We start from the raw sequence: 144,179 nt of genomic DNA on the forward strand, positions 1-144,179 counted from the left end.
AGTAAGAAATGTTGACAAAGGGGTGGGGGAAAAGAAATCTTTCTATATTGTTGGTGGGAATGTAAACACAACCACTAGAGAGATCATTATGAAGATTCTACAAAAAGTAAAACTAGAAAATCCATTTGACCAAACTATAATCCTTCTGTCTTTTCAAAAAGAGTTCAATATATTATATTACAGTGATACAGGCCTACCAATGTTTATAGCAGCAGAATTTATTATAGCTAAATCTTGGAAATGATATATATGTCCATCAACAGATTAATAGATAAATGTGATATATATATATATATATATATATATACACACACACACACAATGGAGTACTATTAATCCCTAAAGAAAAATAAATTTGAGTCATTTATAGGAAAATGGATGCACCTTGAGATAACAATGATAAGTGAAATCAGAACAGGTTAATTATCACATAATTTTTCTTATAATTGATATTGGGTATTTTGTCTCAGCAACAGAAAAGTTAATACAAAAATTGGTACCAGAGAAGTGTAGTCATTGTTGTGGCTGTACTTGGAGTTTACAAATCTTTGGAACTCATTTTTGGAGGGGTTTGGAAAGGTTTAGAGATGTCACCTAGAGAAAGGCTAGAATGTTGTAGTAAAGCTTGATAGGTGATTCTGGTTGGAGCTTGACTGGAAGACTGGAATGCTAATAGGAATGTGAAGAGTAAAGGGTAAGCTTAAGAGGTGTGAGATAGGAATGAGGACTGTATTGGAAATTGGACTAGAATCCTTGCAATTTCATTCTGGCAATAAAGAACTTTGCCTATGTTTTGTCCATATCCTAAAACTTTGTATCAGGCTGAAATTTAAGATGGCAAAGGAACTATAACTAGATGGCTAGTTGGTGGGGAAGAGGAAATTTCAAGGCAGCAGAGTGTTCAAGCTGTGATATGAGTTCTTCTGGTTGCTTTTAATCAAATCTCCAGTAAGAATCAGGAACAAAACCTAAGTTGAAAAATTTGCCCCCTGTCCAGAAAGAAAGGACCTGTAAAGTTGGGGCCAAGTAGTGCTATGTTTTCTGAAAAGACTGACATGAAAAAGAAATCAAGTACTTTGCATCAGGACAATAAAAAAAAATCCCTTCAGGACATCAGAGGATGGCCACAGCAGACTCAAGCATATACAAGGGTAAATTCCTCTGAAAGACTGCTCTGAGAAGGGAGCTCTAGGTGTCCTGAGTTGAGGCCACATAGGGAAGTATTTCCTCCATTTCAGCTATTCTAGTACCTAGAGCCCATTCAGCTATGGTTGAAGAGGGCCAAACTACTGCTTGAGCTCATTACAGACCTTGGCATCACTCACATGGTGCTGAGTTTCCAGACATGCAGAATGTAAGAGTTGTGGAATCAGAGACTTTATCCAGATTTCAGAGGAAGACCTGGGTGGGCAAGCAGTGTATCCTTTAGAGGATGATACTTGAGTCTGTAAAGTGAAGTAAAAAGTGCAGTAGAATAGCCAGATTTCTCAACAGTAACTTTAAAGGAAAGTGGAGCTTAGAATGATTGTAAGCCCTGCATAAAAATAATTGCCAATCTAGATTAGTTAGTCCAGCAAGAATATCTTTATAAACTGAAAAAAAGCAAGGATCTTGCAAAGTAAGTGTAAACTAAACAAACACACTGCCATTAAGCTACCATTGTAGAAAATTCCTAGGAGTTCCCTAAAACATAGAGAAGACAGTCACAAACATGAGAATCAAAAGAAAGCGTACATCTCATTGGAAAAATAGTAAACAAATGTGAATCTGCTATGGTTTATACATTGTGTCAACTTGAAAAGTCTAGAAGCTTAACTAATTGATTCAGCAGCTCTACATCCTGGGGTGTAGAGAATAAGCAGTTACCATTCTAGGATATTGTTCATTGTGTCAGTTTGAGAAGATGAGAACTTGGGTAAGTGATTCAGTAGGGGGCCAGGATCCCTAGTTTGTAACATTCTCATCTTGTGCAAGAGGAGGACAGGCAAATGGTGTCCTGCTACACCCACCCAAGGGGAACAGCCTGCATACATTTATAAGGCAAATGAGGGAGTACTGATTGCTGCTTTTTTGGAGGAGCTCCAGTCTTCTTCAGCTTGGTTGTCTCCTGGCTTCTGGCACAGAGTATTTGGCTTCTGCTTGGGACTCTTCAGCCTTCGTTGTAGACTCTTCAGTCTTCATCATATATTCTTCAGCCTCCATCATAGATTCTTCAGTGTTCCATCATCGACCCATCGGCCTCCTGATACAGAATTGCACAGGACACTGCAGTAAGCTCCAGGCCTTGGGCTGGACCCTTAAACCTTTAGCCTACAGAGGCCCTCTGCATGCTCCCTTATTCAACTTTGTGGCTGACCACTGTAAGCCAATCTTGTAATTTCTTATACAGTTGTTTATCTTGTATTGTAGCTGATTCTGTAGTAAATCCTGACTGATACAGAATCTAAAGTGAATCAAACACTAAAAAACAGCACAATGATAGGAATTACTACATGCTTTTAGTAAAGCCAATGTAAATGGCTTTTATTCTCCGTTGAAAAGACAGAATGATAGACTGGATCAAAAAACATGACCTGAGTATCCACTGCCTGTGAGAAACATATATGCAAACACACACAGACTGAAAGTAAAAGGATAGAAAATGATATTCCAAATAGCTGGAGCCTGAAAGTATGCAAGAGTACCTATATTTATATTAGCAAAAGTTGACTTCAAACTAAAATTAGTTAGAGGAGACAAAGGCCACTATGTACTGGAAAAGAGAACAATTAACCAAGAGGACAAAATAATTGTAAATTATACCTATTAAAGTATTGGCACATCCAGTTTAATAAAATATATACCATTTGACATAAAAAAAGAATACACTCTAATACAAACATAGTGGATGACCTCATTATCCTACTTTAGCAAGTAGATAAGTTAATGAGACAAAAATTTGACAAATATTGTATATCCAGTGACTCATGATCAATACCATAGATCAAGTGAACTCAACAGACATGTACAGAGTATTCCATACAACAACAGCAGAATACATTTTCTTTTCAGTAGCCCATAGAACCTTCTCCAAAACAGACTATTTTCTTTTTTGGTACCAGAGATCAAACTCAAGACCTTGAACTCACCAGGATAGTGCTTGTGTCACTGAGCTAAATCCCTGGCGTAAGACAGTATTTTAAAAAATAAAGCAAGTCTTCAAAAAAAAAATAAATAAAGCATGCATCCTATCTGATTACAATGGAATAAAACTAGAAATCAACAGCAAAAGAAACCACAGAAACACGTGGATATTGAAAAATAATCAGGGTAAACTTTAAAAAATCAGAAAATTTCAAAAATTCATAGAAATAAATGATAGTGGAAACAATCTATCAGAATCTGTGGGACAATCTAAAAAGGAATTTTGTAGCTGTATATTATAAAAACAGCAATTCCAAACAAATAACCTAATGATGCATGTCAAAGTCCTAGAAAAACAAAAACAAATTAAACCTAAAGCTAATAGAATGAAAAAAAAAATCAAAGAAAAAATAATGAAATAGAGATTAAAACCATACTATAAAGAACCAATAAATGAGAGCTGGACTTTTGAAAAGAAACAGTAAAAGAGAGCTAGCTTTTGATAAGCTACACCAAAAGAAAAAGACCTAAATTAATAAAATTAGAGATGGAAAAGATAAAGTTACAACAGACACCACTGAGTCAAAGGATTAATAAAGCCTATTTTGAAAACTTATTTCAACATGTTGAAATATCTAGAAGAAATGAATAAATTCCTAGACACACACAACCTACCAAAACTAAACTAAGAAGATACTTAAAACTGTTAGCCAGGCACAGCACCACATGCTTGTAATTCTAGCATTTGAAGCTGAGGGCAGGAGAATCACCAGGAATTTGAGGTCAGCCAGGGCTACAAAGTTTAATTCAAGGCCATCCTGAACTGCATAGTGATGCCCTGCCTCAAAAAGACAAAAAAAAATTTAATACATCAATAATAAGCAGTGATATTTAAACAGTAATAAAAATTCTGAAGTAAAAAAGAAGGAAGGACTTGATGGATTCACTGCTGGATTTTACCAAATCTTTAAAGGACACCAGTCTCTCTCAAACTTTTCCATGAAATGAAAAGGAAGGCATTTCTAAATTCATTCCAAGGGCTCAGCCAGGAGCAAGGCCCCGGCACCATACTCTGGAAATGCATCCTGGTTAGCCTCGAGGTTCAGAGGTGCAAGGCCCTGGCACAACACTCCAGGGGTGCATCCCTGCTAGCCACCTGGGTCCTGGAGGTTCTGAGCTCCACCCAGCCAGATGCAAGGGCCTTGTTGCCACACTCCAGGGTGCATCCTTGTTACCTGCATGAAGGATCTGAACTCTGCCCAGCCTAGAACCATAGTGTAATCTACTGGGAGAATGCCTGGTCAGCCTCACAGGTCACACAGAGCACAAGGCTCTGGTGCCAGAGTTTGGAGGTGTGCCCACATAGCCAGTGGATATTGGAGGATTGAAGCTTTGCACAGTGCAGCATTCCAGTGCAATACATCAAGAGGGTGCCTAGCCAGCCACACAGGTCCCAGAAGAAAATGAGAAAACAAAAGAGCAAGATGCAGTCTCAGCCCTTCCAGCCTACCAAGCACAAGCCCAAAAGACACTGAAATGGAAGACACTGGAAGTCTCACAACTGAATTCTGAAATGATAGCAACTGAAGTAAAGAAACAACTCCATGAAGCTATAGAGGAAATCAGATCCCAATAATCTCCCAGGTAAAAAAAGAAATGACAAATATTATGAAAGAAATGTTGAATGTATCTAAAGAAGATCTACATAAAAAATAGAGGAACATAAGAAAATGATGGAAACCTTGAATTAACAATATAAGACAATTAGAATGCATGAAACAGATTCAAAAGAATATTCAGGAAATTAAAAATTCCATCGAAAGCTGGCAAAACTGCTTGATTGAAGCAGAAGACAGACTCTCAGACCTTGAAGACAGGATGGAAGCTTATGATTACAAAAGAAAAGATACCTTAAAAATAACAAGGAGCCAGGAAAAAAAACTATTCAGTAGGTGCAAGATAATACAAAGAGAAAAATTAAAAAACAGGAATTGACACAAATGGCATAAGGTTATTTACAGAAATAATAGAAAATTTCTCAAACATGGGAAAAGAATCTGATATACAGATAAATCACTCACCTAGGACTCCAAATAGCCATGACCAAAATAAGTCTATACCCAGATATATAGTTACGATCTCAGAAATTCAGCGCAGGAACACAATAATAAAGGTGTCAGAGAAAAGAAACATCATCTAATATGGAAAGCCTTTCAGAATCATGGCAGACTTCTTAACAAAAACCTTCAAGTCAAGAAGAGCTTGGAGTGAAACATTTCAAGTCCTGAATGAAAACTTCCAAACCAGATTGATCTATCCTGCAAAACTACCATTGAAAACTGATGGAGAAACAAGATACTTCCACGACAAAGAACACCTGAAGAAATTCATGACCACCAAAACAACACTAAAAAGGTACCCTAGAAAGAGATAAAGATAATTACAATTCCAAGAACAATAGCAGAAGGAAACCACTAAGTAGGGCAAGCAATTAAACAGAAAACAATAGAAAACCAACAACAGAAAGATAACATGAAAAAGATGTCAGTACATGTCTGTTATATCCATCAGTATAAATGGTCTCAACTCACCAATCAAAAGAAACAGATTGGCAGAGTGGATTAAGGAACACAATCTAGCAATATGCTGTGTACAAAAAACACATTTAACTCAAAAGGAAACTCATAGGCTAAAAGTCAAAAGATGGAAATACAATACTTTATGCAACAGAACCCCCCCCCAAAGCAGGGGTAGCTATTCTGTTTGCAGACAATGTGAACCTCAAACCAAGAATGATCAAAAGAAATAAAGAAGATTACTACATACTCCTTAGGGGAAAACTTGAAGAGGAAGAGATAACATCACAAATATATAAGCACCAAATATGGGAGCACCCAACTATGTAAGACAAATCTTAATAGACTTGAAAAAATCAAGCAATAATACAGTTATAACAGAGGATCTTAACACCCCATTGTCACACAGAGACAGACCAACCAAATAAAAAATCAGCATGGTACTGGAATAAAAACAGACCTGAAGATCAATGGAGTAGATTAGAAGATATAACCACAACTACGAACACACTCGGCCATCTTATCTTTGACAAAGGGGCCAAACATGTCCACTGGAAGAAAGACAGCCTGTTTAATAAGTGGTACTGGAAAAATTGGCTTTTCACATGTTGAAAACTAAAACTAGATTGATGTCTATCAACATGCATTAATGTCAAAAATGAGTCAAAGATCTGAACATTAGAACAGAAACACTAAATCTGCTGGAAAACAAAGTAGGTAGAAATCTTGAAGACATAGGGGTAGGTAGAGAATTCATGAAGAAAAATCAAACTGCATAGAAAATAGTTCATTCTTCTTTGCATGCATTTGAGTTTTTTTTCTTTCTTTTGTTTTGATAAAGTTGGCTAGGTGTTTGTCAATTTTGTTTATTCCTTCAAAGAACCAGCTCTTACATATATTAATTCTTTGTATTGTTTTCTTTGTCTCAATTACATTAATTTCTGCTCTGATCTTTATAATTTCTTTTCTTTCGTGAACTTTTGGCTTGACTTGCTCCTCTGTTTCTAGAAGCTTGAGGTACAGCGTTAGGTTTTTTGTGCTTATTCCGTTTTCCCAATGTGAGTGTTCAGCACTATAAATTTCCTTCTTAGGACTACTTTCATTGCATATTACGGTTTTTGGTATGTTATATATGCATTTTTGCTTGATTGTAAGTATTGTTTAATGTCCTCTTTAATTTGACCTGTGGCTCATTAGTTGTTCATTGGGTATTATATAATTTCCATGTCTTCATGGAGTTTTTGTGGTTTCTTTTGTCATTAATTTCCAATTCTATTGCACTATAGTCAGATAATATGCATGGCATAACTTCAGTTCCTTTGCATTTATTTAAGCATGTTCTGTGGGCTGTATTCTCTAATAAGCATGGTCTGTATTAGAGAATACCCTGTGTGCATCTGAGAAGAATGTTGATTTTGATGTTGTTGGGTGAAACATTGTAAACATCTAGCAGTCCATTTGTTCACAAGTTTGGTTCAGTTCTATTATTTCTTTGCTGATATTTTTGTCTAGTTGTTTGTGGCAATGGGGTATAAGGACCCTTGTAACAATTATGTTATTGCTTATTTTATTTTTTACATCTATTAATATTTGTCTTATATAGTTGAGTGCCATATAGTTGTCTTATACAGTTGAGTGGTCCCATATATATTTATAACAACAATTATAATATTATAGTAACAATTACTTCCTCTTGAATTTTTCACTAAAAAATAATGTAGTGAGCTTCTTTATATTTTGTGATCATTCTTGGTTTGAAGTTCACATTGTCTGCAGCTACTCACTGCATTTTTCTGGGTTCCTGTTGCATGGAGTATTGTTTTCTATCCTTTGACTCTCAGTCTTTGAATTTCTTTTTAAGTGTATTTCTTGTATACAGCATATTGTTGGATTTTCTTTCTTGATCCATTGTGCCAGTCTATTTCTTTTGATTGGTGAATTGAGGCTATTTACATTGATGATTATAACTGATATATATTGGCTTATCCCTGTCATGTTATTTTCCTGCTGTTGGTTCCCTGCTTTTCCCCTGTGTTTAATTGCTTGTTCTGCCTGATGATTTGTTTCTGTTGTTCTTGGAGTTGTGTTTATTTTTCTGTCTAAAATATCAGTACTGTTTGTATGATTGGTTTCATGGACATGAATTCCTTCAGGTGTTTTTTGTCATGTTCATATTGTATTTCTCCATTAATTATGAAAGATAGTTTTGCAGGGTACATCAATCTGTGTTGGAAGTTGTTTTATCTCAGGACATGAAATGCTTTACTCTAAGCTCTTGTCTTCAGGCTTTGTGCTGAGAAGTCTTGTATGATTCTGATGGATGTTATAGGTGATCTGTTTCTTTTCTCTAACAGATTTTAATATTCTGTTCTTGTGCTGAATTTCTGAAATTTTTGTTTAGGTGTAGATTTATTTTAGTCATAGCTAATTGGGGTTTTATATGTCTCACTTATCTGTATATCATATTCTTTTCCCATGCTTGGGAAATTTTGTGTTATTACTTCTATAAAGCATTATTTAATTTCATTTGTGTTGACACCTTTTTGATTGACACCACTTACTCTTATATTATTTTTCTTTGCATTCTGTCATAGCTTTTGGATTGTTATTCCCTGATCTGTTACTTTCAAGACACCTTTCTTTTCATTATTCTAGCTGTGATCCTGTCTTAAAGGTCTGAAAGTCTGTCTTCAGTTTGGTTCAAGTGGTTTTGTCAGCTTTCAGTGGAATTTTTAATTTTCTGGATGTTTGCTTCCATTTCATGCTTTTGCTTCCTATGTTGATCATGGTTCCATCCTCTTCCTAGTGTCATCTATTTTTTAAATCTGTCTCTATATTTGCCAAGCAATTCCTTTATAATCACTGACATTTATTTACCTGAAAGATTTCTGACTTCCTATATAGCCTCATGGATTTGTTTCTTTTCTTTAGTTGCTATCATTTCAGAAATTTCAGTTTCTTCTATGCTGATGTCTCCCGGACTTATTTTGTGTGGGCTGGAGATCTGAGATTGCATTTTTTTTTATGTTGTCATTTTATATTTCAAAAAAAATTTTTTTTTCCTGTGATGATCCCTGTGTTTTTGTAGTAGGCAGCTAGATCACTACTATCAGTGCCCCCTGTAGGAAAAACAGTGTCCCTGTCCTTCAGGATTATCTTCTATGTGTAGAAAATTCTTATTTGTATCTGTCCCAAGAGCCTACCTTTCCAATTAAAAGTGGGATGTTGGTATCTGTTTGGCTTGGTCCCCAGACCTTTGATATAGGACTGTGTTATTGCCCCAGAGCTTCCCAGTATTTTACAGAAGAAAAGAGAACTGGTTACAAGAGATATGATATCCTAGCTAAAGTGGTAAAAGTGACAATAGCAATAGCATGAAGCACAATTTAGAAAATGACAAACTGTGATAGCTATTGATTTTGTACTTTAGACCATAGGGTAAAGGTCTGTAGTTATAGAACTGAACCAGTGGTAAATTAGGAGTTTGTACACAAAGTGTTTCCCTTTGGTGAAATGGTTTCGTCCGGTGATGGGAAGATTTAGGGAGGATAGTGTATAAAATAAAGACAACTGGGAAGGAAGTATAAACAAGGCTGGAGGAAAGGGGTGGTTACACAAGGTTTGGGAAACTAGAGAAAAGGGTAGAAAAGAAAGAAGTATTCAAGGGATTATCTGAAATTGGGTCTCTGCATTTGGTGGATGGGATTAGTTTTCTATGCCTGGAGTTCTTCCCAGTCATTTAGAAAAGAGAGGAAAAAAAGAATGAAAAGAAAGAAAAAGGAAGAAGCATGAAAAAGGAAAAAGATGGAGAGAGAGAAAGGAAAAAAAAGAAAATTGAGAGAAAAAGGGCTGGTTATTGAGTCTTGGATTCTTCCACACTAGTTGCTGGTCTGTGGTGTAGAGGGAGGGGCCAGATACCTGAATTCCTCTGGTGGAGCTGATTTCTGGGTCCTGGATTCTTCGCACATTGGTTGCTGGCATCCTGGGTTTTTAATATTTAAATTGTCTTCATTCTATGTGCTGTCTATTCCTATTTTTATCTGTTTCAAGTTGGTGTATTTTTATGTAATAGAACAGTTTGACAATTCCTTATCTAAAAACAAACAGTACATGACCCAGCAGTTGCACTTAAGCATTTATCCCAGAGATGTGAAGTTTTGCTTATACAAACACATGCCATGAGCATTTATAGTAGCTTTACTTTAAAAGCCCAAACTTTTTTAAAAATAGCCTAAATATGTGATTCATATCATAAGTATTTTTATGTTACAAGCTCCGCTTGTAGTTTTAGGAGTAAATAATACATACAATAGATGTGAGTTTCTTTTGGCATGAAGTCATTGTAACAAATTAGCATGTCATCAGCCATATTTATTAGATTAATTGTTCATTTTATAGATTGAGAAGGTTCATTAGAGAAATTTTCATGTGAAACTTTGTTAAATGCATCCAAAAAACTGTGATGAAAGTAATATAATTATGAAAAATTCCTTTAAATGAAAAGATGCTATAAAATGTGTTGTTCCAGTTTTTGAAAAATTTATCGCTTAATGCCTGTATACCTTCATTTGGAAATCTACAAGAGTACATTGGAAAAAAGTTTTGGCTCATAAGCAGATACAAAGAAGAAAAATGAAAATGAGATGTAACCTAAATTAGCTGATACTATCCCAAAGTTGTCATGTGTCCCGCAGAATAGAATAAAGGAAATTTGCTAATATGGTAGCATTTATCTTTTGTTAACATACTAAGGATTAATAGCATATTATCCCCTTGCACACAATTCTGGGAAAAGTAAAATCTTACTAATCATTGGTACCTTCAAAATGATACATAAAGATTAGGATGCTGTCAACAATAGTTCGGTGTGAAGGCATGGGAATTTTCATGAACACTGGTATGGTGAAAGCATGCCCAAAAAGAGACACTTGAGATATATTGAGATTTTTCTCGTTTCTGTTGCTGTTGTTTGAAGCAGGTTCTCACTATGTAGCCCATGGTGGCCTCCAACTCATGGTGATCCTCCTACCTCTGCTTCCTGCATGCTGGGGTTATAGACATGTGCTGCCCTGTCCAAAAGATACTAAGATTTTGATCACAAAATGTTCATACTTTTGCTAATCACTAATGTTTTGACATCTCCAATGAGGCAGAAGTCAGAGGTAACACTGATTTGACTATGTGACTATCTTCATCAAGCCTACCCCTTTAATCATTACCACTGACACATAAGCATCTTTAAAAACAAATATTTCATGGATTCACATATATTCTGGGTTTATATAAAACCACTGACAGGCCTGGCCATGACATCTTTACATGACTGTCACTTCTCTGCTATGGCTGAGAGTTCCAAAACCAATTAATCAGTTCATCTGCGCCTAAGTTTCTAGTGGTTAGCATTTTGTACCAATTAATCCAGAAATTTTTTTTTTACCTTATAACTTGGCTGTTTCATCATTATGAGTTAATATCCTAGCCCTAGTCCATTGTGTTCCACTGGACAAGATAAAAGACAAGATTGGTCAGCAAAATCCAGTATCCAAGATGGCTGTCAGTTCCCTCCTGTCAGTTTAAATCTGAGGTCCAGTTACAATTATACTATATGAAAGAGTGCAAGTTCAGTTTTCTTGCTTGTCTCACTTCTTTAGCTACTATATACAGCATTTAAAATGACTCAAAATTATTCCAATAAAGGAGACAGACCTAAAAGAAAGGTTTAGATACACCAAAAAAATAAATTTGTGAGAAAAAATAAAGGAAATGACAGATAAAATAGATTGCTTTACTGGCTTTCTTTTAACTGACCTACGACTGATGGGTCAATATAATATAGTTTATTAAAGAGTGGGTAAGAAGAGACTGTCATAAATACACTAAAACATGTATTTAAAACCTACTGGAATCCATAAATCTATGACTTAGTGGAGGTTATGAAGAAAGGCATCAAGATGTAAACTGAGGAGTGAAAAGCAAAAGTTATAATTTAAAGTAATGATTCATTATCATTACCCTGCTCCTCAGTGTTATTCTAGAAGAGACTGTCATTAAGTAGTATACCCACTGATTTGCTGCTATACCAAGAGTATTGTTATTCTCTTTAACTGCATAATTTAAAAAGGAGTAGATAAGCAGAGCCGCTATAGTCTGGTCCTCCCTGCAGGATGAACAGAGCCTACAAAATGTCTATTTCCTTGAATTTTAGTCAGCAAAGTGCATCTTTCTGTATCCCCTATTTAGTTTACCGTCATGTATCATGGACTGATTTTGCCCGTCTTTACCATTTGACTGTCAGTAAAAAGAATACATTTTTCTTCTTTTGGTACAGTACTCTTCAAGAAGCTCGAATGCTGTTCCATTTGAGATTATAACCAGCACTTATTTACTAAGATTGGCAAAATAATAATAATTGAAGCAGCTTTGCACTGGACACTTAGATATGTGCAATATTAGTGTACTTCAGTAAATATTTTAAAATTTTAGTAATAATGTAAAAATAACTTGTTTCTCTTATAGCAGTAGATTGGTTGTCTCAGTAAAAAAATGCATCCTTCAAGAAGATTTAATTATTCAGGTCAGAAGTTGCATATCATATTCTTCACATGAATGTGTGTATCTCTGTGAATTTTAATAGTTGTTAACCATTTTAGAGAAAAAGGTCGTGTTTTTTAAGATTTTGACTACAATTACAGTATTCCTATAGACTATAGAGCTATAAAGGAGAATTATATTTTTACCATCAAGAAAAAAAAGAATCAGTGCTGAGTATTAATTTTAAAAACTGTTGGTCATTCATACATACAGTCTATTTCTCCTTTCCCTCCTCTTCAGTGACACTTGGCAAAACAATCATTTCATAATTAAACGAATAAGTTGCATATCAAAATATCATTCTGTAATTATAAAACTGTCCACCTGTCAGCATCACGGCCAGTTAGGAGCAAGTTTGACTAGCAAGATGTGAGCTGCAGGCAAGGAAGAGAAGCTTCATCTGTATCTATAGTTCCTTTCCATCACTTACATGATCATACAAGTCCTGCCACCAGCTGATAAAGGACAGCATTAGATTCTTTTTAATTTTAAGTTTGTGTAATTTTTGAAAATTAACATGTGTTTGCAATATATACATTCCTTCTGGGCAGTTGATGCATATGCACATAGCACATCTTGATCCTTTTCACTTCCAAAAGGGCCACACTCCCAACCCTTTTTTTATATTTTGAAACAGGGTCTCAGTAAAGTGTTAGATTACCCAAACTGGGCTCAAATTTATAAGCCTTTTGCCTCAACTTCCCAGAATAGTAGGATTACATACAGGTGCCGTGGGTAGCACAGCTTGTTTGTTTTCTGACAACATTCTAAACCTATTTACCTTTGATACTTATCCCTTGCTATGAAAAAATTAACTTCCATAAAACCAGTCCCTTGTGTCAGAAAGTTTGGTTACTGCTAATCTACATTATGTTTCTATTTTTTTTTAAAAAGACTATTGGTATATTGGAGGAAACTCCAATAAAAATAATTGTTGCTTTTTGAAAACTGGAAATTTATTTGATTTAATGAGACTTTTAGTTACATATGATAATGAATTGCATATCTGCTTGCAAACATTGTAAAAGAATGAATGATTTCCTGCTAAAAGAATAGATTTTTGTTTTCATTATAAAAACCTGGTAAGTTGTCTACGTAAATATGTTAAATAGTTTGATTGAATCTGCAGTGTATAAACAGATCAGAGCATCCCACTATCCTCTATAAATAACATGCAATTATTATTTGTTAATTTAAAACAATAATTAAAAATAAAATGTTCTAAAATTTTAAAATCAATTTCCAGATAATTTATTTACTCACTGTGCATGGTTGAATAAGCTGATTTTTAAGGACAGCAGTGAAGTAGTAGATAAGAACAAAATAAGTGTGCATATGGCAAGAAATTATAAATTCTAACCAGATGGTTATAGTACAAAATCATATTTTGTTAAAAAGCTATCTGAATTAAATCCCTGAAAGTGACTTGTTTTCATCTTTAATAGACTGGAGAGAAAATCTTCCATAGATAGGAATGCTAAGAAACAAGCTAAACTTTTAACAGTTTTTAAAAGCTTGCACGTGTTCCAGCATAACGTACCATGCACCTCTTGGACCTCCAAGGGTGTGCAGCAGGTAGTGGGACATAATACCCTCAAGGCTCACAGAAGGGCAAGAGAGCTGGGAGAAACCCTTGAGGGGCTGCAGGCACTGAGTATGAGGCAGTGGTGACTCCAAGAAGAGGGCCAGGCAGGGAGGACTCTCCTGAGGCATGGAAAACTAACACAGACACAAAAGAATTGTGAAAGAAAAGTAAGCCTTGTCAGTGGCCCTTGAGTTGGCCCATGGTAGAAGATGCTGCTTTTTAAGGACAGCAGTGAAGTAGTAGATAAGAAAAAAATCCGTGGCCTGGAAGGAAGGAAAATTGGCTAGGACTGTAATTTAGGTTAACAGAGCCTTATTTTTCCAAAAGAAATAGGTCACATATTTTGCCCCAAGGAATATCCAAATACTGACCAGAACTGTCTGGATTTTCTAAGGGAGGAAAAAATTAAAAGCTAGGGGAACCAAGGAATCATTCTGACTTGGTGATTTGGTGGCCTTCACGAAATGAGGCGAGCTTTAAAGACAGAGGAGGGGAAGGGTACCAAGTTGAGAGAATCTGAATAGTGTCAGAGGAATAATCAGTCTCCTTGCCTGAGTGTAGGGAAGGAACATCAATGGGGTAAAATGGAATGTGAGCTGGAGGAGAGCTGGTAGCCATGGATTTTTAAAGTATTTCATATCTGCCAGGAAGTTTGGTTTTATTTTGAACATAATAGAAAGTTATCAACGATTTCATTTGGGGGACAAATGTAATTAAGCCTGCTTTAGTAAAGATTAGCCCAGTAGCAATGATTAGAAGCAAAATCACAATTCCTGGTATCAGCACAGATGAAAGACAGCACACATCTTTACTAAGGTGATTCCAATAAGATTGGAAGAGAGAATCAAAATAGAAAATGTTACAGAAGCATGATGAACAGATTCTATGGATGGAGTTGATTTTGGCTTAATTGGTGGAGGTAGTGGTAGCATTACTCAGAGTAGAATATGGCAGGAAGGTCCATGTTAGGCTGAGAGATCAATTTAGCTCATCCCAGAAACACACCAATTCCAGTCAGGTCTCCATGACTTTCCTCACTCCTCATTGTAAGAATTTCATCGCAATGATATGTCTCCCTTGCCACTATCTAATCTGTGTGTTCTGGTGATTTTCACTATTTAGCATACATGCAAAACAGATATACAAACAAAAACTTAACTCTATTGCTGATAATGGTAATGCCACTGTTGTATCAATCAAATTTAGAAAGAAATTTATCTAATTGGAAAAAAGCAAAAGGCCTCATCTAACCAATAATCTTGAAGGCTGCTTATGTAAAGATAATGTCATCTAGGTACCTCTTTCCCCTTTATTGAAAAATCTATTACATATGTGATAAAACAGATTGTGTTCAATTATATTAGATTCATGTGCAAATAAAAAGTGGGTATTAGCTAATACATTGTCCTAAACATAATGTAAGAAAAATAAATAGACACACAGATGCTTAGGAAATCTACCAGTGTAGAATGATAAGCTAGTTTGGGGGCTGCCAGAGAATCTTGGTTAAGACTGTAAAAAAAAGTTACCTTTTTCCAGAAAATATTACAACACAAGTGTGTTTAGCCAGCTTTTTGTTACTGTGACAAAATACCTGAGAAAGGCGATGCAGAAAGAAGAAAGGTTTATTTTGGCACAAACATTCCGAGGTCTCAGCCCATGGCCATGTGGCACCATCATTTCTCGGCCCATGCTGAGGCACAGCATCATGGCAGAGGGTATGGTGGAACAGAAGTGCTCACCTCATGGTATCTGGGAAGGAGAAGGATAGGGAGACCTGGGGATAATATTTGCTTTTCAAGGGAATGACCTATGACCTATGTCCTCTAATGATGTCCCACTTTTCATAATAGCACCACCAGCTGGGAAGCAAGCCTTGACCACATGAGATTTAGGGGAATATTTAAGATCCAAACCACTACAATGAGGTAAGTAAATTGCAATTTATAGGAAACACACTTTACATGTCAGTTTGTGAGACACTGGGATATATCATGTTATTTTGCCCAATGCTTCACTCCTTTCCTGTGTTCGTACTGTCAACGCCTTTTGCTACATGACTTGTCATTCTTCTAAGCATTTGTCTAATTTGCTGATATTGATCATATGATTTTTTTTTTTGGTCCCAAGAAAGCGGGTGAAAGTGACAAAGGGCCTGTCCTGTTCAAGACCATAAGAGATTTCCTAGATTCCCCTCACTTTCATTAGCCCTGAATTTATCATGAGAACATGCCCCATGAAGCCACTGGACAAGGAGAACAAGAGACAGAAGTAACCAGACCGATGCAAGCCTACTCCCTGTTTATTGTGCTAAGCCACCCAAACTTTGAAGCTGTTATAAAAATAAAAATACCAACTAAAAGAAGTATATAGTTACTGAATACAGCTAGTTATAAGCAACAATCATGTTCCAACAAAATACTATTTGAATTTGGATCAGAGAGAAACCAGACCAACGAAACTGAAAATAAATGGGAATGTATTTTAAAAGTAATTTTACTCTTACATGAGCTATGAAAAGGCTGATTTTTAATATTCAAATTTATATTTTGAGGAATGCAAGCATCAAGGATTATCTCTGAATCCCAGAAAAATTTCCCAAAGTCTCTCATTGATCATCTTGGCCCAAATAACAAGTATCTGTTTCTCCACAAGAAGGCAGCAAAACTTTACAAATGAAGCAAAATTGCTACAAAGCACAAATAAGAATAACAGAAAACTTCATATGTAATGTAGTACCAAATGTTACTGCAACTTTAGTTGTTAACTCTCCTTTCTCCAAGGGAAAGACAGTAAATGTTCATTTCTTTTTAGCTTTAAGTATATATCTTTATACATATGCTGTTTAATGTGTTAGCCACTAGCCATCTATAGCACTTGGAATGTGATTAGTCTAATGAAAATATTCTGTAAATATAATATAGAGTACAGATTTTAATATTTAAAAATTCAATAACTTTTATATTGAATACTTGTTGAAATGAGAATGTCTTACATTCAGTCACTTTGTTAAACTCTCCTTGGTTTGAAGTATAGCATCTGTTTCTTTGAGGAATCTTAACATTAGTCCAAGTGTTAGCAACATTAAAATGATGTATAGGTTTAATTTTTTTATTTATATCACATTTTGTATTTCTCACTAATTAAGAATTGGATGAGTTGAAACCTCTCTCTCCCTCCATCAATATCCATATAGTCTAACTATGTAGTCCCATTACTTTGTCTACAGCAGTAACCACTGTGAGTTCATAAAAATAATATTTTCCTACCTCATAAATAAATAAGGTTATCAGAATCAAGTTTTGAGTTCTGGGTGAAAGTTTAGGGACGAATAGTAATTAACTATAGTCAGTGACTAGGACCAACATTAAAATTAATTGATAGTGGCCCATTTTATTTGAGTCCAACCAGCCTGCCCACAAGAAGATTCCTGTATCTGCCTCAAAATCAACATTCCCTCCAATAGAACTGACGTTATGTTGTGCCTATTGATTATCTCCATATTTTGAGGTTTTTGACAAGTGGAGGTTAGCTCCCAAATATCCAAAAGAGTTTGTGTGTTTTAAATCGACAAAAATAAAGAAGCGAGAAAGGATTTATGCTCTCTGAAGGAAACTTGTCAATTCCAATTCAAACTTTCTGAGGGAAAGTGTTTAGTAAAGCAAAAAACAGTAAACATGGGGCAGAAAATGTGAATTTGAGTTTCAGCTCTGTCACAGGCATCAGGAGTGCTAACAGCTACATTTTTCAGATTGTCATGAGGATAAAAGGAGGAAATGAACACAATGCACTTGAGTACAGAGTATTAATATACTGCCAATATGCTCAGTTAATAGCAGCTATACTAATATAACCAATTGCCACCAAAAAAGAGAGCTTGAACATACCAGTTTGGCTTCTCAGCTTTGATTACAAGGTTCAGCAAATTAAACTGAGTAGCAGAAAAAAAAATAGTTCTTGTCCACAGCTTCATTAATTCTGTGTTCACCTGACTGTTATTAAGTATACCTCTATTGTTCCAGAGATAAAGAGACATTGGCATTTAGTTTGTGAGATAACTTTTCCTCTCTTATCAGCTCAATACTCAGTCTTCAGATCCACAGATGAACAAATAGTTTGGGTTAAGGTGGGAATAGTATATCACCCCCCAACCCTGCTAAACAGGTAACTGCTAATCCTTAAGGGGCAAGAGGTATAGGATCTCTTCATGTTTCTATAATAAGATCCATAGCCACTTCTATGAAATATTGTATGGGAAAAGTAAATAAAACCCATGTGTGTGTGACAGACATGGTTCCCAGCACATTTTAATGTATATATACAACAACATGGAAAAGGCATAGAATCCTCTCACTAAAATTAAACTTGTGACAACAACATGTGGCATGGCTTTAAAACTTGATGTTTCATCTTTATGCTGCAGTTGGTTGGCACATTTAACTATTAGGGAAAAGGTGTGGGGTTTAGGGGCTGAGGATTTAGCTCAGCAGCATAAGCACCTGACTTGCAAGCAGGCAGCTGTAAGTTCGATCCCTGGTACAAATAATAAAAAAAAAAAGGTCTGGGGTTTAAACATGCCCAAATACAGTTCTTTTTTTCCAGCCAACTATTTGGTGACGAAATGCAGAACCAAACAGTGATGATATCTGCAGAACATTGTAAATGTACTAAATTGTACCATCTGAATGTTAACACAGTGAATTATATGTTATGTGTATGATATAATAAAAACTTCAAAATCATTGGAGGATAAATTTTTACCAAACTTGAGTTGTAACTATATTTTTCTTTTTAACATGTATATACCTACCACATATTACGTCCTAATATCTAAAAGTCCACAGAACCCATCTTCTTTTTAAAAATCTCTAGACTGTGTGTTGTACTTGGTGGCATTTTGGCATAACTCAGGAATATGTAACTCATTCCTACCTATATAAAGGAGATTCAGAATAATATTAACTTCATGAGCACACAGATTCCCTTGTAAAACTTTTTGGTCTTAGCATGCATTTGCCTATCTAAAACAATTCTCTTACCCAAAGAGCAGGCTTAGAATGGAATACGTATCTGGTCTCTTCAAAGATATTATATGGCTTTCTTAATATATGTGAAACAGGAGAGTGGAATTTTTAAAGAGCATGACCGAACCAGTTCCTGAGATTTTTCTAGTAACTAGTTTGATTTCCCAGCACAAGACTCAGAATTCTCAGTTCTTCTTGACAAAGTCAGTATTGTTCTTTTATAAAGCAAAAATCACAAAAGATGCCAAGTCTTTATAACTTACATAAGCACAGAGTACAAAGGAAAAAGACCACATCAGCCAGGAAATCCTTGAGCCAGAAGATGGTGAATATCTCCCAAGGAAATTCTTCAGCAAAAGCCAAAGGTGTTTCATGCTGGTCAAGACTGGCCCTAGCAGTTAGGGAAGGAGGAACTTGCACACAGTTGTGTGGAGGAAAGCACTCCCTGGGAAAATATTTTTCCCATTCCAGCCAGTAGGTTTGAGCTGCTTTTGCTATACCATTTCTTTCCAGAAATATGAAGGATTTTTAAATATAACCAAGCCTGTAATGATCCCGGCAACCAGTATCAGGGAAAAGAAGACCATGAGGAAGACATAAGTGGAGTGGGAGAGAGGTGTAGTCCATGGCTTCTCAGCTGGAATCATGTTGGTCAGGTTCAGCATGTAGCCCAAAGTCCATCCAGCGCTGCTGCCCTCAATCTGCAAACAGTTATAAAAATCTGGGGTTTTTTTTGGGTCCACGAAGATAAACTAGTTTTCATGCAACTTCAGTATAACAATGAGCAACAAGTAAGTGGACAGTACCCTGTGCAGTTATCTAAATTGATTGATTTTATATTCTATTCTTGGGATTCGGTATGGAGAAAATATCAGCAAGAGATTAGAAGAAAGTTTGGAACCTCACTACTATATTCCTAAGGCTCAGAAAGGAATTTGGTGATGATCGCCCAATTCTCTTGGCTAGAAAAACTTCACTCAAACCATTGGAGCTTTGCATTTTATTTTCTTATTTGTACAAAAGTGGGAGATGGGGAAGATGCATGAGGGGAGATGACAGGAAGCAAACAAAAGGATAATGGAATGATACTCTTTGGCCTTTAATATCTTGTCAGGCCAGGACATTCATCCATATAAAACCAGGGTTTCACTAGTTTTTCCCTAGTGAAATTAATCTTACCTTATTTTATAGAAATTGGAAGACTACGTGTGTGCACAAGAAAAGTTTCTTATTAAATAGTAAAAACATGCTCTGAGTCTCCTCTCCTCCTAGGAATATCACCCAGTCACCTCAGAATTTAATGGAATATATATGGCCTTTGAATAATAATGTTTTTAATTAATGATTTATCCATATTCATATTAGAAAATTAGAAAGTATGTGTAAGCCTAAAAAAGTCAAGACCATCCATCTTTAACCACCCTGAAACTGTTCTTTCCATTTTGTGACACATTATTCAGATTCTCTATGAACACTTTTTTAAAACAAAAAGTGGAATAAAACACAGAATAAGTCATTGAACAATACTTTGTGAACATTATTTCAAATATCTTACGATATTTCTACATCATTTCTATATCATCATCACTGGCATGAACTGCCTCATACATTTACTTTTATTCACTATATCCCAGTGATTTAAAAATCCTAGAAATGGAGTAAATGGATAAAATGATGTGTGCATTTTAAGACTCTTAGCACGTACTGTCAAAACTAATCTAAAAGGTTATGCCAATTCATTATCTAACCAATTATTATGTTGAAATTTCCTCTATGTTCAAACTGTTGTCAGTATCAGGAGTTAATAATTTATAAAAGGATGAATGGGATCATTATGTCTACCTAAATTGTACCAATAAACATAATTAAATTTAAAAAGGTTCACCTTTATCTGTCAGGGGATAGAATCTTATCTGATTACATGTGTCCAGGAACGCTTAGAAACATTGGATCATGCACTGGAGTTCAAAGAATACAAAATACAACTTCCCTGAATGTCACTCATAACTTTGACATAGATCTTTCAAATTTTTTATAAAACATAATTTGTTGTAATGGAAGGAAATCTGGAGTACTAAAACAAGGAAAAGCTACGAATTTGAATTTAGCAAGGTTAGCACTGAAGAGAGTGCACTAGTATCTTTGGAGCTATTGCATCCTCTCCTTTGATATTTTCGTTTATTGAGATCACTATATTTTTAAAAGGGTAGAGTCTTTTTACCACCAGTGGACATGCATTTAAAAACGCAGAGAAACACTGCTCTTACTCTTTTTCAAGAATGAGTCCCGCAGCAGATGAATACCTGCAGGTGGCACAATGGTGAAAGACAGCAGTGAGGCTGCTTCAGGACTCACCTTACTAACTAAGCCTGGCTTCTAAGCAATGCCCCCTCTCATAGACACTCCCTTTCTTCACAAACAGCTATCAGGTTGGTCAACTTTTGTTGGAGACAACTGAAAAAGCCTTGTACTACTCTCAAGAAACTATGATCATCCTTTTCTTGTATGGGGTAGGGAGAGATTTTAAGTCAGCATGCAAATCCATTGTGGTTAATAAAATCGGTTATATTACTTTAATTTTGCATTGTTTATTGTTTTATAAAAATTACTTTATTCTATGGGCAGAAAGGTGTTTCTTAGAATTCAAGTAGCTCTCCTTGGAGAAGTACCCATACCTACTTGATATTTCCAGAAGGGATTGACACAGAATACCAACTTGAATGGAATGAATGGAATAGAACAGAATGGGGCAAAACTTGACTTTCACCTTTTTTAAGCCTAAACCTGCTTTGGTCACTACCACCTAACTTCTCCACAACCAAAAAGTTACCCAAATTACCTTGCCCATAAAATGAATGTTCTTCAAGGAACTGTTTGTAAAATGATAGCCTTGTAGAAGGAGGGAGAGGATGTAGGTACCCGAAAAGCAGTATGCACTCAGGAACTTCTCATTCACTTCAGGAAAAGATGTCCTTACCTAGAAGTAAAGTGAAAGTAATATCACACTTGCTGGACAGGCGTCTCTTGATAGTTGCTATGACTTAGATCTGAAATGCAGCCCCCACCCCAGCCATCTGCCAAAGCTTTGGTTGTCAACGGATGACATTATTAGGAGGTAACAGAACCTTTAGGCGGTGAGGCCTAGTTGGAGGAAGTAGGTGCTTTGGGGTATTCTGCTGAAGGCCATGTCTTGTTCCCAACCTTTTTTTTAAATCCTGTGCACTTCCTGGCTGCAGTAAGGGGAGTAGGATTCCTCCATCACATATTTTCACCATGATTGATGTCTTCACTACAGGTCCAAAAGCCACAGGGTCAAACAACCATCAGCTGAAACTATGAACCAAAATAAATCTTTCCTCCTTTAAGTTGATACTTTCTAGTATTTTGTCATAGCAATAGAATGACAACACAATCACTCTCATTTTCACAGTTAGACCTGATTAAAGACGATAAGAGCCCTGGCTCATGTGGAACTGAGGGCCAGCTTTCCCAAAGGTTTAGTGAATCGTGCCGCACTCCCCAGTGGGTGCTGAGGGTTTTAAAGTATGCTAAAGGAAGGTTTTCCTCTACATCAATAAGCATGTTAAGAAAACAGGGTAAAAAAATAGTCCATGGACTGATAGCACCAACATCTTCTGGGAGCTTTATGATTCTTTTTCAGAACTACCAACTCAGAATCTGCATTTTATTATTATTTTCAGGTGATTTGTGTGTACAGTAGTTTGACAAACACAGCTCTTGAACAGTTTTTTTTTTTTGTTTTGTTTTGTTTTGTTTTACCCCCACTGGAAATTAAACTCAGGTCCTTTGTACTGAGATCCATCCCTTTTTATAGTTTTTATTTGCTAAGTCGCTAAATCACCCAGGCTAGTTTCAGCTTACCAATTTCCTGCCTCAGCCTCCCAGAGTGTTGAAATTGTAAGTGTGAACCACCATGCCTGGTGGAACACACCTTAAGAAACATTTTTCTAATGACTACTGGAACGGCTGACATCTCACCTTCGATAGTTTTTCCTAATTTACTTTTTTTCCACATCTGAGTTATGCAAAGTCATTGTCTTATTGAGTTCTGCGTGTGTTTAGTCATCCTAGTCTCTACTGAAAATACAAAGAGCTGCTGTCACTTACCCATCCTACCTATTGTGAATATATAGCCAGATGTCCAGTCTTTTCTCCTGCTCTCCTACCTTTAATTAGAAGAAAACAGGCCAGGACATCTCTAGCTTAGTCTAGAGTATTGTTTGTTGTCCTATACCTCAGCCATTAATCTGTTCCTCCCAAACATACATAGGTGAATACAAACTAATATAACGGACTTGGAACTATGCCAGATGTCATATGCAGTATCTCCTTGCCCCACCTTTTTTTCCTTTATCTCTTCTAATAAACATGCCATCAGTTAATCTAACATTCTGGCCAGGGTATCAAAAGATGCAGATAAATCATTCTATAAGATTAAATGTCCCTTCATGGTATTTCAAAAAACAAACAAAAAAACGTCCTAACAAATTGGGAATAGAAAGAACCCTAACATAATAAGGGCTATTCAAACCCACACTAACAACATAGAAAATGAGGAAATACTGCAACAGGACAAGGGTGCCAATTTCACCACTATTCTTCAGCACAGCATTGGAAGTCTTAGCAAGAGCAGTGAGGCAAGAGAAAGAAAGAACAACCAAATAGAAAAGGAAAAGTCAAATTATCCATGTTTACAGACATCATGGTTTTATAAATAGAAAAACCTAAATACTCCATCAAAAAGCTGTTAGAACTGATAGGTAAAGTTATAGGATACAAAAATCAACATATAAAAACAGTAGCATTTTTGCAGAATTAAAGGAATTGCTATTCTCAACTCTAATCACCTGCTGGTTTTTAAGCTAGATCTGATTGATTGATTGATTGATTGATTGAGACATGGTCTCAATATATGCTTCAAATTGGCCTTGCACTCAGTGTGTTGCCCAAGCTGGCCTTGAATTTGGGGCAGTCCTCTTGCCTCAGCCTCCTTAATGCTGGGATTACAGGTGTGTGCAATCATGCCCAGACAAAGTTACATATATTTTAGTTATGAACATTTTTTGTTGTTACTTAAATATAACACCATATGTTTCAAGATTTAAAATTTGTAGATTTTTTTATTAATACATAGTTGCAGTACATAATGATTACATTGCTTCTGGGGAATTGATACATGTATATAACACATCACAATGCTTTTTACTTTCCTTCCTTCCTCCTTTCCCTTGATATTTTGGTCCCCTTCCCATTTGTAAAAGGTCTAGCTCCCTGTTTCCTGTTATCTTTTATTTTGCTTCTTTTATTCTTTAAATTACTTATACCTCAGGTTTCTCATAAAAGAGAAGCCACATGATATTTATGTTTGTGTGTCAGATTTGTTTCTTAACATTACGGCCTCAAGGCAAATCCATTTTTCTACAAATGACTCAAATTTATCCTTCTTTCAGGCATAGTAGTGCTCTACTGTGTATAAATACCATATATAGCCTGCTTCCAAGCTATTACCAGCTGTGCAGCTGTAAACATTAGTAGCCATGTAACATTGTAATATCATGCATTGAACTCTTTTGGAGAAGATACTTCAAGGGGGAATAGCTGGATCAAATGAAATTTCTATTTTTTAGTCTTTTAATAATTGTCATACTGATTTTCATAGTGTTTGTACTGGTTTACTTCCCAGCAGCAATGTAAAAGGGCTCCTTTTTCCTCAGAGCCTCACCAACATTTGTTACTGTTTGATTTCTTGATGTTTGTCATTCTTCCTGCAGTGAGATGAAATGATCCAGTAATAGGCAATGAAACTAAAGCAGGAATGAAAAACCTGCCAATTAAGAAAATCTCAGGATCTGAGATATTGGCCATTAAATTCTACAAGAACTTCAGGAAGACCTGATGCCAGTGCTCCTCAAACTAATGAAACTGAAAGGGAAGGAGCACCGTCAAAGGCATTCCTGGAAGCTAAGTTACCTTGAAGTACAAAGTTTCTGAAAACATAGTAAAAAGTTCTACTACCTAACCAGGCATAGCTCCTCCAATTAAATCAGAATCTCTGAGAGTGGAGCTGTGATTAGTTAAAACACACATGCATGCACACATGCCCATAACGACTTATAACTTCACTCCTTTTAGAATGGTTATTAAAAGTGTAGCTCAATAGCAGAGCCCTTAACTAGCACATACAAAGTAATCCCCAGCACAAGGATGTTGAGAAAAACGAACACTTCTACACTGTTAGTAGCAAGATATATTATGGTAGCCATTTTGGATTTACTATTGTGTTTTGAAGTCCTTTATTGTATTTATAGTTTTGTTTTTATTGGTCCTATTCTGTTCTGCTTTGTTTGATTTTTATTATGTCTGAAGATATTTACAGCTATTTTGAAGACAACAAGAGGCACTATGGTAACCATTGCTGATTTCATATTGTTTTGAAGTCCTGTGTTACTGACACTGGTTTATTTTGATTGGCTTTGTTCTGTTTTAGTTTGCTTAATTTTATTCTCTTTAAAATAAAAAAAAACTTTAAAAAAAGCATGAAATCCCATAATTCTGGGCAACATGGAAAAATCTGAAGGACACTGTGTTAAACTAAGTAAGCCAGACTCAGACAAATACCATATGATCTAACTTGCACAGAATATAAAAAGTTGACTCACAGAGTTGAGTCAAGGTGTAGTTGTTATCAAAGGCTAAGAAAGGTAGCAGGGAGGGAAAGAAAAGATGTTGGCAAGAGTGTACAGTTACAATTAGGAATAAGTTTTGATGTTCTTTCACACAGCAGTATGACTATAATTAACAAAAGTCTACTGTAAACATTATTTCAAAAGAGCTAGTAAAGAGGATTTTGAATTTTCTTACCATAAATGATAGGTTTTAAGAAATAGATACGTTCATACTTTTTAAAATCAGTGATATATATGTATAGATACATACAATGTGTTAAAAATCACATTATACCCCATAAAATCTATAGTTATTGTGTATTAATAAAAAATAAAATTCAATAATTTAGGGGAAACTGGAAAGGGCTTTGGGTATGGCCTTTCTTTTCTTGTGAAAAGAAAACTGACATATCTGGTTCTACCATTGTTCTGACCTTGAACGTAGAAGTTACCATAATCTTTATTTTTCCCAGATCTGGAGTTGAACCCAGGGAGATCTTAGCTCTATAGCCCACCCTTTAAAAAAATATTTTTAGGGGCCAGGGATTTCGCTCAGCGATTTAAGTGCCTGTGTGGTGAGCATGAGGTCATGAGTTTGATCCTGGAACCAAAAAAAGAAAAAGTTTTTTAACAATTTTGAGCAAGGTCTTACGAAGTTGCCCAAGTTTGCCTTGATCTTACCAGGATTCCACCAGCCTCAGCCTTCTGAGTACTTAGGATTATAGTTGTGTGTCACCGTGCCTGGACACTGTAGCCACCTTGTGTCCATGTGGATACAGGCATAACAACTGAATTGAAGAAGCAATGACTACAATAGAAGTGAGCTACTGTCCCCATTTCAGCACCTGATTACTGTCAGACTTTACATTAGGTGAGAAACATAATACCTGATTTAAGTTATTGTGTGTCAGACTACCAGTTCATTCACGAGCCCACCTCATGGGCTTCTCTAACACATTCAGTGGGACTTGGTTGATCAGCACAAGTTAAGAGCAGACTCATCTCCTGTAATACTCTTAAGGGCATGGAGCAATTGCTGGGTCTCTTCACTTACCTCCTTCCACGTCCTAGAGCAATATTCTTCCATTATCTCATTCATCTTTTCCTGATAGGAAACTTCTTTTGATGTCATGTTTAAAAAATTCATCACAAAGTAGAAAGCTGAAAATGCCTACAAGAGAAAAATTTCAGTTTTAGGTGGCTCTGTCCAACATAGAGGGACATTGACTTGATTCCTTTGGAGGATGAATTTTGCCTTGGAGAAGAGCAAAGCTACCTTCTACCTAGCAATTTCCTGCAGAAAACAATTCATATGCTTCAACTCTAGGTAGAATAAACCCATTGAAATCTTTTAATATATATATATAATATATAATATATATATATATTTTATATATAGTATATATATAAAAAATGTATCTAACACAAGTGAGTGTATACATATTAATCTTTCTTAAGAAACTTGTTGCCTTATGCCCGTAATCTCATCTCTGAAGAGGTTGAGGTAAGAAGATCACCAGTTTAAAGCCAGCCTGGGCTATACAGCAGGACCCTGTCTCAAAAGAATTAAAAAGTAATTCTATTTTCTTCTTTAGCTTAATTTCTCCACCACTTTCAATCCAAACAGTTATCTAGTAATACACCTAAAATTTTCATCAGGCTTCCAGGAACAAAACTAAAAATTTGCAATTGAGGTGGTACATGCCTGAAATCTCAGCATATTGGGAGGCTGAGGCAGAAAGATCACAAACATGACAACAGCCTGGGCAACTCAGTGACTTAGCAAGACCCTGTCTCAAAAATAAAACGGAGGTAGAGGATGTAGCCCAGTGCAAAGGCCCTGGGTTTAATTCCTAGAAGAAACAGAAGGGGAAGACAAGGTGGAAGGAGGGAAAGAGGAAAGAAGCAAGAAGTAGACAAGGAGGAGGCGGAGGGGGGAGCAGAAGAGGAGAGGAGGAACAGAAAAAGAAGAAACAAACAATCCAAAACCAAATCAAATTTGTCCATAATGAAATAAAAAGGATTTTGTCAAATAATTTTCCAAAAACCCAGTGAAAATATAGCAATTGTAATTTAAAATATAAATTAAATGAAGCACTTGTAGTCACAGGCAAAAACAGAAACAGGCATTACAAGATTTTTTTATGTTTGTTTGTTTGTTTTGTGGTACAGCAGACTGAAGCCAGAGAACATCTAGCCACATCGTCAGACAGTCCTTCTCATTATGTGGAGAGAGAGTCTCACTTTGTTTCTAGGATGTATTCCGCTTCAGTCTTTTGAACAGTGTGATTTATAGGCCTGCATCATGAGACCCAACTGGATTAGTTTTATGTCAAAATCCTGCCCTATACCAACCACTTAACTTTAGCACTCTCTCATGTTATTTTAGTTATTCATTCTAACTTGCTTCTCCAACAACTTATCTGCTTACATTACTATGTATTAGGTTGACTTTTCCTTAGTAGGAAGCATTTTAGAGGTAAGGACAGGTAATTTCAACTTCAGGGTCATCCGTTGTCTGGCATGTGTCTGATTCCAACTGCCATAGTTCTGTATAGATGCAGTCCTAGATACCAATAAGAACATTCACTCCCAGCTATTGTTCAGTTCAGAGTCACATTTTGAATTAAATTATATATATATATATGTGTGTGTGTGTGTATATATATACATATATATATAATTTTTTAGTCCATGTTAAGGGCTGTTACTCTAGGAATCACAGGTCCACTTCAAGGGATTGAGAAATCTTTCAAATTGAATGCAAAAGCTTTGGCATACATGTACATGCATGTTTTTCTGCTTGGAGGATCTTTAGTTTACATCAGATTCTCAAAGGAATCTTGTGATCGTTTGCATAGTTAAGAATGACTACTATATGGAAAACATTATGCGAAGTGAAATAAACCAGTCACAAAAGTATAAATATTGTATGACGCCATGTATATGACGGCATTTGAAGTAGCCAAATTCATTCAGAAAGTATAATGGTAGTAGCATCAGTGGTTGAGGGGAATGAAAGGGGAGGGTAATGTTTTGTTTAATGGCTGCAACTATCAGTTTAGGAAGATGAAAAGTTCTGCAGATGGGTAGTAGAGATGACTTTGCAACAACGTGTAAGTATTTCATGCCACAGAGCTGCATACTTAAAAGTAGTTAAAGTGGAAAATCTCATATTGTACCACATGCCCAAAAAGAAGTAATGAAAATGACTTGTCTAGACAGACTCAGTATTTGGCATCGTTCTTTCCTTTCTTAAGAGTCAAATATGCAGTCATATAATAATGTCATTACATAGGAACAGAAGATATTATAAGTATAGTCTCCTAGTACAAACATCTGAATCAAAGCTAAAGCAATGTCTTACTTTCTTCTAATTTTTACATTTTTAAAATAAGTATAAGTACCACACTTTATAGCCCTCAAAGAATAAAAGTATAGAAATAGACAATTCGTTTGTAGTCAGGTAGATATCACATCTTGGTGCACTGTGTATGTTTTTTGTTTTTTCTCTTAGCCAATTGTGCTTCAGAATAAGGTCATTTATTTCCCATCCCTTACTCAGGTACTACCTCATTCTCATTCAATTATATTTGTTTCATTCCATCCACTTGTCAACTTTTGTGGAAGCCTTCATGTATCATGGTTTACATGGTAGCTTTCCCTTAAATATGTATTCAAATATTCACCAGATATTGGATCACCTCTAAAATGGCCTCTTAATTTCATTAGAAAAGTTTCTTCAAACAATGGATCATTGGTACATTTATATTGGTAATTTGGTGGTTTGTCTAACTTGATATCAATGCTATTTTGTCATGATTGGTGTAACTTTGTGATGTCATAAGACTGGGAAGGGTTGGAGTTCTAATTTTGTTCTTTTATCGAACTTGTTTAGACTATTCTGAGTCTTTTTTACTTTTACTTACAGAAATGTAAGAATAAAAATATTAATCTATATGAAAAATGATGTTGACAATTTAATAAGGGATTGTGTTTTCTGATCTTTATCATTTTCTTCTATTCATTTTTGGTTTTATTATTCTCTTATATTTAATTTAAAAATGGAAGAATGCTAGAAAAAAAACAATGGATCATTGCTTATACAAACATGGATTGGAATTCAACTGAGAAAATTTAAATTGTTGATGGGATGTAATGTCAGTATTTAGAGTTTTTATTTCTTTGATTTATATATATTTGTATAATGAAAAAATAATCTTAATTTTACTTAGAATGCTTTCATTTTAATCTCAAGAATTACATTGAATAACAAAAAAATTCTTTTAATAGACCAGGAAAAAAAACTGCTCAAAATCAGATGGTTCAAGGTCATATCACCAAGTTTCTTCCTGTAGCTACAATGACTCTTAAAAAGAAAAAAAATCATCCTGATTCTACTCTTAGTATCGGGCTTTGGGGGAGTCAAACCAGCAGATGTTCTTTTGCCAGAATGGGTTCAAAGCCAATTCTTAAGGGAAATATTGGCTCAGTGCTAGGAATTCTTCAGTTTGCCTTTAGATATCTACTGACCAGCTCCTTTGGAATTTATAGTTTGATTTTTTAGAAAGTAATCTCAAGGGCTTGTTAATAAAGGTCTTAAAATTTTTTTTGTAAAGTTACGGTTTTCAATTGCTATTGTAGAATCAGTGTCCCAACCTCTGTCCATATGTGTAAAAAAATATATTTTCAACATTCTTTAGTTCCAGTTCTGTATTGAATTTGTTTCTATTTTCTTGTTTATGTAAATGGCATGGTGTGATCTTAAAGGACATAATTCCTAAATTATTTTATAAGTAATTCCTAACAGATGTTCTGTCTTCCTTGTTGGTATTTCTATTTTGCTTATAACATTGGATTCAATCATGTAACCAAGGCCACAATGCGGCTAGACTGGCTAGAGCCTTGAGAGTTTTTAAGCATTATATTTATAGATTTAGAATTAAATTATCAGGGATGAATGCAATTATACCAAACATTCCCTCCCCAAATCTCTGTGGTCTGACACCACACTGGCTTTGGAAATAACCGGAATGCAAAGGATTTTTGCTGCTGCTGTTGCAAATAGTTATGCCTCAAGTCCCAGTAGTTTGGAATGAGAACTTCCTACAGGAGTGGCCATGTAGAATTAAGACTGACAGGAGAAAGAAACACACTTTTTAAGAGCTTGTCTGCATGTATATTTAAGTGCATAAGATAGAAAATGATATCACAGAGTTTTATTGGATCAATGAACAGAACTGTTTGCAGTATCGTTGATGGAATGTCCACTTTACAAGCTTTAATTTTGTGACTTGAACAATTATTTCTAAGATGACAATATGTAATCCATTAACTAGTGATTTCCTACTGTTCATTTTTTTCTGTAAATCTGTATAACTTGTACCCTTTCCCTGCTTTTTTTTTTCTTTTCTCCTTAAATAAAATTAAAAAAAAAAAAAAAAGAGCTTGTCTGATGCTAGGGTATGTTAGCTTTTTGCTCTTTGCCACGGTGTGTGGGCACTGGCTCTTAGACACCCACAAGAGCTCACTGTTAAATTTCAGTACTCTTTGTTTTCTAGTTGCTATGATGTTGGTAGCTTGGACTAAGCTCTGACGGGAATAGTAACAGCACTGAAATTGGCAAATGCTACAGATCAGTTCCCCATCTCCTGAGAACTTGCTGTTAGACATTTATCAAGTAGGTCTCTGATTGTCTGGCCTGTATTGTTCAAAACTGTCAGTGAAATATTACTACAGTTCCCACATTATAAAAGGCTGATCAAAAGTAAGGTAAATGTCTAAAACAATTTAAATCTTATTACAGTAAAAGACACCCTACTAGGAATGATGGGATATGTGCATTCAAAGCAAGGGGAAGTATTTTAAGGGGAATTAATGGCTATGTCTTTGACTATGATGTATTTTTAAATTTAAACATTCACTATATTTTGTGATCACCTTTCACTGAATAAACATTTATGGCAATTTCTCTCAAATAAAAACATTACAGCTAGGTGTAGTGGCACATGCTTATAATCCCAGCACTTGGGCAGCTGAGGTAGGACAATCACTGTAAATTCAAGACCAGTTTGGGTCACATAGTGAGTTCAAAGCCAGTCTGAATACATAGCAAGACTCTGCCTCAAAACAAACAAAATATTACAGTGTGTCTTCAAATCTACCAAATTCACCAGATCTAGCAACATGTGACTTCTGGCTCTTCCCAAAGTTAAAGTGACCATTAAACGTAAATTTTTGGAACCATTAGAGGACATCATGGTAGCCAGTACAACTAAAGACATTCATGAAAGAAAATTTCCATAATTGTTTCAGATAGTGGCAACAAAGATGGGATAAGTGAGTTCAAAGCAAAGGGGAGCATTTTGAGAATGATTAATAACAATACATCTTTTATTGTAAGAATTTGTTTAAAAATTTAAACGTGTACCATAGATTTTATAATTTTTTTTGTACTGGTGATGGAACTCACAACCTCGCGCTTGCCAGGCAGCATTGTTTTTGATTACATATCATAGGTAATAAACCAGATCACTTCACACCCAAATTTAGGATTTAGGAGAAATTATAGAAGCAGCAAAAAAAAGTCTTGAAGCAGAAACTGCAAAAGCAGGAATAGGTACCCGTTAGTGCTGACCTTGAGGGTGTATCCAGAGAAGAAAGATGCTATTCTGGGGAAATGAGTTAAAGCAGCCACCAAACTAAGATTTGGAAGTTGGTGAGAACAATCTTAACCAAACAGAAAATGTCTCAAAGGGAGCTCAAGGCCCCTCACTGTTTTTCCAACTCATACATGTCCTATTTTGATTGGATGAATCACATTTGTTATGGATTAAAAGTTGGTGGTAAACAACACCAGCTGGATTAAATCAGCATGGTGCTGAGTGTAGATGGCCCACCTGAGGAAAGCTGCTGACATAAAAGGAGATGAGGACAGAAATAGTAAGGACTATTTCTGTACTATTTCTGTCCTCATCTCCTTTTATGTCAAGATATATTGTGGTCCTAATGATCGTTGTTTGGAGCCATTGGTTCTCCTGGAGGAGCTTGTTACAGCTAGCTTTCCCTATATGAATTCGGCCATTATTATTGGGACCTTGTGACTGAGTAGCTGTGGTTCAATTTGGGGGAGCTCTGCTTATACTGAGCATCTGCTGTTTGACTCTGCTGTTTAGTTTCCAGGAGAAGCTTGTCACGCTGGCTTCCTGACATGTACCCAACTGTTCTCAGCATTGGAGGAGCTCAGGACTTCACTGTCACTGAGGATGGCTGTGGTGCTTTTCAGGGCAGCCCTGAACCTTATTTTGAGTGTGACTTCTTGGCTTCAGTGTAGAATCTTCAACCTACTAGCACAGATCCTTCACCCCACTGGCATAAACTTTCTAGCTTCCCCCGCTGACTTTTGGGCCTTCCTAATGCAGATCCATAAAACAAATAAAGTGCATGAGTTATTGTTGTGGGCTCTAAACCACCAGCTAGACTTGTGGGAGGCATTGTCACGGGCTCTAGGTCTTCAGCTGGATTCATACAGGACATTGCTGTAGGATCCAGGCCCATGGCTGGATTTTCTAGGTCTTTGGTGTTTAGTGTGGACAAATTTCCTGCACTTTCCTTTGTTTAACTCTGGATGACCATCATAAAATAATATTATAAATTCTGTGCCCTGTATGTAATTGTTCTCTTTGCAACCCCTGTCTACAACATTCAAAGAATGTTCTATCCCCTGAGGAAGAAAGCTTTGCTCCAGTTTGAAGGCAGGAATTGATTCATGTTTCCCAAATGCAAAGATTTCAAAGAGGTTAAAAAGCAAACACATAGTATATATTCATTTTCCCTTGGTTGTTTCAAGCAGCCCTAACTATATGCTTCTCACTTGTGGGCCCCTCCTACCTCTTCTAAAAATTCAACTCAAAGAAAGAAGGGTTATTGGCCCCCAGTACCAAAAAGTAGAAAAGTAATGCCTGTTCAATCACATGGCATTCAAGTGAGGTTCTAGTTTGTTCTGAATTTAGGTTTGGAGCCAGCTGACAACTAAGTGTTACTTAGTCAAGTGTCCTTGGTCAGTCAAGGTTCCCATAGGAACCCTGAGGTACCTATTGGCACTTCTGCATAATGGGAGATAGATGTGTGCAAAAGAATCCTCTAAACTCCATTCCTGTTTTGGCCTTGCATGTGAAATATGATGTTTAGAGCAGTAGCTACTCTCTTAATATTACAGGAAGGTCAAGAAGATAATGCAGAAACTGATTCCAAATCCTAATATTGTTGAGCCAAAGAGCTAATCCAGAATTACCTCAAGATATTTTGTGGGAGAAAAATGAGCCTTATTATTTAAATCTGCTATAGATATACTGTATAACTTGAAACTAAAATTATCTTAACTATGTACCTCATCATTTCACAAACTTACCCCAAAGTCCCCTTGAGGTGGTGGCATGAAAACCTCATTGAAGGCGCACTGGGAGTAAGGGCAGTAACTGGAATTGAAGAGCTCGAGGATGCTTTGTGCACATTGTTGATAGTTTCCAGTACCATTGATTTGAAACTGATCAAATGGCAGAGTCTTTTCAAATCTCTTGGTGCAGGGAGACTTGTAAAGCTCAGTTACATTCACAAACTTCTCATAACCAAGGTGAAAGCATGGATCCTGGAGGATTCCATTACTTGAAACCTGAGTGGGAAAAAAAATTTGACTCATATATGAATATTTAGGGCAGAAAATATGCAGTTCATTGCTGTGTAAAGTTTGTGTAATATTCTAGGACTCAGTAGTGACATCAATATGTTTTTCTGTCTTTTCCATCCTTGCAAATAAGTCAGAAAATAGATTTATATAACAGGTACCAAAGCAGTACAGATATAAATGTACTGGTATATTTATAGAATGCTGGTAGAGCAAAAGTTGGGCCTAGAAATGCCACTAGATGACAATGTGCCTGAGTGCTTACTCCTAATGGCATAGGTCAGGAGTAGATTCACAGAGAAAACTCTCAAGGCTCTCAAAACTGAACCAGAGGGTAGTAGTCTAGAAGTCTGAACACTGCTTTTTTTTCCTTCTCATTAGGGAGGGAATCAGAAAGCCCAAGATCTGGAAGGTATCTTAGGTCTGTTAAGGCAGTAATATCAAAATGATTTTTGATCTTTATCACTCAAAAGTAGAAAGGGACCTGTTGTGAACAAGAAGCATGTGCTCTCTCTTTCTTTCTTTCTCAGTGTTTATCTTACTGATAGTGGTTTTGAGAGCCAGAGGGAGAGAGAGAGAGAGAGGCAGAGAGAGTGCCTTGGAGGGGAGCAGAGAACTGGTTGTTCTTTTAGTGGACAGAAAACAGCTGGATAAGACAACCTCCTTCGGTGTTTATTTGTCAGGGTGTGCCTGGTACTCTCATAATGCTGAGTGTTTAATTTGTTTGGTCTTTTTCAAAATGCAGAAATCATCTGGGAACAAGATTTGAATGGCTTATTGATAAATGTGTTTTCTCTATTTCTTCCTGTTCCTTCTCCAGGTCATTGCTAACAACCTTGTTTTCTATAGTTGGTAGAAAAGGCAGATTGAAAAGCAGTCTAAAAAAAATGATTCCTCTTGAACAATAGTATGTAACTTTCATTACCCACAGGGGTGAGAAATTAATTCCTAAGAAAAGAGCTGAGTTGTGTCCTTGGAAATAGTGCAGTAAACAAACACAGGAGGGGATGTCTAGATGGAAATATTCATAGGGGTCGACCAGATGTACTTTTGTATCCTTCTGAAAAGGTTTGCTAAGTGCAAAACCAACTTCAGACCAATTACTAAATTAAGAAAATAACAGGATGTGGGGGCTGGAGGACCAGATGTGAATAGTGTAGGTCTGAATCCATTTATACTTGCCTGAATGTCCTTGGCCAATTTCTGTCGGAGTGCTTCATCCTTCCCATAGCACAAGAAGCTGTGTGTGTACACAATGTAGTCCTGACCATAAAGGCGAAATTGCAGAAAGTTGTCTGGGGACTCAGTAGTGTGGCCTAGAGGCACGAAAGTGATTTGTGTCGAAGCTCCCCCAAGGTCCAGAGCTCCAAAGGTTTTCTCACTATTGCTTTCACGTGAGATTAGGCCAAACCATTTCGATTTCTGAAAAAAATATAATCACTAAGTGCTAAAAGTCTCTGTACATCCTGCTTTTCACACTATATTTTTTAAACAACAAGGGCTTTCTGGGCTAGAGAAACAGGAGTATAAAGGTTAGGCAAAGCTCATAGGAGGTTTCTGAGCTTATAATAAGGCAACAGCAAGAAGAGAAGGGATAACCCCAGACAGAAGCAACGTAGGAGTATTACTAGGACTTCCAGACGAGCTCCAGAACAGGCAGAATCACAAAGGAACCCTGCTTAATCAGTCATTAGCTGTTTGCCTTGGGCAGAATAATTACCATAATTCTTAGGCATCAATAGGGCTCTTTTAAAAGAGGGATAATAATAACACCTCCTATCACATCTAAGAATGAAATTACACAGCACATAAAAAGGGCATAGCACATGACACACAGTACTTGGCAAATACTTGCTATTCTTATTTTAATGATCAGTTTAAAATTTTGTTCTGTCTTCCTAACATGAAGACATGGGTTGCATATTCTTCAGTAGTAGAAGAGGTATTATTTTCTTAGGTGATCTTTACTAATGTAGAAGTCATTCATTCATTCATCCATCCATCCATCACTGATTCTGGCTAGTATCCCAAATACGGTCTGAAATCGCATAGCATTGGCCCCCAGGAAACCACCTTCATGACTGCTATGAAGTATTCACCTGAATGAATTTCCCCAGAAGATAGTTGATAGTAATCCAGCCATAGGCACCTTCTTCTTGGCCAGTGAGGATCCTGGCAGCCTGGAAGTCAAAGGGGTAGTCGCTAAGGATACTCGAAACTTCATTCAAGACTTTGTGTGCCAATTGTTCACTTTCCATTCTACATAAAGAAGAGGTGAAGTTAGCACTTTTGTCTTAATAATCATATCTTCTCATTTTAGCCAGTCCTTTCATGCAAGGATCCTAAGACGTGAACTATAACACAGTGAAATAAATGGAGATGTGGAGATGCTAACATGTGGCTATCAGAGGAAGTCAGTGTTTCTGAGGAGACAGAGATAACCTTTAGTTCTCTATCCTTAAATTCAAATTCTTCCAATACTTAAGAAGGTAGACTTTCCTAAAATATCATTTTTCTCTGTTGTTTTCTGGTTCAAAAAATATCAAAGGCTCTTAAAATGACTATATTTTAGTCATTTTAGGTAGGTATTATCTCATCAACACACACTAGAACTGATGTTTTCTATATATATTAGTCACCAATGATAGCTTCTAGTTGGTTACACAGACTCTGCTTAAGATTTTTAAATTAGAGATGTAGTAGAAAGCAGAAGGCAAATGACCAGGAACAGATAGATACCCAATCTCCCTTGCTACCAGACTGAGAAAAAAAAATCTTGCTCATATTATCTGTTCTTGGAGACCTTGATACCTAACAAAGGAGTTATTCTAGGTTTTCCTAGTGAAGATGAGATACAATCACTTTCAAAATCCAGGTTGGGCAATACTGACAGCCTCTGGTGGTGGTGGTGGTGGGGGGGGAGTGCTACAATTTAACTGTAACTCTAACTCTCATCAGAACAGTGTCCATAGCTATCATCTGCCTTCTTTTCTTTCTTTCTTTTTTTAATTTTATTTAAGAGGAAAAAGAGAAAAACACAAAACAAAACAAAGCGGTGTAAGGGTACACATAATACAGAACTACAAAAAAAAAAAACAGTAAGAAATCACCTGTTAATAGATTACATATTATCATCTTGAAAATAGTTGCTCAAATCACAGTATCAAAGAATACAAGGTGGACATTCAAACAGGGAGACTGCAAACAGCTGTGTTCAATGATCCAAAAACATTGATATAGTCAGCTACTTAACACCCCTAAACACACTTGCTGTTGTATCCGTTATCTGCCTTCTTTTCATCTCTAGCTTTCTTCCCCTCTAGTCCACCTTCTCTACTAGTGGTACCAATTGTGTAATATTCTAAAATGACTTCCCATTATCTCCAGATAAACTCCCAACTTCCTAGCATGGCCTGAGAGGCACTGTGTGGTCTGGACCCTGCCTTCTCAGAATTCCACTCACAATCTATAACTACCCAGCATGTTACCCTTGGAGAGTTAATTAACATTTGTGACCCCACTTCAATATCTTGTTTATAATAGTATCTCTCACTTCAAAGAGCTACAATTAAGTTAAATAAACTGTGTTAAGCGCTCAGCATAGTACCAAGAACATAGCAAGGGCTCAAAAGTATGATCTATCACTATTATTAAATTACATAAAGATAAACTGGCCATGGCGAATCATGCCTGTAATCCCAGTACTTAGGAGGCTGAGGCAGGAGGATTACCATAAATTTGAGGCCAGCTTGGATTACTTAAGGAGACCTTGTATCAAAAAAATAAAAATATAAGTTATATAATGTTAAGATTGTGTAATAAGGTTACAGTATTGGACATTACATTCAGTTATGCAAACCTATTCAGTCTTCTGACTATATCCCCACTTCCTCATTTCCTTGCCTTTGCCCATCTGTTGGAACAAAAGCGCCGTGAAGTCAGGAGCGTTGTCCTATTCAGTAACCCTGCCCTTAAAACAATACCTGATGGGCTGGGGATTTAGCTCAGCGGCATAAGCACCTGCCTTGCAAGCAGGTGGTCATGAGTTCAATCCTTGGTACCGATAAAAAGAAAAAAGAAAAAAAAAGTGTAAAAAAAAAATATCTGACACAGATCAGTGCCAAAAAAGTTTGTCACTGGATGCAAATGTATGCTGTCTGCTTTACCTATCATGCTTTTTCCTTGCTCTCCAACTCCTCCCCGCTTCTGATACTGCTTTCTGACCACAGTGTCTCATTCTGGGTAGCATCACATGCCCTCAGTAGCAGCTCTGAGCGCTCCTCTATCAAAAACTTGATCAATCTGTATGGAAAACCTGGTTTCCTTGAGGGCTGAGTCACCTACTTCCATATTCTAGGAAAAGTAGGTACTCGTGGCCCATGAATTAATGAATGAGCAAATAAACAAATCATGCATACAGGTACCAAGTGGTAAGCAATTAAAAATTTACTGTGAGTAGTTGTCTTGGGATATCTATGGGTCTCCTCTAGTCTTCATTCTCCTCTCTGATACTGATTGGCTACATCTATATCCCAAATGTTAAGTACAGATTCAACCCTCTTCCCCTCCCCTTGAATTCCTCATGCGGAGAGAGGCAAAACCTTTTTATATACTCAAAATCTTACTACTGTGTTGTGGATACTATGAGTTTGGGAGTTTTACTCACTTATTAAAATTTTCTTTCTTAGATGTAGACTTTGAGAGAAATAGGACTTGAAATGTAAGAGAGGTATGGCTTTATCCACAATTTCAGAGGCTCTTGCACTGCTTCTAATACCTAGCCACTTTTGGTCTCTATATGCTGCTATACCTGAGTAACCGCATGCCTGCCGTAGCTCCCAGGTAAACAGGGGTCTCTGAGTGCAAGGACTTTGGAATCACGTTCTTGGACCTTTCCATGCATTCAAGCAGGTATGTTTCTAGATCATCTATGTTATTACTATATGCTGCGATTCCAGGACCTAGGAAAAGATATAAAAGATGACAAAAAATGTATAGGCATAGCTTGACAATATTACAGCAAAATCTAGTGTAGGTTGAGAAAATACAAAAAAACAATTTCCTGATGTGCTATATATTACATTGCTATACTTAGAGGGTCACTCTTTGAACTTAGCCTTGGTACAATTTAAGTTTTGAATCTTGGGTTGTGTCTATTCAGTAACTTCACTGGATTGTGCAATGTCATATTCAATTATGTAACATCTTTCCTCAGATTCTGATAGGCAATCATAGAAAAGCACACTCTTAGCTATCTTGGATGATTCTTTTACTAATGACATTAGTTTCTAGAAGATCTAAATAAACATGATATTTAGAACTAAAATTAAAATAATCACCAGATCTACTGACTCTCCAAAACATAGAAGCTGCTTTGAACTAGCTATGTGATCACAGCCAGTACCCTAAAATTTCTGAGGTAGAGTTTCTTTGTTAGGTGAAACAGGAATAGAATCTAAGTCTCTTCAGTGACTTTTCCACTCCAGTATCCTGCTGCTGTAGTAAACTGTTTTTACCATTTTAGAAATAAGTCACTGTTTCTATGGAGAGGATTAGAGCCAAAATTCCTTAAACTTTTAGAAGTTAACACTCAAAGTTTTCATCTCCTGTTAAAATAAATTACTATATAATGCACCATAAAGAGGATTCTTTGAAGATAATTATACAAATAAGTTCAATAGATTATTCACAGGACTTTAAAAGACTGTTTAGGTAAGTATAATGAGAAGAATCATGTCTAAATTAGCTATTTTGGTTCAGATAATCTGACCTTAAATGGGGAGAAATAATGTATTTGTTAGAACAAACACTCATGCACTCATGGAATGAGTTTTGGAAGAAAGACCTCTGCTAGATTAAAAAACAAACCTTTAAAAAAAATAGAAGGGAGTGAATTAAATAAAATGAGGAATTGGGATCTTAAAATATATAAGAAGTATCATCTCAGTATTGATGGGCCAAAGTCTCAGGGTACCAGAATATTGAGTGAAATGATTTTCTGTGTTGAAAATGTCTGTCTCTGTCTACTACTGTCTTGATAAAAATTAGTGAAAACTACAGGTCATTGCATTAAAACTTCATTATGTTCTAGAATTAGGTTATCTGTCTAACAGAAAATAAACAGTGGGTTCCTGGCTGAAAAGGCCAAGAAAGATAAAAGTCAAACAGATTGTGGTACAATGCAGAAATATCTAGTATATGCTGAGGTGGAGGGAGTGGAGACAGCCAAACTGGTCAACAACTTCCTTAGACTGTGACCTTAAAACAGGCTAGGAAGGAGAAAAAAGGCGTTACAGTGGGCGGCTCTGTGGGGTAGCAGGAAGCCTGGAGACCTAGATTCTCGTCCTGGTTCTGTTGCTACACATCACGCACTGCTTCCTTCTCTGTAAAACTAGATTTAAATGATGCATTAAGCCCTTTTTTCTAACCTAGCAATCTCTGGTCTTTCCTGCTACACAGAGGCATAAAGCTTTGGAAAATTTGTTCTAAACTATAAATTAGAGGACAAAATTGAGAAAGCAGCAATTCCAGGATTGCTAGGGAATCTAGAGCCTTAGGGCTCCTCCTAGATCTGACTCAAGCACCTAGGTGTGGGGCCCCACATCCACTTAAAAACCCTTCCAGGTGATTCTGATGCAGTTACAAATCAGAACTACTGGCTAAGCTGTGGGTTTTAAATTCAGCAGGCCTCAGTTTTCATCCCAGTTCCATAACTCACTAACTCAAGTGACCTTAAAAAGTAGTATTAACCTTTTCCAAGGTTGGTACTCTCATTTTAAAAAATGCAAATAATGATACTCATGTTATTTTTATAATGATAAAATAACAACAGCATCTCCACTGTGTCTTCGTTTGATTTCCACAATGAGGGCTTCTTTTGTCTTTTCTTGTTCTTGCCATGCACTTCTCATAGTCTCACTTCCCACTGTACCCCTTTCCACTGGCTTCATCTCACCTTTTACTTTACATTCTTCTACTTGATACACCACCCCTGTGTTGTTCTTCTTTTCAGCATCCCACTTGTAGATATACAAACTTGTGTGAGAAGAGCCTGCATCCAGCACAATTCCATACTGAAGGCAAAACAAATTTTAAAAAGTATCAGTATCACATCATTTTTCTCCATATTCAGCTTGCAGTGGGAAAGGGACAACAATGGCAGTTTCCAAACCATAAGGGGAAAGTACAGTATTCTAATTTGAGAGGAATGTTGGGCAGGGTGGGACGAAGGCAGGCTGGGGTTATCCTGACCAGGACTTACAAGCACACCCACTGAGATGGTCTCAGTACTGGTGGTAACATTAGAAACATTTAACAGCTTGCCCAGAGTGGGGCGTGAGCAAGAGTACTATTTAGCAGCTTCATAGGTGAATCTAACGTGCAGTCAGAATTGAGACACACATGCTGAAGAAGCTGAGACACTATGGAGGTATAGAAAACAGTTCATTCAATAGCTTTCAAACTTATCTACACATTGGAATCCCCTGGAGAACTTCAAAACCTGTCAGACTTGTGTCAGACCCTGAGACACTGTGATTTAATTCGTCTGGTATGTGGCCTGATCTTTGGAATTTTTATGAGATCCCATGTGATTCTAATGTGCAGAAAACTTGGGAATCCACTGAGTTAATCCACTGAGGGGTACACAGTCAAAATAAATATCTTTATTTAATTTTAGTTCATTGATTGTGGAATTTCGTTTTTAAAAAGGATATAGACAATATAGTGTTTGCTTGTAATTATGAATGTAAGTATAAAGTTATATTTAATACATCTTAAAATATATCATTTCATGTTTCAGTTTTTTTTAAGACTGGGGGATATTAAAGGAAGAAAGAAAGTATAAGGCAAGGGAAGAGACAACATAAAAAGAACTAGATGATCAGGAGAGAACAAAGTCAAGCTGTCCTATTTTGTGAGTGCATTAAGTACATCTTACAGGTATTGCAGAAACACTGAATTATCTAATTTCTCAGAACAACACTGTAAGGTATATACTACTTTTATCATTTCTACATAAATGAGAAACATCAAATTTTACATAATTTACTCAATATTTAGTACAGTGAAGAGTACTAAGAGTACCAATCTTAAATGTGCACCTCAATGAGTTTTTGTATATTTTTCCATGTAACAACTACAATAGCACAATACTAAATAATTTTAGCCTCCAGCAAAATTGCCCTTCTCAATCATTTCACCCCAAGGGTAACCACTGTTTTCATTTCGATGACCATGACTGAGTTTTGCTTGTTTGTTTTGTTTTTTTTGTGTGCCTGTGGGTGATTCTGTGCATTAAAATGAGTGCTCTTTTTAAATTTTGAGACAGGCTCTTGCTAAACTGCTAAATTGTCTGGGTTGAACTTTAACTTGCTATCCTCCTGTCTCAGCTTCCGAGAGTGTTGTACTGTGTTATAGATGTGTACCAATATATGTAGCTTGCCTGTTTTTGAACTGCAGTGAATGTGACTCATATAATTTACCTACTCTATGTTTAACATTTTTATGTCTGTGAGATGCATTCAAAGTGCATATCAGTAGTTCATCCTTTTCTAACTACTATAGAATATTTCATTATGTTCATGTATTATGTTTCCACCCATTCTATTGTTGATGAACATTTGACTTGTTTGTAAATTGGAACCTCAACTATCAGAAACATTCTTGTATGTTTTTTTTTTTTTTGTACATTTTACTCTGTGGCAGTAAGCTCACATTTTTCTTTGGTTAGCTATCTAAGAGTAGATTGCAAATGGCCATTTTGATCAACTGGTACTCACTTTTAATTATATCCCTAAATTTAATCAGGGAAAAATTCAATGATTGATTAATGACATCTTCTATGGACTTGTAAGGATAATATACACACATACTTTTTATCATTTGTATACAACAGAGAAATAATGAAAAAAGTAATTGGGGAATCAAAGAAAAAGAAACAGAGAAGTCACTTCTGAAATGTGAGCCAACACTTGCTACATTGTACTTTGTTGCACATTTGAGCATATTTGTAGGGATTATCTCCTTGTGTTATCTTCTGAGAGCTTCCAGTATGAAAAGATAAATAGAAATGAAGAGACCTGCCTGGGCCACTAAAAGCTAAAGTTAGAGTCCCTTGAATTAAACTCTTTCATTTCATGCGAGATCAGGAAGTATCACTGCACAGATCTGGTGATGATCATTGAACTTCTATAACCTCTAGAGTTTACTGTCATATGACGACACTGGGGAGTCCCCCTAGTAATTACTGGTATGGCCTTGGGAAGAAAAGAACCTTAGACACAGCAAGAAAGTCAGCTGGGAAGATTCTTGTGCAGCTAGACCTGCAGTGAAAGGAAACCAAGAAAAGATTTAAGTGCTGACCACTGCAGGTAGGGAAGGGTGCTGACTGAGGTCTGAGGCCTTTGGCCCAGTGGGAAATCTCTCAGAGTGGAAAAAGAGACTCTAGGGTGACACAGTAGAAATTTGTGTTGCTCCCTATCAGGGCTCTTGAAATCTTCTTGCTAGAAAATGTTCTTACAGCAAGTATGTGATTAAAAACTAGAGAGGCAGCAACACCTAGTTCCCTTTATCTGGAATCAGGACATTCTATTCTGTTCTGTCTAACTTCATTGACATGAAAGTCAATCTTCCAGTAGATCCAAAGGGCCAGACTTGCTTCTGTTCTCTTGCTTATTCAAGGCATTATACTGTGAGGTGCTTAACAAATAAAAGCTTTTACTGCATTTGGTTTGCAGATATTTGTAAAGTGGGTAGGACGCATTTTGACAGAAAACTGAGACATTCCGCCTTGTGTAATATGGCACTCTGGAAAGCTAACTTGCTGAACTGTGCCAACAAGTGGGAGCTGGTGATTATTTTGTTGTTTGGTTTTGTTTTCTGTAGTGGAATTGAACCAAGGGTTTCACACATGTTGGGCAAGGATTTTATCATTGAACTACATCACCAATACTCTAAAATGTTTTGCAGAAAAAAATTGGTATTACTCCTTGAGAGGTAGCTAAATCTTAATTATCTGAAAGTCCTCCATTTTAGCATTCAAGGAGTTTGCCCTTCAGTTACAGTGTCCACCTAGATTCAGGTAATAGCTTTTGCTCTCTTCCCACATTCTTTCCAACATGTATTCCAAACTGCCCAAAGCCTTGAAGGATCTCAGTCAGTAAATCTTTCTAGAATTTTGGAGAATATTCTTGTTCTCTTCTTCTCCTGAGCTCACCAGCCCATTATCTAGTGAATTAAACTCTAGCAGCAGAGAAACCCAATGCTTTTGTCCTTCACATATAAATCAGTTTAAAAGCCTTTAAAAGGATGTCTTTATATTGAAGGAAAAAATTAAAGTTTAAGTGATGAGGAAAAAATATGATATTCCCTTATTATTTCAGTATTATTTTCTATTTTAAAAGTACTAAAAAGAAGAAAACAAAGGAAGAAAAGACATGTAAGATGTCACATAAATATTTTTATTATTAATAAAATAATAAACTGCTATTTTATTCACTCCCTTTCAAGTCTTTTAAAATGTGGTTATAATGTGCATTTTAAAATGTGGTTATATTCTTATTGTGCATACAGTTTTGTCCTAACCTAATTTTTGGTCATGTACATGATGTTAGTGATTATAACTGATCTTAATGAGCTATGCAATAGGAACAAAAGTGGTGATGCAAAGAGAAGAACAGAAATGATCTTTTTGGCTGATGGGGCCACCAATGTAGCTGACTCTCATGAAGACCTGGTAATCTAGGCAACAGTGGACCCTGGTCTCACTGAGACCAGAGGCCACATGAAGGCAGGGAAGGCCCCGGTTTAGGATGAGAAAATTTTACTACACAAATTTCATAATCTGAGACTTTAGGTGATCTCTTTAGATGGAGGAATACAGAGAATACTGGGGTGTCACATGGCCTGCTTCCTTGCTTGCTGGATGCTCCTCACCAGAAAACATTTTCTGTCACACTGGCCCACTGGCTGTTGCTCACAGGCCACATGGTTTCTTCTTTATAGTCTTTGCCCAGAAAATCCATCAGCTGATATCCCAGTCTTCTCTTATCAGCACTGGTAAGATTCTCCTAATCAGAATGCCTATGTTTTTCCTCTAAAGATAGTGTGGAGCACATGATTTAATCACATATGCTGTGTTTGTGGCTGTTTGTGTAATGTCTGTCTTTAGATGATAAGCAACATAAGGGCAGTCTACTTTACTTACCATGACATTTCTAGCATCCTCCATGGAATAGCCTACTATATTTTGGGATAGATGGAATTAAACAAATAATTGTTGAATCAAATGAGTGAATTTAAGCTTTGGAACCATATGGTTCCAAAATTACTTCAAATTTGACAGGGAGCTGATATCTATAATCTATAAATATAAAGTAGTGCCTTTAGGGTTGTTCTGCAAACCTCCCCACCAAGTACCTCATAAACCAAGTGCCATGGTTCAAATGTTTTCCCCTCTAATACTCATAGTTAGAAACTTAACTACAGTGCAAGTGTTGGAAGGTGGAAGCTAATAGTGTTTAGGATATGGAGGATCTGCTTTCATGAATGGATTAATGACACAATAAAATGAACTTTCAGGAGTGACTTCCCTCTTCTGGCCCACTGCTATGGAGTAAATGTTTAATGACTATTTTTAAGAGAATGAATGTATAAAATGCACACAAAGACTAGGAAATCTAGTTCTTATCTTTGATGTGCTTCTAGTCTAGTAGTGGCTAGCCAAGTAAACACTTCTTTATTCTAATAAAGAGCTCTTGGTGTGTTATGCCAAATGTGACACAGTCTTGTCCCAGTAAAACTGGATCAGGAAGAAATAAAACAAGATCATACCATTAGCTTAAACCAAATATCCCAAGTAAAAATATCTGTGTTATCTTTTATCATGTACCTTGTTTATTCAACTTACTTCTGAATGATTTCAGAGATATTATCATAGTATATTACAAAGCAGCAATATTTCATTGATTAACAACACCTTCCATATCACATTCTGCAGTGATGGAAATGTCCTATACCTATATTGTTCAATATCTGCCTCCAGTACATGCCAGAAACATTACAAAATAATGTATAATCTAAAAAAGACTACTTTTTATATATGAAATTATGTTTGACAGGGCCAATAACTGCTTTTCAAATACTCATGCCTTTTATTTAACTAATGACAAAGACCTTGTTCCATTTTTCTAGGTTAACATAACAACATAGAAGCATGACAGACTTGAAGACCACAATAAATGAAGGAAGTCATCCATGACCACAAGTATTGCTTGGGAACAAGAGCTTCAGTCTGCCCTGAATTTTGCCCCCAAGGCAGTCCTGCTCTCCAGTGATGCAATGCTGAATATGCAAAAAGATCAAATCAAGAATGCAATCATGTACTTTTGGAGCTAATAAATAAATAGCAGAACCAAGATGTCATTAAGATTCAACTGTGAGTGAAATTTTGCCAAAAGAACCAACATCACTCAACATTAAAAGGCAAGAGACCACTGATGAGACTGCATTAGCCTTCTATCCTGACAAAGCAACTGCTGTACACAAGTCCACTGGGTTGAACTTGTATAACAAAATGATGCTAATGTAATACCCATGCCTTTGCTGTACAACAAGTGAATTTGATGCACGGTAAAAATTTCATAGGGCTGGCGTGTATGTCAGGCTTACAGCTCATCATCTTCAAATGAAAGAGAATATACTTCTTCATATGCATTCTAAGACCTCCATGGTCAAGTTAACTTCTAGGTATGTCACGATGCACAGGTACAGATGTGCTCAATGGCATATTCATATCCTCTGTGCACAAGTAGATTTGTCTACTCTCATTTCAGTGGAATATTTACAAATTAACTACAAATTTACTGTATGTTTTAAAAAATAAAAATCGTATTACAAGTTTACATGGATGAACTGGAAAGAAAGCAGAAATATGTCATATAAAGTTAATGACCTTAATGATTTTAATTGTATTAACTACGTCTTGAAATTTAACAAGACATCTCCCCATCCTAAAATTCATTTCAAATAACTATACTTGCTATCTGAATGTTCTCTGAATTTTTACCAATTTTGTTGCTTTAATATTTTTGGAGAGAAGAAACATGTCTTCTGAACAATCGCTGACTTGAAGCACTTTATGCAGATTGATTTGATGACAGTGGTGATGATAGAGTACAAAAGAGTGCAATGTTGTGGCTAATGCATGATGAACAATGAATATGAAGTGGAGATAGTACTAGATCTTGAATGCCAGAATAGCCTAAGAAAAGTTGGGACAAGGTGAATAAAGCATTTATCTTTATTAATAGAGTATTGACTTAATAAATTTACTGAATAATCATAAATTCTATTCCCACCACTAATTAATTCAAGACATCTTTTCTTTAGAAAGAACAACCATTTCCGTTTTATTCTCCTAATCGAACAGATATTGACTTGTTTCTAGGCTTCTAGAATCTTAATTGCCCCTACATAATTGCCCGAGTCCTTTTCTCACCCCATCCAAGCCCCTTTCTTACATACAGACACAGACATGCACACATACACATATACAGACACACAACAGACACACTCTTGATTTGACTTGCCTTAAAATTTTCAGGTAATGGTTTGTTCTGGGTCAGCCCCACAGCAATCAAAGCTATCACAGCAGTGATAGAGGAGAAACCAAGGATTGCCAGGATATTTTGAGAGCAAAATCTTTTCACATTGGAATCTAAAACCAAAATCATAAGAGAAAATATTAACAAGAAGCCAACAAACAATGATTTTTCTCACCTTTCTGTCTGGTCTTGTAATGGCTATCTGGAGACACTAGACATATTTTTAAAGCATGTCTTTATCCACCATAAAAGCATTTTCAAAGTAATTAGGAAACAACTCAAGAACAAATGGATCTGCCTGTACTGTCAGAAGGGCCAGAACTGAAGTACTGGTAATAGAAAGAAGAACAGACAAAACTAAGTCACTGATCAGATCTTGATTAGAAAGAAGAATCTCAAATTGGTAGTTTGTTCAATAGATCACATAGGTATATCAAAATAAACTGTAAAACAAATGAAAAATAAAATTAGATCTCATTTTAAATACAGCAAAATGTTTATTAAAAAGTATTGGGGGCGGGGATTAAGCTCAGTGGCTAAGGGCCTGCTTGGCAAACTTAACATCATGAGTTTGATCCCTGGTACCAAAAAAAAAAGTATTAAGTATATTCATCAGACATCAAACCCCACCACTCTATGACCACTTTTATTTGACAGGCAATTGGGAATAGCCTGGGCTGAGACGTTTTTGAATATTTCAGTCTATCACGTTATCCTGTTCTTATTTTTACCCTGTCATGGGATGTTAAAAAAAAAAACCCCAATAGAAGAAGTGTATAAAAATTATGCTAATTGGATTTAAAGAGATCATAGGAGACACATACAGTAATTCAAATGATTGTACCACTCCCTCCATTCTGACAATTCCATCTCTTCTTCACTCAACTTTCCAAATTACCCTCAAATTTTTCTTGAATTTTGGGAAGAAGAATAGGATAATGTAATAAAGAAGTATGCAGAATTGAAACTTGTCTTTCAGAACAATTTGCACTTCTCTAAGGTCAGAGGGTGGGACCAAGACAGTTAAAAGAGGAATATAGGTCTCTTCCTCTCTCTGTCTCTGTCTCTGTCTCTGTCTCTGTCTCTGTCTCTCTTTCTCTCTCTGTCTCTCCTCTCTCAAAAATTTAGGGCCTAGCCACTAGCTAGGCCCTAAAGTGGGAATTCCTCTTCATGCTCTTAAACAGAATCTTGGACTTTATTTAAGATTGATTAACTGCATGTATCTCCAAACTGCAAAATTCATAGAATTTTGAACTAATCTTCACTGAAAAACTTAGAATAAAAAGTATTAGCAACACCAGTATCTACTGCTTGCAAACAAGGAACAGTAGACAAGATACACAGCATTTCCACTTTCTTCTTTCCCATAAAGGCTTCCATTTTGTTCAGGTATTTTCCTCTTGCTCAAGCTCAGGCATGATCTCAATCAGTCTGTGTAATTTCATTCCGTCACTACTGTTTCTGCAATGGTTACCTACCATATGACCTGTGGAACCTGGAGGAAGTCTGCTGGCGAGGGGGTGTTGGGGATATTTTCTCTTCTTCTCATTGTCCTGCTTATATAGGATGATATCCAGTCATATAGGTGGAGAGATGGAGAGAACCTGAATCCTTGCTGGCATTTTGAACTGCTAAGTCAACCAAATCTAAGCCTATTCTCCCAAAAAACTTATGTTTTGAACCAGATTTTAATTACTTGAAACCAAAACATTCAAGTACAATAGTATAGCAGAAATGTCTTCTTTAATGCTGGCACTCTGGAATCTGGGACAAAGCCCTATTAAATATTCCCCATCTTGGTTACCAAAGATCTGATGTTGACAAACACAACTCTAGCAAGCGTGTGTTTTAGATGAATATTTTTAACATCTACAGGGAGCATACTGCAATAATATTTTTTCTACAATAAAATTCTGAATGCTCTACTACCTCAAACTATTTAAAATTTGTTTATTTTATTTTCATAAAGTACAGATGTGTTATCTCATTTTCCTTTCATGTCTATATAGGCATTACTCTTAGCATCCAAATTATTATGATAAGAAACACTAGTAAGATCCCTGTTCTTTGAAATATACAGTCTACTTAAGAAGACAGATAAACCAGAGAAGGAGCATGTAAATAAGGGTTTCAGATCATGATATATTCTAAGGAGGAATAAAACCAAGAAATGTGGTAAGAGGTGGACTGTAGAAGAGGTGGGATTGAGGAAGGATAGTAGATCAAGGGTCAAGAAAACATCTCTGAGTTAATATTTGAGCTGATAGCCAGATGACAGGAAAACAGCAGCAATGAGGAGGAGGATAACATTCCAAGGAAAAGGGAACAGGAAACTGCAAAAGCTCTGAGATGGGATCCAACTTGACATGACTGTAACTGCTACTTTTACTTCCTTTTTCTAATGAGGATACTTTCTAACTTTTTATCACTGAACAGTTGAACTCACACTTTTCCACATTTGCCCAGTTTTTCCAGTGATATCCACCTTATTAGAATATAGTCAAGCTTTTCATATTCTTATTAAAGATACTACAAATGAAGTCAAGAAAGAAAAGTTTAGGAATACATCATTTTCAAAATCCTTATAACCAAAGGAGACAAACTAGATCACCCAGAGAACAGTAACTATAATACTAAGACATTGTGGGCTATATTGTAGGCAGTTTTCAGAAACCCTGCTTATATAAAGGAAGTCTGACTCTTCCCAGGAAGTGGTACTTGATGTGGAAGTACAGGGTGATGTATTTGAGACAAACTCATACAGAGGGAACCACTGAGCTGGGGGTGTAGCTGAGGGGAAGAGTGCTTGCCTAACATGTAGGAGTCCCTGGGTTTGATCTACATGATTGCAGACACACAAAAGAGGAACTATTTAGATTACTGTCACCTCTTAGACCCCTCCAAGGTCTTTCAGATCCTGCAACTACTACAGTCAAGTTCTGTTATGGCAAATTCACATTGACTGTCTTCCCCTTAATAGGCTCTTCATTTGATTCACAGGTAACAGAAAGATGCTTTCTATTTTATGAGGTAAAATGATCCAAAATTTTTTTCAAAAAACAATTTGACCAAAAATATCTAATGGCAAAGTATGTGGGGTTTTCCGTTTTGATTTGGCTTGCTATATTATAGAATTCAAAGCTACCTTCTCTTCCTCTTTTTCTCCTATGAGAATCAGGTAATAACTTGACAGACAAAACTAAGAAACTCAGGCTTTAAGAAAACACACTGATTTCAAGTCAATTAGCTATGTTAGAAGCAACACACACACGCACACACACACTGTCCCTTAAATTCATAAAGAGCAATCAGGAGGTACAATTAAAATCATATTAAAGTAAAAATAAAAATTATTTTATTGTGTCCTTAGTCAAAACTCTGCTGTTCAGAAAAATTCTATCATCTAAAATTAAAACCACACTGAGATACCATCTCACTCCTGAAAGAATGGCCAGGATCAAGAAAACCGACAACAAATGCTGGAGAGGCTGTGGGGAAAAAGGAACTCTCCTGCACTGCTGGTGGGAGTGTAGACTGGTACAGCCTTTGTGGAGATCTGTCTGGAGATTTCTCAAAAAGTTGGGACTGGAAATCCCATTTATTCCAGCTATTCCACTTCTAGGCATATTCCCAGAAGAACTGAAAGCATCATACCACAGTGATATATGTGCACCTATGTTTATAGCAGCACAATTTGTAATCGCCAGATCTTGGAAACAACCCAAGTGTCCATCAACTGAGGAATGGATAAAAAAGTTGTGGTATTTCTATACAATGGAGTATTATTCAGCTATAAAGAAGGATCACATTGAGATATTTATCAATAAATGGGCGCAGCTTGAGACCATACTCATAAGTGAAATAAATCAATCTCGCATGTGTGAATACCGAATAGTTTCCCTAATGTAAGTAATGATTCAAATATATAAAAATATGTGGTAATCATGATTCCCCATTAGGTGGCCTTGAAGCCTTATAAAGTTTTCACTCATTAATTAGAAAGGCTTTATTCTGGGCTTCTTGATATGAAAATATTTGAAACTAGAGTATATGAAGTTTTATCCAAATATTTCAAGGAAAAAGACACTATGGTAACTACTATTAAGTCGGGTTATATGGTGGTGAAGTACTAGGTTGTTGAAACAGTCATGCTGTGACCTCTATTGTTATATTGTTATGTCCTGTTTTATCTCAATCTCCCCCTTGTTTTAAAAAAATTAGTCATTTCTTATGTTTGTCTTAATTAAAGAAAAAATTCAAAAAATTAGGATATATAAATAGTAACTCTTTTTGATTTCCTATTAACTTGTTTTGAAGTCCTGTAGTACTCCCACGATCTTGTTTTGACTGATTAGACTCTGTTCCATTCTATATGATAGTATCAAGTTTGAAGACATAGGCAACTACTTTGAAGACAATAAGATTCACTAAGATACCCATTCTGGTTTGACTATTGTCTTCTTTGGAAGTCCTGTAATGTTTACAATGCCTAAGTTTTATTGGTCTTGTTCTCTACTGTTTTGTCCAACTTTATAATATCTAATGAGATAGACAATTCTTTTTAAGGAAACAAGGGACAACGTTGATAACCATTGTTGATAAACTTGTACTCTGTTCTACACCATGTGCTATGTCTATCCTTGGTATTGACTGACAGCTTTGTTTTGCCATATTTGACTGTATTCTCCCCCCCCAAAAAAAAGTAATAAGCACTAAGGAGTAATAAAATCCAAAATGTGTAAATTTTGTTGTAAAAAAGAGAGGGAAAAAGAAAAAGAAAAAGAGCTCTAACGGATATAACAGCAAGTGTGTTTAGGGGTGTTAAATAGCTGACTATATCAATGTTTTTGGATCATTGAACACAGATGTTTGCAGTCTCCCTGTTTGAATGTCCACCTTGTATTCTTTGATACTGTGATTTGAGGAACTATTTTCAAGATGATAATATGTAATCTACTAACAGGTGATTTCTTACTGTTATGTTTTTTTTGTTTGTTTGTTTGTTTTTTTTTTGTTTTTTTGTTTTTTTTTTTTTTTTGTAGTTCTGTATTACGTGTACCCTTACACCGCTTTGGTTTGTTTTGTGTTTTTCTCTTTTTCCTCTTAAATAAAAAAAAAATTTCTATCATCTACACTTCATGACACCAAAACATTAATGAAACATCTCTGTTAATAAAACAGCTTTAGGCTATTGATAGATTTGGGTCATTTTAGGCTAAAAGGGAAAAATTTTTATTTGTAGATCTAGTGACTAGATTCGTTTGTTCCAATTTTTTATGGGCCATATCAAAACTAGGCTTAGCTTGCCACATAGAAAACAGAACAGCAAATGCAAGTAAGTGCTAGCGAACAAACATCAGAAGAATACCATGGTCCTTCCTGAATTTACACAACGTAATAAGCATTGAAGCTCAGCAGCACCAATCCCAATTTAAACTTGCCATTTGCCCAACTTGCAGAGTCAAAGTCTCCCTATCTCCACCACCCTCCTTCTCTCCATCAGAGCACACGTATCTAGGTTGTTCTCATAGTCAGGGGTTTTAAGGTCTTTTCTCATTGCTTCATCCCAGGACCCTAGACCAATTTCTTTCTATGTTAACTAATACCTGAACCCACCTGTATTTTATATCTGATCTTTCACAACAGCCCTTTCTAGAGGATTTCCACCCTTCCCAGTTTTCTTCCTTATCAGAATCCGCTCTTCATGTGGCTGCAGGATGCTCTCTGAGGTACTTCCTAATAAGGAACCCATGATAGCTTCTTGCTGTTCATTGCCTGTTGGTGTCCAAGATCAGAATGCCTGACATTATGAGTAATAGAATGTAAGCTCCCTGGGGGCAGGGATTGGTTTCCTGGCTTGGACTTGTTTATGGCTATATTTCATGATGAATTAATAAATATATTACATGAATTTTTGTTCCATGTGAAATATCCTTCACCTGGAATTCCATTCTCATGGTCTACCAAGTCTTTTTTCTTGCCTCCTTAAATACCAAGCTCAATACTTACGTTTCCCTCCATAACCTTCAAAGATAAGTTATTCCATTAGTTTTCCCTTCACATGCTTGTTCTAGTAACCTAATGGTTTGAACCACTTCTATTAAAGAGTTTTACAGTTGAAACATGGGCTATGCTTTATTCATTCTTTCACTTAGTAATTGAACAATTATTTACTAGGCACCAGAGTTGCCCTACGTCAGTGATGGCAAACATTTTAGAGATGAGTGCCCAAATCATAACTTGAAATCCACTTATTTATCACAAAATGCCAATATTGCAATTAAACCTGAATAGTGAAGTCTTAGTTTAGAAAATACAACTCATTAACATCTTTTGTCTCAAAGGAAAAACACAGTAACACATGTGCTACAGGTTTGCTGCTACTGGCCTCGGCTCTTAGTTACAGCACTGAACAAAACTGATGAATGTCTCCAGCTATATGGTGCTTTATATTCCAGTATGGAAGAAAAGACAGAAAAGAAGGGTCAGGTATGGTGGCATATACCTATAATCCCAGCATTCAGGAGGCTGATGGGGAGAATCACTGTGTGATCAAGGTCAGCCTCTACTTAACAGTGAGTTCAAGGTCAGACTGAACTACTTAGCAAGACTCTTGCTTGCAGGGCCTTGATGATTCCAGTAAGAACTTTGTCTTACATTGACTTATTACAGAGTAATTTCTATTATCTGTGTTCAACACCTTAGGGCACCAGTGAAGAGCAAGGATGCAGCTTGTAGGGCAGGATACACCTGCCTCTTACATGCTGCTGAGACTATCTCCAATGAGGTTAGGCTGTAAGAGGACAACAGCCAACAGCCAAGGGTAGACAGAGCCCAGATTCTTTTGGGTGGAACTTGTATCCACCCGGGGCCATGCAGACACATCTAAGAGGAGTAAACACCATCATCACATGGGAGTCTTCTCAGTACCTTCTATGGTCCTTGATGCCCCAATACTGGAGAGTCTTTGCTGAAAGTTCATGACTATTACCAGTAGACACCAGGATTCATCAGCAGAACGCCAAACTCCACATTCTTCTGCAGAATGTTTAAAGTTACAGCACACTCTAGAGACACATTTTTAGTTTCTCTAGCCCTCTATTTTCTCATATATAAAAAAAGTCATAATAGTATCTACTACATAAAGTTGCTATGTAAGATTCAGTGAGCTAACAATACATAACATCCTATATTTATAAATCTTAACTGTATTCCAGATTCTATTCTTACCACTTTAAATAACATTATATCTACTCATTGGATTATAGTGAGGTTAAAGTTAGTTCAACACTCACTATAACCCTTGAGGATTATAAATAATCAAACCTCTATAATATTATGAGGTAGATATATTATTATCATTTGTATAAAATCTGTATCAGTTTCCTAGGCCTGATACAACAAATTACCATAAACTTAGAGGCTTAAAACAATGGAAATTTATCTTCACAATTTTGGAAGATAGAGTCCAAAACCAAGGTGTCATCAGAGCTTTAAGACTTGAATCTAGATGTCCCCCCAAATCCTCATGCAGTCATAGGTAAGGGTTTTGGAGATGGCTGGATCTAGAGTGTGTGACGCTGGGTTCAAGGATGTGTGATTATTAAATTAGCCCATCGATTAGTTTGGGATAGCTCTGTATAGACAGACCAAGGATGTTCCTAAGGGTGTGTAGTCTGGATAAGACATAAGGGTCAGAAAGCGGGCCCCTGTTTGTCTTGCTGCTTGTAGCCTGATGTCTACCTTTTATTTCTCCTCTGTGATGACACTCTGTCATGCTGCCCTGCTTTGGAGCTAGCTGACTATGAATTGAAACCTCTACAAACTGCAAGCTAAATAAATCTTTCCTCCTTTAACTTAGGTGTTGGGCATTATGTCTCAGCAATAAGAAAAGTAACTAAGACAAGGGGCATGGTTCCCTCAAAACTCTGGAAAAGACTCTTTTCTTGAATTTGCAGCTACTGATGGTGCTTGGTATTCCTTGGCATTGTGCCAACCTCTGTTTTATCTGCACATAGTCTTTTACCCTGTTTCTGAATGTAAATTTTCCTCTATTTTATCTTATAAAAACACATCATTGGTCCACTTTATTTAAATAAAGATGATCTCACCTCTTTAACTGCATCTATTTCCAAATGAGGTCATACACAGGCACTATTACTGTTATCAAATTCACTTTATAGATAATGAAACTGAGTCACAGAAAAGCTAAGTAACTTGCCCAAATTACACTGACAAAATGTTAGGCCAAGAATTAAACACAAGTATTCTGTTTCAGAGCACGCATTTTTAATTACCATCCTACCCTACCCCACAAGACTGAGTCTTCTAGAGTGCTTAGAGACACAATACAGTATGTGGTAGCCAATGCTACCATCTAGAAGTGAAAAATGACCATCACTGAGGATATAGCTGGAGGGGTTGTCTAGACTTCTTACTGAGGACAACGGGCTTAGTTAAGTGGAAGCTTAGGTAAGTGAAAGAAGGATGAGGTTGTCATTCTTGGAAAGATTAAGGGACTCTCCCAGTCATACATCTTACAAAAGACAGAATAATCCTATTCTTCACACCAGTGCTTTCAACCATTGTGTTACGTGAGAGGCATATACAAATTACTGAACTCCATTCCTTCTCAGTTGTCCAAGTTCTATTAAATAAAAAGGTCTTATTTTATCCTCATATTTCTCCAACTAATCAATCCACAGTCAAGTTCAGGGATAAAATAGTTCAGTTTACTGGGTTTACCCTTTCTTGTGTTTTACTTAAGAAAGGCAGTAAAAGCATCAATAAAAAACACAACAGTTAAAAATGAACTGCAAAGCACCAATTATTATCAGTTAGTTAAGGATAGGGAGAGAAATAAGATGACCTAGGAAGAGAGAGCCAGACAATGTGAGGGAAGTGAGGGGTAGACTGAGAAGAAAAGAAAGATGGAGAGACAGTTAAATAACCCATGTCCTCCCCCACTGAGCTCTTGAACAAAAGACCTCAGAAAAGTTACTGGCTTTTATTTATGACCTTTTTTCCCATCTTTGAAATATCAACTAGTTGGTTATTCTCATTTCAGTTCATAGCTCTTTAGCTAAAAAAAAGAGTGTTTAACAAAGTCAGGCCGATACTGAATGGACCACTCAAAGACTCAGTTTTGGCTAGGGAGACCCAATCTTGTATTGGGTCCATTGTGGGTGGTGGAGATGGGCAGAGCAAGCTCTCCTGCAAGCCAGAGTCGACCTAATCCCACACTGCCCTACCCACCAATCTTGTGTGGTGCACCCTGTTCAGATTAGCAGCTATAACCTACTGCACTTGGTTGTATCTGACTCTAAGAATATTAATGATTGCAAAATTCAAATGTCAACAGAGATTGTGTGGGGGAAGTAAGGAGGCAATGAGGAGCGCCCTACCCTCGCTCTTCTTTGCCTACTTCCTTGCACCACTGCACCCACTCTCTTCACCCACCTTTTTGGCTTGCCTGTATCCTTTTGCTCATAGATTGCATTGAGAACAAAAGGCCTTTGTTGTCATCACCGAATCCCATGTTTAAGTATGGGGTTGGCAGGAAGTAGGATTGTTTCTGGCAAAGCTATATCACTAAGACTACAGGGAGGAATTCCCTGTTTCCCAGCCAAAAGGCGTAACAATCTGGGGTATTGATGGTCTCTCTGCAATAAGTACATAGCCTCCACTAAATTAATCTTTTCCATATCTGAAATTTAAAAAAAAAAAAGAGTGCCTGGGGAATTCTACCCTTTCTCAGAGGCAGCACATCTGTCAGCAATTGGTGGTTATTTGCAGAAAGAAATACTGAGAAAACCTCTACTGGTCACGCATCATTAGTGTGGGGCAGTAGTAGAAGCAGCATGAACGGGCTCAGTTTGCCCCTTTGAGTCCTTTGTTCCCTACATTTGCATGCATAAATTCTCTCTGTACAAACAGCCAATAAATACATGAAAAATGTTAGACATCACTGGCCATTCAAGAACTATTATTTGAAAGAACACTAGGATTCTGTCACACTCTAGAAAGAATTCCCATTATCAAACAGTCACCCATAACAAATGCTAAGAGACTGCAGAAGTGGGGGAAAAGGAATCCTTCATCACTGTTGGTTGACGTGTAAACTGGTACAACCAATATGGAAATCAATATGGCAATTCCTCAGAAAAGTAAAATTAGAAATTCCATTTGACCCAGCTATTCCCTTTCTAGGTATGTTTCTGGAAAAGTTAAATAAATCATTTCACAACATGCATATCCATGTTTATAGCAGTACAAATCATAATATCAACAGATGAATAGAGAAAGAAAATGTGGTATTTGGAGGACTACCCTGCCATAAAGAAGGATAAACTCAAGTTACTTTTAGGAAAATGGATGTACTTTGGGACCATAATGCTAACTGAAGTAAATCAGATACATAAGCTTAAATATCACGTGATTTCTTTTATGTGAAAAATATATAAGAGAAATCATGTGATATATATATATATATATATATATATATATATATATACAAAAAAAAAAGTGCAGGGCCAGGAATATAGCTCAATGGCATAAGCGCCTGCCTGCAAGTACAAGGTCCTGAGTTTGATTCTCAGTACCAAAAAAAAAGTGCAAAATAAAGGTAGATAATAGAAAAAAAAAGAAGAAGAGAAAAGTTAGTATAATCCACAAAAAAACTAAAAGTATATCTTGATTAAATATGATTGTTTTATGTATTTTATGTTTTTTAAGTGTTGATGTAACTATTAGTCTGTATTTATGACAATTAAACTGATAAAGATATAAAATGAATAAATAAATCCGATGTGACAAATTTTTTGAAAGTGAAGTGTAGAAGAGGAAAAAGAAATAATTGAGAATGTGTTATGTACATGTACATACATTCATAATGTATTATAAACATACACTAATAAAAATTTTAAAATGAATGTATTATAGTAAAAAATATATTGCCATTAATCCTTCTCAAAATTCTCTCCATTACTGTAGACACACTCATACTATCATTCTTGACACTGTGATGCAGTGCTGGGTATCTTCTTGTGAGTGTCTTCAGGAGCTGTGACTAAATGTGAATGTTGCTACCAAGGGACCAAGGAGAAAGTGGCCCTTAAAAGTATCCCAGTGTATCTTCATCCATCTCATCCATTGCACTTGGCACTGTGCAGGTCCAGGCTCCTCCCCAAAGTCAAAATTGCCATGCAAGGTAAACACCGCCAGTCACTTCAGGACATTAAGACACTCACAGAAGTGCAACTAATAATTTTTTTTTGTCTTTTTCCTTTTTATCAGGGATTGAACTCATGACTGCCTGCTTGCAAGGCAGGCACTTAGGCTGCTGAGCGAAATCCCCAGCCCCAACTAATAAATTTTTAAAATAGTTTCTTATAATTCTCTGGATTTCAGTGGTATATGTATTTTGTTTTTTTCATTTTTAATTGTGTCAATATGAATCTTTTCTTTCCTTCATTAAATAAGTTTCACTAAGTTTGATTTCATCATAAGTATATAGTAATAAAAACTACATAGTACTGTATACATTGCATATCCTGTTTAGATCATTTTTATCCCTTTCCCTTCACTCACCCACGTCCTTCTCCAGACAGCCTTCCATAGCTCCAAAGCATCTTCCTCCCTGTTTCCTGAAATCTTTCTTTTATTTTACTCTTTTTTGTATTTTGAGTATCTAATATAAAAGAAACCATGTAATATTTAACCTTCTGTGTCTAATTTATTTCACTTAACATTATGGTCTCAAGATCCTTCTATTTTTCTACAAATGACTCAAAACTCCTTTTTATGGAGGAGTAGTACTCCATTTTGTATATATACACCACACTTTATCTATTCACCCATTTACAAGCATCTATGTATCATGAACTTTAGTGCTATAAACATGGGTATACATGTATCACTGTAATATTAATAATTTCTTCAACAGTTTAAGAAACATATCCAGAAGAAAATAACTATGTCAAATGGAATTTCTATTTTACCTTGGGAGGGAGGATATCCATACTAATTTCTATATTGGTTATACTAGTTTACAGTCCCAGCAACACTGGAGAAGGGTTCCTTTACCCCCTCCATTTTTTCCAGCACTTGTTGAGTCCTCCATGATAGCCACTCTCATGGAAGTAAGATGGAATCTCAGTTTTGTTTTGATTTGTATTTCTCTAATGGCCAAAGATCTTGAACTTACTGGTCATTTGTATTTCCTCCTTTCAAAAGTATTCATTTCATTTTCTCATTTTTAATTAGGTCTTTTGTTTTGAGGTGTCTAATTTTTTTAGTTCTTCATATGTTGTACCTACTAGTCCTCTACAAGATGAGTAGCTGAAAAACATTTTTCTCATTCCATACATTGCCATTTCATTTTGAAAAATACTTCTTACAGTGTACAGAGCTTTTTAACTTAACATAATCCTGTTTGTTAATTCTTGGCATTATTTCTTGTGTTGTTGGAGATCAGCTTATAAAGAACTCCCCTATGTCTTCAAATGTTTTTCTTATTTTATCTTCCAGAAGATTTGGGTTTTTACATGTATGTCTTTCATTCTTTTTATTTGATTTTAGTACAGGAAGAGAGACACAGATGTAGATTCATTCTTCTGCATGTGGATAGCGTGTTTCCCCAGCACTCTTTATTAAAAGGTTACATTTCCTCCAGCATTAGTTTTTAGCCCCTGTGTCAAAAACTAGATGGCTAACAATGCATGGAGCTATTTCTGTTCTATTCTATTCCACTGGACTATATGTCTATTTTTTTTTATTAATACTATGCAGTTTTTATTACTATATACTTATGATGAAATCAAACTTAGTGAAACTTATTTAATGAAGGAAAGAAAGGATTCATATTGACACAATTAAAAGTGAAAAAAGCAAAATACTACAGATACCACTGAAACCCAGAGAATTATAAGAAACTATTTTAAAAATTTATATTTGAAGTAATGAGAGAATCTAGAAGAAAGGGATAAATTCCTAGATGCGTACAACTTTCTAGCAATGAACCAAGAAAATATAAAAACCCTGAAAAGACCAACAAACAGGTGAGGAAATTGAGGTAGTCATAAAGGCTCTACCAAGAACACAAAGAACAGAAGCAATTACTGAAGGCCACCACTTCATTGAATGTTTCTTCACTGAGCAATATTCTTATTGCCTATTTTTGTTGTTAAAGCTAAGCCCTTTACTATTGGTGAAGAGTTGATCTTGCTTTTGATAAGAATATATGTCATGAAATTTTAAGAGAAGTTTCAGTTCAAAAGGTGGCATATGCACCTCTTTTTTTTTTTTTTTTTTTTTGTACCAGAGATTGAACTCATGACCTTGCATTGGCCAGGCAGGCGTTTGTGCCACTGAGCTAAATCCCCAGGCATGTGCCTTTTTTTTTTCTAGCACCACATCCAGATGAATTGATGAACCAGCACAAGATACTAAAACATAATTAGTAGAGAGGATTACTGAATCACTCTAGTATACAATCCAGGTTGACAAGTCTACAGATGTTAGCAACAAGGCAACAATACTTGTTTTTATGTGATATATTTTTAAGAAAAAGTGTGGATAAGAATAGACTATATGCATTTTTATCTTATATTCACTTTTATTGCCCACCAACACCACAACTACAGAAGTATTCAAGTCTCTGGATGGCTACACTTGAGAAAAACTGCATCTGGCATTTTGTGCTGGTGAATAGAGTTTGTCAGTGGTCACTTTTGAGTGTGAGTCTAGGCATGATGTCATCCATAGAGACAGGCTGAATAGCTGAAAATACACTACCTGAACTTAAAATTTTGCAGAATGTGGTTAAAATTACCAACTGTATTAACTTTAGTACATCCCGTTAGTTCATGTCTACACAAGAAGCTCAGGGAAGAGATGGATGTAGAGAGCACATGAATTTTCTTACATGCAGAAGTGAGATGGCTTTCTAGTTAGATCTCTGGCCAGAGTTTTTGAGTTACAAAAGCCACCTGAAAGATTTATTTTAGAAAAACAATCACCACTGCCAGCATATTTCAGTGACTGAATGGGTCACAAAACTTGATTACTTGTGTGACATTCAACCTGCTCAATAAACTCTGTCACTTCAGGGAAAAATAGTGATTACATTTAAGTCATCAGATAAACTACATTCAAGTCAAGTTGGAACCATGGAGGTGATGAGTGAACATTAGAAATTTTTATATATTTCATATATTAGCAGAGATTTTTGAAAGAGACTGAGCTATGAGTTGGTGCATGGTCACCTATCTCAGCTTTTAGAAAAGCTTGAGCATTACTTTCAGAACACAAAAGTTCTCCAAAGTGGGAAGGAATAGATCGATGACCCTTTTGTGCATAAGCCAGGAGAATAAACTTTGCACAGGCTAAAGAGGATCAACAGTTAGAGATCATATACATGGTGTCTTTACAAGTATGTTTGAGACTTCTAAATTCCATACATTCTTCATTAAAGTCAAGGTAGAATACTTGCTACAAATTCATTAAAAAGCCTGCTTCCACTTCTGACAGCCTATCTTTGTTCTTCAGTGACAGCAACCAAAACAAGACTACAGAGAAGACTAGACATAAAAAAAAAAAACACACTTGGGATGTCTCTGTCTCCTATCACTCCCAGACGGGACCCTCTAGTTGCAGGAAAACAAGCTCAGGGTTCCCAATGATTCTGGATAATGCCAAAGGGGTGTAATTATTGTATTGTGTAATTATTACAAGGTAACAATAACAGAAGTAAAGTGCACAGTAAATGTAATGTGTTTGAATCGTTCCCAAACCACTCTCTACTTTGGTCTATGAAAAATTGTCTTCCATGAAACAAGTTCTTGGTGTCAAAAAGGTTGGGGACCACAGCACTTGCCTATGGACTTAGTATATTAGTTTCCTGAAAGTTCTTCCTCCTTTGTGATGAAGAATGTCCTCTCTAAAATAATCAAACTAACTACTCATTCCTTGATTTCATACACATCCAGATATCTTACCATCTCATTTTTTCTGCAAGTTAAAAAATGAAACCATTGTTAGGAAATGGAATTATATTGTATAGACCCATCTTTTGCAAGTTTGCTTTCATAGGATTCGCAAGCCTTTTATTCTACAGGGTAAAACAGATTCTCCCTATAAAACCTGGGCTCCCTGTAGAATATGGAAGCAATTTGGAGACTACAGGAACTAAGTGTAAATATGATGTGTGAACCGCTTGCTCACACCCAGGTGTCCTGCCTTCTTATTCATGCAGGCTCATTTAACATTTCTAAGTCCACAGGCAAGTATAGTAGTCTCTGAGTAGTAAGCCAGAAAAGAAACACCAGCTTTGAAAGGCCAACCATCAGAAATGATTTCCTGTGCTTTATGTTCTTTGGAACTGAACTCTGTTCTGAGTAGATGAAAAAATGTCTTTACTTTAGACATACCACACCCAGGAAAGCACATGTCATGGTACAACGAAATGACTACCAAAATAGAATTCTTTACAGAAATTTCTGAAAACCTGAAGACTCTAGGGAAATACAAGAATTGAAGAGGAAAATGTTACTCCAACTTCTGGGAAAAGTCTTTTTAATCTAGAATGTTTTGATATCTGGGAATGACATAGGTTGACTCATCCTTAGGGATGACATAGCCAGCAAAGACAATACTTGGATATCCAAGAAAATATTGGGTCTGCCCTGCCCTTTTCTTTCAGGATTGGATGGGGCAAGCCAATCCTCTCAGAACTTTATAAAATGCTTCTTTATTTTACGTCTCTCACCTTTAGTTCTCTCCTTCCAACACCTCCAGTAAGCAGACTCCCATTTCATCAGTTCCTATGACTTGAGTTCCTCTAACTTGTTTTTCTTTTTTTCCTCACTATTTGTAACTCCCAAGCCTTGCCTCATTAGAGCCCACCTATTCCAGGACTTCCTGCATCTGACTCCTGCCCCAATATTCCACTAAAGCTGCTTACATAAACATCACCAATAATCTCTTTGTGCTAAACCCAACAGACACACATCAGCAGCTGCACTTCCTGTACAGTGGCACTTTGCTGTCCCATTACCTAGACTCTTTTCTATCTTGGTGTCTGTTATTTTCTTATCACTGAGACACCATACTAGACACCCATGACTAAAAGAAAGAGAGGTGTATCTCTGCTCACAATTTATAAAGGTTTCAGTACATAGTCCTTTAGCGCCAACGTAAGTCAGCATGGCATAGTGGCAAGAAGCAGGGAGAGATGGGGGTGGTGCCACTTATTTCCTGCCAGGCCACACACCCGTAATCCACCAGGCCTCATCTTCCAGCATCACATTTAGTTACAAACTTGTCAGGGGACTAATCCACTGATGAGTATCATATCCACCATGATCCAGTCTCTTTTTTTGTGTGACATTTTGTGAGATTTTGTGACATTGTCACATTAGGCTTTGGGGGAACCCTGAGATATAAGCCACAACATTTTGCTTCCATGATACTGGACTCTTCCAGTAACCCTCCTACTTCTCTGACCCTTATTTTGCTTGCTTTTTTGCTCATATCCTTTTAAATATAAACGTTCCACAGCATTCCATCTTGGAACTTTGGCCTATCTGATTTTACATAAATTCACCTAAATGAATGTTGATGACTCTCCAATCTGCATGGGGATAAACTTCTATATGATAATTTAGAGATCTTTCTGGTCACAGTTCCCTGATCTTCATTTGTAGCCTGAAAACTTTGCCTTGACTCTAGATTCATAATGTTTGTCACCCACCCATTTCAGTATTCTACAGCCAAACTTATCTTGTTTAAAATTTAACTATTTCTCCCCATTAATCCTTTTCTTAATTTATCCAGATGGTTACCACCTTCCATCTTTCCAACTCCCTAGATTCCCTCTCCTGTCTCCAAATTCTAAGTTTTTATTTTATTCTATCCCTAAATATCTCTCAACCCCATGGATTTGTCTCTTTATTTCTTCCCTGTATTCCTATAGCAACTTCTGTAGAAGTTGTTCTATGCTCTTCCTCTTCCAATTTATTCTCTATATTTAAGATAGTATTATCATTCCCCCAAATGCAAACTATATTATACAGTACACCTACCAGTGCAAAGTTCTTCAAAATTTCCATTCCCCTCAAAATAAGTGCCAGACTTTTAACTATAACTTTCAGTCCATGCTATCCAGCTAACCACTGAATCCAGGTGTATTTAATATTTTAGGTTTAAATGGCCTTTTTTTATAGCTCCTCTTCTTTATGCAACTCTATGAAATAAAGAAATTTAAGTTGAATATAACGCCTTTATTGCCATTGTTGCCTCTCTTCCTTCTCTAATGATCAATTCAATACCTTCCTTTGCACCCCTCTCAGCAGCTATGGAAGCTACTGACCTGTGTCCATATTTGCTATGAGAAGGAGCACTTTGAGAGCATTTTATCTCCCCAGCAAAAAAAAAAAAAAACAACAAAAATTCTGGCCTATATCAGTGTCCCACAGGTCAGCTGAATACATGAATGGATGAGGTTGATTTGGATTTTTATAACACAGCGTTTTTCATGAAAAAGGGAGAGGGATTTGACTATTTCACATGTGTTTTAACTTCTCATCTCCATGGTTCTATTTTTAGTGAGCTGCCAGGCAACCTCAGCTTTAGTCTGCATGTTTGTAGGAAGCAGGGGGACAGATGTTTGGGCAGTAAATCTCAAATCTGGATCCCAGAGCTTAGTCATAAACTCCACAGGATATTTTTTTCCCCCTGAATTAGAAAGAACAGTAAGACTCAAGTTCCATGTTTATAACTGAAGGAACTACATACTTAGATGGTTATTCTTTAGGAAACGTGGTTAAAGTTACATGTATGTGAGAATCAATTGTTCTGATTAAGGATTGTGTGTATGATTAGGTAATAATACATCATTTTATTTTTGACTGTGAAGTGGAATTTCACCCTGCCTTTTACTAGCTCTATGAGTTGGGCAAATTATTTAATCTTTCCAAATCTTCCTTTTTTGTATTAAAATTTCTAAAACATCTCTTGCTTTGGTAGGTTGATATAAAGACATAATGAGCTCTGTATGAAAGAAGTGATTATAGAAATTCGGTTCATAACTGACTATATGTGGGGAATATTATTTCTTCAATCTAGATATGTATTAGTGAATTTTCAGGCCCTTAGGCTTGACTGTCTCACGGACACCTCATGCTTCTCCCCTCTGCCACAAGCTTGTTTCTCCCCCACATGTCCATAGCTCAACATTCACAACTTAGGGAACATCTCTACCTGTCATCCATTGTTGGTATCAAGAGCAGCAGCAGCATACTTTATTCTTTTCTCACACTTACGCTTCACAATCAAGCAAATTGCTCATTCAGAAAATCTTCACGAGACCTTGTGCCAAGTCCTGAGATTCTACCTCCCAGTGGTTCAAATGCCCATGTCTCTGTGTCCACCACATGAGCATCTTCTTCATCCAACCCTCACACCCTCTCACAGCAGGCTCCTAAATGCCCCCACCCCACCACATTCACTGTCCTCTCAACAAGCTGCTTTCCAAATGTAGCCACCTTGTGATCTTCTCAAAGTCAAGAGGATCACAGATCACCCACTAGCTATTTAGCACAATTTCCCACTGCTCTTAGAACAAAGAACAAAATTCCTAAGGTAGGGCATAGGTCTGCTTATGCTGTATCCCTTTCACTTTTTTGACTTCTCTTATCACCACTACCTTTCCTTCTCTGTGTGTCCCTGCCACACCTCACTTTGCCATGCTTTCCCTGTCACAGGGACCTATTGCAATTTATTTGCTCTGGCTGGAACATTTGCCTCCTACCTTCTTTGCTTAGGTATCTCCTAGTCAGCCTTCACATCTCAGCTGAAAGTCACTTCCTCACACATAGTTTCAAAACACCTTCCCCAAACACCACACTAGTTGTTGCCCTTCACAACATTCTAAATTTTTTCTTCATCATACTTCAGCCTTTTATAATCAATGGGCTATATGCACAAATCTTTTACCAGATCAATTTGGCTCAATTCTGTTATCATTAGATTCAGAACTTTGTAAGAATACCAACTCTAGGGCCTGACTCAAACAAGTTAAACTAGAATCACTGAGGGTTGGGGCCTGGGCTTTGGAATTTTCTAACACATCCAGCCAGCTGGATTGAGAACACTGATTAAGAAGGCAGCCTGGCTTACCCATAGTTTTATCTGTAATGCTAAGCGTACAGCAGTATCTGCAGGGCAGGCACTCAATGTGCTGGTCGATGATAATGTGGATAATGATGCTGATATAGTTGATACGGTTTTCTGGTTAACATCATAAAGTCATATAACTTATTTTCATATTTTGGCCTTTATGATTCTTTATCACATAATGCAACAAAAATAAAACTGCACCAGCCAAATCATCTTAAAATTCAGGGAATCTCTATTTTCCTGTCAATCTAAGGACTGACCAGAATACTGTAGAAATAATGGTTCACAAGCCACAACTTCAAAGGAAAACAAATACAACATATTTAAAAATTAAACTAAAAACATACAATGTTTTTATGTAGGTATAAATTAGTAATTAAAGACATTAGCAGTGATATCCTCATTTTGTAATCACATAGATTAGTAAGATTAGACAACTTCTTTGTCATTTTAATTCTATTTGATTTCACTCTTTTCCTTTTCTCTTCTGTCACATGAACCAACTTCCCAACCATCTTACCCACTCCCCAGTCTGGCTCAGTGTCAGGAGTCAAGTTTCTTTGGCTTGCAGCTTTCTTGTTCAGTCCTGTGTCAGAATGCAAACCCAGGAAAACTTCTCTTTCAGGAATCCTTCTAAAGACAGTTTTTTTAATCCAGTTTTCAAACTGGATTATACACTTGCTTGCTTGCCCAGCACTAAATACACTTATATCAGAATCAGGTGTGTTAAAACACAAATTACTGGACCTCTCAGAGTTTCTGATTCAGTGCTAGTTCAAAGTCACCCACACTTTGGGAACTAATACTTCACGTCATAGTGCATTATAGTTGCTCTCTAGTTAGCGTGTGTGTGTGTGTGTGTGTGTGTGTGTGTGTGTGTGTGTGTGTGTAGGGAGAAAGAAGCAGTTGTAAAGCCAGTGCATGAAGACTATCCAATTTATTCTTTATATTTTAAAGCAGAGCTTTGGGTCATTCTCCTATGATAATAGAGAGTTTTCTCTGCATAATTTTTGTTAACAACCTAACACATTCTGCCCATAATTCTTCTTTTCCCAGAAAGAAATTATGAAGGTGTGGGGCCACAGCCTGACTCCAGTTAGCTCTGTATCAGGCAATTCTCTCCGTCATTGCTGGCCTGCTTTGTGAAGTCAGCTTTCAACCCACATCCCCGAAGCCAGGCAGCTTAATGAAATCATCCCGAGAACTATTTCATACCATGCTGATAGTGGAACTGAAATAGCTGAGAGGGAACTGCAACAAGTTCTTCACAGAAATCAGCTTCAAAATCACTTTAGGAGATTTAGGAGAATGTGATTGAGCAAAGGAATTTCAAAATATCCCAGAGAAAGCATAGGAGCCCCAGACCAGCCCCCAGACAAAGTGCTGGGCAAGCAAGCAAGGCACTATGATTGGCTAAATAGTGATGGTGGACATGAACTTTAGTCTTTGCTGGTGCTCCTCACAACAGCGATGCATTCCCAATGTCTACACAACATGACTCCCCTTTACTGTGTAAAGGGAATCACTAGAATAGTGAAAGGCTTCCTATGCTATCTCTATATAGGCGCCTGATGGGTGAGTGGGTCAGTTACTCTTAGGGAGACCAAACAATGAAGTTTACACAGAACTGTGCTGGTTCTCACACTGAAACTCTCACATTCTAATAAACTTAAGTCTTAGCCAGACCAGTACTGCTTGTCACCCTGTCAGGAGAACATGCCAAGTTTTTTTCACACTCTCCCCTTCACACCGTTCCCAAGCAGCTTCATTCCTCCGCTTTCCTCAGTGGGTCAAAGACCTTCTCTAAGCTGTGTTCTTTCCTGGTAAGCTCTGGCACTTTGTGTGTCTTCTTAAACAGTTCTCTTTTCTCCCTGAGATTAATTTGTCAGATGACTTTACAGTCATCATCAGGCTTTCCATCATTTTTACCTTTTAAATATCCATGAATAAGACTTCCTTCTTTCAGAACTGAAAGAATACTTAGAGCTCACTCCAGCACAGACTGCACATGAGTCTCATCTGGGGAACTTTCTCCCCTTCTATCCAGAGCAACTGTATCAGAATCTCTGAGGGTAGGGCCCAGAGCCTATTCATTTTTAACACCAGCAGGGGATTCCAAATTATGGACAAGGCTGCAAATTTCTGATCTACAGCACCGCTCCTTCTGCTTCTACAAAATTCTTGGAAGACATTTTCTTACCTCTGCAGTAAAATCTCCACTGATTGGACACAGTGCATTTCAATGCAGGTCAGGCTGTGGCCAGACATCCATAATCGTTAGGCAGACTTCATTTCCACCCAAGTGTAGTTTCACTCTAACTTCTACCTGCTGATTCAACTCTAAACGGTGAAGCAACTTAGAAGATGTTCACTTATCTTTCATTAAAAACATTTTGAAATTTTCAAATTAGTCAGTATATCACTTAAGTCCCCTGTTCTCATTCTAGTAACCACTCTTCACAAGTCATGATTTTCAGATTTGTGACCTTGACTATCCTTTACCAGATGCCCTAGTATATTAATATCTCTCTCAAAATATAGTACTCAGAACTGAAGGTAATAATACAGATACATTGGAGTTATTATACCCTGCCGCCGTAAGTTTTTAACAGTTTCTAATATGGTTATTTTAGATATGCATATTGAAAATTGTTATTCACGAAACCTAGAAATATTTTCCCCATAAAGTACTGTCAAGTCAACATTCTCAGCCAGTGTTTAGCATTGATCAATCTCATGGTTTCAGTTCATCTTTCCAGCCCACTGAAAACTGATACCTTTATATAATACATTATAGTCTTACTAAAATCTATGTACCGGGGCTGGGGGTTTAGCTCAGCGGCATAAGCACCTGCCTTGCAAACAGGTGGTCGTGAGTTCAATCCCTGGTACCGATAAAAAAAATGAAAAAGACAAAAAAAAAAAAAGACTAAAATCTATGTACTATGGGTAATCTTGCTAAACATGCTAAGTTTTTATCTAATCATTAATAAAATATACTGTGTAAGACAAAAGGACAAAATTTTGTGACTGTAAAACCACTAATATGATATGGCTATGAGTCACACTAATACCAATCCTCTCAGTCCCTTTCTGTCCAACCCATATTTCACCAATTTGTCAATTTGTCTTTAAACATATGAACGACTCTGCTACACATCTTTCTCAGACTAAAGTACTGACAAGTAAGATTATATAATATCTAAAATTTATTTCAAATACTCTAATTCAAACATAATTTAAAAAATTAGCAGGATATATTATAGTAACTTTTTTGATTTCCTATTAATTTGATTTGAAGCCCTTTATTGCTCTCACCATCTTGTTTTGACTGATTTTACTCTATTCTGTTTTGTTCGACAGTATCAAGTTTGAAGGTATAGGTAACTACTTTGAAGGCAGTAAGATTCATTATGATGCCCATTCTGGCTTGACTATTATCTTCTTTTGAAGTCCTGTAATGTCTCCAATGTTTCAGTTTTATTGGTTTTGTTCAATTTTATTATACCTGATGATATAGGCAATTTTTTTTAGGATAGCAAGAGGCATGATGGTAACCACTGTTGATTACCTTGTATTCTGTTTTTACATCGTGTACTATGTCCATCCTTTGTTTTGACTGACTCTGCTTTGTTTTGTCACATTTGGTTTTATTCTCTTCCAAAAAAAAAGTAATAAGAACTGTGGGAGTAATAAAACCCAAATTTGTGTAATTGTTATTGTAAAAAAGAGAGGAAAAGAAAGTGCTCTAAGGGATACAACTGCAGGTGTGTTTAGGTGTGTAAGATAAATGACCATATTACTAAGTTTTTGTTGGATCACTGAACACAACTGTTTGCAGTCTCACTGTTTGAATGTCCACTTTGTATGCTTTAATTTTGTAACTTGAACAACTATTTCTAAGATGACAATATGTAATCTATTAAGTAGTGATTTATTACTGTTTATTTTTTTGAAATTTTGTATTACTTTGTACTCTTTTACTGTTTTGACTTTTTTTTCTTTCTTCAAATAAAACTTTAAAAAAAGGTATGGTGGGGATAAAAGTGACAGACAAAACAAAAATCTCAGAAAAAATGATAATTATTGAAAATGGGTAATGGGTACACAGAAGTTTATCATAGTCTATCTTTTGTTTGGAAATTTTTATAACTAAACAAAATTTACATATCTTGCTGAAGTAAAATGCACTAATTTTAAAGGACCAAAATGTATAATAGGGAAATGGGGAAATGGGGAGAAAATGTTCAAATGAGAAGTGGAACAAGGGAAGGAGAAGGAGAAAAAGAAAGGACAAGAAAAAAAACAAACAGAAGGAAAAAATGCAAACAAAATTTTTGTAAATTTGAGTGGAAGAGAAACTGAAGGTGGGGGGACAGAAAACAAAGAAACAAGATATATCATGCAGGCACAAATGTCCTAGGATAAAGAGTGTGACAATTATGTATATTGACAATGTACCAATAAAATAAAAAATTAAAGGTTTTCAATTAAAAAATACACCTTTTTTCTAGTTTTTTGAGACAGGGTCTTGCTGTGTAGTCCAGGCTGGTCTTGAACTTACTATGTAGCCCAGGTTGGGCTCAGACTAGCAGCATCCTCCTGCCTCGGGCTCCTGAGTGCTGCGACTACAAGCATGTGACACCCACCCCAGCTAAAATGCACAATTTTCATAAATTTGAGACTGCCAGAATTAATCCTCTTATATCTTCCAAATATAATATATCCCTTAGAGCACTTAATATTCTTATTAATCCTCCTTCATATCTTCCAAATTTTAACTTACTATAAGTTGATTTAGTAGATCCATGTTAATCTGAAGTAATTACAGCTTTCTTTACTAGGAGATAATTTCCACCTTTATTTTAATATTTTGCCAAGTGTCAAACTCCTATATTTTCTTGAATCTATCCTCTTATGTCCTCTTTCTGGTTTAGACTATCAATTCTGAGAACTTAAAGAGCACATCTCATTCTTTAGGCTCATTTATAAAAGCCACAGCTACTCTTAATAATTTCTTAGCTATTTCAGTGATTCACTAATTATGTATGCTTATTTAGTAAGGATGGAAATGTATTTACATAGATGAAAGCAAAATAGTTCAAATGTTCCAATTCTTTTGCATCATTCATTATCATTGTACACTTTGTTCATGTTCTTGCACTAAACCGTAACCAAAACAATTTGTTATCATTAGCATTTTTTCAGCATGTCTTGTCTCTAACAGATTCTTAGCCCAAGTGATGCTACTTTTAAAAAAATTCTCCTAATTTTTAAACAATTTTCTCAGTCTCTGCATCTCCTTTCTCTATTGTTCCTGTTCCTAAAGGAAAACTTACAACTTTATGAAAGTCAGGTCACAGGTATGTTTACATTTAGCTCGTCCTTCAAAGGTTCAGGTGTTAGGATCTTGGTCTCCAGAGTTGTGATGTGGAAGCTACTGGAACCTTTTCTAGGTGGGGCCTACTGAAAAAGACCCTAGGTGACTGAGATTTCTGTTCTTAGAAAGAATTAAGGTAGTTCTTATGCAACCCTTTAGTAGTTCTCGTGAGAGGCACTTATCAGAGCCTACACCTAGCCCTGCCCAATACTCTGGGCTAATCTTAGGAATATGATTGTATGTTGCCACATGTACTCCTGCCACTGCCACCCCACACCGTGATGCACCGAGCAGACTCTCACCAGAACTGAACTGGTGCAGACACCATGCCTGTGAATCTCCTAAAACTAAATAAACTATTTTTCTTTATAAAGTTTGCCACTCGAGGGCTGGGGATTTAGCTCAGTGGCATAAGGGCCTGCCTGGCAAGCGTGAGGTCATGAGTTCGATCCCCAGTACATAAATAAATAAATAAATAAAATTTCCACTGAAAGTATTTTTTTTTTTTTTGGTACTGGGGATTGAACTCACATCCTTGAGCTTGTCAGTAGGCACTTGAGCCACTGAGCTAAATCCCCAGCCCTATGGAAGTATTTCATTATAGCAATGAAAAACCAACCAATACTGCCACCACAAAAGTTTTAGAAAGTAAAGTATATATAAGAAAATTAAACTTGCCTATAAATTCTGACATATAGTTTTCTTTGATTTCTCATCACAGTCTCTTTGATTAAGTGTTTTACTTTTTACTTGCTTTATTCATTAAGATTATTTATGAGTGGAAGGGAGCTGTGCACTCCTTCTTAGCAAATGTTGGCCAAACATGGGAAACAAGTTTAGACTCAGTGAGGAAAGCAGAAGGAAAACTATCCCTGGAAGGTTGGGAACAAAGGCTTCAGGCCCTGGGTAGGAGGGTGGGAGAACATTAGCAGTTAGGAAGTGTCACAGAAGCCCTCATATAGATATGTACTTTACCAGCACCCAGTTTTAGCTAATTTCCACACTCTCTCTTTCCCACCTCTTTAGATAACAAGAGCAGCACCACAGAACTCAAGGCCAAGGAAACCTATAATCCTCCCCATCATCCTCTTCACTATTTATGTACTTGCTAGATTCAAGGCACTTCACACACATTCTTCATGAAACCCTCACAACATGGTACATACATTCTTCATGAAATCCTCGCAACATGGTACATGTTATTAGACTAACAACTTGAGGAACAAGGTGTCAGAAAATTTAGCAACATGTTCATGGTCACAGATGCTAAGTACAGAGGATGAATTTGAATGTAAGTCTGTCTAATTCTGGGAAATCTCTTTTAATTATTAGGAGAAACTGACACTCATTTAATTTTCTTCCCTTCCAGCCCCTTCCCCTCTCTACTCACCTACTTCTCACCACCATGTGTGGCCAGTAGAAGTTGCCATGTTGGTTTCACGGCCAATCTTGTTATGTCCTGTGACCCTTGTTGTTGGCCAAGATAGATTGTTTCAGCACCTGCTGCTTGAGTGAAATCTGACTGTAAACTGGGCTTGTATTTCTTCATTTAAGAGTTTAAGCTAAATACTAATATCAACCCCATTTTACAGGTGAAAACATTATCAGCCTGAGGTTATATATCTAGTAAGCAGCAGAACAAGGATTGGAAGCTAGGTTGGTCTGAATTCTTGAACATCCTGCTCTGCTTCTTGTTTTTTAGAAATCAATAGAGTTGAATTGGGAAAAGAATCTCCTTGAATGTCAGTTGTATAGTAACAACTGAGGTACAGCCACTACAAGAGGAGATGCAGACAGAAGAAAAGAGTCAGAGAAGAGCTAAATTTTGAGAATAAAATACTAAAAAGAGAATGAATTCCATACTAGCTAGATGTCTGGTCATTTGTGCTATTGGTATTCCGTCCTCAAAGGGGTTCCCACTTCATGAGTCTGATATGTAGCTTTAAGGCCTGTTATTATGCTTTCCCCAAAATAAGACCTAGCCAGGAAAATATAAACGCCAGGTCCACATAACCTACCCTTGCCTTACCTACCATTATAGAGCAGCTACTAAGCAGGAGAGTGATGTGTAGTCTGCATGACCCTGGCCATCACCATGATGGTGACCAGCTAGGACTTGTTCCAGTTAGGTCTTTGTGTCTAGCTCTTATTTCCAGGGAAACAGTACCCAAATTCTCAAATTTCATGTGGCTTTTTCAACCCCCAGTCACCACAAGTTACCAAGCCATCTCTGTCACCTAAAGCCTCACACACATGATTCTTTAGGCTTTCGCTCCCTACACGCTCCCTGACACTGCTTATGCCTTCCACCCAGCCATCTGTTTGGCCTGTTGGAGTGGAATGTGGTGAATGCTGGAGCTTTGCACATCATAGGTCCACTAGGCCTAAATGCTCATGTACTGCTACTACCCCAGCCTCCAGTTTATCTCCTCCTTCAACAGTAACTTTATCTTCTCTCCTTCACTGTCTCCCAGCTGCAGGGAAAAGCCATGCTGTTGACAACCTTCAGAATGCCACTGCCTAAGTCGGCCAAGGAACTGGGAAACAAAGCCAGAATTTTCGCCAGACCTTCACATGCTGCAGTTAGCCCCTTCTCTACACAAGATAGCACTACCGCAGGTCACTGCAGCTCTATGAGAGCCACTGGAAGAGTCAGTGCTGGAAATGCTGGGAGCAAGCCACACAGGACAATTGTAGTTACTATATTCTAACGAACTTTTATTTGTGAGGAGCTGGAGTGCTACATCATTAGATGCCATACATAACAGACTGTTCCAAGAAAGATGCAGGAGTACAAGAAGTTGGAATGCATGGCTTCAGGGTCTTTGGATCTTTAATATTTACCCTGTACTACATACAACTTGGCAAACAGTCAAAATACTACCCGGATTTTTCCCACAATTAAAAAAAGATGAACAACAACAAAAAGAGCCCCAAGGCAGCTCAAATGTTATTCTTTCTGCCATGTGATTTGTCTAAAAATAAATATGAATATTTTTCCTGCCATCAAAATTCTAGAAAGAATATGCATGGATATTGTTTTTTCTGCATATGTATATAAAAGAAAAATTCTAATGCTACTTAGCTAACATTTCCAGGAATACTGTCCAAATCCCAAAAGAGAAGAAAATATAAAACATGGAATATATTATTCAGCCTTTAATATGGAATAAGCAAAGATAAGCATAGTAAAGTGGACTAGAAGCTGATACATAAATGCTCACATCTACCCAAGCAAGAAAATTTGTTAGTTTTTTTAGAATGGGAGTAGAAGAGAAGAGTATGCTTTGAAGTTTAGTTAAGATTTAGCCTCAATTCCTTTTGGATGCTCCCTTGATGGACAAGGATGTCCCAGGGACCTCCATTTAAACTGGCAATACCTAAACCAGGCATAGTGGCACATGCCTATAATCCCAGCCCTCAAGAGGCTGAAGCAGGAAGACCATTGTGAATTTGAGGCCAACCTTGGCTACAAAATGAGAACTGCATAGTGAGACCCTGTCTTAAAAAAAAAGGAAAGAAAGAAAGAAAAAAAAAAACAAAAGGAAACTGGCAGAAACTAAAACCAAGTACTGAATAAGATTCATTCTCTGGTCTCGTGCAACTATAACATTGATTACTTTTCATGACTGAAGTTTCCATTTAAGGATCTAGCACTATATCAATATTGCAAACTAGAGAACATCCAAGTTATACTAGGTGCAGTAAATAAAAATATAATAGAAACAATAATATTCCTATAACCACAGGTTAAAAGTCTAACAACAGTTTACAAAGTACATTTATGTCCACTGTCTTTTCTGATTCTCAAGGAAATCCTCTAAGGACACAGAGGATACAGACAGATGACAGACAGACAGACACACACACACACACACACACACACACACACACACACACACATTCCTCTACATGCCAGTTTTACAGGTGTAGGAAAGCTAAGGTTAAAGAATAAGAGAACTTGCCTAGCCTAAGTGTGGCTGAGCATTAAATTATACAAGAACTTCTACTTTAGGCTCCAACCCCTTTATTCTAGACATCTTATTCCTGTATCTTCACCCCACCATCACTACTATTACCAAAGAATCCTGATGGCAGTGAGTTGTAATTCAGAGGGCCAGAAGTTTTAGAGAATTAATTAATAAACAGGTAAAAAAATGGTAATATTGTTGAGGAGAGGGGCAAACAAATGGGAACAACTGAGATGAACTGATGCACAATGGTTGGAATCGCTATGACAAGATGGAAAACTTTTTTCTTCCTTCACATCTTCCTCTTTCATGGCCACCTCGTCAATGACACAGAACTTCCCCCATATGGCTTCATAAGTCTTCCCCCAGTGTTGGATTATTTTGGCCAGGTTCATGTGATAGTCTCTTTAAATATTTTGTCTAGTGCATGCTGGCCACCACTGTGGTTGTCCTGTGGGTAACTGGCACAGGAAGAAGCAGCCAGCCAAGCCTTCATGCACACATAGCCACCCATCAGGAGTCTCCCCTGGGTAGACAGCAAAGTGGGGAGAAGAAGCAGCCAGCCTATCCTCTGTGCACACAAAAGGCACCATGGGATTCTCCTCTGGGGAATCAGCATGGGTAGGGAGAAGCATCCAGGCCCACCCCTAGAAGCCTGCTGGCCACCATTGCGTTCAGGGACCTGTACCCAAGTGCAGGCTGGGAGAACCAGCCAGTCACATCTTGCAGAAGCTGCAAATGTCTAGAGAAGCCCACCCTGTACCCCACTGCCTTCCAGGGAACCTGGGTTAGGAGAAAACTAGGTGCCTGATCCATCTTCCTACACCATAGATGGGTAGCTAATGTAGGAAGCATCTGGGAGCCCCACAACCTGCACCTCCAGAAGAACCCAGGAAAATGTCAAGACAAGGAGCAAAAGGCAATCTCTGGCCTCCAGCCCACACAGAACAAGTCCAGGAGACAGACATGGAAGAAAATAAAAGTCACACAACTGAGATTTCTGGAATGATGCAAACAGAATAAAGAAACAATTTCATGAGGCTGTAAAAGAAATCAGATCAGAAATATTATCTCAGGTAAAAGAAGAAATGAGAAACTAAAGGATTGCTGAGTGTATCTAAAGAAGACATAGATTTAAAAAAGAGAGGACCATAGGAGAATGAGGGAAACCTTGAATGAACAACATAGGGAAGAAATACATGAAGCAGACTTAAAGTGGTATCCAGGAAACTAAAAACTCCATTGAAATCTGGTAAAACCACTTGAAAGACACTGATGATAAACTTCAAATCCTGAAGACAGGATAGCAGCTAGTGATCATGAAATGAAAGAGCTCTTAAAAATAACAAGAAACCTGGAAATAACAATTCAACAGCTATAAGATTATGCAAAGAAAAATAATTTAAGAGTTATAGGCATCAGCAAAAAAGCAGGCATCAACATAAATGACATAAAGAAACATAAGTAATAGCAGAGAACTTCCCAAGCATGGAAAAAGGATCTGACCAACAGATAAGTAAAGCATATAGAACTCCAACTAGCCATAACCAAAATAAATCTACACCCAGACATATAATAATCAAGACCCCAGAAATTCAACACAAGAACAGAATATTAAAAGCTGTTAGACAAAAGAAACAGATCACCTATACAGGGAAATCCACTGGATCATGACAGACTCCTCAATCCAAACCACCAAATCAAGAAGAGCTTGGAGTGAAGTATTTCAGGTCCTGAAAGAAAACAACTTCCAATCCAGATTGATGTATCCTGCAAAACTATCTTTCAAAATTAATGGATACTTCCATAACAAAGAACAACTGAAGAAATTCATGACCACCAAACCAATCTTACACAGAATACTGAAGGATATTTTAGAGAGATAATAGTGAACATGGTTCCAGTAATAGCAGCAGAGGAGGATCATCAAGTGGGGCAGACAACTGAATGGAGGAGAAAAGTAGAGAGCCAACAGCTGGAAAAAAGCATGAAAGACATGAACCAGTGCATGTTGTCCATAACCATTAATATAGATGGCCTCAATTCAGCAATAAAAAGAAACATAAGCAGAATGGATCAAGAAACAAGATCCATCAATATGCTGTATACAAGAAACACATTTAATTCAAAAGGAAATTCGTAGACTGAAAGACAAAGGAGAGAAAACAATGTTCCATGCAACAGGAAATCAGAAAAATGCAGGTGCAGTTTGCCTATCACTCACAGAGTGGATAGGAAAGGTACAGCATCTTTATACTCAGCTATAAAGGATAATCACGAGGCTCTTATAGGTAAATGGATGAACTTGTGATCATGCTCTTGAGTGAAACTGTTTGAAGTCACAAGGTGAACAACATGTTATCTCCCTAGTATAAAAAACTGAAGGAGTTACTGAGATGCAAAATGTACAAAGTAAAAGGGGAGAAAATGACTGAAAAGGTGGTAGCCATTGTTAATTCCTTATCATCTTGTTTTAAAGTTCTATATCATTTTCATTATTTTGTTTTGATTGGCTTTATGTCGTTTTATTTTGTTTGGTTTTATTCTCTTAAAAATAAAATAAATAAATAAATAAATAAATAAATAAATAAATATTTTGGTTGAACTGATTACTCAGATCCTCAGAAGAAAGTTTCTGATATTTTCATAGAACTATCATATTAGTAGCAGTCACATTTGTTTTCACTACCTTTATCGACACATCTCTTATATGACATTGTCTCTGGATCTTTATTTATTCTAGGCAGATCAATCAAGTTTGTCAATATCTTACTTTAAATGAGAAACAAAAGAAAATGTATTTTCCATAAGTCAGGTTCAACTCTTTACTCAATACATCACCTAAAATAAATACATATATTTTGAATCATGAGGGAACAGTTACGGTAATGGAAATACTCTATACAAAGCAAATATGGTTGTAGGAATAACAAGGTAACAAAAATCAATCACTTAGAAGAGGACAAGGAACAACATTAATCCTTACACTGCTGATCATTCACTGCATCTGCAGTACTTCCTTCAGCTCAGAGCAGTGTATTGGGAGTGACATTTAAAATTTCAAAGAAAAGAAATTCTACTCTCAGAGCTGCGATCAGTGATTTGTCCTCTTTGTCCCTATCTGTCTCTACCGCACTCTAGTGAGGATATGGTAAGTTTGTCTCCTGAGGACCAGTCTCAGCTAATGCCTGGATATATTATGGATTTCTTAACTCTAGTAAGAAAGAATCTAAAAACCCGCTACCATGGGGTCAAATATCTGGGAATTCAGACTCCCTTTGAAAAAATCTGGCAAACTTTTTTGCTAAATCCATTCCGAAGTGTGTACTGACATTCTATGTGGTTACCTAGGTCCTCGTACTTACTCCATTTCCACCCAATCCTAGAGCTTGACCTTCAATATTGACCAAACTGGTAGGGTGTTCACTCTTTTCATTGGTTTGTTCAGTCTTTTTACACAAAATCTGAAATCAATTTCTAGTTTCTCTTTGGTTCTCTAAAGCCTTCCCTATCCAATGACTTGAATGCAGACCAAAAATGTGCTCCCCAATTCCCTTGGAGTTGGATCCTATACTTTGCAGCCAAGTTTTTAAATTAGAATCATGGACTAGATCAAAAATGAGTTTGTTTCTCATCACTGGACACAATGATCTGAATTTTCCAGGGAAACATGTCTTATTCTGTCTCATTTGTAAAGAGCTTTAGGCAAGCAATTTCATGTCTAAAGATTTTCCTTTTAGAATACCGACAATGAAGAAGGAAAAGAATCACCAGGAGTAGGCACGAAAACTCATAAAACGAAACAATTCATAGATTTGGTGTAGGACAAATAGCTCTAATGATATTAATAGTCTTTGAGGCTGTTTTATAATTTTATTTCTGTATTCTTGCACCCCTTTGACTATTTTATTTCCTCAAATATACTTGGTACTGAATATAAAAATATAAATAATATCTGGGCCTTGCTAGGATATATTCATATATATAGGGCCACATTTCTTAATATGTAAAAAGCCACAAAAATGAATGCCCAAGATGTCAGTGTTATCACTTTTGTTTTTCAGTAATGAAGACTGAACCCAGACTGAACCTAGGCAGGCACTATCCTGCTGAGCCACATCCCCAGTGCTTTTTATTTTATTTGGAACAGAGTCGCACTAAGTTGCCCAGGCTGGCCTTGAACTCGTGATCGATCCTCTGGCCTCAGCCTCCCAAGCAGCTAGGATTATAGTCATATGCTGCAACACCTTGCTAATGTTTATTACTTTGACTTATCAAATAAAACTTTATCTTTGGCACATTTTGTTACAGAAGGAAATATGCGATACCCCTCCATAGATTATATAAAATAATTTGTTCCAACAACATTAACTAGCATGAAATGTAATATGAGATCTTCATTTCTCTAGGCTATAGCAGTAATACCTTGAGTCTGGCATTTTTAGGTGTACATCACTCCTTTGGTTGTCATAGGTATGACACAAGCCTCAACTCCTCATCTCCAAAATGGAAATATTAATAATTATCATTTTATAGGGTTATAGTAAAGGTCAAATTAAATAATATGAAGTGTTTACATAGTGCCTAGAAGGCCTCTACTTATGTTTTATGTTCCTTTTCAAAATTCTATATTTTTGTTTATGTACTTTACATTAACAAAATTTTTCCATTTTCAAATGTTGTTTGCAACTTCATTTGGGGTTAATAGCTACAATCAGGGCATTGTGGTGCATGCTTGTAATCCTAGCACTCAGGAGGTTGAGGCGAGAGAATCATTGCAAGTTTGAGACCAGCCTGGGCTACAAAGTGAGGTCAACACCAGCCTGAACTGCATAGTGAGACCCTGTCTCAAAAAGACAAAAAAAAAAAAAAAAAAAATCTAAGATCAAGTGTAACTAGCCGTTAGAAAAAGGAGCCCTTAATAAGTAAAAGCACTGAGTTCAATAAAGAAAAAGATTTGTGCTGATATTGTTCAGACAATCGTAAGCTCTGGGTGAATGACTTTGGGATGACAATGTGCAGCGTATGAACCATTTTTGCCCTCTGATTAACATGTTTTGAAATTTTGTTTTAGCTTTGTTTTTGTTTTTTCCCTTGAAATAAAATGGATCTGAAATTAAAAAGAAAAATACAGAAGTAAAAGCAATAACCAACAAAGATACACATAACTCTAATTTTAAAAAGAAGTAAGCAAAAGTAAGAAGTCATAGAAATTATAATTTGTGAGAAACCTATCAAAATTACAAAAGAGGCTGGGGATTTAGCTCAGTGGCATAAGCGCCTGCCTGGCAAGTGTGAGGTCGTGAGTTTGATCCCTGGTACCGCAAAAAAAAAAAAAAAAAAAACTACAAAAGAAGGTATAGCATATAAAACTTTCCAGGCTGAAACAAAACCAAATATAAAACATGTTAATAAAATGACACTATCTCATGCAATGCTATCTTTCAAAATGTGTTTTTGTTCTGTATTAAATTATGGATGCACACTTAAAACAAGAATGTGACAGGAGGAGATGATTCAAAGTTTTCAAAAAATGTTAGCCAAGCACAGTTTGGCAAAATTAAGCTCTACAGACCTCTTTGGGCTGGAAAACTGCAGATATGAAATGATGATCATACCATTTCAAACATCCAAGGTACTAGCTCCTAAGGAAGGAGACTTCCATAGGGGAAAGATTTCTATAGTCTAAAGGGAAGACTGGTATTAATGACTGAAGGGAAATGAAGGGAAAGAGAAAAAAATGTATTCCAACTTGACAAAAGATACTTTGTTTCAACTTGAACAAAGGACGGGGCTGGGAATTTAGCTCAATGGCATAAGCGCCTGCCTTGCAAGCAGGTAGTCATGAGTTCGATCCCTGGTACTGATAAAAACGAAAAAGACCAAAAAAAAAGATGGAAATGTCTAATATAGTGAGAGAATAGGGAATGGGATTTAGACGAGATTTGAAGAATTCAGTAGAGGACACAACTAAATCAAGAAGTTAGACTATGGATTGGCTAATCCATGGTCAATTGTTCAGACATCCATGGTAAGAAAAGTAAAATAATGGGGGGCTGGGGATTTAGCTCAGCGGCATAAGCGCCTGCCTTGCAAGCAGGCAGTCGGGAGTTCGATCCCTGGTACCAATAAAAACGAAAAAGCCAAAAAAAAAAAAAAAAAAAAAAAAAAAAAGTAAAATAATGGTACACTGTTTAGGACCCATTAACTATACAGTAACACAATGACAACGATTAGATCAACCTAATAGAACTGAGTGGAAATTAAATAGGCAGTATGTGAAGAAAACCTTTAACCTTGAGGACAGAAATCAGATCAAAACAAAACAAACACCTACTTAAAAACAAAAGAACCACAAAAAAGAAAGTATTAACTATTCTCACAGATGAAAAAACAGGCATGAGTAAGACCAAAAGAGTATAGTTTTGTTTAAAGAATTCATCAGAAGATAAAAACAAGCTTTTAGAAGTTTCACAATAAAAATTAAAAAAAAAATTTAACAGGGTCCGGGATTTAGCTAACTGGCATAAGCGCCTGCTTGACAAGCTCAGCGTCATGAGTTCAATCCTCAGTACACACACACACACACACACACACACACACACTCACACAGAATTGAAAGATAAAGTTGAGGAAATACCCTACAAATTAGAGTCAAATGTCAAAGAGTAGGGCAAGAAAACAAAACATTTTTGCTTTGTTTTGTTTTTAATTTACTACAGGAGAAAAAACGTCTGATAAGTAGGCCTCCCAGAAAGAGAAAGCAGAGAACATTGTCAGGAGGAAATCATCAAAGAAATCATATGAGAAGATTTTCCAGGTTTAAATCTTTAGTACATAAGGGATTAAGAAAATATACTAAATGCTTCCTGGAAACAGAGGGTCTTGGTGGAAGCAACATCTGACAAGAGGACTTGGGAACAAGAACAGTATCAAACTTCAAAATCTTAAAAGATGCAAAGGCCTCAGTATTTTTCCTGTACTCCACCTTTTCTCAGAAGTTACCGGAGGATATACTCTACCAAAATGCGGTTGTGAGGCTGAAAAGAGGAAGAAGTATAATACAATTTGCCAGTCAACATAGGAGAGAGGCTATGAGAAGCAATCTACCACGATTAGAATAAGATGAAAGATTCAGAAGGGAGGTTTAAAAAAAGAACAGACAAAAACAGGAAAAATAATAAAAAAGAACAAAAATACCTATTAGATAGATAACTAGAAATTAAAGTGAATTTGGATTAAGCAGGTTTGGAAAAAAGAACTAGCTACATAAACAAAATTAGGTAGATAAAGAAAGGAGGGCTCATTAATGGCAATTATAATAAAAAGCCACATGGAAAGGAATCCTGAAGTGCAAAAAACACTGACCTAGACATATTAATATGCACCATGAATACTAACTCAACCCAAAATTGTGCTCTCATTATATAGAGAATGCTTGTGCAAATTGCAATCATGGGAGCATAAAAAGGGAGCAAAGGATTCAACTATCACAACAGGAAAGCAAGACATCTAAATTAGCAGGATAAGCACAAATACCAGGAGAAAGTTTTAACAGGTTAAAAGTAGGGAGACTGGACAACTGGATATGTGCATGGAGAGAAAATAGAAAATGGTGGGACAGTTGGTTGCAGTTCTTTTTTATAATTTATTCAACTTTAAATTATCTATATGTGTTGCCTTGAGAAAAGTTAATGTTGATTTTTTAATAAGAAAAATTCCACAACTCCATCAAATTAAACAACCCAGGAGGCATTGTTCTGGTCATTGCCAAGGTCAGCTCTGCCTTGAGCCTCTCCCTTGCTTCTCTGTGTCCTCTAGGGCAGCCCTTGCTCTGTGTGAGGAAACTGTTACAAGGCAGACAAAAGTTGTTGGTATCTTACTAGTCGGTGCTTTACCAGTTTAAGACTTTTCAGTTTTTTGGTCCTAGTGCTGTGTCTCAGTGATACATTGTTTGCCTTACTGCTGGAAGACCTGGAGTTTGATGTCTAGAATCTCCCTTTCTCTGTCTTCTCTGTTTCTGTCTCTGTCTCTATCTGTCTGTCTCTCTCTCTGACACACACACACACACACACACACACACACACACACACACACGGAGTTTTCAATTTGTTACACATGTTCTTTTTTTTTTTTTAATCCAAGCTTATTTCTTCATTTTGGTTGCTTCAGTCTCATTTGCTTAATACAAATTCAGATGTATTTCCTTTCTCTGTCTCTCCCTCCCTCCATTCCACTCCAAATTATATGTATCTCACTTTTTGTAATACTGTCTTATGGCCCTGGTTCTCAGAAAGAAAAAACAAATTTTCGTACTTCGTGGAAGACTAACACACAAATTTTACTTGAAAATGAAAAATTAAGCTAGTAGGCAGTTTATTATGCTTCTCATGTTCTTTAATCCACATTTTTATCAGTTACTTTCCATTTAACTTTAAATGATAATTTTTCCTGAATAGCATTGTTTTTTATAACTACAAAAATGACTTCACATACTTATTAAAATTTTGGAAAATACAGAAAAATATGAAAAAGGAAAACAAAACATATTCTTTCAACTTTTAAAATATTTTCATGTGTATCTTCCCAATGTTTTTCCTATACATATTTAATGCCTAAATTCATTAAATTTTTTAAGTCTTGATTCTATGAGGTTTTTTCTAACAATATTTCAATTATTCTTGCAAGTTCTTTCACAGCATCACTATTGCTTTACATGTCTATAATTTAATTATTTCACATTTTTTGCTATTATGAATGGCACACTAGTTAATAGCTTTGTATGTACATCGAGACACACCTCCATGATGACTTACTTAGGATAACTTTTCACAGCAGATGTGTTGAACCAAGAAACAAACATTTTTAAACCTTTAAATAATTAGAGCTAAACTGCCAACCAGAAAACTTTGCCAGTCACATTTTGACCAACAGTTTGAGACACTGATTTCCTCCTATCTTCAACTACACTGATCACTTAAAAGAAAACAAAATTTGCCTTTTGGTATGGTGTTGTGGTTGTGTAGATCTAGCATGTTCCCCAGAGGGCTCATGTGTTGAGAGGTGGGGATTTTAGAGTGACTGGATCATGATGGCACTAGAGCTGGCTAGCTTTTAGGTGGTAAGGCCTGGTTGGAGGTGGGTCATTGGAGGCATGAGCTGGCAGGGTTTATCTTTCTTTCCTACTCCTCCCTTTGCTCTCAGCTTCCTGGTCACCATGAGGTGATAAGCCTTCCTCTGCCAGATCTTTATACCATGCTGTTTCTTTCTTGAACAAGAGGATTGTGGACTAAAAACCTGAGCCAAAATAAACCTCCTTTAAATTGTGACCATTGGATATTTTGTCCTGATAATGAGTAACAGTGACTAAGACACATAGGAAAATAGTACCTTATTGTTTTACTTTGGTTTGTTTATCAGTGAGGTTCAGTATTTTCTCATATTGTTTAGCCACTGACACTTTCTCACCTACATACTACCTGTTAGACTCTAAGAAAGTCACATTTACTGCCTGCCCACATGTGGTTTGCACACAGCAAAACAGAGTGTGAGTTCTAATCTATTTTGGTCAATAGATGATAATAATTTACACCCAGTTTCCATTAGTCATCTGATTTGAAACGAGTTTTTTCCGTCTTTGCATTAGTGGTCTGAGTCTCATCAGCCTCCTTTACCTTGTCAGTCTTTAGAAATATCTTCAAGTAATATGGATATAACATGTGAGAATAAATTTTTGGAACAGGTAATCAGGTAGAAAAACATGAAAGGTCTAAAACATATTTAACTATTTAGATGCCTCTGGGACATTGCCAAATGAAAATCTAGGGTAGAGAGGGACCTACTTACTGAGAAGTTAGGAAGCATCTGAGTAACTAATTGCTATATTTTGATTTAACAATTGATCTTTTGCTTTGGGTTGTAATAAGAAGAGGTGTTCAGTGTTGGCTTGAATGTCTGTGTAGTGTGTTCACTGCACCACACCAGTGGGTGCTATTTACATCCTGGACCATCTAGATATACCTGGAATTGTATCATGCACAATGTATCAGTTGTATGTAGTAGCCCTGATTGGGCACTTGGGGCTCACAGACAATACTCCAGAATCTATTTTAGCATTATATTGGGATTATTTTCTATAGCAAGCTCTGGAATCTAGGATAATTTATATATGTGGATGAGTCATAAGAAATTGCCAATATGTCATAGTTTTTACTTATGTAACTGTCTATTACAAATAGTTCAACCCAATAAATATATGTAAAATAAGGGAAAGTATTTGAAAGTTAAGAATTGGCCAAACTGCCACTGCCTTTTAAAGTTTTTTCAGTAGTATAACAGTCATCAATACAATCTGCTGTAATATGTCAGCCTTCGTGCCTGTTTGCAAACCTGGCTAAATGACTTGTGAAGAGTCAAAATAAGCCAAAACTGGTATAAGATAGGGAGAAAGGAATCCTTCAGACACTGGATTCCAGCAAAAGATGGCATTCCTCTAAACATTACAGTGAAGTAAAATTTAAGAGAGAAAACATACAATGAATCCAGTGACATTACAAAGAAGTCAAGGAAACCCTAGTACTCTTCCAGGTATATGAGGGTACACATCTAAGTGTAACTGTATGACTAGCCTGGCACGGAGGCTGATGGTTTTTCTTTCACAGATTCACAGACGATATTTATAATTTGGTGGTCTGCTAGCATCAGGGAGTTATTCATCTTCCCATAAATGTCTAGACTTCTAAAAGATTTTACATATAGCGGAAGGTCTAGACAGAAATAGGACATACAGGACACAAATATCCTATTTCTAGCTGAAGTAAACATTTGCAGTTATTGTCTGCCAGAAGTCCACTTCCCCTTCTTCAGGCACCAGGACTTTAATTTCCTTTGAGGAACTTTGCCTCCCTCCCTTTCAATCACGTTATTCACATGTCACTGATACTTCCTGAGATCAGGTATAGGAGGCCAGAAAGAGGGGAAGAGAGAAACATGAGACAAATTGCATGGAGAATTTTGTCCCCCAGTACTCCAACAAAAGATCACTAATGAACTCCACTGTGATAAATGCAAGATCAATCCTGAGTCTCACTTTATTAGACATCTGAGCAACATCAGACTCAACGCACCACTTCCTCTTTCTGCAACACATTATTTGGCATCCAGGACTACTTCTTCTAAACCTTTCCCCACCCCAATACACATATACAAATATACTCACACATGATACCATCTTCTTGGATGGTTTCTTCTCTGAGTCCCAAGCTTTAAAGTTGGCATATTCCGAGGTTGAGTCTTTGAAACTCCTTTTCTACCTAGACTCACTCTCTTGGAGATCTCATCTAGTCTGCACTTAGGTCTAGTCTCAATAAATGTAAACATCACATGGTAATTCAAATTTATGTTTCCTCTGACCCTTCCTCTGGAATCTACACCTCATAAAGTCAAAGATTTTTATTTTGTTTCCTGCTGTAGAATCAGTGTGTAGACTGGTGCTTTGTACACACTCTTTAATACATGTACGTTAAATGAATGAATTAATGTTCATTTCCCTTCTGCCACCTCTTATCTTTCAGATATGATCAAAAACACTCCTCATTTGGACCAACTAATTTTCTTCTACCACATCATTCTTACTTTCTTTTAATGCTTGTTCTTGAATTCCTTAAAATGACCAAGAATTCTACTAAATTCATTCTACCAATGACACAAGATACAGGTTCCAGATGACCATACTTCCACTGTAAAATATCCTATTAGGGTTTTAAAATTGCATTCCTTTGTCTGTCTGTTTGTTGCTAAAAGGAGAAAAGGTAGGGAATGTAAAATACATTCCAAAAATAAATAAATAAAATGCATCCAAATTCCCAAAGTCATTAAGCTGCCCAAGGGCAGGAGGGAATATGCTACAGGAAGAAAAGTGCACCACCTGCTCTTATTCTCATGTTTGCAGTTTCTACCCTTCACACTGTAAGTCTCAAAACATACTCTTCCTGCAGGAAGCAGGTTCAGATTCTCTCGCTCTTTCTCATACCTCTATAAACATTCCTTCTGAGTCTCTTTTTACCCTTAATTAATATTGGTGTTTTCCTGAGTCCCATTTTTATTCTTTTATTTTCTTCTATTTATTCTCTTTATTTTCAGTGCCTACAATTCTCAGTGACTTTTATCATGTCTGTGCTCTCAACTACCTACCCCATCCAATTCAACCTCCCATTATCTCTTAATCTTTTTTTTTTTTTTTTTTGGTCTTTTTCTTTTTTATTGGTACCCGGGATTGAACTCACGACTGCCTGCTTTCAAGGCAGGCGCTTATGCCGCTGAGCTAAATCCCCAGCCCCCTCCCCATTATCTCTTGATTGGGCAGACTACTCCAATCTCTAGACCCAAATTTCCAGCAAACAAGAGAATATCTCTGCTTTGATATATTACAGACATCTCAGATTTAGCACGTCCCAAGTTTGTTCTCTCCTTCATCCTCTGCCAAGTCTATTCCTCGTCTCCCATTCTTGGCTCTGTTCATAAATATGTATTGACCTGATCATTCAACTCAAAATTTGGGATATATCTTGGGATGTTTCTCCTCTTGCCTCTCACTAAACTGCCTAGTCCTTTACCTAGAAATCCTATCTAAAAAAAACAGAAAGAAAGAAAGAAAGAAAGAAAGAAAGAAAGAAAGAAAGAGAGACCATCCTAAATCAAGCCCTTCCTATCCATCCCCCATCAATGTCTAGTAGGTGCCTGTCATCTTCCTCCTACTGTAGTAACATAGAAACCAAATAAAATTCCCCCACTATTGTTCACTAAATGGTTAACTCATTCTTAGACTGCTGCCCGAGTGATCTCAGAACTAATACTATGACCACTGTATATGACAACAGCATAAGTAAAAATATTTTATCATACTTTCTCACATCCTTATGAAAATCCACTTCTGTACCCCAAAAATATATTTACCTCAAATAAGATATCAATACATTAGGATTAAGAAATTCCAGTAATGGCTAAAATCCCCTCTTCTGAGAAAAAGCAGGATGCCCAGGGATAAGTAAACTGAAGCCTTTCAACATTTTCAAACTTGGGAACAATAAAAACAGCACACTGTGATGAGAGATATGGTAAACTGTTTGGAAACCCTGGATTTGTTATTTTGTTTTGTTTATGTCTCTGTGGATTAGCAGCTGTGTGTCGACCATGACTATAAAGAGAATTTAGAACAAATCTCCAACACAGGCACTTCTCAGCAATAGAGCAAGGGCTCACTTCCTCACTCAAAAGAGATTTGTCAGTAGGTGCAGAGAAGGGTACTTCCTGAATTTTCATTGCCTCTGAAAGCCCTCCTGCCTCTGACCAAATTCTAATAATTGCAGTCCCTCTGTCCTCTAGTGTCATCTCTAACATTTGACCTGGGTGAACCTCTCCTTGATCTTTAAAACCTTTTTAGAACAAGGTGAAAAGCAATCTCTTTTCTTTCCACAAATTCTTAGGGTTCTAATGGCAATTGGACTATAGACCATGTGTGCAACACCCTAGGCCCCGCCCCCCCAAAGACTACATTGTGTCCGTGTCCTGAGACTGTGTGAGACTGAAATTAGGGGCAGTGGACAAACTGGTTTGAAAAGAGAAATTTCAGTGCAGCCCAAAATTAGGATGTGGCATGGACACTGCTGACTATATTTATCTGGATTTTTAATGAGAATAGCAAAAAGCAGAGCAGGAAAAAAAATTAAAAATTTAAATTTTGTTCACAAGAAACCATGTGTAAAGTTGAGCCAAAAACAATACAGTTGTTGAAGAGATTAGCAGTATTTAAAAGGAACCAAATGCTTTGTACAGGGACAAGGAGAAAAATGGTTTGAGGGATCTCAGGAGTTAGCAGACCCCATTCATTGAATGCTTAAAGGTGCAAAGGTTTAAATCTTTCATTTGAGAGAATAGTCCCTGACTCTAGCTGAGAAGGGCTGCCTATGGAACTGGTTCACTGAGATTCCTTAAATGGTGCTCAGCCATCCAGGCACTCAGAAATTATTGCTGCCATGGTCCAAGGAGGCTCGGCTCTTTCCCCTGAGAGGGTCATGTGTGAAGACCTGTAGGGAGATTTAGTGGAGGTTCCACAAAGCTAGAAATGCCAGGGCCATGGAATATCTGCTGAAGAAAATTGCAGATTGTGGTGGGCATGGCCAGCTACACCCAGGACCATGTGGAGGGGGCCGCCCCAGGTCTTTCAGAACACACATATTACAGCTGATTTTCTGGATGACAGATAGACAGCTCAGGATTTAGTATTTGCCCTGCTGGATTTGAGTCTTGTTTTGATTCAATTCTTCTGTATATCCCTATTCCTTCATTTTGGAATGAAAATATTTACCCTGTACCTCGGGATTATGTAACTTGTGTTTGATTTCTACAGAGGTTCACAGCTAAGGGTTTCCCTCAAGTCTCAGAAGAGGTGGACTTGGACTTTGAAAAATATTGGACTGTTGAAACTTTGGTGAGGGGATTACCACATTTTCAGTTGTATGCAAGACATTAGAAGGAATTCTTAATTTACGTTTATTTGTAGAGTAAGTATGGTTTAAAGAGATTTATTTAGGTGTCAAGGTGACAAGGGATATGATGGGATGGTTAAGCTTGACTGTATCACTTTGATTGGTTTGGGAGCCACCCCGAGAACTGGTAGAACACATGTCTGGGTGTGTTTCACTTTGTACCCCTCTTCTGATTCCCAACCAACTATGATCTGAATCCCATGACTGTAAACTGCAAATTAAACTTTTCCTCCTGGAAGTTGTGGGTATTAGATGTTGTATCTCAGTGATGCAAAAACTGACCCCCATAATCTGTAGGGTGATTAGAATAGCGTGGGCCCTAATGCATGCTACGAAGCTGCATATTAATTAACTAATTAATTAAAGGCATTTCCATTTCCATTTGTTAAACATTTACCTTATTAGCTTCCTATGGCTGCTATAACAATTATCTTAACCTGTGGCTTAAAACAGAGCATGCACATTTTCTTACAATTCTAGAAGCTGAAGCGTGAAATCAATTTCATTGGACTGAGATTAAGGTGTCAGTAGGGCTTTTTAAACTTCTGGAGCACCTTGATTTGTGACACTTTTCTTCATCCTCAAAGACAAAAGGAAAGCATTTTGCTTCTGTGGCCACACTGCCTTCATCTCTATAAAGTCTCCCATGCCCTCTCTCTTACATGGACACTGTGCCAGGGTAATTCATGATAATCTCAAGATCTCTAATTTAGGGCCGGGATATAGCTCAGCAGTTCAAGCGCCTGCCTAGTAAGCCCAAGGTCTTGAGTTTGATTCTAAAAAATCTCTAATTTAATCATATTTACAAGGATCCATTTTCTACACAAAGTATCATTCACAAGATCCAACTGGACCCAGCTATCTTTGCATTTCACTACAATTTTTATTTTGGCAAGCTAAAGAAAGACAGACAGCGAGATACTGAGGGAGACAGAGAACTATGAAGAAGTTCTTATGATTATTTCTAAGCACAGCAAAATAAAGCAAGAAAAAAGAGGCAGAGAACAAATGGTATCAAGAACAAATGTATCAACAATATTTTATGCAGTTTAAATTAAAAGATACGAATACTAAACTATTGATTTTCTCTTTACCCATTCTTGCTCATTATAAGCTTTAGGAGTTCTCCCTTCTCTGACTTTTCAGTGCAATTATCTAAAAATTATTTGATGATATCTCTCTTCAGATATATTTCTATGCATGAGTCTTAGTACTACCCTTGTGATTTAACAGCTCAGCAATTTTGGCACCTATTTTGGCTCCTAAATCCTGCCAATGAGGCCCACTTTCTGGTTCTTGTCTCCTAGAATTTGCCATGGTTATTTGGGCGGGAAAGGCTTAATAACTTTCATGTACATTCATTCCATACTATCTAGAGTTATGCAGCCGTACAAGGCTCAGCTTCCTAGAGTGTAATCAGAGAATGTTACTTCATGCTCCTTTATCTTAAAACTTTAGTGAATTACTTCTCTGCATTTAATTTACCGTACTCCCATATTCTCAGTTCACCATTGCCTGTTCCTTTTATAATAAGCCACAATAAAAAATAATCATACCTTCTTTGCTATGGAGCTTAAAATTTGCATAGTTATCAATAAAGTATTCAAAAGTGAAAACATATACATTATATTTTCGCATTGCAGAAAATTATAGCATGGACAAATTACAATAATTGAAAAGATTGGATTCATTAATAGATATCTAATGTATATCTTAACAATAAATCTTATTCACAAGTATTTATAAAAGATTTATAAAAATTATCCACATACTTAGTTATCAAAAAACCTAGAAACTATAAAACTATATTCTTCTGCATTACAAAATAAAATAATGATCTGGGCAAAAATAAACATTACTTATAACTTTAACAATTATTTTTTAAGTGTTAAAAAAGTAAAACTGTAATATCAAATTACATATAAAGCTACAAACTGCATATCAAAATGTGCGAGGTTCACTCACAGTTATAATTCTCTTTATTAACTCTAAGACCTGATTCAGAAAAACCACTGCAAACATGGCAGAAAAAAGTTGAATACTTATATATAATGAAGTAATCACATAAATTAATTTTTGGCAAAGATGGAAATAATATGCAAAACATGGAATATATCTTGTGGAAAATATCACATTTATAGTAATTAAAAAGTGTAAACTAAAATAATGTAAAAATGGATATGTTTTTAAGATCACTGAAGCTGTAAGGGATTTTGCAAAAGATGAACCGCTGTGGAGTACATAAGGTTTGCCCTTTGAGAATGCAACTTGGCAACACTAATCAAGAACTTTAGAAAATATTTACAAGTTCTAAACAAATAATTCTTCTGGAATTCTGTCCATAGGGGGACACTGTACCCCTACATTTGGAAAAAGCTCCTGTACAAAGGTATTTACTAGAAATTGATACATCCTAAATGTTTGATAACAGGGAAATTACTAAATAAACTATATCACTAAAAATTATGCTAACAAAGACTGATATAAAATGGCAAAACAATTTTTTGAAGAGAACAAGACACATTATGGTAGCCATTGTTGATTTTCCTATTGTCTGGTTTTGAAGGCCTGTAATGCTTTCATTCTTCTGTTTTGATCAGTTTTATACTGTTTTATTTGGATTCATTGTGTGTGATGTTATGGACAACTATTTCAAAAAAAGTAAGAGACATTACGGTAGCCACTGTTGATCTCCTGTTGTCTTGCTTTGAAGTCCTGTCACTGCATTGCTTTCTTCTGATTTGTTCTGTTTTGTTGTTTGGTTTTTTTCACTCTTTAAAATAAAATTTTAAAAACAGCAAAAAACCCCTGTGTGATTCATTGCTACTTTAAAGTAAGGTTTTAAAACTGCATATAACTACTAATTATGATGCCATTTCATAATCCTTCAAGTTCCTACTCAACTAAGTGCTAAATGAGAGAAATAACCCCAATACAGTATAAAAGGACTTTTAAAGAAACATACTCTTGGGGGATGCAGGAGCGACCTGCCTACGCGAACGTAGCCGTGTAATGGCTACACATACCAAATATAACGAGGGGTGATTTTCCTTCCCTGATCTATATTATCATGTTTTCTTTAATGCACATGTGCATTACTTACATTCTCTTAAACATAAAGATACTGTTCACATTCTCCCTATAATTCAAAAGAAAAATTATCTGTAGTCTTTCTAAATGAAACGTATGTCTTTAATGTGAACTACAAAATTAATCCTTTAAATCCTTTCACATATCATTATACCTTCTCCTATAATTGCTCTGATTTGATTTGGAAATATTATCATTTATTAGTCACTAGTTTTTATTTCAAGTATTATGTTTTATTTCCTTTTACACAGCATTTTTGTATACATCCAAAATCTCTTATACGAAAAACATAAAATTATAGAAAAGAAAATGCTACTTTATATCCAGCATGTACTGTCACTGTTCCTGGGTCTCTGAAGTCACTCTGATATTGTAGCACAAAAACTGCAAGTGGTGGGCTGGGGATTTAGGTCAGCGGCATAAGCGCCTGCCTTGCAAGCAGGCAGTCATGAGTTCGATTCCTGGTACCGATAAAAAGGAAAAAGACCAAAAAAAGTAAAAAAAAAAAAAAAAAAAAACTGCAAGTGACAACATTTTTCCCTGGATTTTTTTGTCCAACAACTTGTGTTCTCCTCATAATCCCCTCAATTTTCCAAATCTAAAACAAATCCAGCAGTGCTCACTACATCCACTTTCCTAACTTGGTCCCAAGGATTATCCTTACTTTACTGCTACGAAGTGCAGACAGTGGCCCAGGCACTCTGCTCCTAATCTTAGAGCCCTGAGTCCCTGAACTCTAACACCCAGCCCATGTCTCTGAGGCAGCCACACATTCTGGTGCAGTATTTCTCATGCTGGAGGAAGAGTATAAAAGAAATTTAGAAAACCTTGGAGCCATGGAGAAAGGATGGAAATATGTATGAAATTCATCACAAGGCCATTTTGTTTAACAATAGATTGTGTGCTGAAGACTTAAGAGTTATTTCTAAAATATGGCAAATTGAGGGCCTCAAGTTCCAGTTTACTAAATGAACGACAAATTAGACTTCCTAATATTCTGCAGTGATGTAACTGATCATTAACTCAAAGTGTTAGCTCAGTGAAGGGCTGGGGAAGGGGAGGATTTGGCCAATTGGTACCAAAATAAGACCTGACAGTCAGGCACGCAATGACTCTATTGCTATTCCAAGTGCAGCATGTGGAAGTCAGCACTATCATCACTTACAGGAAATGCAAAATCTGAGCCCTATCTTAGTTTGTGAATTCAAATCTGCCTTTTTAAGCTAATGAACACACGTTCAAATCTGACAAACATTTCCTCAGAAACACACACACACACACACACACACACACACACACACACAGCAAAGCAAAGCAAAGCAAAGCAAAGCTAAAGCTTCCACTCCCCTGCACTTCCATCAAACCCCCACTACAGGGACTGCCTTTGATTTTGGCCTCCAAAATGTATCAAAGAACAAACTGTGCGATTTTCCCCAAGTCTCTTCTTCACTCTGCACAGGCTGAGCCTAGCACAACTAAACAATAGTATACGGATTAAACAGTACTGCCTCTGGGCACCAATATTGGCTACAAAGTGGAAACGCAATCAAAAAAGATAATGCAAGGAAAGAAACACTCTGAAAATGTGGCTTAGCAATACCAATCACAATTATTTCTAAAACCTTTTGCCACATATACTTTATTACTATGAAGGAAAATCATGATTAAGACAATAATTTACAATACAGTTGATTATTTTGTAGAAGTATATTCGATTACTGGTAATCCCAAATTCATGGTCAAGGCTAAACTCTGGACTTCTGCCTTTATATCTCCAGGATGAATATGTAACACAGTACTATCATAATTGGGAAAAGGGAAGATTTTTTAGTCTTAATTCCACACTGAACTTTTAGTTTAAAAAATTCTTAAGCATTGCTAGAGTAGAGAAGCAGCTTTTTTGGGGCCCAACATTGCACTCTCCTTTCTAGGTCCAAGTCTCATGCCTTGAAAAATTTTCCCAGTCATCACTCCTAATTCTGTTTCTCAAGACACTTTCTTTAGACGTCCATATGACACACACAGGTGGAACTGATTTGTTAAGCCTTAAGCTTCAGAGCCCAACCACATAGGTTAAAATTTCCCATTTGTCCATTATTAGCTATCTGCCTTTGGCTAAAAGACCCCCTTCCATGCTATAAAATGTAGAAACTAATATCATAGAGTTGTTGTGAATATTATACAAAAGAATGCAAATAAAACACTGCAATGTCTGGCACATAATAAATAATGTTCATTATTATTATTGGCATCTCACGGAGACTGGCTTTGATTAGAGTTGGTTATATATATATCTCTCCAACCTACTGCATTGCAAGCAACATGTTTAAAGCCCAAGGAGCTGGCATGCAGATTTATAAATTGTAGACATACAATAATATTTGTCAAACTGGTCTGAAGTTATGCCAGGAAGCGGAAAGGGAGGGTACTGGAAACAAACTTAATGTACTTTATGATTTTACTCAGGGTCAAAGTTTGCTATGTTTTTCTTTCACTGCCAAAATACATTGTCCCAGACAACAAGGTTGTTGTCAAGTGGGGCTATTTATGGAACCAGATGTTCTGTTCAGAGATAGCAAAATTATCCTATGAAGCATTCAAAATCTCCATTTTGGTCCCTAACTGAGTAGAGAGTAGAGACTAAATTTCAACCAGAGCTACTGACCAAACTAGGTGCCCTGGTATGGAGCCACTTCAGCAATTAAGATCATCTACTTGCGGCCAGGGATATAGCTCAGCAGAACAGCGCCTGCCTGGCAAGTGCAAGGTCATGAGTTTGATTCCTGGCCGCAAAAAAATATGGTGCTGCAATCCTGTAATACCAGCTATCTGGGAGCCTGAGGCAATAGGGTAGTAAATTCAAAGCCAGCCTGGATGAATTAGTGAGATGCTATCTCAAAAATAAAAATTTTTAAAATGGCTGGGGATATAGCTCAGCGTTCCTTGGCTTTGGCTTTGGCCTCCCTTTCTGGGGAAATAAAAGATTATCCACCTAGAAGACTCCCACCTACATCTTCACAGACTGTAAGAGTTTTATACACCACCAGGGAGGAAACCCAGGGTTCTTTTACTTTTCTCTTGTTTACTCTCCTGGGAATTAAGCCCAGAGTATCACACATGCTAGGTAAGTGCTCTACCAATGAGCTACATTTCCAATTGTTTGTTTGTTTGTCTGTTTTTGAGGCAGGATCTCACTAAGTTGCCCAGGCTGGCCTCAAACTTGTGATCTTCCTGACTCAGCCTTCTGAGTAACCGAATTACAGGTATGTGCCACCATGTCCAATTTGAATGTTCATTTTTAAACCAGCTTCCTGACTCTTGAATACTGCTAAAAGAATAATACCCAATTCACTAGGTAGTTGCTGAATGGCCATTAAAGATCTGAAGGTGCTAGTGGCTGGCAAGGACCTTCTGTACGTCCTTAAGAATCTAGTGTGTGGTCATTCTCAGGAAGCTTAGCATTATCCCTGAAATGGATACCAACTTTGAGAACCCGTGCCTAGGGTCACTCATAATGGTGGGTACGACCACTCTGCCAACTCTGGAGATTTGCAGATCTTGTGGAGAAGTTTATAGAATGCCCCCTTTCAGCACTGGTTACTAAATCAGAATGTGGCTCCTCCTGAGTCAGAATTCAGCATCTGCCTACTTCCCAGATTGCTTTTTGAACCAGGTCCTCTAGGACTGTTATATGGGTCCCTGCACCAAAACTGCCTCCTGGGCCTCTGTTGTGACTGAGGTATCTCTCCCACAGTCTGCTCATACTGACAATAAAATTGCCATGACTTTGGAAACTGAAAAACAAATGCTCTTTGAGCACATTCAAGCATGCACATTCAAAGACAAAGAAATTATAATCAGAAGAGGAAGAGTGATACAGTGTGCAGGCATGTAGATAAGCATGAGCAGCACTACCTCAGGTATAAAGGATGATTACACAGTAGAGACATTAAGACGGGTCCTAATCCAGGTTCAAAGGGTTAGAGAACGCTTACAGGGGAGAATAATGCTCAAAATCAAGCTTGAAGGAGCAACAGCTAAGATTGATTGACCACACTACACACTGAGTCCATTCTAAGGAACCTTAATCAGTTCTTGTGCAATCCTGTGAGGTGGGTATTAAAATACTCTTCATTTTAGAGATAAGGAAACTGAGGCACACAGTAAATGATGGATCCAGGATTCAAACTTGAAAAGGTTGGTTCCAGAACAAAGGGGAAGAAGAAGAGGACCACATGTCACTCAAGCCCTTGTAATATATTCTGAGAGACAGGAAAGAAGCAGTTCTCTTGGGGAACTGAAAGTGGCTTAGTGAGAACTAGCTGGGGGTGGGGACAAAGTTCCGAGATGACCAGGCTTGCTCTGCAGGTTAGAAAAGAAACCAGAAGCAGAGGATTTCTGGACTGGTTTAGACTTTCAACATTTGGTTGTGGATTCTTGTCACCTAACCCCTCCCAGTCTCAATTTTTCCCTTCTGTAAGAAACCAAAATAGTAGTATCTGCTTCTGTAACATAAAGAATGGTTATGAATAACAAATGAAAAAAAAAATACATGTGAACTTGATTGCAAAGTTCAAGTTCCTTTACAGATTTGAGATTTCATCAGTATCATTTCCCTCAGGGCTTCAGGGGTTTGATAACTGAGAATCTAGGATCAGGGAGAGACCTCTGAGGAAAGCAACAGTATGCTGCAGTAGAAACATCCTCAGGACCTGTGTAGGCCTGCCTTGGAAGACCAGCACCACTTTCTGATGTTACTTTCAGAACCTCAACTTTTTCATCTGGAAAATGGGGACAGTGATGATAGTATTTACCTCATAAAGTTGATGTGAGGAATAAGTAGCATATAATAAGCTTGGAACAGTCCCCGGCACAGAAAAAAGACTTAGAAAACCTGAACAACTGCATTATTAGAATTAGTAAGAAGTCTGTTAGCTATTCATCTTATTCCTCTATGTTCTATGTGATAAAAGTGTGGAGATATTAGAAGTCAGAGATGATGAAGTTTGTGTTTGTGACAGTTAGTTGTACATTCGGTCACTATTACAGAGATTATTCCTGGAACTCAAAGACTGGTAAGCCACGGTTCTCAGTCCTGGCAGAAAATGCCCAAAAGAGGTAAAAGACAGAGGCTGCACACCATTCGAGCAAACCAGACTGCTCTAGTAGTTTTCAGGCAAAATCTTATCGCAGTAAGTGCCACGCGACCTGCTTTTTAAAGGCAAAACTCTTCCTATTCTTCCTTGCCCACCCTCCCACCCCTCACGTTGACATCTGTGCTCCCCCACACATCTCAAGAAACTCTCAACCTCTTTTTGCAAGACACTCTGGGATCCTGTTGTGACGGCCTCTTGCTACATGACCTTGTCGTTCTAACTCTGGTAGAAAAGGCTTTGCTAATTTCACAACAGGAAAGTATGCAGGAAATTTGAGCACAAAACAAATCTAGGCACACAAACCAGTATCTCCCAGCAAACACCCTGAGGCACGGACCCGACCTGAGGCTAGACAACCAACTGAACTAGAGATGAAGCAGCTGCCTCTTCAACTGAGAGGAACTGCAAATGTTATTTGCTTCTAAAAAACCAGATCCGCATACAAATTGATTATGAATATTCACAAGCTCCTCCAGCTGGCTCAAGAGGCACTCTTGACTACAGCTCTGAGCTCTGTTTCCTAAAAAGTTTCCCCAAGTTTTTTCTCTGCCTCCTCAAAGGGAAGAGGGTGGACACATTAATTCAGGGCTTTCTGCCTCTTGCTCTTTCAAGTACTTGCTTTTAGTATGAGCTTTTCTCTTCTCATCTCCATGTCTCTCTCTCTCTCCCTCCCCTCCTCCGTGCATTCCACCCCCCCCCAGAAGGATTCGGATCAAATCGTTTTGGTCTTACCCTTTGTACCTTCCATGAGTAGCAGCTTTTGTTTTCTTCCTCTTTCCTCCTTTTGGAGTGCGTGTGTGTGTGTGTGTGTGTGTGTGTGTGTGTGTGTGTGATGTTTTTACAGCCTCTGCTTGCTGTGGTCGATCACAGTGAGAGAGGTACTCAGGATCAGAGATATAACAGACCCTTGAGCTTGTGGGAGGGGCTAAATTAGCCTACCCCGTTTTGGAAGGAACTTCAAACCCTATCTTTTTCATTGACTAGAAAGGACAGATTGGCTGAGGAGTCCAGCAGCTCATTTCCCTAAATTTACTCTAAGGATTCCCTCAGGGTTATGCATTTTTCTACTCTTGAAACAGAATGTGTGCAATCTCTCTCTCCTCTCTCTCTTTCTCTCGCTCTCTCCTTCCCTCTTTTTACATCTCTCCTCTGCTCTATTACAGAAATCCATTTTTTTTCCTTTGAGAAAGTCATATTGGGGGGGCAAGGAAAGTCATTAGAAACAAAAGAAGAAAAAGACGTTTATGTATTGTCATTATGAAAGCCAGACAGGAGACTAACTAGTTGCTTCAATGCCCCCCGGAAAAGTTTGTTCTTTCCCCTTAAAACCCAATCACTCCTGGTCCTCCTACGATCATGATAAGCAAATCTGTTCAAGGCTCATCATAGCAGAACAAGAAAGCACCAAAGTAGCACCAAAGGAACTGGAGGAAAAGCCTATGTTGGCTGGAAGGTGGTCAGACCAGAGAGGAAGCTGCTCACTGGGAACCTGTCTAGCTGTGACCTAATGGAAGTTGTCCACCTTTTTCAGCCTTTGACTTCCTATCTCCAGAATTCTGTAAGCACGGATTGCCACATCCAGATTTTGCAAGATGGTCCTAATGCAGATAAGGAGTGAACCAAATTACTTTTAAACTGGGTATGCAAAATTATTTTGAAATCAAGTCAAAGGTTAATCCTTGGAGAAGAAGGTAAGTCTTGAAGAACCAGAATCACTAGAGCAGATTCTCTTTTCACAAACCTGCTTATAGGCCTTAGTTAACATTTGAGGTTTGAAAGAAGCCTCAGATATCTAGCCTAATCCAAGGTTATAGCATTGAAGTCAATCACAAGTAGATTCCACTAAACAAAGAAACAAAACCTAAAGCAATAAAATTTATCATTTCAATGGATTGAAACATATCAGATATGTTCATAATCATACTAGATAGAAACTATACCTCTGCAACAAAATCATTATTCTGAAAACAAATAATTATGGCATAAGGAGACTATCAACATCCAACTTGCCTTTGCGGTACAAATTCTGCTACAAGACACCAAATGGCTCATCAGGGAAAGTTTAAAGTCCTCTATATGATGAATAACATTGATAGCATTTAGTGTTATCAGTTTCTTTGCAAATACCTAATAATGTCTAAACATAATAAATCTAAGCAATAATCACCAATCAATGCTAATATCACAAAAGGAGTACAAATATTCATTATTCATTATGTGTCTTGTAATGAAGGCATGTCATACCCTTTGAAGCTTTTTGCAAAGAAAAATAAATAAGTTTCTAGACCTAAATACCAGTGTAAAGAAAATACAGAACATAGATAAGCACACTAGAAGAAACTAGAGAAAGGCAATGAATAAAATCTCACCCACAGGAAACATTTTTACGAAACAACTCAGTTTACTGAATAAATAAATTGTACGGAAGGAAACAGAAGGAAGCACATTAATTTATATTTAAAAGAATTTATAAAGATTAACCAATTAAATGCAATATCAGGACCCTGAAATTCTAATTCAAGCCACTTTAAAAGAAGCTTTAAAATGGAGAAAAATTTTTTTATTTACAAAAAAAGATTAAGATAAAAGAGGACATCACAACACAGGTCAGAACAGAACAATTTAAGCAACATAGTGTTTCACCACAAGACAACTCGACATAACAGTAGCTACCATAGTGTCTATTTCCTTGAAATATTTGAGTATACCTTCATACACTATAGTATCAAACATAACAAGACAGTATAAAACCATTCAAGAGAATGAAAGTATTACAGGGTATTCAGAACCAACTAACAGAAAATGAACAGTGGTTACTATATTATCTCCTTGTCCATAAAAATTTTTGTTTATACTATCACATATAATAAAATAAAATGGAGAAAATTTAAACACTAACTAGATGTAATATTATAGAATTCAGAATTATAAATTTTTATGATAACATTGTTATGGTTATAATTTTCAACAATTCTTATTTTTGGAGGTAAATACTAAAATATGTAGAGGAAATTTGGGGTTAATTTCAGAGAGAGTGAGATACAGATTAAACAAGATTAGGGATGAGTTAACAGCTGTTGAGTGACAGAACTGAGCTGAACATGGTAGCACATGCCTCTCTCTAATCCTAGCACTCAAGAGGCTGAGGCAGGAGGATTGCTGTGAGTTTGAGACCAACCTGGGCTACAAAGTGAGCTCAAGTTCAGCTTGAACTACATAGTGAGACCCTGTCTCAAAACAAACAAACAAACAAAAGTAATAAAAAATAAGTAAATAAAATAAAGCTGGGTGACAGGTAATTTAGTAGGGTAACAGGTGCTATTATCTCAAATTTATATCTGATATTTTCTATGATAAAAGGTAAAACAATTTTTTTTACATGGGAGATGATTTGACAACATGCTGTGGAATTATTACAGGAATAATACTTAGCATTTAGAAATTTAATTGATCATTTACTAAGTGCCCCTATACCAAACTGTTTTGGGGCTGAAGGATGACAAGATTTAGTTAGAAAAAAAAAAAAGAAAAGTATTGTAATCTGGTATGATGATTATCATAAAATAGGGTAAGCATTTCACTGTAGGCACAAAGAGATAAAAGAAATAATTTGCAAGAAAAATGAAAACAATTCAACAACAAATTGATCAAAGCTAACAAATTATTGTACCAGTATACGCTAGAAAAATATTCACTGTGCAATCTTTCTATAATCAATAAATCAGTCAGCAAAATTAAAATTTCCACAGTTTAGTAAATAAGGAAAGGAAGAGGGGTTGAAGGCAGGGGCGTGAGTTGAGTAAAAAAAGAATAATCAAGATATATTATGTACAGGTACAAATTCCCTATGATGAGTATGATCACTATGTATATTGAAAATGTACCAATAAGTTTTTAAAAAATTGTCTTTAGATTGCTTTATGGAAACTAACATTGGATATAAAAGTCAGAAATGGAAAGGAGGATTGATGTTCTGTTTCTAATTCTCTATTAAAACAAAAATCATGAGTCAAAGCTCATGATTTCCTCCTCATGAAAGGAGGAGCTTTGGTTCTATGTATCCTAAAATAAACAGCCAGAGTAGCTCTTGCACAAAAAGACCAGCTTTGCCAGCTATAAGAAAACCTGTATTCATTCAGCTTTTATTATACATGAATATAATACAATGTTCTTCATAATATTTGACATGGTGTTTAAAATGTTACATACTTTTGGTATTTTTAAACAAGCTGGTTGATATCAAGGTTAAAGGGAGACTAAAGGCTGTGTTTTTATAATTTATTTATTCACCTTTTTATTTTAAAGATAGTAAAATCCAACAAAACAAAACAGCAAACTTGGTACAGAATTTCAAAGCAGGATACTAGGATATTCTAGCCTACTATATTTCGTTATCTTCTCAATAGCTGTCTATTCCATCAGGTATAGCAATGTAACCAAAACCAAAACAGAATAAAACCAATCAAAACAGAATATTGAATAAAGCAAAATGATCAGAACAAAGCAAACAGTGAGAACAATATTGGACTTCAAAGGCAAAGCAGAAGGAAATCCCCCCTCTTTGCAACACTGCACACTGTCATCCTCCCAAGAGATGCTCGGATCGCTGGCTCCAGGCCTCCAAATCAACTGGACAATACAAACATTTAGCTGCTTTAGGTGAGTGACTCAGTTGCGATCAACTCAGCCTGTCCTGCGAACCAGAGGTTGTGTATGGGATGGGAGAGGTTAATTCTCAGCCTGTGTGCATGTAGGCTCATGGGAGGTGCTGACTTTTCTCTTCCTGGAAGCCCCGAAGCTTGCACGGCTTACCAGAAGCCTGGCTAGTTGGCTTCTTCTTGGATCCCCTCCGCCCCAGTCCCACCATGGCCAATTCTCAGGAGGCACTGACTTTTCAGTACCATTTGGTGCTGGTATATGAATGCTCAACAAGCCAAATTTGCCATCTTACTTTGAAAACCATATTTCCTTGACATTATTTGACCTTGTGCTTTGGTAGTACACCAGCACTACACACATTTTAGACAAAGAGAAATAGCGATCACATTAATTCATTTAAATTTGTACTTTTATTAAACCATCCATAACATCACTCTTCACTCTACTTGTTTACACGTATCCAGAAATAATAAAATCTGATAAAAAAAATCTCCTGAAGTGTGAGGAAATAGGAGTTGGGGTAATCAAAAAATGCCCTGAGATCAGTTAAAATGCGCATTTGTTCAGAAAACACGTTTGTTCTTTGTATAGTAGAAGGAAAGATACCCTTCGAGTAAGGTCATGATTCTCAACCATAGAGACACATCATACTCACGGGAAACACTTAAGAAATGTGAATTCCCACTGCACCCTCAAAGATGGCAAATTAATTTGAGTTAGGGTAGGGCTGAGCCCCAGTCTGCTTGTTTTTTAAGGACCAAGATTAACTGAATGTGCTACCAGGTCTTTAGTTAGAGTTAAGGCAATCAAGATTTGATTCATTACTGTGAAAAATGTGACGAGCTAGTAAGCCCTTGTGAACCTCAGTTTCCTTATCTGTAAAGATTTATTTTTAAATCTACTTCATAGAACATCATGTATGGGGAGAGGATGAATATGTGAGTACTCTCAACAGAGACCCAGGTACATAGTTGACATGCAACCAAGTATGAGTTCCCTTTCTGTTTATAATTCAGATTAAATGAAATGTCTTTTCCTCTTGTTTCTCTTGTTTTTGTCCCCTAATACTTTCCATGTATTTTCTAGAAGTAATCCAAAGGTACAAGAGGAGAAGGGGGAGGAGAAGGAGGGCAAAAGCACTTTTCTTTTTTTTGCAGGTTATAAAACCTCTCTAGCTCTTACCCAAATGTAAAGTGATCCTGAACAAGCACCAGCATCTGCAGGACCTGAGCCATGCTGAGGGAAGGAATGAATAAGAAGTGTGAACAGGATGTGTGACCTAGCGTCACACTGCCTTCCTGTTTCTAATACAAGCCTTGGTAATGAGGGAGGAATCCTCTGAAGTCTGAGTTAGGGAACCCCTTGAATGTTGCAAAATAACAAGCTCTTTCTAAAGGAAATTGTATGACCAAATATTGGCCTGAGAAGATAAACCCAGAACCCACAGGGAAGTGGCTTGAGAGTGGGCACTCACTAAAAATTTGCAGAATAGAAATGAAGACCCTAAACTACCGATAAATATCTAACCCAAGCCCAATATTCAACAATGTTTGTGCTGTTCAGACATTAGTTTACATTAAGTATTTCACAACCGACTCATAACAACAGTTGAGAAAAACTACTGTCCTCTTTCTTCCCTTGCATAAGCTGAAGTCTCCTACGTTTTCTGTTGAAAAATTCTTTTTACTATCCTACCACTGGGCAAAGTGCCCTGACTCCTCAAATTGTATAGAGTTCTGTAGAGATAATAAGTGGATTATTATTTCCTAGATAAAGTTTGTTGCTACTTCAAAGGGCAGACCCCCCTCCCCATGAAAGTAAATGGGAAAAAAAAAAAGGCAGATCCAACTTCATGAGCTGAAGTTCCAACATCTTTAAGGTCAAAGATACTTATTTCCAAATAAATGTCTGGGACCTGTGAGAGTCCAATAAATTTGTATACACTGTCAATCTCTTCAAAATATTTTTTAAGTTTAAGTATTTTGTTAAAAACCAGTTCAAATACAGATGGTTGCATATTAGTGGTGACTGAGATTCATGAAAGTAGATGGTGGGGTGAATAGGTGTTTTTTTTTAGGAGGAGAATAGTGCTGCAAATTGAACCCAGGGCTTTAAACATAACATGATGTTTTTAAAGTGACCAAATTATTCAGAATGATACCGAAACAGTGTATTAAAACAAAATACATTTGTGAAAATTGATAGAACTTTACAGCACAAAGAATGAATCTTAATATATTTGTATTTTTAAAAAATATTCAAGAGGTCAAGGGATCAAAGAAGAAATGTAGATTGCAATGAAAGGATCTAATTGTATTACAAATGTATGAAACAACGTTGTTGACAAGGTGGGAGAAAAGGGTGCTGACTTAATTCATTCTGAAATCTGTAAGACAAAAGACAATGTACATAAAAGCACGTTTTGACAAAGTTGTTTCCTAAGATTCATAGTTGTGAAACTACTATACATATATTAGAATCAAATATACTATATTATACATACATATACTATACATATATTAGAATTGAATAATCAGATAAATAGATGGCACAGTCTAGGAGTTAGGCTTCTCAGTGTTGGAGTAGAATGTTACAGATTTTGTCTAGAATGATCTATGCAGTAGTAGATTAGAGTCAGAGATACCACTACTAATTCATGTTTAGCTTAAGGAGATACATGTGTATGAATATAGCAATATTTAGAGTCTGATATATATATATGTATATATATATACATATATATATACACAAGGGTTAAGATACAAGTATATTCCCTTGCATTGTCAGCTGAAAGTGTTGACAAAATAATGATGTTCCAATAGCTATAAGCATACCTAGCTCTGAGATCTTTGTTTCTAAAACCATTCTCCAATAAAAGAAACGAGAATTTCCCAGAGAAATAATTAATTCTAGGTCTGAGACAGGAAATGTACAAGACAAACCTGGATTATCTTATAATGTCAGAAAACAAAGTGATAAAAAAGAAAAGGGGGGATAAAATATGTCAAAATGATACAGACACCAACTGCAAGAGTTTCCAATAACCAAAAATCAAACAATTTGAGGATCAAATAAAGCAGGTTTGAATTATATATAAATATTCATGAGTTTATACTGCTATATCTATTTATTAAATAGATTAATTATTAAACAAACAAATAGATGAGAGAGACTAGAAAAATTCCTCTATGAAAGAATTCCAAATAATTTATGTAGGTACTCTGCCCTCTAGGACATTAGGTCTAATTTCCCACCTCTTAAGAGTGGCCCACATGTAACAATTTCTTTCCAGGAAACACAATATAAAAAGGGAGTAGGAAACAATGACTTTCTAGTGGAAAAACCTCCCAACAGTAAGTCAAGTTGATAATATTTAAGTTACAATAGGATGAAAATAACACTTTACCTCTGTGGTCTTCCTCCAAAAAATATACATAGCCCCAGTATAATTATGAGAAATCTCTATAGAAGGATATTCTATAATATATTCAGACCAGTGTTTCTCAATACTGTCAAGGTCATCAAAAATAAGGTCTGAGAATTTGTTACAGCCAAGAGGAGCCTAAAGAAATACAAAGATTACATATAATGTGGGACCTTAGAACAGAAGAGGATATTGGTTAAAACTGAATAAAGTATTGACCTTAGCTAAACTAATGTATCAATCTTGGTTCATTAATTATATCAAATATACTACACTAATGTGAGATAGTAATAACCAGGACCTTGGTATGGAAAACATGAAAATTTTTTGAACTACTGTCACATCTTTTCTATAAATTGAAAACTATTCTAAAATTAAAATCTTGCTTTAAATACATTAAATTTAACATTTTAAATGCAGCTATTGTACTGAAAATCCCTTGTTGAAGCACATCTTTAGATAACTAAGTGGACATTATTTTGCAATTGTTACACATGATTTTTATTTGAACATGATCTTTATTAAGGTTAACAGGTTTGTGCCAAGACTTGCAAATAGCTTTGTTGCACTTAATGTATTCAAATCTTTCCATTCTTGACACACAATACTCCCATTGGCTGGGTCAAAAAACTCTAAATTGATTCTCTACTGGCTTAAAAAAACACCCAAATGAATATAGCTGCAGGAGTCAGAAACTCAGGGGAGGGGGCAGGAAGGAGTACTCACATCTAGTTCCCCCGGACTTGAAAAAAATAACAAAAGGAAGGAAAAGGCCTGGGCTACTCCAGAGAGGGCCACCCTTATATGGAAGATTGCCACAGAACTTCAAGTAGCTTTAAGATGGAGAAAGACTGGTGTTTCACAAAAGTTCCCACACTAACCAGTCCTAACTGTCCAAGAAATCATACTTTACAAGAAATCAAGACTCTAAAGGACATAAACCTCTGTCTTCTACTTTTGGACATTGTTGGTCATAGCAGGTGATAGAAAGTTTTGAAAAACATATGGCCCTAGAATCTTATGCAGATGATCTTAGCAGCCTGGTTCATATCCTGTTTCTGAAGAGTACAATACCAGGCCAGCCTTAACAGGAAGCTCATTTGTCATTGTTAGTGCCTCTGTCTTTGCTGAGATCAGCCAAGAGTGATAAACCATTGAGAAAATCTCAAAATTAGGCTCCCTGGTCTCCTGTACATTAAGCTCTTCATCCACTGGAAGCCAGTAGAGCCTGAAGATATAAAGAAACAGAAAAAATTAATACAATTTTCAGACTTTTGAGACAGAGCCTATGATTTTCATACTTTTTCAACTTAAGTCACATTGTTGTCACAGCTCATCCTTCAGGGTCTGGTTCAAAGCTGAAATCTTTTATTAAAGTCTCCCAGTTTACCCTCTTTCAAATTCTAAGAACATAATTACCTTCTCACGAGTGTCAAGCAATGCACATAATGTCTTCATTGCTGGCTTTTCATAAGTAATATGTTCCATATTTACAACCCACAGCATGACTTAAAATTCTTAAATTACAGAGCAAATTATTTTTATATCCTCCTAATTCAAGTATTTCCATATCCCACAGCACCTAGTTCAGTTTTACATGTATAAATATCTAATCTTGATTGACTATTGTTAACCCCCCAACAGCCAAAAGAAAAATTAAATATATTGTAACAGATCTTACTTTTATGGCCAACTACTCAAAATAGCCAGAAGGGCATCATGATTAATTCTAGTCTACTGATGACAAATGGTGGTCTGAGGTAAGGAAAAATAGGTCTCCCTCCTCTCCCAAACAGGGCTATATATATCACTGACCAATTTTGCCTTTCTTGACCCTGGCTCCATACAGCTCTTTGGTTCCAAGCTGACTGCATACTGTTTCTAACTCTGGTGCAGGAGAGGATGTAGCTACACATCTGGAGAGTAACTCCTGATCTGGTCAAACAAAAAATGCCCAGCCATGTACATTTGGTCCAGTATTGGCTCCTTCATCTCTCTTTTGGGTTTGGGTTTATGTAGTATCTTACTTTGTTAATATTTGATGCTTGCATATTGTGGAAAAAGATGACATTTATTTTTAGTTGAGCTCTTAGCCTTGGGAAATCTAGGTAGGCACAAGAGTTAACAGAAGAAAATTTCTAGTCATTAGACTATCACACATTACCATAAAGGTTTCAAGGGTTGATATAAAACTGCCTTGTTTTTTCATGTGTAAAACCTTCCCTGGATAAGCATCATGCATACATCACTTATTTAAAAAAAAAAACAACACTCACTAAACACCTTCCATGTCTAGGGACTTTTCTGAGTATCAGGACCTTCTTCCAATCTTCCTTTTCCTTCTCTTTCCTTTTGCCTTAACTCATAAGGCACAACCTCTGTTAAAATTATGTCCAGTGTGTGTGTGTGTGTGTGTGTGTGTGTGTGTGTGTGTGTGTTAACAAAGCGGTGGTAGGATTCAAAACCTCCAGATTCCCAAAGGTTTGACACATTTGTAAGTCAAACATTTCTCCTACAAATGTGACCATTTTTTGTACTGATAGATCTCTTGTTTCTATCAACAGGGTCTTCATCATTTTGCCACCACTTCACAGAAGACCATCATCTACCACCCTAGACTAGACGGTAAAAAAACTGATGGAGGTGGGAGTTCTAAAAATGCCATCTGGCCAATATTATCACAGTTTTTAAGATAAGATAAGAAGAGAAAAGAACATAGTAGAGAAGAAAAGTGAGAAATTCTGAAAAATAAAAATGCTTTCTAGTCATTTCCAGTTAAACAAACTCAATTTCAAATCTAGTCATTTCAAATAAATATAAAAATAAAATTATTTAGAATGAATTTTTGAGTGGCATACATAATTCAAACTTTGGGATATGTAAAGAATTTTTTATTTTTAATGACTGTCACTTTTTCAGAAATGTGGTTCCATTTTTAAATTAGGCTCTTAGTTATATCCTTGCAAAGTACCCTCTATGTGTTCCATGTAACACTTATCCAATGTACAAAGATTTACTCCTTTTTGGTACTGAGAATCAAACTCATGACATCATACTTGCCAGGCAGGTGTCATGCCACTGAGCTATCTCCCTGGCCCAAGACTTACTTTTGAGACCATCGCTTTATGCCTCTTTCTTTCACTAGACAAGCTTCATGAGAGCAGGAACCATTCCCATTTTGTTCTCTACAGGATACTAAAATGTACAGAGATCTTATATGTCGTAAGGTATCAATTAACTTTGGTTCAAAGAACAAAAATTACTTTGCCTAGCTCTTCTGATAAGTCCCTCTTTGTATATATAGGCCCACCACTTTATTTCAATATTGTAGAGAAAAGCTTGGTTTGACTTCATCTGGAACCTGTCTTTCATGCAGAAATACTACTCTTGATAAATATATAGGACATATGTACAGTTACATACACTGTACCGTTTTTGGTGTCAAAAATGAGACTAAGACACAATGGAATGACTAAATTATACTGATGAGGGCAGCAATAAACTGAAGTTTTTTTCACTTATCAGTCAATTGAATAAAGGGCTAGAAGTTGGAGGCGTACGTTCTTAAGCACATCTCTTGGCTTTCTGTGTATGAAAAGTAAAGTGTGTTCCAGAAACTCGAGAGCAATTTGCTCAAGAAGTGATACAAGGCCAGGCTATGGAGAGGGCAACTGCACCATTAAATAACATGCATAAAAATGGTAAAGAGTAGGGGGCTGGGGATTTAGCTCAGCGGCATAGGTGCTCGCCTGGCCCACAAAGTATGTGACATTGTCTATTGTTTTAAAATCCTTTGTTCACTCCACAACAGTCAGTCTTCCACATTAAAAAAGTTTAGTTTTTGCTGAATTATTTTATAATCTTTAAAAGGTTTTAAGAGCCAACTGGAAATCTGAAATTAAATAAAACTTTACCTACTATAAATAATATGTGAATTGGAAATGTTATAAAAATATCTTCCATGATATTCTAAGCATGCCCATATACAATAACACAGAATAAGATTCTCTGAAAATGAACCGATTTAACATGAATTACGAGACATATTGAAGTTCAGAACATTAAAAATCTGTTCTCATCAAGTGTTTTAGAATTAAGGAAATGCAGATTACATGAGATAGTGTCTCTAAGTCTAGTCAAATGTCTTTTGTTTTGTATTTTTTAGAAAAAAGTACTAGAAATTGCACTGAGGCCTCTGCTATGCCTGTGGAACAACAAGGGAAAAAGTGCTATTTGACAAAGATGTTGATGAGCCCAAAGGTAGAACAGATTGATCTGTGCCCTGTGCGCCAACATCACATTGTGTGTTTTCTGCCTCTACCATCCAGTGTTAGGCATGATGGATTGTAGAGTATGTTTAAATGTAACATATGACTAGAAAAAAATAGAAGTAACAGAGTATTTTATTAAAACATTCTAGCAACATACAAATATTTACTACATGTATAATCATTTATTACTGCTCTTCTCCTTATGAAATGGGAGAAAGCTAGAAGAGAATTGGAGAGGAATAAAACATTTTTCTCCCTTATCTAGGTAACTATGCTCTACTTCCTCTCTCTGTCCAGCCAGAATAAGGTTCTCAAAAAGCAAAAAGTGTCATAATTTATTAAAGATGCACTTTACTGTTTAGCCCTCACTGAACTTCCTACTACATTTTGCCTTTTTTCCAATTACTTCCAATACATGGAGCAGATTCTACTTAATCCACAAAATCCAAATTTCCAAAAACTTGCTCTTTGTATTTTCTTGATATCAATTTAAATCCATCTCAAGTCTCTCTCCTTCAAAGCTGCCAAGAAATTCAATCTCAGTCACTGTTGGAGTCCCCTTACTTTCATGTTTTATACCAGACTTTGGGAGAAGTGTATGTATCAGAAAATGGGGGTATGGCTGGGCATAGTGGCACATGCCTGTAATCCCAGCATGAACTGCATTGCAAAACCCTGTCTCAAAAAGACAAAAAAGAAAGAAAGAAAATGGGAGTAGGAGTTTGTTGGGAGCCTGCCGTATTACCCATGAGAATATAGCCACAAGATGGCGTCCGCCTACCGCCTTGCTGCTCCCCCGCCCATCGTGTGCCCAAGATGGTGCACACATCCTGCTTCCTGGTTCTTGCTCGGCTTACTGTCCCCGCCATATATGGTAATGATTGATTGCTTCCTTGTTGCCGCCCAATCGCCTGTCCCCACGTGTAATCCCATGATTGGATAACATTAGCTATATAAGCCCAAGTATAGGAAGTGCCCGACGCACAACACGTAGGAAGCCGTCAAGGACGGACGTGTATTGAGGTTGTAGCCCAGTCAATAAAGGAGCCTGCAGAGACAAAGTGTTCGTGTGCCTCATTCTGCGGGACAGACGCGGCGCCGGACAGCTGGTGGCCCATACGGGGACTCGAAACCATTCCCGTGCCTTCTGCGGCTCCTGTGACTGTGTTGAAAAACGGTACGTACCTGCGGGTGAGCAGCGGCTTAACCCGGCCCTTGGGGGACGCACTTTAAGGGATCTACTGGTCGACCCCTTGCGGGGATCGACATTGCCCGAAAAAGAAGGGCAGGCCTCTGTTGGCTATTGCGCCTCGGGGCTCCTTAATTTTGTTAAGATGGGCAATGGTAACTGCGGCCCCCTCGCCTTATCGCTGTGGTTGTTGCTTAAGGCGCGAGGGATTAGGATAGATAAGCAAACGGTGCTGCAGTTTTTCGAATGTATCGATGGTTTGGCCCCATGGTTTCTGCCCACCGGATCCCTCACTTTACCCTCCTGGGAGAAGTTAGGATGTGATATTCAGTTTGCTGAGGAACAGGGGATGGGTGTCGACCCTATGGTCCGCCCCATATGGGAGATGGTTCGGGCATGTCTGAAAGCCGAAAGCATGGTAGGAGCAGCTCAAGGGCTTAAGGAGGCGCGCCATGCTTTCGAGCGGGCGCGCTCAGAGAGTTCCAGAGGGGCCTCTGAGGCTGGTTCACCAGATCGCTCCTCAGATTCGGAAGGGGAGGGCCCCCTGACAGGCCCAAAAGGGGAAGACGGCGGCAAGACATGCTCGCGCCATGATAGAGGACAGGAGACTAATAAGCCCTCTAGAACCTTATGTAAAGGGTTGATGGAGAGCTTAGAGGAAGAGCTCGAGAGAGTGGAGAATGATATACAGGAAGTACATACCCCAGGCGGGACGAGACCAACCCCGTCTGCCCCTCCCTGGGAGCCACCCCAGGAAATGAGCGCACCTGGAGGCTGGGGGCCGCCCCCTCCCTTCCCTGCCACACTTCCGTCCTCCGGACGCCGCTCGTTTCATGGTCGCTTGTGGGACGTCCTGCGTAGGGGCCTTGCCTCATATGACATCCCCGGTTTCTATCCGGTCTTTCAAGACCAGGCCGGCGTGCCTTAGTATCAGGCCCTGGACATGAAAGTGGTTAAGGGATTAAAAGAGGCAGTTTCTACCTATGGCCCCAACGCTCCGTTCACACAGGCTCTTTTGGATAATATAGGAACCACCCCTTTGACACCCTCGGATTGGGCACAGCTTGCAAAGGCATGCCTGTCTCCAGGCCAATTCATGGACTGGAAGGCTTGGAACGACGAGTATTGTGGGGAGCAAGCTGAAAAGAACGCTAGGGAGCGCAATGCTAGATGGAACAAGGATATGCTACTAGGTCAGGGAGCCCATGCGCAAGATCAAATCCGGCACCCTCAGGCAGTTTATGATCAAATTACCAAGTGCGCTATTGCCGCTTGGAAACAGCTTGCCAAGCCAGGCAAACATACCGCCTGTCTTACTAAGATTGTGCAAGGGATGACAGAGCCATTCTCTGACTTTGTGGCCAGGATGCTAGATGCCGCCGGCAAGGTCTTCCCCGACCTCAGTGTGGCGCAGCCCCTGGTAAAGCAGCTAGTCTTTGAGCAGTGTACTAAGGACTGCCGTGCAGTCATTACACCACATAAAAACAAGAGTTTAGAAACCTGGACCAAATTATGTAGAGAAGTGGGGGGACCACTCTCTAATTCAGGTCTTGCAGCCCTGGTGGGCGCTTCAATTAATGCGGCCCTCGGCTCCCGCCCTCCAGCAACACAACAGCAGATGCAAAAGAATGCACACGATCGCTCCCCTGCAGAGGAGCATACCAGTCCCTCCCCTATGCACAAGGGCATGGTAAAATGGAAGGATGTCCTTACAGGACAATGGAATGGCCCGGACCCAGTGCTCAGCTGGACCCGAGGTGCGGTTTGTGTCTTCCCACAGAAACCAGGGAAGGAGCCGGTGTGGATTCCAGAACGACTGGTGAGGATCTCCAACGTGCCACGGTCAGTGGAACCCCAGAAGATGACCCTGGCATGGAAAATTGATCGCTTCCCCAGACGCGAGGTAACCGAGGTTTGGAGGACCCCTTTGGTATCGCCCGCCGCAGGTGTCCAGGGAGCCCCCATTAATACCAGGTTCCCCAAACAAAGCTACACTATCAATCAAACTGTCTTAGACCTTCCCCATAAACGTGTTTCACACACCCGTTGTGAGTTCAATATGTCCTTCCTGCTTACCCCTGACACGATTATACTGTCATATGCAAATTTGTCTATTACCCTAGAGAGGTCCAACTTAACCCTACCATTGCTGGAATTTGTGAATTGGACGCGCATGGAATGCGAGGGCACAGCCAGAATCAATTCCTCAGATGTGTTAAAGTCCCCAAAAACATGCCTGACCCTTAATCAGGCACGATGGCCCATCTTGCCCGACTGTAATAAGGACTTCCAGGCCCCATGGCACCCACTCTTCGAATCCTGCGATACAAACATCCCTAGAATAACCAGACTGGCAGAGCTCTTTTGGCGCCGCTGTGTCCCAGTTATCCACCCTTATCCTATAACCCATGAGGGATGGTGGCTCTGGACCACCCACCCTAGAAAAGAGGGTAATTTAACTAAGCTTCAGAATTATTCAGTGGGGGCCACTTGGACGGCCACGGGGTATTGTAATGAACCTCAACCTGATCCCACTAGACACACCTCCTCCATCTTTGCGCAACGTCAACTTTGCAACGCGATGGGGGCATGTTTGGACCTTCGCCCCTTCACGACACTTAATCAGACGCTGTCCAATACCTCCACCACTAACGTGACAGGCGCGTCAAACGGGACCCATCCACTCAACACAGAGGTCTGTGTAGACCCCCCGTTTGTCTTTGTGCTTTCTCATCAGCACACCTTCCATTGTAATTCATCCGATAGCAATGAGACCTCTTGCTCACTTTCTAATTGTTGGACTGGTTACCCGGCCTTTGCCATTCTAGCATATCGTCCAAACTATCTTTGGGTTCCCGTCCAAGCCCAGGACACTCTCCTCGTTGCCAACCAGAACAAAAAGAGGGATAAAAGATTGGTTGTGGCAGGCAGTGGGGGTGGTCTCTTCTCTGTTTGTCCCTGCAGTGGGACAGGCTGTTTTGCAGGCATGGACCTCCGAGCAGCTCGCGCTGACCATGGATGCAGTCAATCGGCTGAGCAACGCCACAGGAGAGACCATCAAGGCTCAAAGGCAACAGATTGAGCTTAACAGCCAGGCTATACTTCGGCTACAAGAAGAGATCCAGCTCATCGGGCAGGAGATTGATGCATTGTGGCAGGTTGCCACTCAACTCTGTGATCAGAGGTGGCTGCCTTTCCGGGTCTGCGTCACCCCTGTTCGCACCAACCTGACTGAAACTACAAAGACTATGACTAAATGGCTGCAGGACACTTATTTGCCAAAATTTCACAACCTGTCAATGATTGTTAGTCAGGAATTAGACGAAATAGAAAAAATTCAGTTGAACCCGGTTAGATTTGATTTGTCTACCCTGAGTGATGTTCTAAAAGGTTTATGGAATCATGTCACCTCTTGGTTCTCCTGGCCCAATTTGACTACCTGGATTTTTATTGCTGTTGCTATCCTGGTTGGATTAGTGGTTGTTAAATGCTCGCTTGATCGCTTGATGCAGACTCAACAACAAGTCAGATTTACAGCCATGGTGGCTATGCAACTGGTGGAGGCTGGCCCATCTGGTGGTCGGGCGGCTGCATATCTCCTTCATGTTGCAGAGCATCAGTTATAAGGATGCTGAATGGGTGAGCCGAAGACGGGTAAGATCAAGGTACCCCACCTTGCTCAACCTAAGACAGGCCCCGTTCCATTAAGACAGCGAGAGGTACCAAGGTGCGAGACCAGATGGTACTGCATGACATTCTACTCTTGGGGTTTTTGAAGAGAGATGTCATGCTATATGTCTGTATGCATCTAGGTTTCATCCGAATTACCCTAGCCCTGCGCAAAAGGATGAGGCTTGGAGGTCCCTTCCGACGCGGGGGTGGCCAACCTGTGCCGGGGGATGACCTCAGAGCCATACACAGTGGGGTACAGACCTCTGTAGTCACTTGGAAGGTCTCGCTGTTCTTCCTTGTAAATAAGAAAGGGGGAGATGTTGGGAGCCTGCCGTATTACCCATGAGAATATAGCCACAAGATGGCGTCCGCCTACCGCCTCGCTGCTCCCCCGCCCATCGTGTGCCCAAGATGGCACACACATCCTGCTTCCTGGTTCTTGCTCGGCTTACTGTCCCCGCCATATATGGTAATGATTGATTGCTTCCTTGTTGCCGCCCAATCGCCTGTCCCCACGTGTAATCCCATGATTGGATAACATTAGCTATATAAGCCCAAGTATAGGAAGTGCCCGACGCACAACACGTAGGAAGCCGTCAAGGACGGACGTGTATTGAGGTTGTAGCCCAGTCAATAAAGGAGCCTGCAGAGACAAAGTGTTCGTGTGCCTCATTCTGCGGGACAGACGTGGCGCCGGACAGGAGTTCTAAATTCTTCTGATATTCTCACTTCCCAATCTTTCTGTTCCAATGCTAAGTAAGAATAAGGGGTGGTGGTGAGGGCCCTTTATCTTAGTTGGAAGTTCTGCTGCCTGGAGATCCCATGTAGCTACCAAGACCAGACCACAAAAACAACCTAGGATTCCCACTACCCACAGGTCAACCCTTCCCACCCAATGCTTCACAATATCTGCTCTTTCCTGACATTCTATTGCCTCTTTATGATTTCCTATTACCTTATTTAGGACATTCTAAAATTTCAATAATAAGCCAGGATAGAATTAAGAACCCACAATAATTAACATCTTATCAAAGTATCTTGCCACTCACACTTGTGTTGTAATTTCTTGCTACCTAAAATTTCCTCAGTTTTCACCCCATTCCTCTTTATTAACCAGACTTGAAATTCCATTGGGAAAGGAAGATTTATCATTTACTTTATTTTTCTCTAAAATACCTAAAACAGAATCTTCAACCACTATACTTGAGAATATAATTCCCTCTCAGCATTCCCTCTAATTTTTTTGATATGTAGAAATAAAATATATTTTTGCTATAACTAAACATATATATAGTCACAGCAATGCCTCAGATGAGAAATGAAGCAAGTCAGGCAGTCCAGGATAGACTAGGATCATAGCAACTAACAAGTAAAAGGTGAGTGTGTCATCATATCTGTGCTACTGAGAAACTGCTAGAACTTGCCCCAAGAAGAGCTTAAACAGGGCAACCCAACCCTTCTCTAACAGCAATCATCAGAAGAGCAACCCAGAGACAATTCCAGTACACCTGTTGACATTATGACAATGACTGCACTATAAACATTACTGGCCTATTTAGTACTTCTTTCAGATATTTAATTCTCTAGCAATATGCTCCTAAAAGTTAGCACTTGATGTTGAAGAGGCAATAAAATTGTTTACTCCTCTTACTCTATTCTTCCTAACTAAAAGATCTAATATTTAACCATCTAGCATGAAGACTACATTGTCTAGTCTGTCTTGCAGCTGTGTGCACAAGGAATGATGACTCATTTTGCAGCAAGAAATATTATAGACTGCTAAATTAGGTAGAAATGTTACAGACAGTCAGACAGGGCAAGGCCCTTGAGAGAGTCAGTGCAAAAAATGAGAACACATTACAACTGTGGCATTTGTCAAAGGCCAGGCCTCAAAATAAAGATGGAATAACTAAGCCTATATTCCTCCCCAAAATATAAACAATACATTGAAGATTACACTACCATCAATATTACCTGGCCTGAATGAAATCAAGGTAGACACTGGTCATCTAGGTGGGTGATCTATCCCTTCTTAAAAAGGTCCTTGTTTCCATGTACACTTGCTACATGACTTGCTTCCCCCATTGGATCAATGTTACCTAAGTGACTATGCTTGTAATTTTATTGGTTGAACACATTTTGACCCATGTTGTACCTATCTCATGATTTTATACCCATCTTGTGATTTTGCTCTGTAAAATATCTTCTGAGAAGTGGGGTCCATGCAACCCACTTTTGGTCTCTTCCTCTCTCAGGAACGAACTCTCTTAATAAATTTTTCCCACTCAATCTCCATTGTGCCTTTGAATTCATTCTTGGAGAACAGGAAATCAGCCTATTTGATATCTAGTGAGTCAAGGGTTACATTATTGGTAGCCCATCATTCTAGACAAATAAGAAGCAATCTAATTGTGAAAATACATTCAGGAAATAAATGTCACTATTTTATTTCATTGTAATTTTTAACTAGGAAAACACACTTTCCTATTTATCACTGTGAAGCATAGATATAGCAGGCCTGAGGTACAGAGGGGGTATACAACATAGCAAGCTTTGCCAGTTATAATTAAGAAACAAAGACTCCAAAGTACATTTATAATAATTTGTATGATCTCACACTTAAGGATGTAGGGCTTCTATTTCTAGGGCAAGGTTTACCGCATTCCGAGTAGCCATAGCCCATGGCCAGATGATACCAGGAAAGAAACTGGTCTTTAAAGACCCTTCCTCTTTGGAGTGAGACCTGATCTAAACTAATATCTTAAGTGTTTTTTTTTTAATCTAAGAAACCTAAGGGAACACTGACCTTCTGAAAAGGAAAAAGCAGACATTTCATAATTCCAAAGTATCTTCCAAGTAAAATGTCAATAAACGTAATTACCCTAGCTATTATGTACATAAAATATATCCAGACTTCTACTTGAAGCAGATGTCTTTGTGACATTTAGGTGGATAGAAAAAAAATTTTTAGCAGAAATGAGACAAAAAAATCAGGATTTTAAAATTGTAATTACAAGAAAAACTCCAGCTTTAGGATATAAAAGGCACTCAAGCCTTTTTCCCTTTTAGGAAATTCACTCCAAAAAGTTCCTCATAAAAATTTGATTTTATTAGTATGTGTTTGTAGTAGACAATGCTTATATTTATCACAAGAAGTCAGTACATGTACATAACACTTCATTCACTGTGGCCCCTTCCCCCTCATTCCTCCTTGCTCCCTCAAACTTGTTTTCCTTCCCATATAACAAAGCTGTTGTCATTTTTCTTTGATTCCCTTTTTTAAAGCCTTTTCTCATCCTTTCTTTCCCTCTCTCCATCTCTTGCTCCTCTTCCTATTTGAAAAGGATCTCTACCTCCTCAAATGTACTAATAGAAGAAAATGCTTAATATAGAAAAAAATTCCTACAGGTCTTAAAGGCACAGTAAGCCTATAAACTGGGCTGTGGACCTGTTCTTTTCACCTATAAACTGCACCTCCTCCACTCTACAGGATATCTCAACTTGAAACATAGGTAAACGGTTTGTATTCTGACAAACCCTGCCAAATGGTTACTTGATGATCTAGGAATACACATATCAGGTCACATAAATACACTCAATTTCAGCTCACAAAGTACCTCTCTCTTTGAATGTGTACCTTAATTTCTGCCTAATAAAACCTTTTCCATGATGCTGACAGGTCCTGAAAACTCTTTTTCTGGAATAGGAATCAGTAAAGCTACAAACTTCTATGTTTAGGGTGGGTTAAGTTCCTCAGCTCATCTTTGGGAATATCCTTAGACCCCATCCAATGACAGCACTGCCCACTCTCTCAGTTCAAAGCGTGACTCTGTATCTACTTTACAGTAAACTGCTTACCCTTCTGCATGACTGCCTGCCTGTCTGGCACAAAAGCACCAAGGAGATTCTCAAGTGCTGCTGTCCTCATGGCACCAGCACGTATCAGCTTCAAACACATGGACATGGCTTGCCTCAAACACGGCCCTTCCAGATGAGTGTCCTGGTAGGCATACCCTGGCTCAGGCCACAGTGTGCTTTCTTTAGAGGATTTGCACAACATTCTGGGTACTGTCACAAGTGCATGCACACATGCACACTCATACATACTAGTATTAGGGACTGAACACAGAGCCTTTACACTAGGCCCCATGCCCATCCCTTTTATCTTTTGAGACAGGGACTTTCTAAATTGCCCCTGCAGGTATCAAATTTACAGTCCTCCTGCTCAGCCTCCCAGGCTGTTGGGATTACAGGCCTGCACCTAATAGAGACAGCACAACTGGAGGCTGCAGGTACACTCACTTGAACCTGGATTACACTTCAGGGCCAACCATACACCCTGTTCCAAAGCTTAGAACAGGGTGGTTGATATAAGAAAAGTAAACACCCTAAGCCCACCCTGGAAAACTCCAAGCCAAGGTGCATGTGTGCTGGACCTCCCTGCTTGACCAACAGTAAGCGTTCTTCCCTGGAACTCACTGAAAGTTCATACATATGAACTGCATTTTATGCATATAATTATAGCAGTGAATTATAGCAAAGGAAATGCACAACAGATGTAGCCAGCATGACTCAACATCCTGTCAATCATGCTCTCGATTATGTTCTGGAGGACCCTAGGGACACACCTTAAAATGGGTGGGATATTTAAACCTCTATACCCTATGCGCTCCACAACTCGTGCCATTTGCCTTTATCAGCAGGAGCCCTCTCAAGCTGGAACATACTGTGTTACTGTATAATAAATTTTGCTACTGTTTCCTTGTTGCTGTGTGTTATATACAATTCTTTGTTCTACACACACAAAACCGGTCTCTAGCCCTCACAACCCATGGTAACTTTACCACGTCTGGCTTGAATGTGTACTTTTAAATCCTACCTAATAAACCTTTTTATGCTTCTTACTAATGGATCCTGAAAATTCTTCTTTTGTGATGAAAATAAGCAAACCTAACAACCTACCCAATGTGTGCTGTGAGACAAGGTTCTCTAATTACACTTTGAGGCGCTTCCTCAGACCCTACCAGTAATACAGTGAAGTGATAAAACTTGTCATTGGTCCTAAATGTATTACCACTGTTCCTAAATGAAGATTTCAGTATTTCTGTCTTGTTAAAATCAGGAAACATGAGATAATTCAGAGAAATTCATGAATCAAAAGGCAGTCTTTTCTTTAAGGTTCTCACACCTATGTAGCCTTCAGAGTCTCTGCCAGTTTAAAGCTACTCATTTACCTAGTCTAACATTTTCAAAATGGAACTCTGGAGTGATTGTTTTTAAATGTACTACCATCTCTCTCTCTCTTTTGTTCCTTCTTTTTCTGTTATGGTGCCAGGGGTGAAACCCAGGGTCTCACACCAGACACTTTTTAGTTTTTATTTTGAGACAAGGCCTTGCTAAGTTGCCCTATCCGTTCAAGAAAAAGTAGAAGGTGGAGACTTAAAGTCACTAAGGAAACAAGATATTTCATAAAAATAAACAAGAGCTGCCATTCTTATTGTGGACTCTATTGTTTAGTTTTTGCAGTGGGTGGGAGCAGGAAGACTTAAAAGTGTAGGGAAGGAAAAGGTTTTGCCCTTTTCCTCAAAGCAATTCTTCATTGTAAGTCACTCTCTGAGCTGTTATCTCTCTGTTTCACACTAAGAGACTGCATTATCACACCACACTGAGGAAGCAGATATTGCCCCCCTGACCCCTGTAAGAAGCATAACAGATGCAGTCCCTCAGGACTGACACATCAAGAAAGTTTTTGTAGATGTCTCCTACTAAGGTTAAAGAAAAGTACTTAAAAATAAAAAACCTGCAAAGTGGTAAGGTTTTTCAATATGATTAATTTTCATGATATATAATGTGCTTTTCTTAACACTTCTTATTGGTAAGAACCCGATTTAAAATGCTAGTTTATCAGATGTTCAAAAGGACAGAGGGAAAGACTGAGGAAGATTGAAAGTCCAAGTAACATGAAGTAAATCCAGTAATACAATCTTGCTGGGCTATTATTTTTATATTCCAAAACTTGCTAAAAATTGTTCTGATTTACAATACCTGAAATTATAGTTGGCTTGTATTAGGATTTTAAAACTTTATAGAAGGAAACGATACTTAATTTAATTTACATAGATCATTTTATTTGAATACTCTGTCACTATATATGAAAGTACTGGATTGGTTTGGGTTTGGCGTCAGACTACTAGGAATAATGACAAAGGTACATGATTTGATTTCAGCATTATTTTAAGGGTGCTTTTAAGAGAATCACTATAAAAATAAAAATCTGGCATTTGCCTGTTGATATCTTTTTAAATTTTTTGTGGTACTGGGGATTGAACACATGGCCTTCAACTTAGCTATTGCCCCAGCCCTTCTCCCTTTTTAAATTCAGAGACAGTCTCACTAAATCGCTAAATTTCCCAGGCTGGGCTGAAATATGAAATCTTCCTGCTCGTCCTCCCAGAGCACTGGAATTATAAGATATGTCCCACCAGGCCCAACTGTTTGTTGATATCTTAAATTTTCAAAGCTGTAGATAGAATTCTTAACACTTACGGAGTTTTATTGAAGACTATAGAATACAGAAACACTAGATTCTTGTTTTAAAGTAAAATCAACAGCATCTTCCAGAACCTTCCTAATGCTGCCCTATTGTTGTCCTTCAAAAATAAAAAAGTATATTTTAACTTAAAAATTCAAGTTTCAGAAACAAAATAACACATGAACCTGCTGTTTAAAATTTTTCATGGTATTAAGCTCCATGTTAATTATTGTTTTTTTAATTTTTAAATTTTTTTATTTAAAGAAAAAAGCAAAACAGAAAAAAGGTAGAATACATAATTTCAAAGAAAAAATAAACAGCAAGAAATCACTACCTGAAAATTATATATTTTCTTCTTAAAAATAGTTGTTCAAGTTACAAAAGTAAAGCATACAAAGTGGACATTCAAACAGGAAGATTGCAAACAGTTCTGTTCAACTATCCAACAAAAACTTAGTAATATGGTCATCAATCCTATACACTTAAACATACATGCAGTTATCCATACCTTCATGTATGTTAAGATTAAACAAAACAAAGCAGGCTAAAATCACTCTGAACAAAGAATAATATTACTGCTGGATTTCACATCATGACACTATAGGATCAGCATTGGGTACTGTAGTGTTTCTTTTTCTTCAAAGTAGTTGTTCATTTTATCATGCATTAGAAGATAGTTCTCATAAGTGTTTATAGGTTCTATGCATGCATGAATCTCTACATGTATTTCTATACTTTCTATGTTAGAGGGAAAAACAAAACAAAGCAAGACAAAACAAAATATTCCTATAAAAACATGAAACAAAAAAGTCATATAAAATCATAGTACAATGTATTCTACAATGGTTACTGTGTTGTCTCTTGTTATCTTCAATAGAACTGTCGATATAAACAGGCATAGTATAATTGAATATAGCAGTACATAACAATATTAATAAAACCAAAACATTGTAGACAGTGTAAAACTTCAAAAGCAGGTACTAATCAAACCAGAATGGGTATCCTAGTGAATCTTGTCATCTTCAGTGTAGTTGCCCATGATACTATCAATCATAACAATTTTGAATAAAACCTGTTGATACCAAACAGCAATCTTAACAAACCAGATTCAACTAAGATCATTCATGGTAAAACAGTGTAAGTTATACAGGGCTTCAGATTAAATTAGTAGGGAATTAAGGATGATTACCATACTATATCCTGGTATTTTGGGGATAGTTGTCTGTGCCCTCAGATCTAGTGTAAATAGACAAACTGGGACAGTATGTATTCTATCTAAATACAGCTATGTGGGTAGTGTGGGTTTTAAATCCTGATACACTATTAACAATATCCTCCGCCTTCTTTTTTTTTTTAGACTATTCTCCCCTTTCATGCCCACAGAGTACAATGCACATTTTTGGGTCTCACCAACTCCCTCAGTTTTTAGATAAGGGTGAGGGCAACCTGTTATTTACTAAGTGGTTCCAATCTTTCTCACTCCTGGACTTGATCTCAAGTTGTATTCCTTTACCTACAAAACCTGTCTTTCCAACCTATCTGCAGGTGCTGGTTGAGTTGCCCCTATTACTCTCTGGTTTCCTGTCACATAGAGCATTTGTTTTCTCATATTTGATTTTCAGTCTGTAACCTTTTCCCAGGTTAATTATATTTCCTATAAAGAGCATCTCGGTGGACCTGCATCCTGATCTACTCTGCCTGTGTTTCTTTCTTTCTTTCTTTCTTTCTTTCTTTCTTTCTTTCTTTCTTTCTTTCTTTCTTTTTTTAGTGTATCAAGGCCATCTATATTAGAAATTATAGCCAATCTTCTGTCTCATTTCTGTTGTGCTATTTTTCTGCCATTAGTTGTCCAATTTTCTCCTTCATTCCATTTTCTGCCCTATTCATTGAAGCCTCTCTACCACTGTTCGAGATGTGGTATGTTGGGAGCCGCAGCCCCGAGCCCGGTCGCCTCACTTGGCGGACGTGAGGCCTGTAGTAAAGAGTAAAGCCTGAGGTAGATTACCCCTCCCATCGAGCACGTTAGTTTCCTGCTTACCGCGTAAGCAACCCGCTCAACAATATAGTCTGCCTGGCAACTGATGATGTTAGCCAATCAGCTTGCCTTGCTCACTTTAACATGATTGGACACTGTATCTGTATATATACTGGTGCCACCCCTGGGGGGGAAGGAGAAGCCCGAAAGTAGAAGCCCAGAAGGAGCCGCGGGGAGCGGACCAGAGGAGGCTTCGGCTGGGAGCGATCCCAGGGCAGGCTGTACGGAGAAGGAAAATAAAAAGAAAAGGTTGTCCACTGCCAGACTTTGTCGTGTGTCCTTCCTGCCGGCCGGGAGCGGACATCGACATTTGGTGGCCCGTACGGGGACTGATCACCCCCGAGACGTGACAGCGGACAACGCTCCAGTACAGAGCTGCGAGACAGGTGAGTTGGGGATAAGCCTGGGCTCTGGGTGGCGCGCACCTACAGGGCTTTTAGACTCCCCTCAGGCTCACGCGTAAGTGGCGGATTCCTTGGGCCTCACGCGGTGAGTAACATATTAAAAGATGGGAAACATGCTAGGTAGCAACACTAAGAGCGAGGGTGGTTGTGGAGAAAGCTCTCAAGAGCTTACAAAAGTACGCAGGGTATTTGAGCAGGCCCAGTCAGGGAGCTCCCGAGAGGGGCCCGTCAAGGGGAACAAAGATGCTAAGGAGAAGGACAGGGCTCTAGCCTCGGAGTCGTCTGACTCCGAGGACGAGGGAAAGTTGAATGGCAAGGAGGCCAAAGAGACCAGCTGTCAGGAGCCTAAGTCGCTCGATAAGGAGTCGCAGGGTTCTTTCCCAGTAATTCAGGGTACCACAGAGCCATTTGTTGACTTTGTGGCCCGAATGCAAGATGCTGCCGATAAGATATTCTCTGATCCGGGAGTGGCTCGACCGCTGGTAAGGCAGCTGATTTTTGAGCAATGTACAAAGGAGTGCAAGGCAGCGATAGCTCCTCATAAGAACAAGGACCTCAACGCCTGGATTAGGATATGCAGAGAGATAGGGGGGCCGCTCTCCAACTCGGGAGTGGCTGCTCTCCTGGCCGCGGCTGTACAGCAGAGGGGACTTCGCGGGTTAGAAGGGGAATGTAAGGCTAAAGGGTGTTTTGCCTGCGGGGAGCCAGGACACATTAAACGTCACTGCCCAAACAATGCAGATGCTAGGCCTCGCCCTAGGAATGAAGAACCATATGTTTGTGGGCGATGCAAGAGGGGATCACACAAAGCTGAGGAGTGTAGGTCGGTCTTTGATGCTCAGGGCAACCGTATTTGTGGACGAGATGCTACAGAGCCAAAAAACGGCCAGAGGGGGCCCCCTTCACAGGCGGGCCCCCGCCCCAGAGACAGGACAGCTCAGGATGGCAGCCTTCAACAAGGGCCACCCCTGGGTCAGCAGGTGTGGACCTCAGTGTCGCCTCCGGACTTATATTAGTGCCTGATATGGGTGTTCAAGTGGTTGAAACCACCTTTAAGGGACTGTTACCCGAAAATTCCGTGGGTCTGGTGATCGGGAGATCCTCCACGGCCCTTCGGGGTCTCATAGTAGTCCCGGGGGTCATAGACTCAGACTACACAGGACACATTAAAATTATGGTTCAATCTCTTGTGGGTACTATGGTAATCAATAAAGGAGACAAGATAGCGCAGCTCTTGCTGCTCCCCAGTCTCCATAAGAGATTCCCCTCAAAGCAGAAAATTAGAGAAAGTCAAGGTTTCGGTTCCTCAGGGGAAGTCTTCGAGGGACTCCATATAACACTTGATAAAAGGCCCATGCTCTCACTTAAGGTCAACGGCAAGAGTATAACAGGGCTCCTAGACACAGGAGCTGACCGTTCCATTATCTCTAGAAAGGATTGGCCCTCCAACTGGCCCACCAACACTGCAGATAACACGCTGCAGGGCCTGGGGATGGTGTCAGCTCCTCAGGTTAGTGCTTCAACCCTGTTCTGGTGCGATGAGGAGGGTCATCAGGGCCATTCCCAACCATTTGTGTTGCAGTTGCCAGTGTCTCTATGGGGAAGGGACATCCTCACTCAGATGGATGTCACGCTTACGTCAAACTGCTCCCCCCAGGCTAAGGATATACTCAGGAACCAGGGATATACCCCCGGCAAAGGCTTGGGCAATGCCCTGCAGGGTCGGACATCCCCAATACCAGTAGAGAACAAAAAAGGTAGGCAAGGATTGGGTTTTTCTTAGGGGCCGCTGAAGAAGCTCTCCTACCCACTTCGATCAAAATCACCTGGAAATCAAATGATCCGGTTTGGGTACCTCAGTGGCCCCTGCCTAAGGAGAAGCTATTAGCCTTGTCAGAAATAGTCAGTACACAACTTAGATTAGGACATATTAAGCCGTCAACCTCCCCATGGAACACCCCCATTTTTATAATTAAGAAAAAGTCTGGCAAGTGGAGGCTGCTCCATGATCTAAGGGCGGTCAACGCGCAGATGCAGTCCCTGGGGGCGGTCCAGAGGGGGCTGCCAGCTCTCTCAGCCATCCCTCAGTCCTGGCCAGTTTATGTTATAGATCTTAGAGACTGTTTCTTCTCAATCCCCCTGCATCCAGAGGACACTCATAGGTTCGCCTTTACTTTACCCACCATTAACCAAGAAAGCCCTGATCTCAGATACGAGTGGGTAACGTTGCCCCAAGGTATGGCCAACAGTCCCACTATGTGTCAGATTTACCTTGATTCCCTACTGGCCCCCCTACGGAAATCCTTTCCCAAGATAAGATGTGTGCATTACATGGACGACCTTTTGCTCAGCGGCAGGGACCCAGACATGCTAAATAATATGCTCGGCCAGTTGGTCGAGGCCCTGAGACAAGCTAATCTGCATGTTGCCCCCGACAAGATTCAGGGAGGAGAAATGGTGACCTACTTAGGCGCGAAAATCTCCCCTATGCTAGTCTCTCCGCAAAAGATCACCATTAGGATGGATGGCGTTAGGACCCTAAATGACATGCAAAGGCTATTGAGAGACATTAATTGGATTAGGCCATATTTACATATACCAAATTCAGATCTCAAACCCCTGTTCGACCTTCTGAAGGGAGACCCAGATATAGCCTCCCACAGGAGGCTCACTCCTGAGGCAAGAGCTGCCTTACAGAGAGTGGAAAAAGCCTTAGGTGGGGCTACCTTACACAGAATTGAACCAGGGCGACCCTTTGATGTCTGTTTGCTACAGACTAGTCTACAGCCCACAGCGGTGATTTGGCAGAAAGGACCATTACTGTGGATACACCCTAAGGTCTCACCTGCAAAAGTCATAGAGCATTACCCAGAGGCAGTCGCTTCATTGGCCCTTGAAGCGCATGATAGAGCTGTCCAACATTTTGGCTCAGGACCACAAGCCATCCAAATACCCTATACCGCCAGCCAGATCAAGACCCTGGCTGCCTGCATAGATACTTGGGCCATTCTGAGATGTGTTTTCCATGGGGATATAAACAATCAATACCCTAAAGACCCTATCTTGTCATTTGTCACTCAGCACCCTATAATTTTTCCAAAGGTTACTGCCTCTGAGCCATTAGTCCCAGCAACTACAATATACACAGATGGCTCCAAGACGGGGATAGGCGCCTATGTGATCCTAGGCAAGCCCCCGGTTACCATACAATTTGAACCAGATCAGCCTCAGGTGGTAAAACTGCAGATCGTTAAAATGATTCTTGAACGGTTCTCAGAAGCCATTAACATTGTCTCCGATTCTAGGTATGTGGTCAATGCTATGCAAGTGCTTGAGACTGCCGGTTTAATTAGATCCACTTCCACAGTGGCTGGGCTGTTCCTGTCTATCCAGACATTGCTTCAGAACAGACACCATAAGGTCTTCACCACCCACATAAAAACACATACATCCCTGCCGGGGCCCATGGCACAGGGGAATGCGGCTGCTGATACTGCCACTCGCCCATTATGGATTTTTACCTTACTAACACCAATCGAGCGAGCCCGTGCCTTCCATGATAAGTTTCATGTCAATGCCAGGACACTAGCAAACCATTTCCATGTTTCCAGAGCAGATGCACGAGATATCGTGCGACTATGTGACTCCTGTGCCACATACAAACCTGCCATACCGATGGGAGTAAACCCTCGAGGTTTGATCCCTGGTGATGTTTGGCAGATGGACATCACACATATACAGGAGTTTGGGACTCTTAAATATGTTCATGTTTCCACAGACACCTGTTCTCACGTCATATTTGCAACAGCAGAAACAGGTAAAAAAGTGTCTAATGTGATCAATCATTGCCTGGCGGCTTGGGCCGCATGGGGCAAACCAAAAATATTAAAAACTGATAATGGACCAGCCTATATAGGCAAAGCCTTCAATGAGTTCTGCAAAATGATGGAGGTTCAATTAAAACATGGTATCCCATACAATCCCCAAGGTCAAAAAATCATTGAGAGGGCTCATAAAAGCCTCAAAAAAATTTTACAAAAACAAAAAGGGGGAGTAGGCCAAGGCCTGGCCCCAAAGGCACGATTATCCATGGCACTATTCACACACAATTTTTTAAATTTAAATAATGATAATTGCTCCCCAGCCGTGGAGCACTGCAACCCTTCCCCCAACCATAAAGGGTGGGTGAAGTGGAAAGATGTCCTAACAGGACAATGGATGGGCCCGGATCCAGTGGTCAGCTGGAACCGAGGCGCGGTTTGTGTTTTCCCACAGGAATCGAGACGAAAACCACTGTGGGTACCGGAGAGACTGACACGGGCGACAAAGCCCTCGACTGAAGATCAGACCTGCCCTACCGGAGATCCATCACAGACCAACCAACAAGATGAATAAAAATAGCGGTAGCCCGAAATGGACAAGAAGATCCTCAGGCATATACATGGCTCGCTCGCCTAGCCTACGACCGAGTCTAGGGGCGGTGAGCTTCCCACACTCCTCCTCTAAAAAATTATGACATAGCTGGGTAGGAGAGTCAATGACGGGTAAGAGCGTACTCCCCCGGTGCGACTCAACCTAAGCCAGGCCCTACCCCATCCTGCACGTAAGCCGCTGGACTGTTAGATGCTGCCCAGGTCTAAATTTCTCTCCGAGGGGATTTCTTTACGGAGAGGAAATGAGTGCAAGCTTGTGTGCATCCAGGTTCCGTCCAGTTTGTGCCTGGCCCTAGAAAAAGGACGAGGGCCTCAGGGCCTTGGCAGACCATGGGACGGCCGACCAGGGTCTAAGCCAAGGACCTACGGTGGGCCTACGCATAGGGCATAAGCCTCTGCACCCAGTCCAGGAAGGGCTACGATGCGCACATTTATAAAAAAAAATAAAAAAGGGGGAGATGTTGGGAGCCGCAGCCCCGAGCCCGGTCGCCTCACTTGGCGGACGTGAGGCCTGTAGTAAAGAGTAAAGCCTGAGGTAGATTACCCCTCCCATCGAGCACGTTAGTTTCCTGCTTACCGCGTAAGCAACCCGCTCAACAATATAGTCTGCCTGGCAACTGATGATGTTAGCCAATCAGCTTGCCTTGCTCACTTTAACATGATTGGACACTGTATCTGTATATATACTGGTGCCACCCCTGGGGGGGAAGGAGAAGCCCGAAAGTAGAAGCCCAGAAGGAGCCGCGGGGAGCGGACCAGAGGAGGCTTCGGCTGGGAGCGATCCCAGGGCAGGTTGTACGGAGAAGGAAAATAAAAAGAAAAGGTTGTCCACTGCCAGACTTTGTCGTGTGTCCTTCCTGCCGGCCGGGAGCGGACATCGACAGTGGTACTCTTTTCTCTCTCCAGAATGTCCTTCAGCATTCTCTGTAGGGTTGGATTAGTGGCTGTGAATTCCCCCAGTTCCTCTTTGTCTTGGAAGCATCTTGTTTCTCCATTAATTTCTAGAGACATTTTGCAGGGTACATCAATCTGGGCTGGAGGTTATTTTCTTTCAGGGCTTGGAATACTTTGCTCTAAGCTCTTTTTGATTTGATGGTCTGTGTTAAGAACTCTGACATGATTTTGATGGGTTTTCCTTTATAGGTGATCTGTTTCTTCTCTCTGATGGCTTTTAATATTCTGTTCTTATATTGAATTTCTGGGATCTTAATTATTATATGCCTGGGTGTAGCTCTGTTTTGGTTGTTGCCGGCTGGAGTTCTGTATACCTCATACATCTGAATATTATTTCCTTTTACTATGCTTGGGAAGTTTTCCTTAATTATTTCTGTGAATAGCCTTTGTATTTCCTTTGTTTTTACTCCTGCTTATGCATTTACATTCTTTATTCTTAAGTTATAGATTCTCTTGTCATCTTTTAGCCTTTGTATTGTTACTGCCTGTTTCCTTGTTATTTTTAAGAAATTTTTCCTTTCATAATCACACTTTGCAAAACTGTCTTCAAGTTTTGATAGTCTATCCTTAGTTTCTTTCAAGCAGTTTTGCCAGCTTTCAATGGAGTTTATTTCCTGGTAATCTTTTTGAATCTGTTTCATGTATTCTAGGTTTTCTTTATATTCTTCATCGAACATTTCTCTCCATTTTTTGTGCTCTTCCATTCTTCCATCTGTGCCTTCTTGAGAGGTGCTTAGCATTTCTTTTATTAATCTACTTACATATGGCTTTATTTGATTAAATATTTCACTTTTGAGCTTGTCTATGAGGTCCTGAAGATGTGTCTTTATTCTACTGATGCTGTGTCTGATATTGCATGTTTGCTGTCCTCAATCTCTTTTGTATTTACCTCTCCTGGATCAATGTTCTCAAGGCTGAGGGCTGGGGACTTTTTCTTGTTTCTTTCTCATATCATGTTTTTGGTTTCTTCCATACAGGTGTATAGAGGAGCTTCCAGCCCCTTTCCTTGTTGGTTATAGTTCTTCTGAAGCATGCTGACTAGGGATTTCTGCCCTCTCCAGTTAACTGTTGATCACTGAGGTGCAAACAGAGGCTGCGTATGCTGGCCCCTCCCCTTGGGTCAGTCAGCCTGTGGGGTTTTCACTGCATTAGTGTGTGCCATGTGTACAGAATTGGTTTGGGGCAATTTATTGGGTCCTGGCCAGGGGTGTGACTCAGGTCAAGCATATCCCACCAATCTGGTCTGGGAAGGGAACAACTGACTGGTGTCACTGCTGATGATTGTTCCCGCTAGTCCTGCCAGATTCCAACATGTCATCCAGGTGGTTGCCTCTTTCCCCTGGGAGCGTCTTATTCCCAGCATTCACCACGGGTCAATGCAGGTCCCTTGCCAGCTCTGTTCTCTGTTGGGACTCACCAAACTCTGACTTAAGTGCCATTGAGGTTCCAGCAAGTTGCATCAGCAGAAGTTCAGGCAGCTCTGTCAAAGAGGCAGGAGTTTGGGTGGGTTGTTAGTGGCAGGAATTCAGGGGGCTCGGCGAGTTTCAGCCTTGTGAGTTCGGGCACTCTGGCGAGAGCACCATGGCTGCTAATCTTAGCTACTACAATGGTAGCCCAGGACTGCATGTTTGACTGGTTCTTTTCCCTTTAGTTTCTTCCTGGGTCAAGAGGATCCATCTTCCTCTGTCCGGACCTCCCCAAATATTTTATTCCAGCATCTGAGTTGTCTGTCTCAGGAAGCCTCTGTATTCTGCTGCTTATCTATCTACCATCTTTAGCTCCTCCCTCTATTTTTTTAATTTGTAAGTTTGTATCTTTTCAAGAATGAGTATTTTAGAAAACTGATTTTGTGAGAACTGAACATAACTTTCTTTTTAGTAATTAGAAATCCAAAACCACACAGTCTACTCAAACTCTGGGAAAATGTACAATTGTATTAAAGCTCACAGAAAATATACATTAAAGCTCACCTGATTTAGATAATTTTTCCTCTTCATTCACTAGTATATTAATATTTGATACATGCCTTTTTTTGTCTTTTTTCTTTCATGCTGCAAGAAATATACAAAATCAAAAGAACTCTTAATTCCTTAGAAGAAACCTCAAGCAAAAACAAAAGCCTATCCTATAAAATTAACATAAAATTCAGTGGCACTGGAACTATGGAGATAGCTTAGATAAATAAGTTCCATAAGAATAAAGAAGAAACATTTCTGTACAAACATATATAAAAATAATTGCAGGAGGCATATTAAACCTTCACTTTCCTGCCAAAATAATGAACTTGTCAGATAACCCCTGAAACAAGTGTGTGTAGGAAGGTGGATTTTAGTGAACAGACTCCAATTCTCTTCTGTATGTACCCACTGTATCAGATCCTTGCTTGAGGGCTTTTTCTTTTCATAGTATAAACCTTTGATCACAGCACCACCCAACAATTTCTAGAAAAGATAAGATTAGTGTGCCAGGGGTTATTCTTTGTAAAGGTGCCATATCCCTTTCCACCCAGACACTAGAACTAACTTTAAAATCAAAACATTTTGAGTTGTAGTAAAACAAACTTTTTAACATGAGACTTACACTATAAACTTTCTATGTTGGTCCTATTAAACAGTGATCTCAAAGTGGGAGTTTTTCAAGTGCCATGAATCCAACACTTCAAATCTTAGCAGACAACAGATTACATTCATCTCAAAGTCTGCGTGTAAGAAACTATTAGCTGGTGTTCGAGTAGTTTCAATACTGTCTTGAAGTTTGAATAAAGTTACTGTGTAGACATTAAATATTTTGTTTAAATATTATATGTTAAATCATTTTCTTATCAGGAGAGAAATGGAGAAAGCAGAAACAACAGACAAGATAAGAAATAGTCCAGGTAACAGGCTTGTGACATCTATACCATCTGTAACAAGAGGAGGAATTTCAGCATGGTTTTCAAAAATACTTTAAAGTTAATTTTTAAATATTCACCTCTACTTGGCATAAACAATTTTTTTCTACAAAAGATATGATTCCTACAGAGGAAGAAACTTAGAAAAAAGTGGGTGGTTGTCTGTTGTATGATAAAAGGGTCAGTATTACAATATTATAGTCACTTATTTTAATAACCTGTTGTGCATACTTCATACCAATAAAAAAATTATCCCTCCACTTTGCACTATGATTCTTTGCCATGAAGAACTCCCTGAGAAATTAAAAAACTTTAATCCTAATTATCTCCAAAAGATGTCTTACGCCCAGCTTAAGTTCAAGAAGATAAAGACCCTTGCTACCAAAAGCTATTATCTACTGATGTTTAGGCTCACTGCACAATAATTTAAGCACCAAATGGGTATTCCAGTAAAACCTCGGTGTCATATTCATATATTGCTAATTGTGGTTTTTAAAGTTAACACTTAAAAACAACTTTTTTTTTTTTTGTCTTTTTTGTTTTTACGGTACCAGGGATCGAACTCACGACTGCCTGCTTGCAAGGCAGGCACTTATACTGCTGAGCTAAATCGCCAGCCCCCAAAACAACTTTCTAACAGAACAACAACCTTTCCTTATTTTTACTATACATGTTACAGATGCTATTTACCTGACACAGCACTTCCTCAGGATTACTTAAGTATGTTTCTCCCATAGGCAACCTGCAGGGGTAACTTCATCTTAGGGTTTATATAGCTGTCCCCTAAGAGCTTCATGCACTCTGAGGTGGGGCTTTTGGGACTTGGGGATGCAAGTATTAGAGGGGAATTAGGGTATTAGGAGGTCAGGTCTGCTCAGAAGAGGAAGTCACTGGGGATACAACCTAGAAGGGTGTATCTCCCTTGCCAGTTCCTTCCTGGCTGCCATGAGGTGAGCAGCTTTTTTCCACACAGGGCCTTCTGCCATGCCACTGACCATGCAAGGAATGCCACTTTTAAAACGTGAGTCCAAATAAACGTCACATCTTTTAAACTTTTGAGTGTTGGGCATTTTGTCCTAGGTACAAGGAAAGTAATTAAGATATTTCATGGTCTTTTTAACTATCACTCAAACTTAAATATTACTGATCAACCAGGTTTACCAATTATGCAAGGTAAAAGAAGATGCTAAGTATCACAAGGCAGAAAAACTTTGAAGAAAAAACCTCTTTGTATTTTCATTGCATTTTCTAAGACAGAAGAGCCATGATATTACAAGTTATTTAATTAATAAAGCTGTGTTGAACTGTCAATTAATAAACAAGTTTAATAGCCTAATTAAATTTCTTAGCAAGAAGCTTAGGTTATTGCTTTTTTTTTGCTGCTTTCAATCACATACCACCATTATTATTATAAGATGTTCAAAGATACTGTCTGAACTGTGACTCACAGGGTACCGTGGTAACAGGAGCATCTCTCTTTCTTAATCATTCTTTTCAGCTCAAAAGTGTTGTTGAATTGTATAAATGGCTTAGACTCTGACAAATGACTTAAGTCACTCTTACACATACTGCTCCTATACTTACCTTTGATTACTATAATCAAAACTTTTTCTAATAAGCCCACATGGAAAACTATTTTTCTCTTGAAAGGGTTTTTCTTGGCTAAAAGTTAAATCTAGTAAGTTGTTAACCAAAATAAGAGTCCCAGCCCAAATCACAGGTGGATATATGGAATTGGTTTCATAAAACTTTCAAGGCCCTATATTTTTTTAGTAGGCTCATTTCTGAACACAGGAGCCTTTCAAATTTTGACAAATTTAATGTAGAAACTGGTGAGATGATTCTAGTGAGATAATCCTTATACTAATTAGCCCCTTATATTTCACTGTTTATATGATTTATATTTCACTAGGTTTATATGATTTATATTTTGAAAAGTTTATGTAGATAATACTCCTATAATAGTTGTGTGATTCCTGTCTCTTTAGTTTACTTTTATTACAAAGATTATAGTGCTGAACTTTAATTTATAAATGAACTACTTCAATACGAGCATTTTAACCCTGCACATCTTAGTAATCTAAGTTCCAAAAGTCACTTAAGAATTTTAGAAAATGTAAGCAAATTTGCTTGCAACATCTATAATGAAGAATTATTAAAGAACTGGTATACTCAAAAAAACAACTACTATACTCATAAATTTCAAGTTAAAACTTTTATATTTTGGTTTTACAGCATTAACTCCCTAGTGTGGGCTACTGTTTGACACTGTTATTAAAAGACACCGTTATTTAAGTTATTTAAAAAAACACTCAGGCCATTCACATGATTACATTAGACTTACATGTTTATATTAGAATTTTGAAGGATTTCTATAGTCGTTCAAGTGTGGACTAGCTTGAGAATACGAAGCTTTTGGAAGTCACAGTAATAGAGTTCCATCGGCTTGCAGCCTTTGTTTCACTAGAAACCCCAGGAAGGCACAGAGGGAACGGGGAGAATAGGGAGAGAAAGCCCCCTTCCTCATTTTCGCTGGCGCAGCAGCTGGGAGAAGAATAGCAGCCACTGTGAAATCCTCCTAAACCTTCTGCACTACAGAATGTAAGGTTAATCTGGAAGGTGCGTGCGTGCGTGTGTTTTGAAAGAGGATATTAGCTTGCTTAAAGGCACAGATAAAATATGGTGGGAGTGGAAAATGAAGAGGTAACATTCTCACTAAAATTGCACTTTAAAAGCCTTCCTCTGGCAGGGGGACGTCTTTAACTCCACACAGACTGAGCTGAGAACACTGGTTACTGATAGACAGGATACCTACTATATCTAGGTAAAGAATGGAAACTGAGTTAGATTTACTCTGGAGCAGGAGCAGAAAAAAATATTATCTTCTACAAAGGATATTCATCTGTCTAAATAATTACAGCTATTTTGGCCTTAGGACATAACTCTAAATTTTTATAGGTCAAAATTTATTGTCTATATTTTATTTAGTCTATAATAATTTATAGTCTATAACCATTACCTGAGACAGTAACATATTTTTCTTAAAAAGCTAAAACTTGAAAAATTAACTTGCCGGTTGTTTTCTTTATTCCAATTACTGATGCATTGTCAAATTCAAAATAATAAAATGTATATGACATGTATCTTATTAACATTATCTAAAGTTGAAATAAAAATATTTATTTTAGAATAACAAAACTGACATAAGTTATGTTGAAGAATGAGTTTTATACCCTTCTGTTTTGCTTATAAACAAGTCATAAGCAAATTTTGAAACAAAGTAAAACATTTTCTTTAAGAACTCGTTTTACAATATAACCTGCAATCAGAGTGCCCTAATAAATGTGTTATCTTGTCTATTACAACATGTCTGCCAGTTCATAGTTTACCAGTAAGGAGCTTTTTTTTTCTGAGTTTAAGATTATATTGAAAAATAGAATGAATAGTTAAAATAACTTCATTTATAGTATCTTATCTATTATTAAATAGGTCCCATCTTGAAACTAAGTATACAACCTCTTTACTTTTACACAATACTTGCATTCATAAACATCATTTTAATTCTAGCCAGGAATATATTTATCATTTATTTTTCAAGCCAAAAAGTGTTTATTTTTTGGAATATATAGTCTTATAAAACTATAACACATGTTGTGCTTAAGAATAAGATTAGTTCACATAAAGAATATTTTCCTGCTTTTTTTTTTTTTTTTTTTTTTTTTTTGTCTCTTTGAGACAGGGTCTCACTGTGCAGTTCAGGCTGGCCTTGGGCTCACTCTGTAGCCCAGGCTGGTCTCAAACTTTCAAAGATCCTCCTATCTCAGCCCCCCACCCCCAAGTATCTGGGATTACAGGAGTGCATCACACACCTAGTCCTGTTTGCTTTCTTGCACTTCAAGTAAAAATATAACATTTTGTGTACCATTTTACTGTTTGGGTGATCCTTGGGACTGATTCTCAAAAGGTAGAAGAAAAGAAGACACAAAGGATCATTAAGATTTCACTGGGGGCTGGGGATTTAGCTCAGCGGCATAAGCACCTGCCTTGAAAGCAGGCAGTCGTGAGTTTGATCCCTGGTACCAATAAAAATGAAAAAACAAAAAAGCAAAAAAAAAAAAAAAAGATTTCACTGGAGGATATTATATCCTTAAACTTAGATTATCCCTAGAATGGACAGACATGATAGTTTTTATATTTGTGTTATAGTGAAATTATGAAATTTATCAGCTTGTTTTAATGAGCTTATACAATGATTCTTATGTTTCAACTTCTCTAGAAACTCCATAGTAACTATATTTTTTGTGCACATTTCTTAAGCAAGAGTACATTCAGATGAGTGAGTCACACCCTTTATTTCTCCTTTCAATTTTGTATTTGCTTGATGTATTTCATAATGCTGTTGTTATGTGTTATGCATAAGCACTGGCTACAGTATCCTGTCTGGGCCAAAACCCTTTCAGTAGCATGTACCTGGGACATGAAGATACTAAGCCAACCTTTCCATTAAAAGGCAAAGATTGTTATATTGCACTAATTCTTCAGCATTAATGAGATGTTCTACTGTATCTATTAATACTTCTGGTCATATAATCAACTCTGTCTGATACTTACACAGCCATTCCAGTTCTCTCTCATCATAGTCATTTGCATCATTTTCAACTTATTTACACATTATAATCTACTGTATTTTCTTTAGACAATATAAAGTTAGGTCTTGTGTTTTTAAAATACAGTCTGTTTTAGTCAGCTTTGCATTACTGTAAGAAAATAAACAACTGAGATAATCAACTTAAAAAGAGGAAAGAAGCTGGGTATGGTGGCACATGTGAGAAATCTCAGCCCTTGGGAAGCTGAAATAGGAGCTTGTGAGTGTGAAACCTGCCTAAACTACATGGAGAGACACTATCTCAGAAAAGAAGGAAGGAAAAGAAAAGTTTTATTTTGTTTTGGACTATAGTTTTGAAGGTTCCAGTCCATGTTTAGTTGGCCCTGCTGTTTTTGGTCCTGCAGTAAATTATACATCATGGCAAGGAGCCTGCAGCCAAAGATGCTGCTTATCTCATGGCAGGTGGGAAGCAAGAAGACAGAGACCAACATCCTAGAGTCCTCTGGGTTTTCTGTGATAGCATGCAGATCTCATACCTCCCAAAAGCATCGAACTAGATCTACTACCTCCCAAAAGCATGAAATTAGAGACCAACTCTTTATTTGGCACATAGGCATTTACAGGGGGAGGCACTGAAGACTCATTGTACAGCACTGTTTGATAATCTTTGCCTTTTAATGGAAAGGTTGGCTTAGTATCTTCATGTCCCAGGTACATGCTACTGAAAGGGTTTTGGCCCAGACAGGACACTGTAGCCAGTGAAGCCTTAGAGGCGGAACCAAGGAGCTCCTATCTCCCCCACCCCTAGGAATTTACCTGTGATCCATCTTCCCCACCCCCTAGGAATTTACCTATGGCGCCAAACCCAGACCAGTGGGCTACCTGGGCATCCCTGATGCCCCTTTAGGTTCCATCCCAAACTGAGGCTACTTACATACCCCCAATATCACATGTCCACCAGAGAGAAAGTCAGCAGTCAGGGTGTTTGGCGCTGTCATCTTGGGACGGATCTCAAAGTCAATGGCCACCCCCTTGTGGTTCCTCTTGTGATCAGCAACAGTCACCCTGTTGCAGACCACATGACGGTTCATTGTGCTGCGGACAGCAATTTCATCCCTGCAAGGCACACAGTGAGACGCCATCTGCCAGTGTTTCCTCATCCCAGGGTAACTGGCAGCCACCTTGTGGCCAATCTATAGATAATCGCTCACACACCCCTGCCAGATGGATGGCTGCCCAATGGCCATCTCCTCCGCAAACTTCTCCTCAATCTCTGCTACCAGTTCGGGAGCAAGCTGGCACTGAGGGACTTGTTAATATACATGTGCCTTTCTTCCTTTCTGACTTATCTCAGATTACCCATAAATTAGGTAGCTTCTCTGTTGACCCACAGAATTATATCAGAGAATTTGAATTTATTACTAATTGTTATGATTTATATTTTAAGGATGTTTGTGTGATTCTAAATACCACTCTCAGCTCACAAGAGTGAAATCAGCTGCGGCAAGCAGCTCAAGAAGAAGCTGCTTCTTCTCGAGTGGTGTTCGCAGACATAAGACGAACACCACTGATAAGGACCCTGGGCCTGCAGCTGTGCCAGAACAAGATCCTAACTAGAACTATCAAAACAGTGAAGGTTCGACAAAATTACATAAAATGATTGAGTGTCTGATTGTGGGCCTTAATAAGATTGTTCACAAACACACTTACTATAACAAACTTTTAGAACAGGTCCAGGAGGTTAATGAAAACCCAGCTGTGTTCCTAAATCAGCTTCAGAAAACCTTAATTAAGTTTACTGATGTAAACCCAGACTCTCATGAAAGGATGATTGTTGTTAACTCTTATTTTATTTCCCAGTCTGCTCCTGATATTCGTGCAAAATTACAAAAGGTTGAACATGGCTCTCAAACTCCGTAAAGGGATCTACTTAAATTAGCTTTCTGTGTCTTCAACAACAGAAATAAAATTCAAAAAGAGGAAAAGCAAGCTCAAAAATTAAAATTTGCTAAATATCAGTCTGATCTTTTAGTAGTGGCACTCGGGGCTCCCAGGACAAGAAATCTGAAACAAGGTGTGGCTGCCCGAGTCCCACCCAGACTGTGCTTTAAATGCAGCAAACAAGGACACTGGGCAAAGGATTGCCCCAATCCTGGCATCCCTCTAGGACCATGTCCATACTGCAATAATAAGGGCCACTGGAATAGTGACTGTCCTAGCTGCCAGTGAGCGGGTAAGCCATCCTCTAATCCCTTGCCCTCACAGGAGACTCCGTCAATGCCAGATTCATCACTGACTGACCTGCTCGGACTTGCTGCGGAAGATTGACAGGGCTCGGGGCTCACAGCCCCCACTCCGGTAACCTTGTCGGAGCCCCGAGTCTCACTGAAGGTCTCAGGTAAGATAATATCTCTGCTTGTAGATATGGGGGCGATTTATAGTGTACTTCCTGATTTTTCAGGACCTTGTAGTAAGTCCTTGATTTCTGTTGTGGGTGTTGAAGGCCAGCCTACTCAACCTTTGCAAACTGGGCCTATCCCACGTCGATTCCAGAATCTTTTCTTTACCCATAGCTTCCTAGTAATCCCAACATGTTCCACACCCCTTTTTGGTAGAGACCTTCTTCAAAAGCTTAATTTTTCCTTTACTTTCTCTCTTCCCACAGCCCTAATCCTCCAAACAGCCTCACAATGTGTCACAAAGCCATTCCCTCCCCTTCCTCCTTCTCTGGTTGACCCCATAGTTTGGGACACATCCAATCCTACTCTGACTACACATGCCATGACTGTTTTAATAGATCTCAGGAATCTCTCAGTTTTTCCCTGCGTTTCCCATACCCATAGCTCCCCAACATTTAAGGGGACTTAAACCCATAATTAAGTGCCTTGTGGACAACAGTTTTCTTAAACCTACCCATTCACCCCACAATACTCCCATTCTCCCGGTACTCAAGCCTGATAGGTCCTATCGCCTGGTACAGGACCTTAGGGTAATTAACAGTGCTGTTACCCCGACTCACCCAGTTGTGCCAAATCCCTATACCATGCTCTCTCATATCCCTCCCTCCACCACTCACTTTACAGTTATAGATCTTAAAGATGCCTTCTTTACTATCCCCCTATACCCTGATTGCCAGAACCTCTTTGCGTTTACATGGACTGTCCCAGACACTCTCAGGTCTCAACAACTTACTTGGACAGTGCTCCCCCAAGGGTTCAGAGATAGTCCCCACTTCTTTAGTCAAGCTCTTGCTACTGACCTCATAGAACTTGATCTCAAACCTAGCGTTCTTCTTCAATACATAGACGACCTTCTATTATGTTCTCCATCCCATATGTTAGCCATACACCATTCAGCCAGTCTTCTTAATTTCCTTGCTAGTCGTAGATCCTGGGTCTCTTCTGCTAAAGCCCAGATAGCCTCCCCAAAAGTCAAATACCTAGGTCTCGCTCTCACCCCTACCACTTGTGCCATCACCTCAGATCGTAAGGCAATTCTTCATGATCTCCAGGTGCCCACAACTAAACAACAGGTTACATCTTTCCTAGGTTTAGCTAATTTCTTTTGTCTCTGAATTCCTAACTTTGCAGCCCTAGCTCAACCCCTCTACAAGGCTGCTAAGGGTCCTTATCAGAACCCCTGGGCCCTACTAGGCTAATACATGCCTCCTTTCATAAATTAAAAGAGGCTCTCCTAAAAGCTCCAGCTCTTACCCTTCCTGATCCCACCCAACCTTTCATCCTATACACTACTTGTCAGGGCCACAATGCTATAGGTGTACTAGGACACAAAAAGGGACCTTCTTTTCAAGCAGTAGCTTACTTGTCAAAACAGTTAGATCACACAGTAAAAGGATGGGCTCTTTGTCTCCGAGCTCTTGCAGCTGCAGCCCTCCTGACACAGGAAGCTAAAAAGTTTACATTAGGGCAATCTATTACAGTACACTCACCTCATCACCTACATGAGCTTATCTCACATAAGGTGCTCCTTGCCCTAATGACCCCTCTCGCCTTCAACAGGTACACTTAGCTCTTTCAAGACCCTTGCATCTCTATTGCAACTAGTGGTCCTCTTAATGTAGCAACCTTACTTCCTACCTCAGAGGGCCATCCTTATCATGACTGTATTGAATTCTTACAGATGACTCCCACCCCTTTCCCTCACATCAGTAGCATACCTCTCTCTTTAGCCTTTGACTCATGGTTCATAGATGGCAGTTCAACAAACTCAGACAACCAAAAGAGGGCAGGATATGCAATAGTTAACCAGTTGAAAGTTATAGAAGCAAATCCTCCACTGCCACCTGGCACCTCATTGCAGAGAGCAGAACTTATTCCCCTTACAAGGGCTCTTACACTAGCAAAAGACAAGATTATAAATATATACACTCACTTAAAGTATACATTTAGCATTTTACACTTTCATGCCTCTATCTGGCAAGAATGGGGTTTTATTACCATTCAGGGAACCCCCATCATTAATGCTCCCCTTATCCTTAAACTTCTCAAGGCAGCCCAACTGCCAAAGCAGGCAGCAGTTATTCATTGTAGGGGACACCAAAACTCTACAGATCCTATTGTTCAAGGCAATGCCTTTGCAGATTCACAAGCCAAGTTAGCTGCACAAGGGCCCTGCCCTTCTCATCTTCTCCCGTTAGTCCCAAACAGTCTACCTCAGCCTAATTATTCACCAGAGCAGTTACAGCTTTACTTCATAAACCAGGTTACACACAAAACACTCAGGGATGGACTTTTCAGGGATCTAAACTTGTTCTCCCACATCAACAGGCCTTAGACATCATCACTGACTTACACAACTGTTTTCATATAGGATCACAGGCCCTATACAACCTCTTAGCCCCAATAGTCACACACCCTTCTCTAAAAGCTATCATTCTTAAGATTACTCACACCTGTTATCTCTGTGCTAGGACCTCTCCTCAGGGACGTATGGCACCCCCTTCCTTTCCTATCTATCAGTTTTGAGGACACACCCCTGGTCAGGACTGGCAGATAGATTTTACACACATACCCCACCACAAAACTCTCAAATATCTTCTCACCTTTGTTTGTACCTTTTCAGGATGGATAGAAGCCTTTCCCACAACCAGGGAAACTGTTGTTGTAGTTACCAAAGTCATATTACAAGAAATCATTCCAAGGTTTGGTCTACCTCAGTCAGATAATGGTCCCGCCTTTATTTCTCAGATCACCCAACAGGTATCCTCAAGCTTACACATCAGCTGGCACCTACACATCCCATACCATCCCCAATACTCAGGAAAAGTAGAAAAGGCAAATGGCCTCATAAAGACACACCTTACAAAACTCACTTTAGAACTACACCAACCTTGGCCTCAACTTTTGCCCTTAGCCTTAACCAAGCTCAGGGCACTTCCCCAGGCTCCTATTTTCTTAAGTCCTTTTGAACTTATGTATGGCAGGCCATTCTTACTCCACAATCTTCCTACTCCCCAAAATCTCCCTCCCCTTGCTGACTATGTCCCAGTCCTCTCCTTCCTCCGACACTTGTTGTGACAACATGCTGATCTCTGCCTTCCACAACCCTTGGAGAGGCCAAACCAGATCCTCCCATATCCCCAGGAGATCTAATTTATCTCAAATGTTCTAAACCCACAGGACTACAACCAAGGTGGAGTGGCCCCTATCTAGTCTACTTGGCTACCCCTACAGCGGTCAAAGTTGCTGGACTCCCATCCTGGTTTCACATCACTCAGGCTAAGAGGTGCCCTCCCAGCCCTAAATCTGATCATTCTGAGTGGTCATCACATCTTCTGTCACCCACCTGTCTCTGTTTGCAGCCACAGTTAACAGGCTAAGTCATGTTTTGTTATCCACTTTGGTTCCTAATTTCTTATGTTCTATTAATGATCATTTTTACAGCAGGACTCTTGACAGT

General features: G+C 38.1%; 1 protein-coding gene and 1 long non-coding RNA gene across 3 annotated transcripts; both read right to left on the reverse strand.

Moving 5' to 3' along the window:
- Positions 1-16,159: 16,159 nt before the first annotated feature.
- Positions 16,160-100,101, reverse strand: Entpd1 (ectonucleoside triphosphate diphosphohydrolase 1). Of its 2 annotated transcripts, XM_003479762.5 has the most exons (10): positions 99,924-100,101; positions 47,858-47,985; positions 41,224-41,341; positions 39,079-39,229; positions 36,368-36,527; positions 35,451-35,690; positions 33,996-34,256; positions 26,640-26,756; positions 21,739-21,876; positions 16,160-19,600 (listed from the first exon to the last, which is right to left on the reverse strand). In XM_003479762.5, exons 1-10 carry the CDS (start codon positions 99,937-99,939, stop codon positions 19,394-19,396), a joined length of 1,536 nt encoding a protein of 511 aa, XP_003479810.2. In that variant the 5' UTR covers positions 99,940-100,101; the 3' UTR covers positions 16,160-19,393. The 2 variants fall into 2 exon arrangements, with proteins under 2 accessions (XP_003479810.2, XP_063101235.1); XM_063245165.1 differs by lacking the exon at positions 47,858-47,985 and having other exon boundaries at positions 99,924-100,048.
- A 30,598-nt stretch (positions 100,102-130,699) lies between these two features.
- LOC134475257 (uncharacterized) lies at positions 130,700-141,941 on the reverse strand. The gene is made up of 3 exons (XR_010046314.1): positions 141,520-141,941; positions 132,735-132,815; positions 130,700-132,244 (listed from the first exon to the last, which is right to left on the reverse strand). It is a non-coding gene; the product is annotated as an uncharacterized LOC134475257 (long non-coding RNA).
- Positions 141,942-144,179: the final 2,238 nt, after the last annotated feature.

The sequence above is a fragment of the Cavia porcellus genome, unplaced genomic scaffold (assembly GCF_034190915.1).
Source record: "Cavia porcellus strain 051 isolate PalLab524CR breed Dunkin Hartley unplaced genomic scaffold, mCavPor4.1 scaffold_2, whole genome shotgun sequence".
NCBI lineage: Eukaryota > Metazoa > Chordata > Mammalia > Rodentia > Caviidae > Cavia > Cavia porcellus.

Excerpts from the sequence above, each read along its gene's own strand:
- Entpd1 (XM_003479762.5), bottom strand. Across the intron at positions 35,691-36,367 it reads TTCTGGGGAAATTCATTCAG|AAATCGAAATGGTTTGGCCT; the intron begins GTGAATACTTCA and ends TATTTTTTTCAG. Across the intron at positions 34,257-35,450 it reads AATTGGCCAAGGACATTCAG|GTTTCAAGTAATGGAATCCT; the intron begins GCAAGTATAAAT and ends TTTCCCACTCAG.